The sequence below is a fragment of the Motacilla alba genome, chromosome Z, assembly GCF_015832195.1.
Source record: "Motacilla alba alba isolate MOTALB_02 chromosome Z, Motacilla_alba_V1.0_pri, whole genome shotgun sequence".
Lineage (NCBI taxonomy): Eukaryota > Metazoa > Chordata > Aves > Passeriformes > Motacillidae > Motacilla > Motacilla alba.
The window spans coordinates 48903520-49047698 of record NC_052046.1 but is presented as its reverse complement, the minus strand read 5'-3'; the positions used below and the strand labels follow the sequence as shown (position 1 = coordinate 49047698).

The 144179-nt window shown below is 37.6% G+C and overlaps 1 protein-coding gene across 1 annotated transcript; it reads left to right on the top strand.

The window, feature by feature from the left end:
• The first annotated feature begins 31247 nt into the window (after positions 1-31247).
• LRRC2 (leucine rich repeat containing 2) lies at positions 31248-105163 on the top strand. The gene is made up of 9 exons (XM_038124684.1): positions 31248-31365; positions 42855-43000; positions 54606-54816; positions 67790-67946; positions 81264-81400; positions 98001-98146; positions 100250-100405; positions 102248-102384; positions 103812-105163. The coding sequence occupies exons 2-9, from the start codon at positions 42876-42878 to the stop codon at positions 103859-103861; spliced, it is 1119 nt and encodes a 372-aa protein (XP_037980612.1). The 5' UTR covers positions 31248-31365; positions 42855-42875; the 3' UTR covers positions 103862-105163.
• The last annotated feature ends 39016 nt before the right edge of the window (positions 105164-144179 follow it).

Below are 144179 nucleotides of genomic sequence, written 5' to 3'. Positions count from 1 at the left end.
CCAGTTAGGCTTGTGTTTTTCTTAAAATTGCCACAGCTGAGTACATACATGTCTGCTGAGGTGATGCCACATTGCTATGTTAACTATTTAGGCACTGACTGGAGTTTTTCAGGGCTGGTTTGGGATTGGAGGCTAATGTGTGTCTTCCTGCACACAAGCATCAAAGTGAGTTGTTTTGGGTTTTTTAACCCCTTCCTACACTGACTGTGCTGGCAGATTGGTCTGTATTTATCACAGTGGCTGAAGATTCATCAGGATCTCACTTCTCACCAGTCAATACAGTTTCCATTTTATGTTTCTGCTGGCGTTACCACTTCTCAGTTTGGCTGCTGTCAGCCAGGGCCCTGTAATTATCTAGTACCCTGTTGAAATAAATGCAGCCAACAAGTAAAAAAAATCTCTGCTGTATAAAGCTTATAGACCGCTATGTTTCCAGAGCAACACCTAACATCATGATTTTAACTTAACAAGGGAGAATAGGGGAAATTAAGAGCTACTTTTCAAAACAATCTACTTGCTGATCCCACCTCTTGATATTCAGTTGTTGGTTGTTTTTCTCTCTCGGACTGAATTCTCTCTATTCTCTCCCTCCCATGCTTGCCCCACTGTTAACATTTTAACACCCTCACAGGCTTGTACATGGGAGCACAGAAGTTGATGAGTGTCTGTGCTTGCTGTTGTTCAGACTGTGCAGAACAGCACGGCCAAGCAGGGATCAGCAGAAGGTCTCAGAAGTGTGCAGAGTTACTCTGCACAATGTCCGTCCAGCTGTTCGTTAGTGACTGGGAGTTTTGCAGCATTAGGAGCTTTGGGGAAGCATCTATAACTTTCTGCAGATCAAAGGACTAGAACAATATCTCATTTTGTACGAAACAGCTCTTTCAATGAGCCACGCCACTTCTATTCCCTTATGTCCACTTTGTCACATTCCTGATAGCAAGAGACTTATATATATATATATATATACACACACACACATATATTTACACTAACAAGACAGAATGCCAAGCATTTTCAAAAAGTATTGAGAGAGTATTTGAGAGATTTGGATTTATGGAGTTCCCCTTTACACACTTTGAATATCTTGCTTCTCCTCCAGCTGTGAAAAGACTCCCTGTCCATAAATTGCCATCTCAGGAGGTCTCAGTCTAGCAACTCCTAAGGTGGGTGGCAATACTGAACAAAAAGTGTTGTCCAGTGAAGAAATTAAAAAAAAAAGACAAATCACAGTGACTACTGGATTCCTTTAGTGATGCTTAAAAAGAACAGAGCAAATAATACATATTCCAAGGTGACAAAACCTGTAGTCTGTAAACTATGCTGCTACATACACTACATATAGTTCATTTGCCTGTTTTAGGTGCAGGATGCTTGATGCTCAGGCCACACAAGGCAATGCCAGTGGGTGTGGCATTAATGCTGTGGGCTTGCCACAGGATTCCGCCATGCTTCAATGCATTTCTGAGAAGCTAGTTTTGCTGGTATGATGTTATCATGGAACAAGAAATATTGGGTGTGAGTTTTAAGTTGCCTGTGTGTGATCAGCCTGAGCAAAAAAAAATACTTCAGGCCAGATATCAGTGAAACTGTGAATAAGAATTTCCTGGTTTCTGCTCACCTTTACGTCTCTTAGATAGTGACTTGTCTGTGAATTTTTTAACCAAAAAGAGGGAAGAAGATTGACAAAGGATTTTGCAACAGTTTGTTTTCCAGTCTGATCATTTAGTCCTAACTGATTTACAACACAGCTTGCCAAACACTTGAGTAGCCTAAGAGGAAGGTGAAGTACGTTGTGGAGATTGGAGGAAGGACGAGAGGAAATGGGAATATTGATAACTGTTACTGCTCCTGAAAGGGCAAATGGATCTCTAGTAGGGAGTAAAAGACAGAAAAATCACAACTAAATTGAAGACAGTCCATTGCCAAAAATTCAAATAAAGTGTTGGTTTTGGTTTTTTTATAAACAGGATCCTACTGTCAATATAGTTTATTCTGTGTAAAATTTTCATTCTGTCAGAAGTTATGTCCATTCTCAAGTGCCCATTTAGCAAAAAGAAGATTCATCTTTGGAGGGAAAGCTAAAAAAATAAAATGCTCTGTGTTTATGCCGGAGAATTTCTGTGCTTGCATAGAGGTACTTTCAGGCAGCCATTCCACGAGTCTTGACAATAAGCATGCAGTCTGTAACTATGGTTTTTTGGAAATGTGACAAATTGGAGAGGGCTCGTTTTCTAAATGAGATCCTGTGGAAATGCATTGTTTTGACAGAGTATTATTCAGGAAGAAGGACTCACCTTCAAAAAAAGGAAAATAACTTGACAGTTGAAGCTCTCAGCTGGGATTTGTGAGACTTAGGTTTCAAGTCCTACTTTTTCTGATTTAGCCCAAAGAATGGATTCAGACTTTCTTAAAATCTAGTTTTAGTGACCTATCTAAAAGACCATCAGCTATTTAAAAACTTTTCTGTGCTCATCTGTTTCTGTCTTTCTGTCTTTTTTTTTTCAGATTACCTTTTCAATTTTTAAATAATAATAATAATTAAAAAAAAAAAGTAAATCCTTGGCTTTGTCCTGATGGAAGACAGGAATACGTTTTACATCTCAACATTTGTAGGACAGGGAATCAATTTTCTGCCCAGCTCTATCTGGAATATAATTATGGTAATTTTAATATCTTCAGCTTTAATTCTTTTTATTGATCCTGTTATTGACTTGTGTCTTCTTGTTACTGTGTAAATACTGGCAAAGGAACAGGTTAAAAATAACAGTTACTGGGTGGCATCACTAATTTTTTAAAATTTTTCTGAATCGGGAAGGAAAGAATGTTTTTTCAGTGAAAGTCCAAACCTCTCCCATTCTCTTCAGTGTAACCTTCAGTCCCCAGTGTAATCATACCCTTTCTTAATTGCAAGTATGTTCTAACTCTACTCTCTGATTCACACTGGTGCCTAAAAAAAAAAAAAAATCTGTCATGGCCTAAAGAGTGAGAACTGGGGTCATCATGAAGAAAAAAAAAAAAAGTTCTATGTCCATGTTGAAGCCGTAATATAGGAAAAAAGACAGTAAAGGACTCTGCACTACTGCACTAACTGCAATGATTTCCATAGTGAGTTTGGGTTTGTTTTTCAAATATTACAACAGAATTAACTGTTTTGCCTAATGGTTGCAGAAATCAGGGGCAGAAAGGAGATAGGATCCCCTTACTCTGACTGTGGGTTTACACATGATATAAGTTCTTGGCTGCATCTGGGCCACTGATGAGCTTTTTTGTTTCAGATGTCAGAGCATGTCTGGCATCCAGGGCATATACACCACAGTCCTTGGACCCTGTCTGTTTAAGTATGTTTTGTGCATAATTAAATGGGTGAAGGGTAGATTGCCTTTGTCAAGCAACTTGGCAGATTGCTTCTCCTGCATGGTCAACAAGAGAAAAAATTTCTATGCCTGTGTATGCAGTCACAGTCATTTGTTTGGCAGAAATGTACAGCTTTTTTTCTGAGATAGTCAAAGACAGCTCTTCCGACAAAAACTAACTGCAGCTAAACTGTTGGTTTTGAGCAGGTTTATTTTCACTCATTTTATTCTAGTAGAATTACCTCATGCAGGCAAAAGGTATTATCTCTTTAATAACTAACAAGTCAACAGCCTGTTTGTTTTCATGGTGGGAGTGAATGGCATTGATACAAGCAGTGTATTGCAATTACAAATGAATGAAACAAATCCAGGGACAATTCTTCTGTAGGGTCTTTTTTTGTTGCTCCAAGCTTTTGTTGTTACTGCTGGTACTTTCTTCTGATTCCCATGTGTAGATGTGGGAAGCTGGAGGGAGGCAAAACTGCAACATGGCAGTTAAAGGATGTGCAGTTCTATCATGTACGTGGTGCGCATGAAGATGCCCAGGACTGTGTCTTCTGCGTCTGGCCTTGGAGTTGTATTAGGTGGTGTTTTTGGGGAAAGCCAAGATCGATGCCTCAGCTGTGGGTATTGGGACAGTCACAGGCTTTGGCTCCAATGTGGGTCTGTAGCCAGTACAGGTCAGGCCTTTATTCACTGTACCAGGCAGGACAGGACAGATTGTAGAAACCCAAAAAAGGCTCTGAACTTTTGTGGCTCAGAAATGTGTTTTTTTCTGAGACCATGTGACAAAACAGAAGATAAAATAATAATGAAAACCAACAGAAGTCTTCAGAGGAAATAATGGATTATTTTTGGTTGGAAGTTTAGGAAAAAAAAAGGATAAAAGTAAAGCCTATGGGCAATGAAATGGAACCTAATCTCTGTTTGCCTCTCTGCAGGACCTCTGGACTAGACTGTAATCTCTGTTGATGTCACATTACTTTCCAATGATGGAATTTTAAAATTAACTCTTGTTAATTATTTTGTTTATTTTGCAATGACCATTCTTTACTCCCATCATGAAAGATTTGTAAGTTGTATAGTGTGGTGTTCCTGCACATATATTGTCTTAGTTTTGTCATTATTGGCAGTATAAAGAAAGTTTTGAAACCCAGATTCAGGTCCCTTTTGCATTTAGATATTTGGAAAAGAAAGATATTGGGAGAAGAAAAAGGGCTTTCTTGAGGCTAGCATTTTTGGTTTTATATTTTTTTCCTTTTGAAATTGTTGTTTGGACAAACCAAAACATGACAAATATAATGAGGAGAGGGGTAAGTAGAAAATTTAAATATCTTAGAAATTTGAAAAGGTTAGGTTTGTGTACAGTCATGCAACTTTACTTTCACAAAATATAGATTACTTGGATGTGCCCAGAGATATTTTGAGCCTGGTCTGTCCTGCCAAACTTTGTCCATTGAACTTGTCTTTTATAGTAATAATCTTCATACTCGTGTTTAAAAGCAGGTTGTCTGGTTCTCCACCCATGCTGAGCTGCAGACAATGACTTATAAAGTCATTTCGCTCTAAGCAATGGTTTCCCTGAAAGTGGGAGTGCAAAAACTTCAAAGTTGATTAATAATAGTCTCTTCTTTTCCTAAATGAATTCAAATTAAATAGATATAAAATGGACATTGTCTTGGATATCCTAGTGTATTTTGTAGGGCACAGACTGGGTCACATGAAAATATTACCTTATGGAATTGAAAATGTCTCTTTTTTTTTTCATCGGAGGGCAGTGGACTTCATATTCACTACATAATCAGAACAAGTATCTGTTCAATTGCTGTGAAAATGCTACCATGTGAATACTTATTTTGTGGCTTCCAGGACTCTGACATCTTGGTGTGGGAAATTACTGCCCAAAATGTAACAACAGTGAGCATAAAATGTGTGGAGCATGCTGATCAATCTATGTGAGGAATGAAAAGTATAGGGAATAGAAATTCCCTACATATATACAGATAAAAGAGATAAAGAGATAAAGAGATTAATGGTTTTGAGGGTGTGCATATCCAGGTTTCCATATCTTATGGAAACCTGTTAATCCTGACAACTTCTCCAGCTGGGGTGATTAATAAGTATTCAACAAAAAGCCCAATGACTGTGATATCAATTTATCCCTTCACAGGCAAAGGTTCTGCTTGAATGTCTCTGGTAGCCAATATCCCCTCAGCAGCTCACCTGCTGGGGCTAACAAGGTAGCTCCTGCCAGAGCCAAGGCTGCTGCCCTGGCTAGTGACACAGTTAAGATATGCCAGGGCTGGAAGAAGCAGCACTTCTAGTAACACTATTTAAAGCCGCAAAAAAGCAAAATGTCTGTTTTCAAGTTTTCTTTCTGGCCAGTGTTAGGTCATGATTGTTTTGTTTTTATTTCTATGGGAACAGGATGAGACCTTGAAAAAGGGTGAAACCAAAGGGCAAATAACTGACAGTTTTAAACAGTAGAGTGTGATGAGGTACTTCTCATATCCCTCACCTTAATTTGCTCTTTTAAGTGACACAGCTTGAGTGTTCAGAGTGCTTTCCTAGCTTGACTCTGCTAGTGTCTCATGAGCTGTTTGCTTCAACATAAATAATCTCTGGGACTTTTGTGCTCCACTTTCATGATATTTTATTGATTTTATTGATTTTATTGATAAGAGTTACACCAGAATTTTGGACAGTAGGTGGCTGGAGACATGTATTCCAGCCCAAGGCAATTTAAACTCATGTCTCCTTGATCAGGTGACACCTAACTAAACTCATAGCAGAGTGGATTATACTTCTAAACAATCCTTTGAAGTTATGTGCCTATATATCAAAAAGCCCTATGAGTTATACAGAACTAGGAAGGATTAGTCTGTAGTCCTTGTGTGCTGACAAATATATATATATTTATCACAATTGTCTCTATGTAAATCAGAAAGAAATCTGTAAATGGATGCAGGCAGCCCAGGCCTCTGCTTTGAAAAAGAGTGTACCAGGGTAAATCAAAAGTATGACTTTGTAGTTTCTTGCTCCTTCAGTGAGCTTGTGTGCTGGCACAGCTGCAGTAGCAGCAGTAAAGGATGTCCCTACTGATAACCTCTAACATGGTGCTTACAGCTCTCAGCTTGCAAGTGAGAGAGATGAAAGTGAGTTGCTCTGCTAAGAAACAGATTTCCCATTTCTCAATGAGCCGCTGTTTGTACAAAGAAGGATATCAGAATCATAAAATTATTTAAATGCAATCAGCTGAAGAGGTATGATGACTTGATTCCCCAAAGAACTTTGTGCATTTTTGTTAGCTTTGCACACCAATATACTAGTAGGAGAGGGACAACCCAATTTTGACCCTGTTTTAGGCAATGTTTGGTTGTGAATAATGACAATGAAGTCAAGAACAGGTAGCCTACATTTTGAATTATAGCTCTTCTTTACACCTATTCAATTTTTCACAATCCCTATCTAATACTCAGGATGGATTTATCTATAATTTCATTGTAGATAAATCTTTGTAGGGAGGAGTCTGTCTTCAGCTGGAGAGGCTAGCACTTTTTAATTAAAATCTCTCGTGGTCTCAGCTCACTTGACTAACTTCTTAAGTGACTTGGTTTCAAGCAGAAGGAAATACGTGGAATGACACTTAGGTTACCCATGCACCTAATGAAACCTAGCTGGTACAAAAATATTTTTATCCTAATGATCAAAATGGATGGAAATATAGAATGAATTTTTTTCACTCCCTAAAGATACTGGCTGAGACATACTGACATAACAGTACCAGTAGAAGCAGGTATTTAAGAGTGAATTTTTCATTTTTTAAAGAGGGGACTTTGGCCTTCAATTTGTTCCTATTCAAACTTTTAAACTTCATTAGTGGCCAGAATGAAATACAATTCTGCAATAAGACTTTAATTTGGCCTTACACAACATGTTTTAGAAAGTCTAAGAACAGATCAGGTATTACTGTAAATCTATAATATTCACTCTGAATTGAATTGTGACATGCACTCTGAGCCTAGTAAAACAACATAAAATGTATTGCTCTTTAATTCTGTACAAGTTTTGCTGTTGAGGCAGATAATAGGTGCATCCACCTTCCCCTTCCCCCAGGCCTAAGCTGTGTGAATGACCTTAGGGAAAAAACAATGCAGCTTTTACCAGGCTCAGTGAGAGGGGTGTAGCATCTTCGCACTGGGGTTGCCACTGCACAGGATAATACCTGGTGAATCCTAATTCCTTTATATAGATAACTACCCAGTAGAGGGCTACAGTCCTTGAGAAAACCTTGCTACAGAAAAGAAAGATATGAGATATCTCAGCAAGATAATTTAACTGACCAAAACTTTAAAGTATTTTCTTGTTGCAATAATTTCAGTGAAGGGTGTGATCACTTTATATAAACCTTTATGTGCTCTTGCACTTATAGTACAGTTAATATATTCAAACTATGGAACTGTCCAGAAATAAAATGATAAACACTTTTTTACTGCAGTAACTTAATCTACTTTAAGTTATTGGTACAGATTTAGTCTACTAGATTAGGTAACACATAGATTTTAACTATGTAGGTAATATGGCTCCTCTCTCAAAACAGGAGGATAAATTCTAATGACTTATAAGAAAGAGTCCTGTTTCAGAAAGCCTGAACCAACCCATAAAAAGGTATTTAGAGTAATATAACTTGCAAAGTCTCAGTATATATAATTTTTTATCATTCTGAAGCAAAGGGTGAATGGGAGGGGAAGCTTTCTCTCCACTTACAAAATAAATACATTGCTATGAGTTAAAAAGAAAAAAAAAAGATTTTCAGTTCTAAAAAGGTCAAGCAAATAATTTATGTTGTCTTTACACCAGCATCAGCAGCTCAAGATGATCACTCAGTCTTTTTGAAGAGACAATCAACTCATGAGATGGATGTATTATCTGTAGGTTGATTTTGGGAAAAGTGCCACTCATCAACAAAATCCCCAAGACCCCCCAAAAAAACCAACCAACCAAAAAAAACAACAAAAAACCAACAAACCAAAACACCAAAAAAAACTAACAAAATAAAAGAACAGACAAAACTCTCCAACTAAATAAAAAGTAACTACCCTGTGGAAAGAGAGGTATCATATTATTACATCTGTATATTACTCAGTTACCATGAAAAATACAAAATTATGAAACCAATTGCCAAGATTTTGCAGAGAATGGGTTAATTTTAAACATATGAGAAAAAACCCCCAGACTTTGTCACAAAATATCCTGTGAGCTTGCAGCCTGGCACCAGCTCCTGCTGTGCACAGCAGGAATTTCCCCTGCAAACTAGAGCATATACTCACAAGACACTAAAGAGGATCAGAATTCCTCCCGATCCTTCCTTGAGGAATACATATTACCTCTGGCTTTGTCAAGAGGATATAGATCTATCCTGAAATGGGGTTGAAAAAGTATTTATAAGCACCAAGATAGACACGGATTCAGTATTAAAGATGCTACTCCTGAGTTTTGCTAGCAAAAAATTCACCCAAGTAATTTAAGTGAGGACATTCAAAATGTTCAATGTATGTCTTTCCTTCCTTTCCTTCCTTCCTTTCCTTCCTTCCTTCCTTTCCTTCCTTTCCTTCCTTTCCTTCCTTTCCTTCCTTAGAAATGATGAAAAATCTACCATCAGTGTAATTACACCAGCAAAATACTTTTTTCCTCTTGAGAATCAGCAGAATCCATACTTGTATTTTCAGCTAACTCAGAGGAAGATAAAGCAATAGAGAATCCATATCATGGCTAGAGTTGCAGTGAAAAAGTTGATAGATACTGCTGAAGGTAATTTTGTCAGGCAGCAAAACTCATGGGTCAGAATGAGAAATGTATGAGTTTCTTCAATGAGACCTGTGCTACCAAAATCCCTCTAATATCAGCTTTGTATTAGCATTGAGGGTCTGTGAAGTCAGTTATTCATGCTCACGGTGGTGGTGGTGCTGTATTTCTTACTACTTATAGGTGTTTGCTTATATTATCTGTTTCTGTGATACTTTTTGAAGAAGCACAAAGAGAATTGTTCGGGTTTGGCCAGAACTTTGGCTTTAAACCTCTTCTGTGCTGTTTTGTGGCTTTAAACCTCTTTGTGCTACCTCACAAAGAGGTAGATTTGGAGTGGAGTGTTTGTGCTCCTCCAGGTTTTCCTCTATTTTAGATCAATGTAATGAAGACACTTCTGAAGTACGTTATAGTCAGAATCTCCCGCTATCCTGCTATGTGTCCTGGAGGAAATCTCCAAAGAAAGGCTTACCTTGCCAGAGGAAGCTTCTTTGCTTTGGTTTATATCACGGTGCTGTTAATTATCAGCTCATTTAAGACAAGGCTCTCACATACCTCAATATTCAGCAGTGTAAACTGTTTGGACAAGAGTATTGCTGTTTTCCTCTTCCATCTGCTACTGTTGGACATCTAGAAGCCAAATCTAAACTTACAGTAATAACTGAATGCCTTGGCGTCAGTCTGTCCTCTCCTTTTTCAGGGATGTCCACCAAAAAAAAATCTATCTTGGAACAACAGGGGCAGCAATCCCCTTTTGTTTTCAGATTTTTGGCCTACTGCATTCTTTAACATAATTATGGGATCACCCAAAGGCATGAACATGTTTTACTTTTTCTCCTGAACTGAAAGGAGACCAAGGAGAATCGGCACCTAGTTATCCATGTGATGCATAGATCGTTGGACCTTTCAGTTCACCTACTGAAAAGATTAGGTCAGACATTATTTAATCAGCAGTGATTATTTCTGTTTAGTATAGCTCTATTTGAATATTTGTGGGTTTTTTTCTGCTCAAAATACTTAAAAAGAAAATTAGAAATTCCCATTGGTGGTTGCATGTGAGGCAAGATAATTGAGCAGCTCAGCAAAGAGTCACAAACTATGACCCTATATTCAGTTTGTCCCAGTGGGTAAAGGTGCTTAGACCTAACATTTTGATTCAGGTCCCATCTTTACTTTAAAGCTTCACTTGACTGCTTTAAACAGACCACTGATTGCCTAGATGGATTTTCAGTGCTCCACAGCAGCAGTCTATTAACCTATTTAGATGGTATCTAAGGTAGTAATGAGATTAGAAACCAGAAAGGAAACCGGGAGGGAGAGAAGTCGAGAAACTCAAAAGCAGGTTAAAATTTTGGTACTTTTTATGAAAGTACCAGAAATAAGGGTCAAATTGTCCTGCAAGTGAGTGTATCTAGTTGATAGGAGGTAATCCTTTAAAGACAGTCGTACTAGCTATAATTCTGAAAGAGGCTAATGCCAGATAACACAGAATTGTTAGAAGATGTTATGCATTTCTCCCCAGTGGCATCTCCTCACAGACTAACTGCAGCTCTTGGGAGCACTCTGTTTGCAATAAAGCTAGTTTTTTCTGGATTACAAATCTGTACTTTCCAAACTTTCACTAAGGACATTAAGTGCAAACTTGCTTCATCAATTAAATATTCATCAAACTCCCAATTTGACGGCCATGGCCCTAGAGCAGAGCAACTATTCCGGACTTCAGACAATCAAATGCTACTTTCTCCAAGAGGAGGTTTTGTCTCAGAGCTATGTTGTCTTTGGATCCAGGTTTTACATCTTTAAAAGAGTAGTGAATTTTAATTAATTCCTAATTTATCTGTATTGCCCAGTAAAAGTTGTCATCTTCACAACAGTAGGATGTGTTTCTCCCTCTCTTTGTATTGGACCCGTGTTTGTGAGATCTTGATGTTGTTTGTTAGCAAATGAGATGTTATTGTAAATCAGGTTTGCAACACTTGTAGTTGCTAATTTTCAGGGAATCCCTTCAGGCCAGCAGTTTGGGACCTTACTGGAAGCTGGGGATCAGAGGCTTTCCACAATAGGTTGTAGCTATATTTTGCCACTGCTTTGGTTAAAACAAAGGCTAAACATTCTACAACCCTGCAGCAGGAGGCAATTTGTTTTTCATGGAAAACCGCAGCCTATTAGCAGTTGTGAGCACAAGCTATTGCCCATTATAGCCACTCTTAGAGAAGATTGCATGTGTACACACATGGAAAATTCTTCTGATTCACCTGGGCTATACAAATCAGGGAATGGCCATAGTGAGATCGAAATCAACCTCATTTAAAAATCTGCCACTCAGCAAAAAGTCCAGCAAGTGTTATGCTGTAAAAATACTTTTACAGAGAAGATGTTCTTAAAGCACAAAGATATTTTAAAAACACAAAGTAGGTATCAACTGTGGACAAATGTGAGGTCTGAAAACTGGAAAAAATTCAAGGAGTAACAGGGGAAACGTAGCACTCCAAAAAGCCTTTTTTTTTTTTTTTTTTTTTTTTCTGTTTTTAAGAGGTAAATTATTTAAGGGAGATCCTAGGACAGTATTATGAGCTTTGTTTATTTTGCCATGATTGAAGTACAGGCTTTGAGATAGCTAAAAGAGCTGGTTACACAATTAGATTTGTAAATCTTCACCGAACTTGCACATGCATGGCAGGAATTGTTTCCGACCGTAGAAGGAGATATGTATACAGGTAAATGTCTAAAGTAAGCATGCCGTTCAAATTAAATTTCTTGATGAGGAAAAAGTAACAAAATTTTCAAGATGTTATGTGATGAAGAGTCATAAGAAAAGTAATCTGGTTGCCTAGGAAAAGGAAGGTTTAAAAAGTAGTTGTTTGAACTATGTAAGTGGGTACTGTATTATTTCATTTACCATTTTAACTTTTGTATCAGTCATTGAAGCAAATATATTATGAGCCTAGATTCTTTCCTAAAGAAACTATCTTGCAGTTCTTGTGAGGAAAAAAACTCCGCTTAGGAAATTCCATTACTTTCCAGGAAGATAATTTTTGAGAATTAGAGAGATACTAACAGGCTTGTCAGATGTCCACGAAAAAAAACCTGTAGATATTTAAGGGAACAAACACACTGTAGAAAATTACATCCTGTGTAGAAATCTCTATTTGCCAATCTCCTCACACCACCCCCCCCCCCCCCTTTTTTATTTTCCCCTCACAAAACAGTGTGAAGATCCCCGATAGTGAGTTGAGGTATACTGACAATCAGCTTGATTTTTTCTGTTGCACCTTCCACGATGGTAGAGGAAGATCCCTGCTGGTACAGGAAAACACGGCTTTAGAAGAAATTTCTCATTTAATTTCTCAGGACTATTAAAACATACGGAAGAAGCCAATATTGCTAGTTAGGTACTACTAAAATTTTCTATTAAATGAAGAAAAACCAACCCTGAAAGACTTTCAAGCCCAAAGAAAAATGGGAACTTTCTGTTCTGCTTCCATTCTGGAAAGCGTAGTACAACTAGTGTGTACAAAACAGATGTTTTCTGTTGGTAAGACACTGGGAAAGTATTTTGGGAATCTCCTCTTCATCCTTACTTGAGAAACTGAAATCAAAAGGAGGAATTCTTTCTGCAGTGAACATGCACATTTTCCCCTTCCATTCAAAAACCTTTTTGAGCCATTGGAATGCATTTCTGGCGGGCACTCAGGAGCACAGGAAATTTCAAGGGAGCTGTGAATAGCTGTTAACAGTTACATTCAGAAGAGAGAAAATAGTGGAAGCTAGAAAAGCTAGAGCAGGAGTTTGTTCCTCACCTAGTAGGAAAAATCATGGTTTTGGGTTTCTATGTAGCTTTCTAAAATAATATTTTTATAAACCTAGATTTTCCCTGTTTTGTGGTTTTAGCAACACAGATCTTTGACTTAGCATTTCCCCCTCTCAATTAATTAGACAATCGTCCTGTAGTATGAGGTTTCTAGAAGATTCTTTTTTGGCATGTTTGATGTCCTAGTTGTATTGTTGATGTCAGCAGCCTTCTGCAACCTAGCAGCTTAGGATCCTGCTTAGTGAGAAAATGTACTCCATATATCGGCGGTCTCAGCCCCTAAAGCTAATTTATTTACCACAGTCATCTTGAAGTATGTGCTATGTTATGCAGAGTCCTACAAACACACTTGTATGGAAAGGAACCAATTCCTTTTTACCATGGATAACAGCGTCACAGTCTCTGCTAAGAACAGAGAAAACAAAGTGTTTATTGTAATACGAGGCTATAGGTAAACCAGTAGAATAAAGACTTCTTTTGAAAATTTCCATTATATTTTTCATAATGTTTATCTGTTTTCACTGTGACCATGTCCATCAGCCACAGTACCAACCACAGAAATGTTAAGACATTAACCCGCCCCAAAACACAAACCAAACCAACTCCCCAAGGTACAAGTTCATTTTTGCAGCAAAGTTTAACAACTTTAACGACTTGCTTGTAAAGGTCTGTTAAAAATAGTGCTCCTCTCCTAAATCCTGCCTTCACACATATATGTGTTTTTGTGTTTGATCACCTGAAAGTTATAAATAGTGAATTTCTTTCAACTGTATTAAAAAAAAAATAAAGGAAAATATTTATAATAGATAAATATTGGAAATGTCTGCTGTGCAAGGATTAGATTTCTTTTAGGTATTTTTTATCCTGTCCTGGACCACAGGGCAGAATGGTAAGATAACCTCCTGATGCCTTGCCTTCCCGTTTTTGTAGCTCTGTAATTGCTTGACAGTCTTTCAGCAGAAATGGAGAAGCAGGGTTGTCCTTCAGTATCGTATTTTCCTCATGTTATTGCTTAACGCAAATTAAAGTCAGGGTGACAGGAGGAAATGGTTCTGTAACACCATGTTTAGTAAAAATTCACCTCTCTTCTGTGGTCAGAGAGCTGAATTAATGTATTGCCAGCAACACTTTGGAAAGGACACGAAAAAGCTTGAGAGTCTTTTTCAAGTAAGATTGCACCTTAGAAAAACGATTTTAAGTGAAGAAATTTTGAGTATCACAAAGTTTGAAAATATGATCATAAAAGGCTGTGTCCCTCACCTGTTAGTGGCTTTTGCCTATCAAGACCAAGTCTCTTCTAGTATAAAAATTGTCTTTTTCAGGCACAGCAATTATATTTCATTTCCCAAATGACTTTTCCCGATTAAAAAATATTTTCTTCAAGTGGTTGGAAAATAGGCTCTTTGAAAGAGCAAGCTCTAACAGGCTTCCAGCATGCAAAACTTTTAATAGCTTGAAGCAGAGGTTGGTGGATACACAACAATGTTACACATTTATCATAACTGGTAGTTATTTGTTTTAAGTTTTCCAAAGGGAGAAAGCTTACTATCTGCAAAAATACTGCCCTACAAGAATGATCCCAGCTGAGATATTTTGTTGTAATTATCTTAAAATAAGACAAATAATCTAAATTAAGGGCTAGAAACATACAGACTATTATGGAGGTCAAATAAAAGTTTAGAAATTAGATAGAGATGGAGAGTTCAGTTTTTTAATAACTAGTTGAAGAGTAAAGAAATCTGTTCACAGTTAGCAAAAGACAAAGGAGAGCCAAAAGTCACTAAGGCAATTAGTGTGAATTATTCAGCCAAGTTGTCACCATTCCTATGGCAGAAAGTTGCTCCAGTGCATAATCTTTAATTATAGGGTGGCACAGGAATTTACTGTCTGTGAGGCCAAGGAGAGGTAGTTAGGTTATACCTTTGAAAATATCTTTGTTCCATTAATACTCTAGGAAGAATCCAAAATTTGTGTCCTGGTGAAACTGTCCATTTCTGTGGATGCATTCTGCTGTGCTCTTAATTTTAAAAACTGAAAAATATACTACAAGAAAAAAAAAGAAAAAAAAAAGAGGGGAAAATATTTTCAAATCTTCCCTAGCACATTGAGTAGAAAAGTCCTTATCAAACAGCAGTCCCAGCTTCATTGTGTCAGAGAACAGAAGCAGAGCACAAATGAATCCATGACACAAAAAGGGGGTCAGCAGAGGCAAGAACGACAAGTCTAAGTTGCAGCATAGGTGAGAAAAGTGGAGGAATTCCTTAAAATCTATATATATGATAAAAAAATAGCAAAAGTTCATGTAAACAAAATTTAATCCACTAGAAAAGCAGAGAAATCTTCCCCCTTCAGTTGCTAAAAAAAAAATGTCAAGAGCTCTAAAAGAGCTGTAAAGAGGATCTTGACCTTTCTAGCCTAGTAGGGAGGCTCTTTACTCATCATCCTTCTTTATATTTTCAAAAGCAAGGAAGGAATAACAGCGCATTCTGATGTCAAGTCACTCTAGCCGTTGCTTACCAACGTCTGTTTTCAAGAACAACTAGCTGTGAGAACTTGAAGCAGCTTTCCAAGTTGTGTCCTGTAAGGTTTAAATGCTGCTACCTCTGCTTTCCTGCCTAGCAAGTTAGTCAATAAGCAATTGAAAGGCAATTATCACCTGTCTACCTCCCACTCCCAGTATGGATATTTCCACTACAGCTCACCCGAGTGAACATATGTCACAGCAGATAGAGGCTGCCAGTGTTTCTGGCACATATTGCCCCAGTACTGCACACATTTTGCAGCAGGTGTCAGAGGCAGATGAATTTTCACTGATATTCGTGGGGTGAAGATTTATTTATACCTACACAGACATAATTGCCCCAGGAACATTTTGGAAAGCCAGCAGGTAGCTCAGAAAAAATTTTCTGAATGGAAAAACTGTATCTGTAACACATTCAAAGAAATACCTAATTCAAAACTGAGAACTGCAGCAATGAATTCAATACTTTCTCATATTCGAAAGAATCCTAATTATATTAAGTCTAGGATGTCTAATAGTGTTGAGTACTGCAGTAGCAGACAAATTTAATCCATTTCCTTCCTTTCCAAACTGGAGCCCTGGCCATTACTTGGGCGTGGAACTGAAAGCTGTAAGGAATGAAGCATTTAGAACTGTCAAAGCTTCATGAAATCATAGGATCTCTAGGCAGGCTTAAGGATCTGCCAAGACAATACAAAACAGAATGCCTTGTATGCTAACCTTGCCTTGTATGCAGATGGTGCCTGCCTCAAGGAAATTTGCACCTGTAAAGTTTAAATTTGAACAAATCATCAGGTGAATGTCAGGCAGCTGGCCAAGGCTCTTTAAACCTAACACAAGTAATCGAAGCTTTGTGGGCATTGTAAATTACACATAAATTGCCACGTCAAAGGGCTCAGCCCTTTGAGAGAAATAGTTTGACAATATGGATTTATGCACTCATTTTGCAATACAAGGTCAAAACACAAGGTCAAGGCAATAGAGAATAAAGGACTAGAAGTCATATCTTCATTACATTAAAGAAAATTTCAAATGGGGTCTAATAAGCAGTCAATTCCACTACTGTTGAAATTAGTGGTGGCCCCTTGGGTAACCACTGCTTGTGCTTTGAGTACACCATCATCTGCAGCTGTTTGGGATAGATCTCCCAGGACTTGTGCAGTTTAATGAGTGCACAACAGAATGGCTGTACTGCAGTCCTTGGAACAAAAGCATCTTCTTTTTCTCGTGTGCAAAGCTGTGAGAGAAATGTGTAATGATTTGCTAGGCAACTTGGGGAAATGGAACTTTAAAGGCCCCATATTAATACGAGATAACTAAAATTTAACTCTGGGATACCAACATTCCTTACACTTACACATATAAGCACACACCACACACACATACACACACAGCGATATGCATATAAATAAATAAATAAATAAATAAATAAATACATATAAAGCAAAAAGAGAAATCTGCTGAAACGGAGAGGCAACATATGTTCTAAGATGTACTATCTTAAAGTCATAGACTCCCTTGCAATACTTGCATAGTTTTCTCAATACTTTCTTTTTTACTAGCTTCAGCTTCTTGGCGTTAAATTGAGCTGGCACTGTTGCAGGCCATTTTAAATTGATACTTGCAGAACAGCAAGAAGTGTGAAGCTGCCAATGAAGAGTCAATGAGGAGCCAGTGATAGCTGTTATCAGCTTCTCCACACAAATGTCCTGAGTTTTCCAGCTGTGCGAGCCTTTCCAAGTTTGATTAAAACGGGATTAATTTTCTTTTACACACACACACACACACACACACACACACACACACACACACACACACACACACACACACACACAAAATATATGTGAAGCAGTTTATGTGGGGTTGCAAGTTATAACCCTTCAGGCAGATTTCCATTTGAATGCACTCCTTTTCCCAGGGTGAGCTATGACTTCAAGCAGTAGTGAAAATTTTTGATCAGACATGGTCATACAATTTTACAAGCAGTTTGCATCATTTCACTGTTGAGCCAGAACTGGGAGAGGCTATGCTTCAACAGTGAAGCCAGTGAGTTGGTTATGACATTATTCCTGTCATGCTGAAAATACAGAAGGTTCCTGGTGTCTGAGTGAGGAAGAGTTTTTTTAATTCTGTTGGTATTCATCACTACTGATGTGATGCAGGGCTTTCTGGATTAGGGAGGGGAGATCATGCACTTTACATGAGCTGCTCCCATCCAGTGAGCTGTTCCTTGCAATTGGCTGATCACATTCTCATTCCTTCAAAGAGAAAACACATTGAATAACAAAAAAAAAGTGGTTGTTTTATCTTTGGTCTGTGACTCGAATTGGCTCATTTGATAACAGATTGGATGTTTCTCGGTCAAAAGCAGGGGAAGTGGGAAATGGATTTGGAAAAGGAGTGGGAACCATGACTTCTGTTGCTCTCAGTTTACCCTGTTCACCAATCCCACTGAAATCAGCCTTGGGAACAGAACGAAATATGTAAAGACAAAATGTTGAATCAAAAAATTGGGTCAGAAACATCACAACCTCTCTCATCTGCAGTGTGATGAGAATGCACAGTTTTGAAGACCTCCATATGAATATGCTGGTACAAGGACTGGCCAGCAGGCCAACAGCACATTTTTATTATGGATTGTATCTGTCGAGATGGATTCCCATTTTGCATCAAACTGGTTAGACAACATAGGAGGGGTATGTGCTGAAGTTGCTTCTACTACATACATTAAGTTCCCAGTTGTGTAAACTGGAATTTATTAAACTGTGTTTTTCTCTGCATGTTTTCTGTGTTCTTCAGGAAGAAGGGTGCCATGAATGTATCAAACATGAGCAGCAACTTACAGATCCTGCAAATGTATTTCTTCTTTTACCCATGTTTGTATTTGTAATTGCTAAGGTATAAATCAAAGCAAAAAAGCCTGTGTCAGTAAATGTACTGTGAGTTTTCGCCTTGTGTAGCTGTAAATCCTAGGGGATGATGTGGACATGGAGTGTTAAATGATCCTGAGCTAGATACTGAAGCAACATGACGCCAGAGGAGAAACTGAATGTCCTGTCTTCCAAGAATGTCTCAAGCATTTCTGACTTGAAACAAATGCTACTATGACATTCTTTCCCACTTCCCACCCCTGATGGCCCACCCCCCTCTCCCCATTCTCCCCCTCCCCCCCTTTTCCCCCCAATTATTTTAAAATGATTTCAAATCCTGGTGAACTGAACATAAAAATTGTGTTCACTGGTGGGGTAAATCACAAGCTGTGGTTCTTGGGGTTGTCCTCTACAGGGCCAGTAGTTTGACTTTGATGACCCTTGTGAGTTCCTTCCAACTCAGGATAGTCTATGATTTTACCCTATGCTATGAAATCTCCCTCTGCCTCTCTGCTTTATTTCTCTTTCTACTCTCATCTGAGAAGCCCACTTATGCTGCTATGTGTTAGTTTCAGAAATCCTGTTACAAACTAATTGCGTTCTCAGAAAGCTGCTGATATATTTTGCTGGAACTCTTTCTTCTGAGTTAATTATAAGTCACAGAGAGGAACTGCTTACTGGCAGAGTTGGTACAAGGCAAAGGATGGAAGTATTCACCCAGGAGCAGAGAAGGAACTAGGGCTTTCAAAGAATTTTCATACAGCCAGCTGTGCTTTTCTACCAAGGAGTCCCCAGGTTGAAGTTTGCCTCTCCTCATCTCTTTCGACCTGAACATGTAAGGCAAGAAGGAACAAAAAACCTCCTCCCTTTTGATGAAATTGAGTTCAGTTCACTCTGTCTCATGGAATCATGCCTTAAACACCACACTCAGGCTTGGACTGCATGCCCTCATAGAGAACTAAGGCCTGTATACACTGGTATATGCTACTCAGACCTTTGTTTGAAGGCAGAAACTGCTATTATTCACTTCCAGAACAGGTTATTGAAGACATTGGGAAATTTTGGATTTGACTCCCAAAATCCTACACCAGCAGACTGCTGTCTGTAGGGACCAGACACAAACAGGGAAATAATAGTACCTAAGAGATGCCTTGTATACACTGGTGAGAAATCATTTAGAACAATGCAAAAGTCTGATGTGTTCATTGACTTTTAGCTGATGATCATGGCAGAGGACAAGCACAGCACAGTAGGTGTTTTTCACTGTACTGGAGCTTATTCAAGACACTGTCATCCACACTTCACCCAACCCTATCAATATTTATGGTCAACATTCACTATTAAAAATATAGGATTTTAAATACCTATGTACAATCCCTTCATAGAAGACAGAAAGACCTTTGAGATCCCTGGAGCTTTTCTGAAGACCCTTAAGTCTCCTAGAATCTGCTCAGTAGCAGTACAGTCATTAGCTCTCCTGTCATCAGTCCAAAAAAGCTTGTGCTTAGTTTTCTGAGAGTGAGACTTCAGTTTCCCAAGTGCTGAGCTAATTTGGCTTTGCCACGGTCCTGGCTTACCTAGGGGTGTGGAAGTGTGGGACTCTTCCTTTCTGCTGCAGGTCTCCCCACCTCCTGAGGTCTGCCAGGTGTGGATTTCAGCTTCAGCTGAAATTAATTCAGAAATTAATGCAGCAAAAGAGATGGGATGTTTTTCCTCTTATGTTTTAGCTCCCCAAACCTGCTGTGTCTGGAGCAATACAGGCACCAGTGTTAAAAGAAGAGAAGGGCAGACGAATATGTCCAGGGCAGAGAGAAAGTTAAAATGACTGCAGGAGGAGGTTTTTTTTTCTTTTTTTTTTTCTTTTTTTTTTTTTTCTGGCAGATTTTATCCCTGCTTCTTCTGCCTCCTACCGGGGGCATCATGTAGTTCTCCAAGAGATTAAAATTAAAAACAAACTTGAATCAGTCACGAAGTGTCTTTTCATCTTTAAAAAAATCTCATTTTGGTGCTCCTCCATTACTTGCTTATAATGCAGATCTCAAATCTCTGAAATACAGTCTTCCAGTTAGCCTTATTAGAGTGAATGAAAAACTTTAAGGAACAAACTACCTGGGAATCAATGACAGTCAGAAAACAACTTACCATCTCCCATTTTTTTTTGGCACCCATTGCTTGTGGATACACAACAAAGTGCTGGTGAAATACTTGCTTTTTCTTCTCCTGTACTGAGAAACACAGGTTTTAATTGTTCTGCTTTTCACAGTGTGCATTTTACTTAGTTCTTTTGGTCCTGGCATCCTGCATGTTCTGTAATTATTACAGAGGCAAGAAATCTGATTGAGGTATCCTTTATTTAGTTCCTGTGCTTTTGCAGGTCAAGCCTGTGCTAGCCTTTGCACAACCAGCACAAACTGACTGTGAGTAATTATGGGTAGAACACAAGGAGAGGGCTACATGCCTCCAAACAAATGAGATGCAGGAGCCTCTTTTCCAATAGCACTGGAGGAGTTTGATCAGCTGGTGAAAAACTCTGTCTGACTGGTGCCTGCAGTAGTAGGAAACTTAGTTCAAAAGATGTTGAAGTTGAAAGGGCCTTCCTAGAAGATATTTTCACCACAGTGACTGTCTAGAAAATGCTGTTTCAGTAATACCTCTTCTTTTTAGGCTATTTTGTTATATCCATTGTAGTACCTATGCACTTCATATGACTTTTTGAATCTATGTTAGAAACCTGTGTCCTAATATAAATCTACATTTATCTGTTTCTGGAAATAGTTGAAAACATAACCAAATATTTTCATTAAAATTATTCACTGTGTCTCTGATTTTAAGCATTCTGAAAAATCATTATTAGTATTACTGATGAGTTCACTGTAATAGGATCTGTTCCACCTCAGACATTAATCTATAAACCTGTAATACACTTATTAAAGCTCTGCTAAAGGTTGGGTTTATTAAAACTTCCCTTCCAAATCAAAATGATGAATTTGAGTCTTTATGGGATAGTTCATTTAAACAAATTAAACACCATTTAAACTGTTTTAAAAAATCATTACATTCTACTAGATTAATTACTTTAAACCTATTGTTTAATCTGTATGAATTGCCCAGAGAGAACAAGGGTTCTTCATCCTTTCTTACAATTCATCTTCTGCTGTGATAAACTGCTTTGTCTCCACTTGTAATTACCTTCTGTAATTGCCACTGCCCCCTCTTGTAATATTTGCTTGATAGACTGAAAGCTAATATATATTTAATGATTGTAGCACCTTTAATATTTGCTGTTGTCAACAATACAGAGCTCAACTGTGTAGTGCTATACTGGTAATGAATAATGCTGTTGTTATTGTCCTCCTAGTAGTGAATTGGTGTGATGCCTTTCATCAGCAAAGGCTGGCAAGGTCTTCAAGTGTGTCTTCCACACAAGCATGTATGGCACACAAGACCTGAGGGTAGGTCAGTGTGATCACAGGAATGATTAACAAATCTGTCTGGGCTGCTAGAATCAGTGTCCGTAATCATCCCTGAACCAAAGCACCTCCCAAAGCCAAGTTCTTCTCTAGGTGGCTGGTGAGACTTCTGGAGCAGGTGCCACATCCACACTATGTACTGTTCACAGAGCTTCCCAGACCCTCAGGCTCTCCATGGCATGAGGATATATATGTTGTGGCTTTTGGCTATGTGGAGATTTATAAGCTGTGGGGTCAGCAAACTTGATGTCTTGTCCCTGCAGTATAGAGGTTCTTTTGCAAAGAGCTTATACTCTGTTCCAGCTAAATATTGGATTCTGATAACTAGCCCCATGAGTCATGTGTAGAGGAGACGCCTGACTGTTTCTGGGTGAATTACCTTATCAATATTAATGTATGTAAGAATGTTCATAAAGTTAAAACTTCTTCTTATCCACCTTCAATACTCCGTTCTTAATCTTGTTCTTTGTATTTCTCTCTTATTAAGCAAAAAACTTGTATTCTATATAAATGAAAACCATTAACAACCCATCAAACTGGCACAATTAAGTTATTTCTCTTCCTTTCAGGGCTCTTCCTACAGTCTTTACAACTGCAGTATTATAATGGTGTGTTTTGAGGGTGAACTTTCATTCAGTGTACTTTCTCTCAGCTCTTTTCATAGTATAGAGAATGAAATAAATTACAGAGAGAAGCACTACAAAATTAGCTGAACTCTGATGGTACAAGGTCTGCAGTGACCACAAACTTTTTGTTACTGCCCTAGCCTGAGCTTTATTGGTCTAATTTGGATTAGTTTCTTATGTGTTACTTTGAAACTGGAAATTATCTTACTCATATGGGCTCCAAGCTTAAGAAATTCACTTGAACTCTTTTAGTGTTTATTAGGTCATTCCAGTGCAATCTAAATTTAGTGTATAATCAGTAGCCTGGCACTGAGTTAAAAACTCACTTAGCGATTTTTTTGCTGTATTTATCTGAAAGTTGCTTCTCTTGAAGGAGATCACGTTCATATTTATGTTTTCTCTGCTTGAAGTTTGTAGGTATGGACCAAAACTCCTCTGCCTCATGGCTTTGTGTTCCATTGTAAAGTTATGATAAGAATTTCAAAAAAGCTCAAAAATATTGTGCAGAAAGGGGCAGAAAAGATGGCTGGCAGCACATGAGTTAGAAACAAGTTTTAGAAACTCTCAAGGCAAATTTTTTCTTTTAGTTGCCTGGGTTGCACCTTTACTGTAATTAACTCTTTCTTCTGGCTCATGTGCCCTCTAAGAAGTGTCTCCTGAGTCAGCAAAACGTTAAAACTACCTGGCGTTTCTGCTGCCAGACCAAAATACTGTTGGCAAACATGCTTCAGAAACCCTTTATAGCCTTTTACCTCAACACAGCTGGTGGGGAGCAGGCAGGGGGCATTTATTATCGTGGCAGGCAATCCTTGGTCATGAGTCAGAATCCCAGTCTTTCTTAGCCTTTATTCCAGCTTCATCTGATGTGTCAGAATGGTGGTATGAGGTCAGATTACACCTTCTTCCCTGTAAAGACAGGAGTAGGCACCTGACACAGCAGGCCAAATTTGTTTTCTGATGTCACTGTTTTTCCTCACTCACTGGCCTGACTCGTGTCACCTTCATGAGTTCTCACTGATCTTTTTTTTTCTTGCTTTTTTTGTTATCCTTTGGTGCTTCTTTTCCTACATTTAATCCAATTCAAGCTCATTCCCCTTATATCAGGGACTCTGAAAAGGTCAGTCCTATTTTCTTATTTTCTTTTTGTGTTGGCTTGAGACAATTATTTCCAAGCATGAGATGGTTAAGGAATGACTACAAGACATGTGGGCCGCAAAGAATAAAAAAAAAGGAAAAAAGGAAAAAAGAGAAAAAAGGAAAAAGTAAATATAGTGTTGTTTATTGGTGAACCATTTAGTTTATTAGCAGCAGGTCATGAATTAAAAACAAAAACAACTGGATTATTGAACAGAGGCAGCTTCTCCTCTCTGTCTTTTCTATCTGTAGCTAGTATGCCTACATCCAGAAAAATTTCAGTCTGCAGCCTAGTAATAGACATGGGGAGCCCTTTGAACTGCATACTGTATATGAAGGGCTCTACAGTGGGACTGCTGGGATGAGGCAGTCATGCCAGAGGGTTACTCTGTGTTCTAGTAACATTCTTGCGCACATACCCCCACTCTGTAAAACAGACTGCCAAAGCAGATCTATCTCTGAGGCTGCAGAAGTAAAGGAAAAAGCAGGTATTTATATTCACCTCTCCATAGTAGCAGTATAATTGAATGCAGAAGAACCTCAAGGTTCAATTGTTCAAGTTGTCATGATCCGTCCTTATGAACAGGGTTCGTGATGGTTCGTTAGATTGATCTCAAGGTACAAAACACCAACAAGGCAGGGGGTTTGCGGTAATAATCAAAACCAGTGTACTTTATTGAATGATCACAGCAAAAATGCGTTGGAGGGAATTGGGGGGAAAAAGGGAAAGCATAAGGAAAGAAGAGGGTAAAAGAGAAAGGGAGGTTATAGCTACCAAACGTAGAGCCGACAAAATCCTTTGAAGTCCAGTCAAGGAGTACCTGTCACATTCACGTTAGGGGAGATCTCGACATGACTAGCTAACTTCGGGGGCTTTTATTAGGATTTTTCTATTGAGAATTGTGAAGGAGGGGAGAACTAATACAATAGTCAATGATCTCGTCTTGGCCAGCAGTGGGCGAGAGCCATTGTCTTCTTGGTTCAGTGGTCACTACCAGCAGGCAAACATCTCAGTTTGATCAGCTGTTCTTCCCACACTCACTGCCCCCCCACAGGTTAGAGGTTTCAGTCTCAGCCCTTGGGGAGAAAAGGAGTTTTTCTATATAAGGGTCTCGTGTCTCAGTCCTTGGAGGAAAGGCTTCTCCCATCTCAGTCCATCTGTCACGGTAGCTGTATGAAGGGTCTTCTTTTCCATGGGGACCACCAAAAGGTCATCTCAGAGAGGTCCAGCCAAGCTGGGAATTGGGAAGATTCCAGGATCATTGTTGCAGAGCAATGCAGGTAAAAGGCGAGGTAAAAGGGCACGACGCCCTCTTCTCCAAACACATCTGGTAAACAATAACTTGGTAGGCCAGAGACTATGCTGTGGCCTCGTGAGCTTGGCAAACTTTCACCAAACCAGGATACTAAACAGGATCTTCGGTGGTCCAAGAATCATGAGGCAGATGAGAGAAATTTCGGACAGAGTCTTACACAAGTGCTAGGAAATGGGCACCCCTGTAATTTGGACAATAGATGGCACCATTTGTTTCTTTCTTAAAAACACCATCTTCTGCTGTGGTTTCATAAAGCAGCAAGTCTGCAGGAGAAGTGTGACAACAATGTGTGCGGTGCTTCCTAGCCAGCTCAGAATAGGAACCTTCGTTTGTTTTCTTTATTGTACCACAGCAGAAAGCAATGGGGCAAGAGCCATAAATCTGTATTAATCCACGGGGTGCTGTGGCTTTCACAAGGTAGAGAGTCGCTTCGTCCTCTCAAACACAAATAGGCTGCTGTATTGAGTTTGTGTGGCCAGGTTTTGGTAGTGCTACAAGGGGTGCTACAAGGGTGGCTTCTGTGACAAGCTGCTAAAAGCTTCCTCTGTGTCTGGCAGAGCTAATCCCTGGCAGCTCCAAAGATGGATGTGCCATTGGCCAAGGCTGGACCAATTAGAAATGGTGGTAATGCCTCTGGGATAACAGATTAAGATAAAAAAAGGTTATTGCACTGATATAATTGTGGTCAGAGAAGAGCAGAGTGAGAGCATGTGAGAGGGACAACTCTGCAGATATCAAGGTCACTGGAGAAAGAGGGGAAGGATGTGCTGCAAGCCCTGGACCTGAGATTCCCCTGCAGATCGTGGTGTAAACTACAGTGAAGCAGCTGTGCCCCTGCAGCCCATGGAGCTCCACAGAGATTCAGAGATCCACAGGGATTCAGATATCTACCTGTAGCTGGTGGAAGAGCCCCATGCTGGAGCAGGGGGATGCCTGAGAGGAGGCTGTGATGCCATGGGAAGTCTGTGCTGGAGCACGCTCCTGGCAGGGACCTGTAGACTTATCAAAAGAGCAGCCCAGACTGGAGCAAGTTGCCTGGTAGGTCTTGTAAATCTATGGGAGACGCACACAGGAAAAGCCTCTCATTGAAGGACTTCACCCATGGAAGAGTGACCCATGTTGGAGCAGTTTGGGGAGAGCTGTTGCCCATGGGATGGACTCAAATTGGAAAAGTTTGTGCAGACCTCCTGTGGTAGGGTCCCACACTGGAACAGGGAAAGGACTACTCTCCCTGAGCAGTGGGAGAAACAATTGTGATGAACTGGCTGTAATCCCTGTTTCTCATTTCCTTGTGCTGCCAGGGTGGAGGAGGTAGAGCTGGCAAGGAGGAGGGGTAGGAGAAAGGTGTTTTTAAGATTTATTTTACTTCTCATTATCCTGCTCTGAATTTGTTACAATAAATTGTTAATATCCCCAGTTAATGCCTGTTTTGCCTGTTAATATCCCCAGTTAATGCCTGTTTTGCCTGTTAATATCCCCAGTTAATGCCTGTTTTGCCCATGATGGTATTGGTGAGTGATCTCTCCCAGTCCTTATCTCAATCCAGCAACCTTTATTATATTTTCTCTCCTCTGTCCATTTGTGAAGGGGAGTGATAGAGAAGCTTTGGTGTGTGCCTGGAATCCAGCCAGGATTAACCCACTAGAGCTGCCTAGGTAGGCTGCTTCATTTGGTAGCAGTGGTCTGTTTCCTCCTGAGCTCATGGCAGGCAAAGGTCAAACTGAGTTTTCCTACATTTTCCCTCATTCTTCCAGGTTTAATTGTCCCTGGAAAACTATGAGTTTTGTCCCTTGAGAGTGCCCTGTTGCACCTTGATGAAGATATGCACACCCGAAAAGAGCTTGTGCTACTTCACTGACTTGGTCAGGGTGGAGGGATAGCCATGGTTGGCTCCTTTTAAATGACACATTTAATGAGGCTATCCCCTAAGCCCGGCTCCTACTGAAAAACCTCCTGTTCTCAACAATTACTGGTCAATCAAATGTAACACACATCTAATTTCTGTTCATTCACACCAGTGGGCTCCTGGTGGGCTCTTGTACCTTTAATTTGTTGCACAATTAAATGTAATGAAAGAGATCAATAGATGACATGCCCATTATTTAGTTCAGAAAATGTTTCTTAAATGAGGTGATTCAGTTCAAATCAGGTACAAGTGTACATGATTCTAAAAGGAATCTGTGGTTGAGTAAAACTCTGCTTCCCCTAGCAAATGTGTACATCATTCACACAGAGGGCTGATCATCACATGTTAATTCTAATGTAAGTTCTGACATGTTTTTATTTTGGGAGTCTTTGTAACCTTGTTAACAACCTCCTTGGAGAACCTCAATCAGTCACAGCCTTGTTGTCTACTCAAAGTCCATGGTGTCTTGTACGACTCTGTATTTTAAGTGCTATATTTCTTCCTCACAGTGCCTGTGCAATCCTTCATGAATTCTTAGACATGCTTCCTGTCATGATTTTAATGTCCTTGCCATTTACTCGACTTACCTCTTGACAAACAGTCTTAATGAATTGAAATTATTTTTAAGGCATTTATGAAATTCTGGGGACAGATTTACAGATGTCTTGTGGTTCTTTGAGAGCTGCTGATTCTCAGATCGCTTGGGAGCTGCAATTTTGAGGACTTCTTTATTAAGTCAATAGAGTCTCCAATGAAGTCTCTAAAGAGCAGCAGAGGAAGGGTTTATTTTCAGAAGAGCTGTGCAATCTCAAAAAAAAAAATACTACATGAATCACAAGCAAGCCCGCTGAAGCACCTGTGTGACAGCAGAGTTAAATCTGCACAAAAGGTCTCACAGAACAGGTAGGACAGCAAAACAGAGAAAAAACCTCAGAGCCCAGAATTATGAACATTGCCTGAGACTTAACTCATCATACTAATGCTCCAGGCACACTTTAGAGCAGTCATCTCAAGGCCGTAGTTTTGTCAGGAGTTATAAATTGGATCTTTCTTTGGAGCATACTGAGATTGCATCAGAAAGGACTGACCCCTTAATACTGAAAGGTCGCAGATATAAGAATCTGACCTGCTGAAGTGATTTCTAACGTGACTTACAGATTCTGCAGTATTATTACATTTACTCAGCAGCTCTGACAGCTCAAGACTGAAAGCCATATGGATAATATGAAAACAAAGCAACAAGCAAAATGTTTTATTTTTCCTGAACAGTTTTGCTCAGTACATGATAAATTACCATAGCAAGTTCTATTCTTTCTTCAGCTTGACTTTGTGTAAGTCTTTGCAAGGATTTCACTTTGTTGTATATTTGCAGGAAACATGTCCCTAAAAAGCTGTTATTTGTCAAGTGTTTCCTTCTAGTAGATGTTTTGATTATAGCTATGCTAGAACCCCTCTGTTGTCGTCTTTTAGGTCTGAAGCGCAGGTATGAAGGTGCCTTGTCTACATGAGATGGTATACCCACTTCTACCCCGTGCTGGGTCTTGGCTGCAGACTGTGTTACCCAGACACTGACCTTAATTTAATTGCATACTGCTATCCTTAGAATGAACAAGGAAGATAGACCAGAAAAACAAGCGTAGATATGCTTATACAGCAATTATTAACACAGCAGATTATGTTGCTAGTATCTTTATTGCCTTTACTTTGTGGGTTTTCTATAAAGAGGAGATTGAATTAAGTAGGGAAGTTTTGCTACAGCTAATGCACAAGTGGAAAAAGATAATAACCCTTGGTGTGTTTGTTTATAGTCAATTCTCATTTACATCAGTTGGATTATCTGAGTGGTGGATTTGTCAGTTTCATGGGTAGAGGATCTGCTATCCTAGGATAGTACACTGATTTATAACCAGGGATGTTTTGATTTCAGAGTGAATTTATCACTGAAAGCAATACAGCTGCTGCCTCTGGAGCAGCTGGCTTTAAACTACAGTAGCTTGGGCAGATTTGCAAGCTGTTTCCAAGACTTGGTTGTCAGGGAGTCCAGTGCTGGCTACTTCTGTATTTCACAATAGCTCCAGTTTATGAGACTGATGAACTCCAGCAGCCAAAATGGACTGGGCCTCTTTATGGAATGACTATTTTTGTACCACTTCCCAGGCAATGGTCCTCGTCCAGGAGGATGATTCAGTAGACTGCAGTGTCATATGAGTACATAGATGCTGGTCAGTCTACTGGATCACCTAGATGAGGAGAAATTCCTGTGAGAATGCTGTGGCAAGTATGCAAGGCTGTGTTTGAGCCAAGGTCAGTTTGTCTCTGACAGATAAATACTGCTGATGATGAACTGAGAGGCAAGATGCAGTAGGCAAACACCTTTGAACAAACTAGCTTCTGTCACTCTAGCATGCCTTAAAATAGGTTCAAGTCTGCCAATGGGTTTTTTTGTTAGCCTTCTGTCGGTTCACTGGCCTGAGCAGAGTGCTGTCTACTACTCCTTTGCTTGTGGTATTTTCATGCTATGCCAGCAATTTATGTACTTACAGTTTTCCTTAGCATCCTTAGTGCTTTTTTTTTTTTTTTTTTATGTAGGTGATGCCTATTTAAAATCAGTTGATCTTTTTTCTCATTCCCTTTCCAGCAAATATCTCAAACCTCTCCTTGTCATGGGTAAGCTATGATTGTAGTTGAAAGGTTAGCTGATCTATGAATTCTTGGCTAAGGCCAGGGAATTAACTGCAAGCTCAACTTTCTGTTACTGAGACGCATTTCAGTATTTAAAAACCTAAAGAACACTCTTACATTCTTTTGCCAAAATCAACCCCTACACAGCAAGGGATGGATTCTGAAAAAGTGAGCTGGAGGTCAGTATTTTCTTAATATAATTGCTAATTAATTATTATTTCATGTTGTCACATTCTGAACAAAAATATAGCAACATGTTTTCCTAGGCAGTGTGCACAAAAGGAGAATTACACAACGTACTATTGAATATAGAAGGGATGCACTTTCCCCACTCCAAAGTATTGTCTACCTCACTGATTTCTTCATCAGCTCTTGTGGCTGAAGTCTGATAATGCTCACTGCCGCAGGAAATCCATACAGCTATATGGCAAAAAACCATGCAAATTTGTGAGTAGTTTTATCAGAAAATAAAAATGTATTAGAAAAATTTGATGCAGTGATCACACTATTTATTACTAATGTTTGTGAAGACTAAGATGACTGAAGAGGAAGGGTATGTGATGCAGGAACCTTCAGGCATGTCATCATACCTTGAAACACACTGCAAAGTGTGTTTCAGACTTGAAGACAAAATTGAACATTTAAACTTACAGATCATGACTTTCCCATTCCAATATGATGTGATTTGAGCAAGGTCACTGAAAGCACAGCAATGTAAAACTAGTATCTGAAGCTTCTGCCAAGCCCAGATGCAGTAATTAATAGTTATTGTGACTGGCAGAGATGTAAATTAAGCAGAAATTGTTGGAAAAGCTTGATTTTTAAAAAAACCCTTAAAAATATGAAACTATTTTAATTGAAAAGCTGAATTTTAAAGGAAAATAAATTAAAAGTAGTTTTTGAAAATATTTCTGATGAAAACCTTTATTTTTTTGAAAATAGTCTTCCTTCCTTCCTTCCTTCCTTCCTTCCTTCCTTCCTTCCTTCCTTCCTTCCTTCCTCCCTCCCTCCCTCCCTCCCTCCCTCCCTCCCTCCCATCATTTTCTAATTAGAAATGAATGGGCTTATTTCATCAAAGGCACAATCAGAAAATGTCAAACATTCATGCTAAATTGTCAGAGAGGGCCATGAAGGTCCTGATGGGCTTCTGTGTCCATGTCCATCCTTCTTGCATCCCCAGGACCCACCCCTTTTGCCCATGGCTCACATCAGCCCCTTGGGCTTATCAGCCCCTGCCCTGGCGATGCTGATCCTGCAGCAAGATGATCTCTGGCTGCCCACAGCCCTGCACTTCTGGTCCACTAACAATAAGCAGGAATACAAGTGACAAACATTGTCGTAAAAAAGGTGAGGCACCATCAGCAAGAAAAAGCAGAATTTGCCGTAAATCAATCAGTCATGCAAACTGCATGGTGATAGTCTGTGTACACGTGTATATTTATTTCAGAATTGAACGGACGCAGAAATGAAAAGGTAGCCTGTACTAGAAGAATTCAGACTGTATATGCATTTTTCTTTTATTCTCCTTGCCCTTTGCCAACAAATATACATAAATATGAGCAATATTAGCTCTGTCACACTTTCCTTGAAGCAAATGAGATGCTGTCCTAGCATTGTTGTTTCCATCCTATGTTGACTCATGCCGTACAGACACTTTATCCTGCCTGTGTCTCTGCTGTAAGATCACAGATCATGTTATCACTTTACAAATATAGCATATTAGTATATCTGGAAGGCTAGTCACGCTGCAGGGTTCAAAGAGATCTGGCTGGCCATGAGCTGTGCTATGCTATAAACAACCTCAGCGTCCCACATTGAATAACTGCAGAGCACACTCAGGAGCTCTGGACACTTGTGTTCTTTAGTAGTAGGTAAGTGACAGTTTTGCTGATTATTGTGTTTCTTCAGATGTGTGGGGTCAAGGTGGAAAATGGCAGGTAAAGTGAGAAGTAGCTATCAGGTTGCTCCTGTTGTGCTGCAGATCTTTAAAAACTAATGCATATGGGAAAAACAGAGAGCATTTAGTCCAAGGCAGTATGTTTGGTGGCTATTTTTAAAGAGAATGAGATTCACCCTGTGCGGTTCCTGTAAATAGATTTACACTTGTGACAAATCCAAACTTTATAATTTAGGAAACCTTTCAAGTTCTACTCTGTGACTCAGTTATAATAAACCATTGCTATTTCATCTCAAGGACGTATGCTGGTGTGAGAATGATTTTCAATAAAAAAAATGGTTTGAGAGGTCAGTCATTTATCTTTGCTGTCTGTCAAAATTTACAGTGGAATTTAAAAAGAGTTATAGAACTTCAGTTTCTGAAGGCTACTTACAGTTAATCTAACTGGCATAGGAAATACAGCCTGCTACATCTTTTGAGAACACAACCTATCATTTAAAGTCAAATATTGCCATTTTTGCTGTTGTTGCTATCACAAGCATTTATGTGCTGTCATTGACATATTACTTTCTGTAGGTTAAAAGGTACTGACCAGCTCTCTTCCTCTGAACAGCAGTTAATTGAGACAATTTCAAGGATCAGGGATGGATGATTAGGCTTCTTAACCAAAGAGGTAGATCATACCAAAGTTTCACTCACTTTGCTTTCCTCAGACAGAAGGTAAAAGTGGAGAATTATTCCAAAGGAAGGTGTCCAGCCTTCAATGTCACCTGTGTCTCCAATCCACAGACATGGGAAAGTTTTCTGGGAAAGATTAAAGACACAGCTGTGGTGAGAGAAGTGATAAAATACAGATGCCACCTCATGACTGTATGGTGGGGTTTGGGCCATTAGAGCTAAAATAACTTGACTGCTAGAGTAATTGAAACAGCATCATCTCTTGCTTATCTATATTATCTACCATCTTAAATCACAGAATTTAACATCTTTGCAATTGGCAATGACTGTTTTACTCATTATACAAGTAATGATCTTGTATCTAACCCTGGAAATAGGACTGCTGTAGGTCAGACATAGGTTTTTGTTCTCCTTCTGCAGTAGAGGCAGGTATAGGATTGCATTCTTAGATCAATACATGCAAAATGCCCTCCCAGGGAGAAAAGAAAATTATAAATTTTGAAGGTTTTTAATAAGTGTTCATTAGGACAGGGAGTCTAACATAACATTTATGATGTGGTCATTCACAGAGATAACTTCAAAGGCTGTGCACTCAAAGGGTACATGAAAGGTAAGTAAGAGTAGCCTCAATTCTCAGGAATTGTTCAGGAACCTTAAGACAAATAAGAAGTCAATGAAACATTGTCTTAAAAACCACAATGGATGTGAAACAAGTTTTAGAAGCCTGAGAGTGTAATGTTATGCTTAATTAAGATCATCTAATTGTGTATGAAAGCCTCAGTGTTTTGCTCAGTGACTAAGAATGCAAATTTATTTGCCATGGGTCTACATATGAGAAGTTAAGGGGGAATCTCTCTAATCAGTTCTTAAAACATGCTTTTAGTTCCCCAGGACTCTGTTGTATACAGTCCAAGACAATTGTTTACACATGCTGACTACAGCTACATGCATAGATTCAACACCTTTACCAATACATAATACACTTTTGAACTGTTTTTCCTTTGATAAGAAACAACCTCAAAATACATGCCATTTCAAATACATCATCCCTCTCTCAGTCTTAAGAGAATTAGGCCTCTCCTCAGCAATACTCAGTGAAAAAAAAAAGAAGAATGGATTTTTGTCAGAGACATCAGTCCAGTGTTTCATTAGCTGCATTGTCAGTGGAAGAATAATTAGTCAGCTCACTGAAGTGCTAGGGGAATACATCTGTAATAAATCCCCTTGCATATGTAACATCTATCATGCTTGATGGCAAACATATTAGTGTTACAAGAGTTGAGAAAGTATAAGGAATATTGTAATTCAGCTGCTAATTAATCCATAATTAAAGACCTAATTAATGAATAACCCTGTGAAAAATTGTCTAAAAATCAAGATGTGAAGACTGCAGTGATAAAGAGGACTCTTGTTTGTGAGACTGGTTAATTTACATCTAGAAGAGGAACTGATTAATGAAAACTGTCAGTAAAGCATTATGCTGCAGCACTGGACAAAGAGAAATAGGCATATAAAAACATGTGGAAACCAAGTTCAACTCTTACATATCTGTTTGTAATTCTATAGTGTTCATAGTTATTTTTACCTGAGATATAATGAGCAGGTTAATAAAAAAGATATATTTTCTCTTAGCTGTGTTATGTAAACAATGCAAAAGTTATTTATTTGTGTATGAAAGAGGCTAACGTCAGATTCTATTCATAAATGTCTCTTCCATGAAGTATCTAAAGAAGAAAACTAAAAAAGGACCTTAATTCATCAAAGCGTTCATGATTAAGCTCCGTGATACAGAAAGACACTAATTTCTGCAATTAACTACACTGAAAGTTGGACTAATTAATAGCTTGAAAGTGTCACTGTCTGTCTGTGTTTGTTTATGTAGGAGCCAGCTGGCTGAGACTGTACTCTTGAGAGAGCAGGAAGGAACATTTCAAACTCCCAAAACATCTGGGCTCATGTCCAGGTGTCAGGACTGCCTTCTCCAGCCCTGGAGCAGATTGTTTCTTTCCTCTTGTATTTATTCTGTACTGTAGCTACATTTATTGGATCTCTGGGGACCCAGGCCTTCAGGGGACACCCACTGTGATTCATTGCATTGCCCTGCCCACATATTCCCAAGAACCCAGCAATCACATGCATGCATGCATATATGCTCTGAAACACAATCTATCTTGGATCCCAGACCTTAAACTCTCACTGTCAAATCTGCACTTTTGGTGAGACCAGTGACAGATAAACCAACCAAATTAGCAGGAAGAATAACTCCCTGCTGGTATAGAACAATAAGAGATTGTTACTAGAAGGAAAACAAGGTAGGGAAGAGCAACTTCCCACTTTGCAGTCCTCTCCCACTCCTCAAACGTCACAAAGAAGCACTACCCCACTTACAAGCTGTGCTCAGTTAGGAAAATATAGTTGTATATGGTGAACATTGCCACAATCTCTGTTGCTCTTTCAACCACAGCATGTTTCTCTAATTTAATCTTTTCCTGATAACATAAAAAATGTTTTCAGTTGCTATCCAAATGTCAGGTTTCCTCCGAATTATTTAAAAACTTGAGAGATAAATGACTTGATGACTCTGAAGCACAGTGAGAGTGAGCTTATTTCCCAAGAAATTATTTGCAGGATTGGTAGGAAATATTTCACTTACATTTTCCCCCATGTAATCCTGCCAGTAATACTCATTAGAGTGCAGCAGATCTCCCACAGTGATTATCTGAAAGAAAAAGGGCCCAAGTGAGCCAGGTTGTTAAGCAAATTGAAGAAACCAAAACGTTAATAATTTAATAACTCATGTAAAACAGCAGAAGAAAGTATACACAGTACTGTTTTTTAGGGTAACCAGGGGCCATGTGAAATCAGGAGAGCTGTTAATAGAGACTAACACTGGCTGTATCTGTAGTATCAAAATTATGTTGGATTCTTTCAGACTCAAGACACAGGTCTTGTTCTACAGAATTTTGTGCACACGTAAGTTGGCCAGCATTAACACTGATCCCAGCTATGCTCAGAGAACATTAATTTTTGCTATAATAAAGCCAATGCAATTTTGACTTATCACTGGCTGTATTTTACCCACTGCAGAGAAGATGGATAATGTTGGTAAACAGGGAGGAGCTGTAGAAGAGTTTGGTACAGCTAATCTTGGAAGATGACAGAGTCATCATATCTAAAAATACTTCTCTTGTGCTCCACCACTTTTCTTTTCAAAGAAGACCTTGCCTTGTCTTTATTTTTTTTTTGGTAGTATGCTTCTCAAGGCATTTACTCATTGATTGATCTATCTCAGATGCTGAGATAAGTGCAGAAAGGCTGAAAACTGTTCTTTCAATGAAGCTGCTGATTTGAAAAGCACTTTTATCGGTGGAAGGCCTTCCATCCAGAATTCAGTGTTGCTTTTAGCTCATAAAACTGTTTTTTGAAGATTGGGTAGTCCGTGGCACCTTGTGATGCAAATGCAGGTGATGAAGATGAAACTCCTTCAGCATGTGACACCAGGAGCTGTCAAAAGGCGTCCTAATTTTGAAACTTAGTTGCCTGTAGTGGTCTTCCATATTCATGTTGGTGACGCTTCTTGAGGTATTGAAAGTCATAAATTTCCCCCTTTATTTCCCCCTTAAGATAAGGGGGGAAAAAAGAAAAAAGAAAAAGGAAAAAGCCCAGTCATCAAATGACTGCTCAGGGTTCAGAGGTCAAGAGGAAACAAAGACAAGTGGTCACGAGATCACTGGCTGCTGTCAAAGATGGCTGTGGTAACATCTGCAGCAGACCTGTAAACAAGGGTTGGAGATATCAGTAGCTGAAGGGAGCAGGGGCATTTAAGGCACAGCATACTAAACCTTCCCAGTTTTACTGAAGAGTTGACATATGAATTATGTGTATATTTGTAACAACAACATGAATAATAATAAATAAAAATGAATAAAGACTATAGATATTACAAGGTAGTTATCTTCTTTTCCATCCTATGTATTTTCAACACCTTACTAAAGAGATTCTGTTTTAGAGCTTCTGAGCACTCCTACTATTTAGAAAAGAATGTCTGAAATAGATGCTAGAGACCAGTCTGCCTACTTTTAGGTGAATTTATACAATAAATTAAAATAAATGACAATATAAATGATAAAATAAAAATAATCCATGCAGATACTTAGGCAGATGCTTTTACTAGCAATAATATTTGGCATTAATATTATATCATTTAAATAAAAACATATGATGAGTATCATCCCTAATATGGTGTCTTGCCAGTTAATCCTCCAAATGTTTAAGAGCATCCAAATGCTTCAAATGCTCAATATTATACACGAGGACTGTGTTTGATTTTAATAGGCTGATTTATAGATACATTTAAATGAATAAAGTTTCTGCAAGATTAAGGAAAGGTGTTTTCTTTTTTCTAAGAACAGAAATTGCACACAAGTGTCTGGAAAGGCAGTTTTTCTACTCTATGTGTGTAGGGATAGCTCACAGCAATAGGGCATGCAAACCCAAACGTTGGCAACAAAAGAATGCAAGAATGCTCTTACAGACAAGTGCTTCTTCTCACCTCAGTTGGCCCAGAGAAGTGTCAGATTATTAAATTCACTTGGTAAGAAGATGGGTCTTGGTGTTGAGATGGGGCCTGCAATAGAAAGAGTCAGAGAGAATTCCTTCTTATGGGAGAGGCTTGGTAATGTGTTCTAGTGAAGGCATAGGACTCTGGAATGATGAAATTGAGACTATTTTGCAGGCTATTGTATCTTCAACTGATAGTACATCCCTGGGGAGAGAAAGAATCTGTGGTTTATAATGTAGAAGGAAAATTCTAGTTATATAGATTCCTGTGATTTCTTTATTGATGAAAACAGGGACAAGGTTGACATAGGTTCCTGCTGGTTGAGGAAGAGATGCAAAGGCCATGGCGTTCAAAGGGACTCTTTTATTCCCCCTCCTCCTAAAAAAAAGCATAAAAAACAGGAAGGAGTGAAGCTAAAAAAAAAAAAAAAAAAAAAAGTATCCTGAATGGCCAGCTCTGTTTCTGAGCTAATCATTAGAAAGCAGACAAGATCAGCTTGACTTCCTGGTATGTTGCCTTTTAAGGATATTGATTAAGTTCTTGCAGATAACTTCTTGGGAAGTGTAAATGGCTAGGGATAAGATTGTTTGCTTCCATAGATACACACAGAGAACTAGTTTCTCCATATATGATTCTCTTGTAAATGACGTTGCCTTCTTTTTGTGCTCCTGAATCCCTTTTCCCCTGGAATAGTGCTGTACATTAATTATCATATGTTACTGAATAGCCTTGTTTTGTGACCTATCTCACCAATAACTGAAAAGACAGATAAATGTTATAACCATGCATCATCTAAGAAAGGTGTGCTGATGATCTACAGCATAATTTAGATGTAGATGTTACTCAAGTCAAAATGACTTTAAGTGGCAAACTCAGTGTAGTTATGAAGGAGGGTCTTGCAAATGCAGGTCATGACTGCTTTTGTGGTCAGGACTTGTGCTTAATGAAAGCAAGGTTGCCTGTTTCTTGTGTAAAAAATAGTTTTTTGTTTTTCACTTACTGCCATATGGGTGGGTGAGGTAATCCTCAGAAGTATGACAAAAGCCTGTCCTTAATGATCATGTGTAAGTATGGGATGAGAAAGTAGCAAGGCTGAATTACAAAATGATGCAGAAATTGGAAGAGTAGGGGTGCTGCAGGATGTAGAGAATTGTATGACTGCTTTGAACAGAGCAGTCGGATGAGGTGACTTCTAGAGGTCCTTTCTAACTTTGTTGTGGTTTCTGACAATGAACAAAATGATAACAGGGTCTCCCTGTGAATAGCCCAAGTATAGGAGGAAATATAGCTGTGTACCTAGCTGAAACTAAGACATTAGAAGGAAGTGTATGATTGAGATTTTTCTCTATCCAAATGTAGCTTACCTCCTGTGAATAATAGATTATAGTTTTGAGTTTTCCTCTACAGGCCTAATCTGATATTTGGAAGAAAGAAACTACTGTGCGTGAATTTGGATACATATTTCTAGAAATCAAAATCATTATTAGTAGTTGCTTCTTCATGATAAATTCTTGCCATGCATGAGTAGGTATCCTGAAGAACCTATACTCGGTATCAGTTAAGCATAGCTTTAGTCAGTTTTCCTTTCTGGGCAACATCTCATCATTAGGAAAATGATGGTGTATGAATTTTGGCAAATACATATTCTGCCATCATGCTTGATGCCCATTTTTTAGACAAGGATATAGGATAAAGCAAGAGTCCTGTGAAGATTGCCAGGTGACATTTTCAGAGTTGTAGATGTCAAAAAGCATTTGTCCTGACACATATTTCTAAAGCCTTAGTCACCCTGTAATCTGATCAGGACTTGTGGCTTTGCTCCTTCTGAAGAGATTAATTCGGAGGCTCTATGATGGACAGCTCTCACCTCCCACCCAAGTTTGCCCTCTGCTTGGTTTTTCCATAGAAGAAAACCCCACAATGCCTTGCCGCTTAGTGCAACATGAGGATAAAAGCCATATGTGGATAAAAGCAATATGTGGAAAATGAACTTTTCCAACATAGTATTTAATAAATCAGTGTCTCAATAAAGAACGGATTACTTAACCTGTGAGACAGTAAGGTGAGAAACGAGTCAAGGAAAAGGAGTGCTTTCACAGTCTATTCAGACTCTCTGTTGATTAAGGCCATCTAGTTCCAACAGAGGTCAAGTGTCCAGCTGCAACTTCACTGTCTCACAACAATTCAGCTTCTACAACAGCCTTTCTACCAAAACACACTTCTATGAATTGGTCTATTAAAATGAATTAGACCCTGCAGAGTGACTGCTGGTCTGCAGCTACTGTGAGGGGTGAAGTCCTTGTCACTGGGTTTCTTTCTCCTGTAAGCAGAGGTGAACATTTTATTTTATGAGGTAAACAGTTCCTGTAAATTAGTAGTGAATATGCTTTAGAAGGACAAACCTTTCCACAGAGAATAAGGTCACTGTTTTAATTACACTGTTTTAATGGGGTTTTGACTTAGCTGCTGTCAGCTGTTAGTTCCAGACAGGTTAGGAACTATTTTTGCCTCATTTTTAGTGCTAGCAAAGATAAACAAGCAATAGGTGCAGCTTTATGAACAACAAAGGTAACATTTTATATAAACATCCTAAGATACAGAAGGCCATGTAAATAGAATGATACTGGTCTCTGATCAGTTTCTGAGCGAATACTTGTTGGTATTTGAGAGGGCCTTTCTTACTGAGATGACTAATAAGGTGAGCAGGTAGGTACCTTTGCTCTGGATGTACCTATGCATAACTCATTTTAGTCCATGCTGTGCATTTTCCAGAGGACATGAGGGTGTTTTCCTGGCTCAGAATAAATTATTCCTTCATATGCTATGTACTACTGAGGGATGTGTAGGTGAAAGGGGGTGAAGGAGAAAAGGGACAGTTGCAAAGTTACAAGGGAAAAAATACAGAGGGTAGAATAATTTCCCCTTTGTCCTCAATATTATAACAGAAGGACAGATAATAAATAGCCCCAGCTGAAGGACACAGTGCTTGGAAAAAATGAGTAGCATCTGTGGAAAAATTATAGACATGAGCTTGAAAATACAAGAAAGGAAGGAGAGGATTGCTCTTTAACTGATAAGTAGATGGTCAATAAGAGTTTTCTTCTACTGTTTATTTTTTTCCCTAAGCTTATAAATGGTAAAATAAATGTGTTCTCTAATAAAACCTCACACAGTTAAAATAACTGACTTTCCTCTGTTGGTAATCTAGCTACAGTTTATAAGAGCCAGTATATTGTGATGATTGTATCCACACTAGTGACTCTGAGCAAGAAAGTATAGTTCCACCTCTTTTATCAAGATTTGTTTGTGTACTTGCATTAGAGATTTAGTAGGTGGTTCATTTCCTATGCTGGTACTGAACCACTATAAGGAACACCATCTTGTAAGTCATGCTGTGTTTCACACAGAGAATCATTGAATGGCTTGGTTTGGAGAGGACCTTAAAGATCATCCAGTTCTAGGACAGGGATGCCTTTCACTGGACTGGGTTGCTCAGACCCTCATCCAGCCTGCTATTGAGCATGGATAGGTAATCCATAGCTTCTCTGGGCAACATGTTCCAGTGCCTCACCATCCTCACAGCAAAGAGTATCTTCAAAATATCTAAGCTAAATAATCTTTTTCAGTTTGAATCCATTCCCCCTTGTCTTATCATTACACGCTCATTACATGCATACATATTTCTTGTAGGCTTCCTTCTGGTACTGGACAGTTACAATTACCTCAAAGCCTTCTCTCCTCCAGGCTGAACAATCCCAATTCTTCCAGTCTTTTCTCAAGGGAGGGGTTTTCCATCCCTTTAATCATCATGGTGGTCCTTCTCTAGACTAGCTCCAAGAGGTCCATTTCTTTCCTTGTTGAGGAACATTGAGGAGGATGCAGGACTCCAAGTTGGGTTCTCATGAGAGTGGAGCAGAAGGGAAGAATACCCTCCCTCAACTGCTGACCATTCCTTTTGATGCACTCCAGGACACATTTGGCTTTCTGGGCTGTGAATGCCCATGGCTGGGTCATGTCCAACCTCTCATCCACCAGCACCCCCAAGTCCTTCTCACAGGGCTGCTCTCCATCTGATCATACCCCAGACGGTGTTTTAATGGGTTGTCCTGACCTCGTACAGCACCTCACCCTTGGTCTCCTTGCACTTGCACTTAGTGCAGCAAGTTGCAGTTGTGCCAAGTGGGAAAGTGGAAAGATAAGTGGGAAAATCCCATAGGTCCACTTCTCAAGCTTGTCCAGGTCCCTCTGGATGACATCCCATCTTTCAGGTGTATCAACAATACCACTCAGCTTGGTGTCCTCTACAGATTTGCTGAGGATACACTTAATCCTTTTGTGTATGTCATAAAGGAAGATATTGACTAGTATTGGTGTTAATACAGACTCCTCTGGGACACCACTTGTCACTGATGTCCATCAAGACTCTGAGCTATTGACCACTACCCTCTGGATATGACTGTCAGGCCAATTCCTTATCCATCCAACAGTCCCTCTGCCAAATCCATGTCTCGTCAAATTTGAGAGAAAGACATTGGGGGGGACTGTGTCAAAGGCTTTACTGAAGTCCAGATAAATGACATTTGTAGCCTTTCCCTTGTCCACTGGTATAGTCCCTCCATTATAGAAGGCCACTGTGTTGGTCAGGCAAGAGTAGCCCTTAGTGAAACCCTACTGGCTATACCAAATCATCTTCCTGTTCTCTTTGTGCCTTAGCATAGCTAGTAGGATGATCTCCTCCAGAACCTTCCCAGGCACAGGGGTGAGGCTGAGAGTTTGGTAATGCCCAAGGTACTCCTTTCTAACTTTTTAAAAGATGGCTGCAGTGTTTCCCTTTTTCTGCTCGCCAGGGACTTCCCTTGACTTCCATGACTCTCTGGGTTTCAGGGAGATTGGCTTGTCAACTGTATCAGCTAATTCCCTCAGAACTCTGATATGCATTCATCAGGCCCCAAAAACTTTTGTATGTTCAGGTTCCTCAGATGGTCATGAAACTGATCTTGTGGGATGAAGTTTTCTCTTCCAGTCCACATCCTGCAGTCCACCCAGTCAAGACAGGTGGGAAAAGAGATTGCCATTAAAGAATGTGTAATTAAGCTTTCTCTTTGTCCATTGTTACCAGTTATCCAGCATTTTATATCAGAAGAGGTATATATTCTTTGAGCTTCCTTTTCTGGCTGACATCAGTTCTTAACTGTATGGAATCTGATACACTGATGCCAAGTCTTTGACTTTTGGAATGTGTTTTCATACGTGTTGTGGTTTAGGGATGGTATTCTCCAATTTAGTGTTCCTACTCAATACACACCAGACCATGTGCTGCTCTCTCACTGTGCCTGCCTTCCCCTGTAGCAGGATCAAGAGAAGAATGGAGGCACAAAAAAAAAATTAAACAGTAACAACAATACTACTAACAGTGTACAGGGAAGGTGGATGATTTACATGTGATTGCTCATTATGACCTGGTGTTATCTGACTGTGCACTCCAGTAAAGTGAAAAAAGCAGGTGTGACTACCTCACCATGTGATGAGGTGAAGAACCTCAGGGTCCTGGCCATGACCCTCCTGGCTGCTGCAAAGTCAACCCTGTTGACTGGCCAGAATAAGGACATGTTAGTAAGTGGGGACCATGACATGTTCACCAAACCTTCCCCACGTCTCTGCCTTAGGTAAATTTTTTTGTGTGTTATGGTGCTGATATTTTGATGCCTTTTACAGACAAGCAGGTACTTATGGGAACACAGGAATTTCACAAATTTCATTGAAACAGGATAACTTGAGGTCATAAAGATCAATACACAACTCCTCCAGATGAAGTGCTTTTGCATGATTTAAAATGAATAAATTCTTTATGAGTATTCATTTTAATAGCAGTCACAGAAATTATTAAAAATGTAAAGCCTTTAAAGCTATTTTCATCAGTGCTACCTAATCAAACCAGTATTTTTTGCAACTCTGTCTTTATCTTGAAAAGGAAAAAATGTAAAGAATACAAAAAATTCAATGTGCAGCTGTTGCCATGGATTTTATGTGAAAGTGAATTGTATGCTACACTGATTACTGCCAGAACAAGACCCTTAATAAATTGGGTAAGATGTAAAACATACTATGTTAATATTTCTTATGACTTCAGCTCTTTCCCCCAGAAAATTTTAATGAAACCTGATAGTTTGGAGCTTTATTTTTCTCATTATTCTTTTTTCTGAAGAATTGGCTTGTTTTTGCAGGAGAAGCTTAATGTCAACAATATGGGGCATCAGGTGATAATATTTGACTTTTCTGTCATAAGAGGACTGTGGGAAACTCGAGTTAAGAAGAGCAAAGAACGTCAGAAGAAGGAGAAAGAAAGATTAGAACAAAGTGCATTGGAGAAGTAAGACAACTTTCGTTTTATTAATTTTAATCAAATCTGCTCTTATTATCCACGAACATTGCCATATACTAAATATAATAAATAGAAATATATATAACAAATATGATGAATATACTAAAAAATAATTGTTGATTATTAAAATTTTTGGGTTTGGCTTTGATTTCAATGACATCTTACTTTCTTTCCTCATATGATAGTAAGAGAAATGCAGCACAAAAAATACTTATGTTTCATTAGTTTCAGCTCTTTCCTTTGTAGGTTGTGCTATATTAATGACATATTTTAATATTTACCATAGACACAAATTGAAGAGAAAAATAATATATGTTTTTACCTTTCTATTTTAATATACTGCATAAAAGTAGTGATTATTTATTATAGAATTACTGAATATATGCTCACAAGTTTCAGTACTAAGAAATACTTTAAGTATTTTTGTGGTGTTGACAGGAGAAAGGAAAGGAGTTAAATAAGTGGACATATTCAATTGCTTCTGAATAGGTAATATCAAAGAGAATAAGAATTATTAGGTTATTTTTTCTTGGGGTATTAAAGAAGGCCTTCATTATAATGCTTACACCCAACAGTAATTTTATTTTTCATTATATTGAATTTATTTTTTTCTTTAAGCAATGTTTTGTTTTCCATGAGGCACTGTTAAATATTAAACTGCATTGGGAAGTTTGAAAACATAGGACTTATCAATTTCCTGCCTCCAAGAAGAGAAAAAATTAGAAATCATATTCTGCTTTAAAAATAAAATGCACAGGGTTAAACAGTGCCCTTGTTTAAGAACATAATTGCATTGAACCTTTGAGCAGTGTTTCAGTGCTCTCAGGATACCCTCACTAGTAGATTCTCAGTGCCAGGGCAGCTGCACTAGCAACAGAGCAGCTGGTCTAGGAGGAGACCAGGGCAGTACAGAGTCTGACCAACCTTTCTGTGGGACCTTTCTCTTCAAAACAGCCATAGCAGCAGTCTTGGTGTTCCCATCTCCACTAAAGCTTACCATAAAAACTATAATCCTAACAAAAACAGAAGAAGAAAAAGAAAAAAAGTTCATCCTTCACATTGAATTCTCTAGCAAGGATAAGCATTCTTTTTGGTGTGAGCTGTGTCCTGGTTTCAACTAGGATAGAGTTAGTTTTCTTCTTAGTAACTGGTACAGTGCTGTGTTTTGGATTTAGTATGAGAATAATGTTGATAATACGCTATTGTTTGGATTGTTGCTAAGCAGTGCTTATGCTAAGCCAAGGACTTTCCAGCATCTCATTCTCTGCTAGTGAGGGGCTGAACAAAGAGCTGGTAGGGAGCACAGCTAGGACAGCTGACCTGAATGTGATATTCCATACCATAAAACTTCATTCTTGCTATATAAATTGGTGGAATTGGCCAGAAGTGAGTGATTTGATTTCTCAGAAATCAACTAGGAGTGTGTCAGCAGGTGGTGAGCAGTTGTAGTTGACATAATTGATTTATTTTGAGTTTTCTTTCTCTCTTTTCATTATTATTATTGCAATGAATATTAAGAATATTATTATATTTTACTTTGTTTCTATTATTAAACTATTCTTAACTCAATGCAGAAGTGTTACTTTTTTATCCTGATTCTTTTGCCAATCCCACTGGAGAGCTGGGGAGTAAATGTCTGTGTGGTACTTGTTTACCATCTGGGGTTAAGAGAGATGGATGTTTTCTTATGGCAGAAAACACAAGTGAAAGGACTTGGGATCCAACTTCTGTCCTAATCTGGACAACATGTCACCATCTCCCTACCACTTTTTTTTTGGTTTTGATTTTCTGCGGTGCAGAAGATAACTTTTTAATTCACTAGTACAAAAGCAAATGATGCATGGTTAATTCTCTCTGTAAGAGGGAAAGAAGGTAGCCTTCTGTCCTCTGTGTAGCTAATTTGAGCTCCCACGGCTTTTGTCAGTAGTATATGTTAAGAATAAGTTCTTACAGTGACTTGTCTTTTCCATGAAACCAATGCATTTTCCCTGTTTTTTCTGCCTATGGTTAATTATTGTAGACATACTTCTATTTGAAAGAGTGGAGCTTCACCGCTTTGCATTTTTGCCTCCAATGATGTCCAAATTAATTTTCTTATCTTCTCGTATAACTCAAAGATAGGAAATTTGAGATATAATGTAAAGAAATAAGAGTTCCCAGGTACACTTGCTGCATGCGCAAAGTATCTTTTTCTTCTTTTAAATTGCAATTTCTGAATTGTACTTTGTTTAGTTGTGTGTCTTTGTGTACTCAGATTGCTTTCCAGTTAGTTGTACTCGTACAGCTCCTGGAAGAAGCTGTAGGAAATACATTAGACTTTGTCTCCTGAGTATGAGTGGTCAGTATTACATCCACTGAAACAAACGGCAAAGTTTGTGTTCATTCTCATGGTGTAGGCCTTATAGAATGGTCAAAGCTGATAGAATAATGGTCAAAGTAATAAGAATATTAGTAATAATATGCCAAATTCAGTTAAAAGAAAATCCTCTTTGTTTTATGAGGTGTGCAGTGACCACTGGCATTTCGGTCCTAAATGTCAGCTCACAAGTTATTTCCTATGCACTTTTCAGTGCTCTTGGACCACAAATATGAGAAGACTTCGTTGATTTTTATCTTGAATATACAGATAAAATTGTATTTTTAATTAAATAATAGAAATAATGTTTGCATGTATAAATACATTTCATTATTTTATGGAGTTCTGCATTAACCAAATTCAGGTATAATACTCATGGATCAAAATTTTACTATTGTCAGGTAGGTCCACTGAAATCAATGCATGTTCATACTGTACCACAGTAAGAAAGTATTTTGATCCAAAATTATAATTCCCAAAAGATATTTAGAGAGGGAACTTTCCTGAAATGAAGACTACATTCTAGCATTTAAGACTCTAGATATTCACTTTTTTCAGAAGTCAGAGTGAATTCTTAAGTAGGGTTGAAATTAATACAGTTTCTCTGCAAATACACTCATGCAACAGAGTTTGGCCTTTGGGACTGATTTTTTTTTTTTTCTTTTTCTTTTCTTTTCTTTTTTTTTTTTTAAACCTCAGTTTTTTTCTAAGAGGTTATCATTTGCTAATGCCTTTGAGATTGTGCATTTCCTTTATATGCTATGTTACTATGTAAAATGACCTGGCAATATGCAGAAAAATGTAACACGTATTTTTCAAGGACAAACTTCCAGTCAGCCTCCAGGGAGCTCTGTTTGCCTTGGGGCACGGTAATTTAGTTCATGCAGCCTCATTAAACTGTAACTTGTAAGATAATTTTGACTGAAGATTTTCTTCAGAGGAAAATCCCACAAATGAATGAAAAGCTTCAGCTGAGCATTAATGGTGAGGTCTTGTAAAGATTTGTTTACGAGGCAGATGTTTAAGCAACTGGCCAGTGAAAGCTAATTCTGGACAACCAACTACTGAGAATACTGGCCTTCTGAGGTACTGGCATCAGATAATTTTTTTTTAATGGATTTAATTCCGTCCTCTGTTTCCTCTTTGGTTTTGAGAGACTGTGAAAGCATAGCAGTTTAAAGAACACACGTGAACCAACAACTGAATATAAAAGAAAAAGAAGTGGAACAGTGTTGGGTAGGCTTATTTTCATTTTATGTCATCTTCTTGATCCTGTCAGACAAGCCCATTTGAAATCTCCCATAGGATATGAACCACAAACTGTTAAAAGAAGTATATACTGTAGTGAGATTTCCTGTATGTTTATGAAAATACATATTATGGAAAGAAGTGTGTATTTATAGCACTGTTTTACATTTAATCTTCTAGATTCTTGCAGTGGTGATCTTTTAAAAAACATCTTTTATTGGTCCCCAAAATCCTGAATGCTGTCAGATGACCTTGACCTTGATGTGGTATGACAATTTTCCTCATTGAGATTTCTTTTTTATTTGTTTTTTCTCTCTTTTTTTTTTTTTCTTTTCTTTTTTTTTTTTTTTTTTAGGGAAAAAGAATGAATGTTTACAGTTAGAATTTTCTTTTTGAGGGATGGCAACATGTTTTTCATTTGTGTGAGAAATAGGTAAGGTAAATCTGAAGGCTAACAAGTTAAACATTCTCGTGAGGAAATACTAAAGCTGTTTGCCTAGATTAACTATCTAAATCTTTGTTGTGAAATGGCACAGCCTTCTCTGTCCACCAACAAACATGCAGCGAAAATTAAAGTTTGTTGAGCTACCTCTTCTGCTGTCTCTTCTCCAAAAATTTCTTCTCAAAGTCTGGATAATTCAATGTGCATGTATTATTTTTTGAGTTATATACTTCCTGAATATTAAAAATAAAAAGCAATAAGGAAACTACACTTTGCAGGCAGACTGACTTTTTTTTCCCCCAAGAGTTTACATGTTTAATAAAAAATATTTGTCTCTATCTCTCTGCCAAACTTCAGTGTTATAACTCTATTTGTACCTTAACTAAGATTTTATTTGTTATGTTTATCTTTATTCTCCTACTCAATACCCAATGCAGAACTTTTTCCAAGGTAGTCTAAAACTGGAGCTGGCAGTCCCTTGGCCACAAACACAAATTACAGTCAACAATTTTGGTTTCAATCTGCAGCTCTAATAAAAATACTAATTTATTTACCTTTGTTTGTAGGCACTTGTGCATACAGACCATGTGTCTAAAGTAATGCACAGAAGTGCAGTGTAAGATAAAAGCTGATGTTCAGCCACAATCCTATAAATTGTATGGAAGAGCCTGGCAGTGATGCTGAAATTGAATCAATCCAATTGAATTTGAAGCAAATGCTACTCATCCATCAGGAATATTATTCTGGGCTGAGATCCAGTACTCCTGTGATGGTCTTCTAAAAATTCCATACGATTATTTAATGATCCTGTGCAGCTAGTGGCTCCGATTTAAACATTGCTCAGGAGTTCTAAACTGGTGTCACCATGTAGTGTGCCAGTCAATTCTTGTGCCCTGGTTTAGAGGAAATAGTGCCATCTAAAGAAAATTCCTTTCCTTACCTAGGAATCACAGCTTTCCTCTGAGAGCTTCTAATCAGACATTGAGCAGAGTGTACCTGCTGAAGGAAGAGCAATTGAAAGAAACTCAGTTACTCTTCATTTGCTTTGATGGCTCTAAAGTCCCTACCAATGTACACTTCTTTTCCAAGCTGGTTGCTGCTTTGAAAGGTCCAATCACTGAGTTTATTGTAGAGTAATTCTTTGCATCAGGTTTAGATCAGATTAGATTCATTATTTTGTTGGAGAAAATAAAATTTCAAGAAGGGAACTACCATGTCCTTGAAAAGAAATATGTTTAATAATAATGAAAAATATATGCTGTGAATCTTTTTTTCTGAAGGTACACTCCAACAGTGAAGTAGGATTTGGAAAATGATTACCTGAAGAGGAACACAGCACTAACCAAAATGAAAATACTTGAATCTTCTATTTCCCTGTTGATCTTGTTTCATACCTGTAACATATTGTCCTGAAAGCTTACCGTAAAAAGGCAATATATTGGAAAATAACTTGCCAGAGTAAAATTCCTCTATACCACATACATCTGCCTTAGTGACCGGTGTGCTATTGTTTTACAGATATATAGGTATGCAACTTAATTTTCCTTTTCCTTTTTTTTTTTTTTTTTTGACAAACATAAGCAACATGCAACCAGTCTTTTTTAAAATTAGGGGAACTATTTGTATTATTGAAGAGGAAATACTGTAATAGTTAGCTGAGTTGGAACCTTACATCTCATCTGCACCCTTTGTCCAAGAAAAATATTTTTTGTGTTCATAATCCCACCTGAATTAGGCTTGACTTTACTGTCTTCATTTTTCTTACTATTGAAAATAATTGGGTTTTTTTTTAATTTGACTTTAACTGTTTGGTCAAGGCCTAGAGGAAGATGCAAATATTTTATTGTTAAATGGTATTAAAAAGACATAAACTTCAGGAGAGATGTGATTTTGTACTTATTTGTCATATGTGGAAGTGTGTTTCTGGAATATCAGGAGTCTCTAAAGTGTCAAGACCAGAAATATAATTTCTTAAAAGTATATTAGTATTTAAAAGATTATTTTATTTGTGTAAATATAATTTTTTTCTTTTTGCCTCACTGGTTTAGAGGCCTTTTCTTTTAGATATCTTTCCTAAAGATTCATGTAATAGCGTCCCGATATGACAAACGTGGTGGAAATTCTATATTATTTGAGGATTGTCACCAAATGAAGACTTTAAAAGGTTTTATTTTCATCATGATCCCTTAAAAAGGACCATCATCTCAATTTTTTGACAATGACAGAGCAGAATGACAACCATGTAGCCAAATAGATCCCTTTGGTTTGGTGTCAACTGAACCTGCAAATTTACAGCTTTGTCATCTTTTCTTCATGATACACACTGGCTTGATATAATTTGCAACTCCAGGCCAGTAAGGCTCATAGTGATTAATTTGGGTAGTGTGCAACTTGAGGGTAAAGCCAGGTGTTGTAAATTATTAGACCCTTTGCCCATGGGAAATATAATGTTTTCATTCTGAGATGTACTGTACAAAATTATGCACTTATGTTGCTCTATTATTAATTCACCTTCTATCTGTTCTAAATGTGCTTGTACACGATACCTGCATTCTTTAAAAGCCTAGCAGAGCATGTTACCATAACTTAATGTACGAGTAAAGAGAAAATTTGACACAGGATTTCCATATCAGTGTGCAATATACATGCTGAATTCCCTAGTAGGTTTAATTTTTGACCCCTGTCTTTCTTCTGAGGTTAGTCACTGAATGATTTGCTTAACAACCATTTTTGTTGTATGTATTTTATTTTACTTGGCTAGCAATGACCTCCTGAGTTTTGTGTTTTATCTGTGTTATCAGCAGACTGTCAGAGGGCAGTTTGTCTTTTCAGCTTTAATGTAACCCCCTTCTTATCATTTTTTATATTTTTTATGTTGGGAGAGTAAAATTTTAGACCTGACCCCTCTAATCTAGTGTTCCCAGGGTCTACCTGATAGAGTCAGTGCTGATACGTAGTAATGGAGCTTACTTTTTCTTGAGTTAAACTTTTTGATCTCTTATTTCTGTTAAGTTTCTAACATTCTTGGAATTTATACTATCATGAATGAGTCAGTCATTTTTTGGGCTTGAAAGAAGAACAATGAACACAAAACCCCCCCCCCCCATTTTGTATTGCACTTTCTGCAATTTTTTTTCCAGTGCACTAAGTTATGCACTGAGTGAAATATTTATTGCTTTGATAGAAAATGAAGGAATTCCATGGAAATGAGAGGGTAGTAATGCAGAATTAAGCTTCACAGAAGGACAGAAAACTCTGTGTGGAGGACTGGAGAATGTGAGAAAGAGCAGAACAGCAGTGGTAAGTAAAATTTGGACTATTTTAGAAAAAACAATTCTACTTTTTTCATCCTATGGTCCTTATGGCTCCTGCCTCTTAATTGTTCAGATAATTTTGTTCTCTTCCTTGAAATTCAGTTAACACCTTCCCCATACCACTTAACTTCTTAGACATACAGAGCTTTTATATCTATATAGCTATATTCACTGGTACATAAGTTTTGGAACAAAATATGAGCAGGTGTTTTGGGACTGTTTATTTTTCCTTATAGTATATGGAAATATTGTTTTATAGCTTTTCCTAGGAATCTCTTGCTATTACAATATCTCACGCTGAGTTGTGTTGGCTGTTTCTGGGATACAAATGACAGATTGAATAGTTAAAATCAACACTAAAAATTGAATTGGCTCGTGTCAAAGCATCTGAGAGATTTTTGAACTATCATGTCTGCTGATATGGAAAACTCTGTCATCTGAGCACATCTGGATTGCAGCTGGTGGGGATACCCTTAGTAGGGCTGCTTGGTGAAATCAGGTGTTTGGATATTTCTCCCTCAATAGAAAATTTAGAAATATTAGCCACCATTTGATCACATATCACAGTGTGGGCTAAGGAGCTGTATCTGCTTTACCGTATTTTCTTGGTTTTGTCATATCAAGTAAACTCAGACAATATTTGTGGAGATATTGTGAATAGTTGATGGACTGTTCTAACACCTTGACCGTGCTAACACCTTGAATGTGCTAACACCATTAGCCCACTCTAGGGACTCCCTGGGCTGAATGTTTTTCTGTCTGTCCAGTCTATTTTTTCTTAACTCACTTTTATATCACAGCTTGCTGTGGTAGGAAAAATTCCACAATGCAGAAGACACTGAGGGAAACTAGGAGATTTATTTCAAATATATTTTAGTATTCTCACACCTCCCCTATTGCTACTTCTTAATACCAGGAATTCTTCCAGATGTTGACTTGTGAAGTACATCTTCATCTCTAATGAAAATAGAAGCCAAGAATGAGTAACATCCCTGCAGCTATCAATAACTTCTATAACTATTCCTTTATTGCGCCTTTCATATTTTGAGGAGTTATTGTTCCCATCATTTTTGTGAAGCTTCATCTGATATGCTACAAATCCTTTTCCTACTTATCTGTATACTTGCAGTAACTTAATTTGCTTTTTTGATGTTTATCAGAGCTCATGTTTCTTTCTAATTTTTTTTCATTTGAAGGTAAATACAATTTTATCTTTAAAAAATATTTCTGGAATATTTGAAATAAGGGAGATTTGAAATAAGAGATCCTTATTGTCTTTTTATTAGAATGTACTTAGTCTGAGTTAGTCCTTCCTATAGTCTGTCAACACTTTATCCAGTGAGCTACCTTTTAACCAACCTCACTGTTAATTCACCTCCTGAAATATTTGTAGAAGGTGCTTTTCTGTGCTTTCCCTTTATAAAGATGTCACTTAGGAATACATTGCAGTCATTGTTACAGAAGGGCCTTTCTGCAGTTCTCTTATGTTCCATGTGTAGTGCACTGCTCCTTGAAACTCTCCTCTGGTGGTCCCTCAGGCTTGCTCCTCTGATAAATGGTTATATGTATTTTCCAAAAGTGTAGAAAGTGCCTGCAGTGTGTCTCTGTGCTCTGTGTCTTTGCCATTGCTGTGCTCTCTGCTTCAAATCTCTCAAAAACTCCCTGAGATTTCCGTGAGTGCCACAATGTATATAACTGCCTCAATACTTTTCTATCTAGGCATGCAATTTTGCTCTCTAAATACTTTTTTTGGTAGCATTAAGTCATCTGTGACTTTTCATCTTTGCTACTATACTTCCATGAAAGTGCTCTGCACTGCAGCTTCATACCTTGTTATGGGTGTCCAAAAATAATTTATTTTAACAAGATTTTGGGTCAAGCTTCTTTCATCTAAGTTTGTAATGGGTTTCTTGCATGTGACTTAAAACCAGACATTCTGGTTTTCATCCTGACAAATCTGGGAGTTTTTTATGATGGAGCCATGGAATTGGTGGATAGGGGCAAAGCAATTGACATAATCTACGTGGACTTATGCAAAGTATTCAATGCTGTCTCGCATGCCATGTTTGACTCTAAAGAGGGGGTCATGGATTTGAGGGATGGACCGTCTGGTGGATAAAGTCCTGGCTAGATGGCCGCATGCAAAGTTTAGTGGCCAGTGGATCAGTGACCAAGTGGAGACCAGTGATGAGTAGTATACCTCAGGAGTCAGTGCTGGGGCCAATGGTGCTCTGTATCTGTGCCTTGGCAGCATGGACAGTGGGATCGAGGGCACCCTCAGAAAGTTCACTGACAACACCAAGCTGTGTGGTGCAATTATGCTGGAGGGAAGGGATGCCACCCAGAGGCTTGACAGGCTTGAGAGGTGGGTTTGTGCAAAACTCATGAAATTCAACAAACTGAGATGCAAGGTGCTACACCTGGGTTGAGGCGATCCAGGTGGATTGATATTACAGGTTGGGCATGGAATTGACTGAGAGCAGCCCCGAGGAGAAGGACTTGCAGAGATATTTGAGAAAAAATTAAACATGAGCCAGCAATGTGTATTTACAGCCCAGAAAGTAACTGCCTCTTGAGCATCAAAAACAGGTCAAGGGAGGTAATTCTATCCCTCTCTGTACTCTTGTGAGACTCCACATCCAGCTCTGGTACCCCCAAAATAAAGACAACATGGACTTGTTTGAGAAAGCCCAGAGGAGGCCATGAAGTTGATAAGAGGACTGGAGCACCTCCCTTGTGAAGACAGGCTGAGAAAGTTTGGGTTGTTCAGCCTGGAGAAGAGAAAGTTGCTTGGAGATCTCATAGCAACCTTCCATTATCTGAAGAGGAATACTACTACTCCTCTCTGGCTACAGGGAAGCCAGGGAGAGTCTGTTTGTCAGGAACTGTAGTGACAAGAGAGAATGGCTTTAAACTGAAAGACAGTAGGTTTAGACTAGATATTAGGAAGAAATTCTTTACTGCGAGGGTGATGAGGCACTGAAACAAGTTGCTCAGAGAAGCTGTGATGCCTCATCCCTGGAAGTGTTCAAGGTTCATTTCTGCCTGAGGGGAGAACTTAAGCAACCTGGTCTAATGGAAGGTGTCCCTGCCCATGGCAGTGGGGTTGGAGCTAGATGATCTTCAGCATCCCTTCCTACCCAAATAATTCTATTACTTCATGATTCTGCTTCATGTGATTTTTTTTTTTTTTTTTTTTTTTTTTTTACATCCTAGCATTGTAGAGAAGAACCCTATGATTAAGTGGTAATATGTGTAAAGATTTTGTTACATCCTATTTGAACTTTATAACTTGCATGTATTTCTCTTTCTAGGATATAATGTATTTACTTTCTCTAGGGTTACTTAATCCTGAACTTTGTGTCCTTCATAAACTCTCAGTTTTCTTCAATCCTTTAGATTAAAGTTTCTGTCAGAGGATGGAGATGGCATAAATGAGTCTTACGTACCACAGGATATAGAATTCAAAGTGTGAGATCAGATTTATGATACAAGGAGCCCTGCAGAGACTTGTTTTGGTGTAAGAAAGGCTTGCTTCTGTAAATCAACCAGTTCTTTAATTGACTAAACTGAAATAAATCTCTCCTAACTAAAAACATGAACTCTTGACAATGCTTAATTATATCAAATTGAATTTGCACCTGAAGCTATGAGAAAAAGCTTGCCTTGGAAGTGATGTAGAAGTTACACTGAAACTGAATCTGAAATCAGTTGGCATGTGATAACTTTGATCTTTACCATCTAAGAATATATTGGTGTGAAAATTAAAATAAATCATTATACTTGATCAAGAAAGGGCAGGGAAAAAAGGCACTTCTTACCTTTTATTTTTTCCCCAAAGAAAATGTTTTCCTATATCACCAGATACTTGATTTTGTTTATGCATGTAATTTGTTCTGTGAGAATATATTTCCTATCCTATCAAAATAAAGGGTATAATGTTTGCTCTTTTCTGTAACAATTTGCTCAGTCTCCACTTTTCTGTTATTCTCTGGGTCTCACTGTTTTGTAGTCAGTGAATGAAATCCTGATCACTTGAAATCTATACGTATGTCTAGAAAATCTTAGTGTAACTCCAGGAAATGCATATTTTCTTAGTATACATATATAAAAAATAGCCAATACCTTAGATGAATAATTATGTTTAGTTAAGTGCTTCTGCAAACACAGATTAAGCTTTAGAACTTACCTGCCATATTTTTTTCACACAAGCATTTTTTGGCACTATTTCAGGATAAAACAGGAATGGAATTTTATACTAGAGTGCCGTAAGAAAGGTATTCCTCAATCAAAATACCTCAAGAATGGCTTTGTAGACATCAATGAGAAGAACCTGGACACCCATGGAAAGAATCCTCAGCTCAAGAAGAGTCATGCCTTGTCAGATGGAGTAAATAAAGAACAAAACAAGTTTATTTTTCAACTTTCTGGAGAGCAGTGGACGGTAAATCTAATAGTAAATATATTTCTGTTGGTGAAGAGTTTGAGTTTCTTAGACTGTGTCTTTTAATTCTGCCCTTTTCATGGCAAATATGAAATTGATGCTTTTGCATGGTGTTAGAAATGACCAAAGTATTTTCTACCTCAGCCTGAACTAGTGGTTTAGTTTTCAGGTATGACTATTTTAAATTCTCTGCTGTAATTCATCCCCCTCAAAAATTTTGGTATGGGCAAAAACATTGCAATAAGGTCTCTTTCTCTAAAATTCCCAGTGCATGAAGAGAGGTGAAAATAATATTTGTTAGCTTATTACTGTCTTCTACTAATCAGAGATCTGTATTATTGCTCTAATGGTGTGATAACACTTTCTGAAGCTCTGCTCAGTTTAAAACTAATATTAGCATCAATCCACAAGGGTCCTACTGAAAAAACCCACATTTGACTTGCAGATATTTTTGATGTGAAATAGCAGCTTGCAGGTAAGATATGAATTAGTGCTGGCTTTAAATTGAGAAAGTGGTGGGTTACAGCTAGTCTGAAGATTTCTGGAGTTGTAAAAGCTTTGACTGAAGTGTATTTAGAGAAACGTTACTAATGATAATGTGAAATTAAAATTTTGAATTTTTCATGTGGTATTGTCATTCCAAAAAACAGAAGTCAAAACATTTATAAAAAAGCTAGAATTATTTTTTGATTGACCTGAAGTGTAAATTTATCCTAGATTTGATTTTGAATCTCATGGTGTTTTCTTTTTCAGTTTTCATTTTTCTTTCTTGCTTTAATTTCCCTCTGAATAAACATACAATATTTGAAATTTCTGGGCTATAGAAAACCCTGATTCCCATTCAATTCTACTAAGGAGACTTTTTCTTCAACTGGTACCAATCATTGACCTGGTAGGACTGGTTGTTGGGGAGCTATCACATCTCTTCATTCAAGAACTTGGGATTTTGAAAGTGATGTTTAAGATGTGTAGTCAAATACTGCATGCTTTTGGGTAACTAAAGTTTAGAGGTACTTTAGGAAAAAAAACAAAACGAGAGAGAGATTATGGCTGCTAAGACACTGATATAGTAGAACCTGCAAATATCCTTAATGCATCAGTGTGTAGAGAGTTGCATAATTAGACTTTTCTGTTGCTTTTTCCCTTTTGCCAAACAATTAACATTTTGCTTTGTCACCATAAGCTAGGCTTTACATTAGGAGGCAAAATCAAACATGCATGTGTTGTTCTGTTTTCCAGAACATTTGATTTTAATTTGATGTTCTGAAAACTCCATTTAAGAGAAATTGATGTACTGTTATGTATATTATGCCACCTTGAGCAATACATTCCTAACCACCATGGGTTTTGATATCTTCTTATCAGATGCTCTGTGTGTCCATATCAAACAGCCCTCAAGTCTCATTGTCCAGCTCCAGCCTAGCTAAAGTGAGTTTCCTGTTTCAGCAACAAACTGTGACATAGTTCAGATGTCTGCGGACAAAAGTACAATCACAGCTGATTTATTCAGATCAGTACTCCTTCAAAATTGAAACATCACTTTCTAACAGATGAAAGCTTTTTTAAAATTCTGAAAACTCACTTGACAAAGTTCTGAAAGAAGTGTATATCCACTTACTGCAGAAATTTTTTCGTTTTTGTCTCTTATACAAATCATACCACTTATTTTGCTTTTTAAAGTCTGAACTGTTGCTTCTGAACCAAAGACAGAATCAGATAATATAGTATTTTCTCATATTACTTTCTCACAAAAAAAAAAGTATTCACATTTAAGCAGAATGAATTTTCAAACTATAAAACCAATGCTGCAAAGTCTGGCAATCTGCACATGAATAAGATCTGTGGACATATGACAGTTTTCTCAGAAACGTCTGTATGTTATGTAGCTGAGAGCTGTGGTGTCAATTGTGGTTTAGTTTTTTTGATGTGTTTTGTGCACAAATACATCTTTGAGTTGAAAGTTTCAGTGATTAAGCACTCAGGGACTTGGAGAAGTCAGAGTTGGGATTACCTGTGCAGATTTATGGGTACATAACAAGCTGGATTTGCTGTTGACTGGCCACTTACCATTGGCAGCAGCAAACATCACATTCCTGTAAAGTATCCATTTGGGGACGGGCTGCTGAATCTTCTATCTTCCTTTTAGCTGATAAGTATTTCTATTATGTTTCCCCTTTTCTCCCATCAATGAAATAGTAATATATCCTCTAGACAGTTGATAGCTAAAGCTGAGTAGGTTGTTGGTGTGACTTAGAGGTTTAATTTTGAGAACAAGACTTGCTTTTGAGCTATACAATTTCTTTTTATGGATGCTGGGAAGCTAAGTCACACAGAGGAGTAATCCCCAGCATAGGGATGTGGCTTTGACATATCCTTTTCATAGGTCTCAATGTCAGAGTGCCCAGGCTGTCTAGTTGGTAAAAATGTAGCCTGGTTAGAAAGAAGCTGCTGCTTTGTGCTCCATACTCATATAGCATCTGGCTTACTGATACTGCATTGTTGAGTAGGAGGTCAAAAAGGGAATTTGTGAAACACTCTATGATGGAATCATAAAATTGTTTAAGCTGGAAAAAACCCTTAAGTTCATTCAGACAAACTATTAACCTAGCAGTTGAGAGATGCAATCATTGCCTTTAGTCATGCTTTAGCAGAATCCCCATGAGGTTATCTGGCACCTGGAGAACCTGGTCTTTCCTTATCTCTGAGGATACCCCGCATAGCCAGAGTACTTGTGGATACATAACTATATGCACCCAGTCACAAGAGTTTGGGATAACTTGGGTAAATATTTTTAAAATAATCTGGATCATGCCTTTCTGAAAATAATGTCAGACCATCTTCTGAGAACCTTAGTAAAGGTGAAAATCAGAGCAGATGAGATCTTTTGAAGTCCTAATAGGAATTCCTTCCTTTGAGACTTCGTGCCACTTTTTTCCCCACCTCTCAAATATCATCAATATGATAATGTATTTTCATTAGGTGGAGACCCACTGTTCCTTGTAAAGTAATTGTTTTAACATGTCTGAGGAAAGATAAATCTCTTTGACAGCAACAAAATAGTTAGGCAAAAAAGGATAATAATTTTGTAACAATTAGCCTTTAACACTTTTTGGTATATTTCTATTTTGGTGTTCACGACTATGGGCCTCCTGAAAGGCATGTATTTCTGTGAAGAAGATGAATAGAGTGAGTTATTTATGGATTTAAAGCCAAGAAATTATGACACAGTGTTAAAGTAGACAAGGGAGCAGTGCAGTTTGTGCTTTTAACAAAGTTAGAGTGACAGTGGGATCAGTGAAAAGAGACTGGAAATAAGAAGAATCAAGTACAAATCAGATTTTCTTAGAAGCAAGTATAACAATCTTAAACATGATACAGCTAGCACTGGGCATGCCTTGAAAGGGGATAAGTACACAAATGAAAACTATTTGGATTCTAGGAAAACAAAAGGAGAAAATGTTAGATTGCAAGAGCGAATGACATGTTACAGCGTTCTGTGTAGCTCACACAAAAGTAAAAAGTTCACACAAAAAATACTAGGTTAGACAAGTAGGCACAAAGTAGTAGCTAAAGAGACTTGAACTTAATTTTACAGTATATGAATTCTGAAAAAATTGTTTTTTCTTTATGCAGATCGTTATTCAAGTCCCTCTGAATCTGAAAGACATTTTGTAACTTGGGTTGTGCTTTAACTATGCCTGTCCATGTAGCTAGCTTCAGCCTATGGGCAGTGGTTGATAACTACATTTACATGTCAATGTTGTAAATTACTTGCCAAAGCTCCATCTGGCTGGGGCTGTTTGACAACAACCTTAAGGTTCAGGGATCCTTGTCTCCCTTATACATATCAGACAAATATTTTAGGCTGGACACTAGGGGAAAAGTTCTTCACAGAAAGAGTGATTGGGCATTGGAATGGGTTGCCCAGGGAGTTTGTGGAATCACTGTCCCTGAAGGTGTTTAAGAAAAGAGTGGATGTGGCACTTGGTGCCATGGTTTGACAAGGTGATGTTAGATCATAGGCTGGACTCAATGATCTCAAAGGTCTTTTCCAAGCTAGTTAATTCTGTGATTCTGTGGTTCTGTCACTCAAGTGTCTACCTCCCATGGGTGTGCATTTCTGCCAGCTGGGGACAGTAATGAATCAGCATTTGCAGTTAGGAAAGAAAAGAGTATACCGTAAAGAATAGTCTGGTCTCATAATCATAGAATGTCAATCTGATATTGTGAATGAAATCGGACGGGTTTTCTCTTATTTTTCTCTTTTAATAAAAGAGGGCAAATCCAGTTGTATTGCCCCAGCATTGAGTCTCCTAAGTCTTCCTGTGTCTGCAAAACATTTGGGACTTTGAAAGCATGACAATGGTGTGTTGTGCTACAAGTGACTTCAGGTTTCCAAGGTATATTCCAGAAAAATAAAATTACTTATTTGGGAGTTTTACAGGCAAACACACTGTGAGATATCTATCTATCTATCTATCTATCTATCTATCTATCTATCTATGGGTTATGGACCTTTGAATTTTGTGTTTGAATTGGATGCCTAGGGAAAGAAAAAAAACATAATTGATGAGAACAACACTTGAGAACCTCTGTACACATAAACATGTATTGACTCAATTAAATTAGTTCAGAGAAACAGCACCGTTAGAACTAGAAACTGAGGCAAAATAATGCCATGAATATTCATATGAATTTTTAAATTAAATCACTTTAACTCTGTTTTTCCCCTCTGAGTGTTTACTTTCTTCTGTTAATTAATGAATGTTTATTCTCTAGTGAATCAGTGAATTTTAAATATTTTTCACAAAACATTCAGGATAAACAAATTTTTAAATGCTGTGATATCAATATTGGCAGAGGAAAGCTGATGATACTCCTCAAATATCGAGTAGGACTGCTCTTGGCTATGCTGCTTTTCCTAAGTAGAGGATTTGGATGCATTTCTACTTTAAAAAACTTTAATGTCAGATGTGCAAGTAAGTGAGTGGTGGTAAAATTCTTTACTCATAAATCATGATTTTTTGCATTTAATTTCCTCACAAAACAAGGTAGCAAATTACTATATTTGTATTTATTCTCACAATTTTATTGTCTAACATAATACGTATTTTCACTGAGAACAGAAAATTTCCAATTGCTATTCCCAACTGTTTCTCACACTGATGTATTTATTTCCTACAAAGGGTCAAAAAGCATTTCTGCATTGAATGGACAGGGAAAATCTCTCTTGCACTTATGTAAATTCCAGAGATTTCCCCAGAGATTTCCCCATGGAAAAACAAAAAACCCCAAAAAACCCCAAAAAACCCCAAAAAACCCCCAAAAAACCCCAAAAAACCAAAAAAAAAACCCCAAAAAACCAAAAAAACCCCAAACCAAAACAAACCCAGAAAAGATATTCCTGACTCAGTCATGACCACATTTGTTGTTAAAGGTGGTCCCACAACATACTGTATTTCATAGAATCATAGAATCAGTAAGATTTGAAAAAAACATCTAAGTTCATTGATTCCAGCCATTAACCTGACACTGCCAGGTCCACCAACTAACCAGAAACCCAAAATGCCTGGGGAATGTGTAGCCTGGTGGCACTGCCAGGATGTAATCCTTCTCTGCTTCTGGGCTCCAACCAGTCAGGAGCTGGAGTGCAATAGGCATGGGAGAGGCTAAGGGCAGGGTTTCTGCTTGGCCTGTAGAGGAGGGGCATGGGGCTTCTCCAGCTCTGCCTGTTGGCATGGGCCTTGCCTGCTCTCCTCTTTTTCTCAAGAAGCAACAGGCACAAGGGAGCAGGGTTGGCAGATCATCCTGTTTGATTGACATGTCCATAAAAAAGCCCCCCACGCTGCTCCCTTGGGACTATGATGTCCCACCACAGATTTGTAAATGCTCATGGTTGAAAGGAAAGCAAAAGTCAGAGGGTCCAAAAAAGCTCACGGAGTTTTATCAGTAAATTATTGTTGCAATTTGATATTAAATTGCTCTGCCCAAATGAAGGTGCAAATGAGACCAAGTGCTGGTACTAAAACATTTTGTGTACCAACTTTATTAAGAGCATGGGGACAAAATACTGAGGTGGGGAGGAGGCAGAGAGAGATAAAGAGATAGAGGAGATAGTACAAGCAGAAGACAGATACCAGTGAGTGCTTGTTTAAAGTATATGCTGCAAATGTTATTAAGCCTTTCTTTACACCACCTTGTTACTTACATTTTGATTGGTGGTCGTAGTCATTGATCACAGTCTTCATCCATGGTGGTGATGTGAACATACCATACAGAGGGAGACAATAAGGATGAAGCAGAAGAGACAATGCAATAAATCATGTATGAAACAATTACCATTCCAATAATTATATGTTGCTGTTCACTTGAGGGTCTCTGGGGAGTCCCCGGGGGGCCCCCTAAGGTGTGTGCTCGCTGGTAGCAGCAGACAGGCAAGGAGACTCCACACGGCTTCTGAGGGTGCTGATTAGATGAGGGTTTATTGAGGGTCCCACCCCTGGGAGCAGCATGGTTTCTGAGGGAGAAGGAGAGAAGGGGGAGAGAGGGGGAGAGAAGGAGAGCCTAGGGAGAAAAGGGCCAAGAGGGGGTCTGGTGTCCCCCGCCCAGTTTAACAGGGAGATTCAAAGTGGGTGCAGAAAAAGACTTGGGCCAATGGGATTACAGATACATGATACTTCAGGGGAGGATCACAGGCTTGGAATAAACCGTACATTTTTGAGGGGTGAGACAGAGCATACCATTTAACTAAAATGTAGCACCACAGTTATACAACATTCTGTGTTGGCTAAATTTAACATTCCACATACATCTTGTTCTTTAAGTAATGGATCTTATAAAACCTTTTTTGATACTTGTTGGACTTAGTTCTCCAGAGGCACACTTTGTCCAATTGCTTGATGTATGCATTTGCCATGTTATGTTTTCTATTGCCCTTTGATGTGGTCTGATAACTATATAAGGTGTTTCTTAAATCTCAAAGCTAATCCAAATGGTACAAGACAGTTCCTCATCTTGCAAATCCAGGTGTCATTATAGTCCATCAAATGTATTTAGGGACCTATAGGAGCAAGATAGTCTTTAACAGGCAGTGAGTGTGAGGGATTGCACAAATACCGCCTGTTGGATATAGGTCCAATGCATCTTGATTTCCAGGAACTGGGCCCAAAGTCAAGCCACAGGGTGAAAAGTCCCAAATTAGGCCTGTGTCGTATGTGCTTGGGAGAGGTAACATCCCTCAGTGCTTTGTCAAAGAGTACCATATTGGGATAGAAGGGCAGAGACGACAGGCTATGGGCAGAGCTTCCTAGGTGGCCTTTCTCCTAAGCACAGTTTGTGGCACAATTACTTGCTACACTGAGGTTAATGTCTCTGCAGAGATACAAATAACACCTCCCTTCCCAAGATTTTTTTCTCTGAAGCAGGACACTGAATTTTATCCTCTGGGATCTTTTAACCCTACATCTTCAAGGTGCTCAATAATATAGTTTTGAATATTTCCCACTTTATCTGTGTTTGGACCCCTAATCAATGCATCATCAATATATTATTATCCCCTCATCTACTGGAATTGTAGATATTTTTTTGGGCTAGGGTAAAAAGTGCTAGAATGGAGGGGTCCTAGTCTCCCTGCGGTATTTGGTGAAAGTGTATTATGGCCTTCCTGTATTATGGCAATTAACTCAGCAACGTTAGGCACTGCTGCTGTTAAAGGTGCAGTATTAGCATTTAATTTGCCCTAATTAATGGTCAATCCCTATTTTCTGTTTGGCTTTTTTACTGGTCAAACAGAATCGTTACAAGGAAAGTGAGTGGAAACAATTATCTCCTTTTTCCACATGAGAAATTCCCCCTGGATTTGACTGGAGGTACTTTTGGAGAGAGGGTTTCCTGCCCTGAAGGCAGGTATCTCACTACCTGTGCAAATTTGCCATCATGAACAGTTCATTTTTTCAGACGTTTCTGGAAATGCATTTCTTGGAAGCCTTTGGGGGTTTTGGGTGGCCTTAACATCCCCCTACAGTCAAATGCTGCATCTTGGCCTTGTTTGTGTCCCTAGGTGGTACTGCATTGTGCTTATCTCTGGAAGCTACAACAAGCATGTTTGTCCTGGAAAAGTGCTGCTCTACCTGGTCCAGCACAGCCAACTGTGTGGCTGTCTTCTCCAGCCACATTCTGTTCTTTCCCGTGGCATGTCATTACCAAAAATCCTTGGTTATTATCAATAATTCTTGTCTTTTATTACTAAAATACTTGGCTGGATCCACAGCTATCCATCTGTATATTGTTGTTTGGGACATTCACATTAGCCCCTTATCTTCTGGGATTTTACAGGGATTCTGCACAGGTTTAGGGCCAGCTGCCATCTCCAGAGGTCCACCTGACACTGGCAGTGGGATGCTAAAGTTCTGGCTGTCTTGTGATGCAAGGGCACTGGAACAACTTGCACAGAGCACCAAGTGCCCTCCTGAAGAGGGAGGCCTGTTGCGTGGAGAGAGCTGTAGGTGCAGACGTGTGTAGGACATGCTCAAATGACTTCCTATTGCATGCCACCAACTCTTCCTCCCAGAAAGTGTTTTCTTTGGAAGTGATTCTTTCCCTCGCACCCCATATGTCATCGCCTTCAAGGTTGGAAAAACACTCTTCCTCCCAATCCATATCTTCGTCCAAGCCTTGCTGCCTGCTGAGGACATGGGCTTCCATCTGGCTTGATGTGGAGGAGCTGGGGCATGACCTGCAGGGCGTGTGAATTTCAGATTCCTGGCTCTCTCTGACTGCTGCTCTGGATGGTGCTGTCATCCTCATAGCCATCATTTCAACCATCCAGGGGGGCTCATAACACAGGGTCCCAATTGGGCCCATTTCTCTATTCCTTAGAGGTGGGCTGCGGAGGTGGGATACTCCATTGTTAAAACCCCAGTACTCTGACCATGCCTGACGTGTGAGGGGCAGGGGAGGCTTCTCTTTTCTAGCGCTCCAACTTTGGTTTTCATTGTGTTCCACTTGAAACAGGTGTAGGAGGTTGTAGAGTTTCAAGCATTCCCTCTCCTCTACCAACACCTTCCTGGTCTCTGGTACTTCCAGGACTGCCCCTGCTGCTGCCCCTGCCCATTGCCCGCTGAGGGTGTGGGCTTCCAGAGGGCTTGGTGAGGAGCTGGGGGGTGGGCGGCAGGGGCTGTGTGCAGCAGCTCCCTGGCTCTCTGCCTCTGCTGCTGTCACCTGCTTGATGAAGTCAGAAGATGCTGCCTTGTACATCTCTTGAGCTTCAGTGGTGAGAGGCACACAGTGCTCCTCGGCCTGCAGTGCTGCCTGTGGCTGCATGTGGCCCACCTATTGGCAGGAGGAGAAAGATGAAGAGGAGGAAGAGGAGGAAGAGAAAGATGAGGGAGGGGGGGATGGTGGAGGAGGAAGATGGGGGGAGGGATGGTGGTCCCATCCCCCCAGTCCTTCACCCTGTGCCTTTTTGGCAACCTCTGCCACTGAGGCATCCAGGGGAGATGCTACCTTCTGAAGGAAGTGTTCTCCTGGATTGGGCCCTCCAGGTCTTAGCGCTCTTTAAGTAACCTCAGGGTCAGGGTGTGGCCCTGTGTAGCAGTGGTCTCTAGGCACCATGAGACCCCTGCATCACAAAGGGCCCTGGAATGTGCTGCTGTGACAATGGACCACACCCCAGCACCCTTATAACAGTGGGGTGGGATGCGCAGAGCTGGGACTCGGTGGACGCAGCTGGAAGCAGCAATGCCTGGCAGGCCCTGCTTTCTCCACACAGAAGCTCCAGCTGAGCTAAACCACCCCCTCCCACACAACCCCAGTGCTGAACTCTGCCCTGTCTGCCTTCAGTTGCTTGGGGTGCCACCACCCTGGGCAGCCAGTGGCTGGGGAGTGATGTCCAGATGTCAGAAGGATTTAGGCTTGCCACAAAGCTATCCCTTCTGTGCAGAACTGTAAATTTATCAAAGAATGCTTGTGTGGATCAGCCTTGTACACACTGGGTGAAAGAAAATGCACAGTTGTTTTGGGACAACAGGGGGGACATGGGTACAGTGCCAGTGTTGTGCTGGGGACCTGCAGTGGGGAGTGCCTGGAACTAGCTTCAAATTTTTTTAGAAGAGTGGGAGATTTGGATCCAGAATTTTATTTTGGCCCATTACAGATAAAAGTATAGAGCTGGAAAAGAAACCAAATTTAAACCTAGAGCTTTGATCACAGTTTTAGTTCAGGCTCAGGCCTAGTAGGTGAATTCTCGTCTAAATAGAGATATTATAATCAGCAATGGTTGTATGTTTGTTATTTATTTCCCTTTAAAACTTTTTTTTCTCTTCCAAAAATCAAACAAGTTTGAGGTATTGTTTTGCTGTTAAAGGCAAAAGACTGGCTATCCTCCAAGTGTCAGTCTTCATGCAGCAATTTATCAGCAGGCTGCCAGCTTTAGCATGGCAGCGGAAGATTACAAAAGAACACAAGAGGATCAGAGAGTAAAGCAAACATAAAACTTGTGGAAGTTTCAGTTCCCATTCCTATCTAGTTTGTAATGAAGCAAAATATCACATCAATTTATGTTTCAGCAACACAAACATAAATGCATTTTAAAATGGAAAATATTGAAAAAGCACATAGTAGCAAAGTATTTGCATTCTTGCTTTTGCAAATTGTAAATATGATCATATGATATAAAGAAATATTTGTAAGAAAGAAAAGCAAGTTGGCAGCTGGTAGAAGAATGGAATCTACTTCCATTCTTTTGAAGTAGTGTCTAAATGTATTTCTGTTGCTGAACAGGAATATCTTGGTGCTCTAAGCATGTCTTAATGCAGACATAAAGATTAAAAAAAAATCTTTATGCATCAATAACAAATATTTTTCTTATTTTGGCTTAATTTTTCTAAAAGGATCTATGACTTTGATCTTGATCTGGTAGAGAGCCTTGTGTACTGCACTGTTTTCAATGTATCAATGAGAATTTTTTTCTTCCTCCTTCAGTGTGGGAGAAGAGCATGGCTGTTGGCTTCAGAGGACAAAGGGCTGTATTTGCCACCAAAGAGCTGGAGGTGGTGTGTTGTGACAATAAAGTGAAAAAACCCATTAGGTGAATAGAAAAGCTGAGACTGACCTGCAGTGTGGAGAAATAGAGCAGAAAATAGTGTCTATTAATATAGACATCTTTTCCCCTCCAATGTGGTTATTCATCTCTTTCTCCGAATCATGGTTCTTCCCTACAGAGATATCTATAACACGCCAGCTAAATACTATCTCCTCTGTGCTGAATTTTCCATTCTTTAAAGACAGGAAAGAGAATGCTAATTGCATTTGATGTTGTCCTCTGTTATTTTATTTTGCTGCAGAAAAATGTGTAGCACTGAAGATGAGAAATAGTGACTAATTCCACAAAGTTGGAGAGATTTCTCACTACCAGCCCTGAGGCATTTGAGGCATTTTATTTTTTAATTGTCATAAACTGACAAATATAGAATATGGATCACAATACAATACACACATTCACCTAATCGGAAAGTGAAGTAAGAAATGAAATTATCCGTATCAAATATGGAAGAGAAGGTAGCAAGTCAGAGCAACAAAACACAGGTTTTATGTCTGCATGTGTAAATTTGAAAATAACTGAAATGAGAGGCAATAACAACCAAAAAATGTCTTCTGAATCAACAGTCCAGGATATCAATAATTACAGTTAGATGTTTTAATTTAACTAAGAGTTAACTAGCACTATTGCTAATCCAGAAGTTCAGCAGTAATAAAAAAATTCAAATGCATCATTCTTAAAATGTCTTGGGAGAGCTATGAAATCTAGAAGAAAAAAAAAGAAGAGGGCAATATCCTTTTTATAAAAATCAGTAATTCCTACTGTGTCATACTCTTCACACACAGGAAACAAATCTGAAATTTATAAAAGAATCAAAGGCCGAAACCCTCACATCTCTTCTTACAGTGCAAAGTTAGTGGCAGAACCACTTCGAGTTCATTTATTCCACATGTTACCAGTGCACAGTGTTATAAAACCTAGGACAGACTGGTAAATTATGCAATGCTTAAGAAAGTAGAGGTTAAATGATCAGACCTTCAACTTTTGGAATTGATTTTTGTCTGTTTCAAGATCAAAGAATTTGGTGACACAGTTCAAACAAAGAGATGTACATCTGAAGTGAATACCAATTAATTAAAGCAATTTTGTAAGAATGTAAAGCTTTGTAAATTTAGGATTCATTCATATATTGAAGACTTTTGTTAAATAGAATAATCTGAAAATAACATAGAAATTACAGGAAATTTCAAAATTATTTTGAATTTTGAAAGCAAAGGGTTCTGCATGACTAAATAAAAAATTACTTGCAAATGTGGACTGATTTAAAATTCAATTTTGTTTCTTAATTTTAAAATAAATGTCATTGTTTCTAAGGAAATCCTCTATTTTTTTTTTTAACATTGATATAATATCTTAGGAAGTTAAGCCAGGTGATATACGTGTATAGTGTCTGAAACGATTCCTGTTCCCTCTTGGAAAGCAAATTTTGAAACATTGGCAGACATTCAGAAAAAAAAAAAATCACAGCTTTTTTTTTTTTTTTTTTTAGCAAACCCTATTTAGGTATTCTCTATGTGCTCTTCTGTTCTGTGCTGCATTTTACTACATCTTGATGTGTGAATTAAAGCACTGAAATGTGTTTTAAAGAAATCCTCCACCTGGAAAAAGGAAATAATGTGTGAGACACCAAACAGATTGAGTTCTTCTGATAGGTTTCTGTTTTGGAGCAAATAATTGCATTAGGAGTTAAAAAAATGAATATGTGATGAAGACAGCCGCAGTGCTCCTCAAAAGCAGACAGCTTCTGTAAGGCTTTGACAAACTATTCTACATCAAGATACTTAAGGCAAAGTGCATTTTTCTCCCTATTTGGAAACAGGGTAAAAAATGTCTAAGTTCATGCTTTCTGTTTGCCTGTTCTTATTTCATTGACAGGAGCTCCCAGATTCTCTGAAGGAACAGATCTATCTGAAAGAATGGCATGTGTACAATACATTGATACAAACCATTCCAGCCTACCTTGCACTATTTCAAGATCTGAGAGTACTGGAATTGTCAAAAAATCAAATCAACCATCTTCCAGCAGAGATTGGTGAGTTGGTCCAAGATATTCAGATATTGATACTCATATCATTTAACTCTATTGCAGGGAAATGAACATCCATGGATATTCTTGTTAATTTACTGATAATTGTCTTCCTCGTTTACACTGAATACTCCCCACTACATTTTTATATCTCTCTGGCTTTAATTATACTTGAATAATTGTATTGAAAGCCATGAATATAATATGGAAAAAAGTTATGACATTTTTGTTATCTGATTATAAGGCAGTTATTGCTTGTATTCACGTAGATGGAGAGTTGTTTCTGAGAACAGGTGGTGTTTTATATTTCTTATGGATTAAGAAAAATAGAAGTATTACAGAATTTTAAGCCTCAAACAAGATGAATCGAAACATAAGATATGGGAAAAAGGCACAAAAAAGAGAATCCTGCAAAAAAATATAATTTTTAAATTTTTTTAAGAGTTCAGTAATGATCTTAATTTATTGAAGAGATATATCATAGAGTAATTGATTCATAGAAAATTTTGAATTGGAAGGGACCTTAAAGGTCTTCTAGTTTCAACCCCACTGCTGTGGGCAGGGACACCTTTCATTAGACCAGGTTGGCCAGAGCCCCTTCCAACCTGGCGTTGAATGTTTCCAGGAATGTTGCTTCTACCACTTTTCTGGGCAACCTGTGCCAGTGCCTCAACACCCTGAGAGTGAAGAATTTCTTTGTGATATCTAAACTAAATCTACTCAACTTGGTGTTAGAAGTTTCAGAGAAAAAATTCTCAATGCTTAAATACTTTGGCCCTTGCCATTTTTAGCTACATAACAATAATTTTAATGCTTGCCTCTCCTATATTTTTAGGTCTTACAATAGAAAAGCTTGTTTGACAGATTGTATTGGTATTGAGAGGGATTTACTGCTCTTACAATGAAAAAACATAGCTGTAACAGGGGGCATGTTTGAGAGCTGAAGAAACTGGGCCTATTGTGGGCTTGCCAGTGACAAGCTCGTGCACCTAGGTGTACTAATATCTCAGCCTTTGATTTGAAATACAGTAGTCATAAGCTTTTACCCATGAGTGCCATTCCTTATGTACATTAAGAAATAACACTTTAAAGACTCAAACCCTCACCTCCCTTGATATCAAAAGTTAAACTAAGAAAAACAGGAAGAGGAGGAGCATCCTGAAACACAGAAATCTGAGCTAGAACTTTCTACTCTTTTAATATTCTCTTAGTCAAATAACATTCATACTTTTGATTTATTTACTAGCACTGTAGTTTAGAAAGAAAATTTTACATAGACATCGAGATCTATTTAATAGTTTCAGCCCGGCTTCTAAACACACTAACAGATCATAAACAAGACACGAGCAGGAAATAATGGACATAAAATGAACATTAACTGTTTTATCAGCACTTTGACTGCAGAACTCAAGTAGGTCAGTGAGTTTAATGGACAAACACCTTATAAGACACAGTTTGGAAGAAAGTGGAAATAGCATGGAAGAAAGGGGAAAGGCTGCTAGTTTCCTGTCAGATGTTACCCTAAACCATTAAACAGAAGGGTTTAAGGGGTTGTTGCTTAACCATCGAGGCAGGTAGAAACAGGAAAATTTTTCTTTATTCTTATAGTGTTATGCACTGTTAATGAAAATAATCCCTAAGAAAAAAACCAATAACGTTATTAAAATCTGTTTCCACAATAAAGGCATGAACACAGATCTCAGAATCACAGGATTGTTAAGATTGGAATTGGCCTCTAAGATCAATGAGGCCAACCATAAACCTATCTCCACTGTGTTCATCTCTAAACCATGTCCCTAAGTGACACATGTACACATTTTTTTATTAGCATTTTCGAGGATGGTAATTTTACCTGTTATTTGGGTGGCCTGTTTCAATGCCTGGACAACCTTTCAGTGAAGAATTTTTTCTCTAGCATCCAATCTAGACCTTCCCTTGTGCAACTTGAGGTAATTTCCTCTTATCCTTTCACTTCTCCCACTTTTCACATGTGAGAAGAGACTGACCCTCACCTTGCTACACCCTGCTTTTCAGGCAGTTATAGAGAGCGATAAGGTTACCTTGCTTCTCTCCAGGATCAATAAAACCAGCTCCTTCAACTGCTCCTCATAAAATTTGTGCTCCCCAGCTCTGTTGCCCTTCTCTGGACACTCTGCATCACCTCAGTATCTGGGGTTGTAGTGGATCAGAAATGGTATTCCCCAGTTTAATGTTCCCACTGAAGCACTCCAAACCACGTGGCACTCATTCATTCTTGTCTCCCTCTCCCCTCCTCTTTCAGCTATGTGGAGAGGAAAATTTGAGGTACAAAATGTAAAGATGACAGTTTGAGAAAGTACAATTTCCTAGAAATAGCTAGAATGTCAGTTACAGAGCAAAGAAATGATACCCAACTGCAGTTACTTGACCAGAAGGGTCCACTTCTATTCTGAAAAACTCTGTAAGGTGGTATAGAATAATCTCCGGGTATTAGGAATGCCCCCTCCTGGCTGCTGCAAAATTTAGCCCTATCCTGGTCAAAGCCAGGACAGGAGCCCAGAACTGAATACAGGATTTGTGGTGTGGTCTCACTGATGTTGAGTACAATAGGACAATAACTTCCTTGGTCCTGCTGGCCACACTATTTTTGATACAGGCCAGGATATCTTTGGCCTCCTTGGCCACCTGAGCACACTGCTGGACCATGTTTGTCTGGCTTTCAACCAGCATCCCCAGGTCCTTTTCTGCCAGACAGCTTTCCTGCTCCTTTTCCTCAAGCCTGTCGTGCTGTCTAGGGCTATTGTGACACAAGGACAGGACCTGGCTCATATAATTGCCCTTGGCCCATTGTCTAGCTACTCTAGATGACTGAATATCTCTCCTACCCTCTAGGAGATTAATTTTCCCACCCAGCTTAGTGTTGGTTGCAAGGTGACTTAGAGGACACTTGATCTCCACATCCAGATAAACAATAGTGACTTTGAGTTGGACTCAATGATCTTTGGGTTGGACTTGATGATCTGGGTTGGACTTTATGATCTGGAGGGTCTCTTCCAACGCAGTGATTCTGTGATTCTGTAATAAAGATTCTAAAGAGGGCTGGCCCCAGCACTGATCCCTGGGGAACACACTGATGACCAGGGCACAGGTAGATTGTTCTAATAGAAGGTAATGTAGAGCCTTTATCAGACCTTTTTTTGGGAAACAAGGAAAAAGGAATCATTGCTTCTAGTAGCAATCACTGTTCTTTCAACTGCATTAAAATGATGGGATTTCTGCTCATCAGTAGCTTTTATATAATTCCCATTTATTCACTTTCCATCAAATACATTTATCTTGCTAGCTTATACCCATGATTTATTTCTTTCCATGTTTTTGTTACTGGTTTTTAATGCAAATATTTGCCTGGAAGGGCCAGAGAATGTTAGAAAATGCTTTGTTGTAAGGCTTCCCTCAGACACGGTGTTAAAGCACTCACCATCCTCCTCTCACCCAGGAACATTTGTTCAGAAATTTTATTTTTCAAGATTTATTACATCTAATAACTCCTCAGTGGAAACATATATTTGAACATTAGACACCACATAACCAAATCAACAAGTTTGCTAAGCTATAGATACTACTTATATGTGCATATATATATCTTATATATAATTCTATATCAGAGAATAATGCATAATCACTCATGTAGTCTAAAATGAAATAATACAAAAATCCTCTCCAAGACTCTGTACCTGAACTGTTCAGCACTTTTTTGCCAAAACTTCCTGGTGTTTTTCAGTCTTACTGAATGTTGTGCGTTGATAGGCCACCTGTTAGTAAGGCACTGGGACTGCTCTTTTTGTTATGGCATAAATTACAGAGGAGATTTATCTTAATTTTTGTAATGCTCTCTTTGTTCATGTGTAAGGGAATATGCTTGCAAATTGCAAATAGCTGTGCTTTTATTTAATGTACTATGTCTACATACAGAGATGAATATTATTGTGTATTGGAAATGTTAATTATTTTCATAAGATATTATTATGGAAGGTCTAGGATATTTTGAAGATTTAAATAGTGGTTCTAAATGAAATCTTTAATACTTTAAGTACACTTATACATAAGTCAACTTATCTACTAAATTTTCACATGGAAAACTATTAATGTGGATTTGATTTGGGAGCTCTAAGCAAAGAGTGAGGACTGAGTGTTAAATCAGAAGGTAAGGTGCCTGGAAAGGTTAAGTGCTAAGGTATTCATCATTTTGTCTTCTGCTTACAAAATAGCAATAACTAGGTAAATATTACAGCTCAAATGTACTTGAGAGCAATGACTGATTGTTGATGTTGGCAGTGATATACATCTTGTTGAGTCTTTAATCTTTAGACAGAATTGAAGTCAACTTTAGATCAACAAATCATCCAGCAGAGAATAACCCTGTGAGGCATATTATGACAACTTTTGATTCTCACAAGAGGTAAAGGTATGAGAGAACATCAGGCGATAAGAATATTTTCAATGAAAAGAATTATTGCTGCAGTAGAAGTTTCTGGATTTCTGGAATATTGACATTCATATTCCTGTTTTACTAGATTTAGAAGATAATGCTATACTCTGAATCAAAGAGAAGAAAGAGTTGAATCCATTATCAGATATTTCATATCACATTTTTATAGTCACATATGTATATGAACAAGAACATATTTATAACAGAAGACAGCTGAGAATTTTGATTTGATAGCTTTTGTGTAATAGTAAATATTTTAATCAGGAAAAGAAAAAAGAAAAGAAAATAAAAAAGAAAAGAAAAGAGAAAAAAAAAGGAAAGAAAAGAAAAGGAAAGAAAAGGAAAGAAAAGAAAAGAAAAGAAAAGAAAAGAAAAGAAAAGAAAAGAAAAGAAAAGAAAAGATCATGAATGGGGTGTAGCCAGGGATTTTCTTTGTTTTCTGAGTGAGATTACAGCTTTGGCTTTCACTCTGTGGCTGCAGTGCAATTGCTGTATGTAAAGTAGCACTGGTACATTAGTAATTGCTATAACTGAAACTATCCAACAACATATTCTCATATTCACATAGGAAGTAGTGAACTGAAGTTTCATATGTTTCCAAAGCCTTTGTGCTGGCGTGAAACAGTAAGGTTATACTGGGATTTTTTTGTCCCACAAATTATACTTCTCAAAGAGCTGTTAATAAAATCTTTGCACTGTGTTGTGTCCCATTTTTGATTTTCCAAATATTTAGGATTAAAAATAACTGCTTTTGAGGCATACTTTATTAAGAAATTGCAGCAAATTTTTGTCTCTTTTATATGCACAGTATAAAATTTCCTTTGTTCATATCTTTAATCCAATTTTCTAGAACTTAGCAGGAAAAACTATTAGTAATAGAATTTTAAGTTCTTGATACCTAAAATAGCTTTTTCTATTAATGATTCCCAATGTGTTTTGTGAGTTTCCAAGAAGAAAATATATATTCTCATCTTAAATGCTTATTCTGAGGAACTGCAAACTCATCTATTACCTTTGTCATTTATTCAGTATTCAGTGTTATTTTTCCAACAGCTTAGTCTTGTATGAAACAGGGAAAAATTTTGTTTATATCTTCCTTTTGAAGAGGCAGTATTAAACACTGGTGTTGCAAGTGGACTATTTTTATGAGGATATTTTGGACTCAGTTTTCAATGGCAGCCTCTCTTCTCACACTTCCTGAGTGCATGGCACTGAGGGCAGGGGTTGGAGGAGTAAAGTCACTTGCACCGCAGGCAAAGATCAGGCTCATGACCACCTGAGGAACCTCAGTATAGACATGTCTATGAGAACTGATGAAGTGCATCCCAGAAGCTTGAGGGAACTGCCTGATGTAGCCACTAAGCCACTCTGTGACATTGGAAAAGTCATGGCAGTCTGGTAAAGTCCCAGGTGACTGAAAGATGGGAAACGTTGTGCCCATTTTAGAAAAAAGTAGAAAAGATGAAAGGGATCATGTGAATCTCATGAGATTTAACAAAACCAAGTACCAGGTGCTCTGCATGGGTTGAGGCACACTCTGGTATCAGCACACACTGAGGGATGAACCGATGGAGAGCAGCCCTGCTGAGAAGGGCTTGGTGGGTGAGAGGCTGGACATGACCCAGCCATAAGCACTCCCAGCCCAGAAAGCCAAACGTGTCCTGGGCTGCATCCAAAGCAGTGTGGGCAGCAGGGGAGGGAGGAGATTCTGCCCCTCTGCTCTGCTCTGCGCTGGTGAGACTCCACCTGGAATCCTGCATCCAGTTCTGGGGTCCCAGCACAGGAAGAATGTGACCTGTGGGAGTGATATCAGAGGAGAGACAGAAGGGTGATTAGAGGGATGGAGGGCCTCTCCTATAATGACAGGCTGAGAGAAATGAGCTTGTTCAGCCTGTAGGAAAGAAGGCTCTAGGATGATGTGGCTTTTCAGTGCCTGAAGAAGGCCTATAAAAATAGCTGGACAGCTGTTTACAAGGGCATGTAGTAACAGGACAAAGAGTAATGGCCATAAAATTAAAGAGGGTAGGTTTAGTTTAGCTATTAGATATTCTTTCCTCTGATGGTGATCAGACAATTAAACAGGTTGCCCAGATAAGCTGTATGTGACCCATCCCTGAAAGTGTTCAAGACCAGACTGGGTGGGGCTTCGAGAACCCTGGTCTAGTGAAAGGTGGCTTTGTCCATGGCAGAGGGGCTGGAACTAGATGATCTATAAGGTCCCTTCCAAGCCAAGCTATTCCATAATTCAATTATTCTATGCTTGCAGATTAATGTAAAAAGTTGTACAAGTGGATCTACATTTGCATTGAGTAGGATCCTTAGACAATAAAGGCATTCTGTAATCTCATCTGTATTTTGTCTCTGACACCATGTTAGATGCAATAATGTAGGCTTGTGTAAAAGATGAATTTGTACTATACTTTGTTCATAACAAATTACAGAATTTAATTACCAATTCAGGTTTTTTAAAATGAATTGAAAATTTAAGTTGTGAATAAATGCAACGACTATGACACTGGATCTCCCATCTAAAAAAGAAATATTAATTGGGAAACTTTCAGGGAGGCCATGGATTTAATTTTGGCTTTTACTGCCTCTGCATAGAAAACACAGAGATGTCAGCTGTTTAATTCCAGAATTTACGGAATTTATAGAATGAAAATCCAGCAACATTAAGCATAGTTAAAAGCAGTATTTGTACAGCAATGATTTTACTATTACTGCTTTTAATTCAGAATTTTAATTCAGAAGTTGTGCTTGAATATTATCTGAACGCACAAGTAACATGTATGGGAGTCAAATCCTGTTTTTCATTTGTGCAGTTATGGGAGGGACATCAGCTTCTCCCTCCCCTCCTAAAGTGCCTCAATGACTGTATTACTTGTCATTAAGCCTGATTTTACTGGGCACCCTACCAAAAATGGTGGAGAACTTCTGCACTAAGAAGACAAATAAGCCCCCAGATGTAGTTTTCAGGGTTGTAAAAGTCCATACTGCCTTACCACCCTTCTTATTTCCCCTCCTCCAAATCACAATGTCTGTGGTATTTGAAGACTGTTTTTGGATTCATCCCTCCATAATTTTGTGCACATTAGCTCAAGACACAGGATTTGAGAATCTTTAGTTTTCATGGATAGTTTTTATAGTCACTCATTTGTCCTCTCTCTCTGACAAAGTTTGCCTAGCAGGTTTCACTCTGTAATCTGGATTACCATTCTGACAGCTCATATAGCCTAACTCTATCCTTATCTACATTGTTTGTTACAAAAACTTTAAACAGTTATTTAGAGGAAGGAGTCATTAGAGATGTGGTGCTGAACGGAAACCAGGTTGAAATAAAAATTTTATGAAGGAAAAGCAAGTTGTTCCCAACTCGTTTGGTTTCTATCTTTCAAAAATATGATTGAGCTTCAAGCAGTAGATCTTGTCTACCTGGTATTCCATGATGTATTTGATACAGAGAACTATGGAAAATGAATGTTTGACTCTAACAGAATGGACTTTGATGCCACAATTTTAAACTGAGCAAAAGACTTGTTAAACCAGAGGCAAAAATGTGTCTATGTGCAAAGAGAAGGTGTTCATGAAGAACATGAAGAATCCATTTGAGGATTTTCTCAAGGATCAGTCTTGACACTTAGCAATTTTCAGGAACAGGGTTACTGAAATTTTCTGACACTGTTTGTCTGTGTGTTGTCACTGCAAAACAAGTGGAAATATGGTAAGGCTGATGAGCAGATAGGCTTCAAAAAAATAGACTAAATTCACAGTTGCAGAGATCAAGATCATGTATTCAGTTTGTGTGCAGCATGCCAGAGATCATTAAATGCAAAAAACGAAATAAATGAAATTCCAAATCTAACAGTCACAGGAGGACTATCCAGTAATTTTATATGAGAACAGATGCAAAATAAGTCTATTAGAACTATTTAAGGAGGGGAATTTTTATTTTGTCAACAGAGACTAGAAAAAAAGGCTTATTCAGGCTAGTAAAATTAATTCTGGGATGTCTGTTACCTATGAAAACATCAGAAGTAAACAGCCGGGAAGGAAAAAAATCCATTTAAAGATGAACTAGACAAAAGAATGAATGCTTATAAAATTTCTACAAATAAATTTAGGCTAGCAATCTGAAGATTTTTCCAAATAAAGAAAATTAAGAAACTCAGTAATTTCTTATAATACTATAACAGCAGCAGATGTAAAAAATATACTACTTTTCCAATGGAATGTGATAAATGAAAAAAAAATGGTGTCATGAAGTGGTCATGCAAGGACTTTATTCAGGAGATCCTGGTTAGTCTTATATATGTCTTATTGTCCTAGAGGACGTGTTATTGCTTGACTACTGCTCACTTGTCAGTTGTCATAACTTAACCCACTGGAGAGCCCAGAGGTGAAAAATAGCCCCTATAGAATTCCAAGAGATTTCTCCCTGCAGGCAGATCTTGGTAAGCTTCATCCCATTCGTCTACGTTGACCTGTGATTGTTATGGAACTAAAATTCAATTGCATGACTCATGCCTTTTCCCAGTAATTTTCATAATCTTAGTCACAGCAATTACTGCAAATTGACTGTAGAATCTGTAGTGCCCTTCTGTCATGTTAGAGAGAGACTATATATCAGAAGACAAAATGTGATGCAATTTTTACTTGTCTTTTTTCTCATACCTGCCAACCATACTGGAAACATTGACATACATGTTAGATGCTGTGAAAGCCAGGCAGAGAAGCTGTTCTTGAGTCCATCACACAGAAAGGCTGCTGTATTTTTGTGATTTCTTTTTCATAAATGGTTCTACTCCATGTCTCTAATGCATCAGAGATGACCACCTAAACAGAGTTAGATGAGACAATGACTAGCATGTTATTAACACCAGATGCCTTGCCTAGTAGTCCATTAGTAGTTAGTTCTGCAATTACTAATGGATCTGAGAGGCAAAAATTTCAGTGACTGAAAAATTAGCAACATCTGTTGTGGTTTAACACTTGTAGGCAGCTAAGCCTCATACTTGCTTAGTCCCCTGCAGTCCAGTCTCCCACAGGAGGATGAGGAGAGAAAGCGAAAGGCAGAAGTGAGAAAAGTCGTGCATCACAATAAAGACAGTTTATAAAGAAGTAAACAAATCAGTGATGCAAAAGCACTCACTCACCACAAATTGATCCACATTCATTCTCTAAGCAATAGAGACCTTAAAACTCACTCCTATTCCACCCCTGTCTCCAGCTTTTACTGCTGAATGTGACTATAGCATAATCCTTTGGTCAGTTTGGATCCAATGTGTCAGCTCTGTCACCTCTCAGCCTCTTGTCCACTCCTAGCTGACTCACTGGGGCACCAGAGTAAGAAATAAAATTTTTTGCTGTGTTAGCACTGTTCAGTTATTACTGTTGTTTGGTCATAAATCCAAAACATAACACCATATGAGTTGCTATGAGAAGCACTAACTCCATTCCAGACAGAACCGGTACAATATTCTGGTGGTGGAAGAACAGGCAAAACATTCCATGGCTATTGAATAAATAGTTCTTCTTTCATTCCAATGGGATTTGCTCTCCTTTAACAAGGGATTGGTTTATTGAGGAAGTAAATTGCGATTTTCTGATTCTCTAGTTTTAAGGCATTTCTGTTTCAGTCATTTTTTGTTGCAATGAAGTGGTAAATTCATGGTTATGTTACTTAGCATGTGATATAATATCTTCATCTACATTATGATATCAAACGTGGTGAGGTTTCCTGATCAGTAGACTAAGCTTCTCTTATTTTTAGGTGCTTAAAAAATTGGAAATAATTTATTTCCATATTTTTAGGCACCTAAAAATAGGTGCTTAAAATGTAGTTTACATGTTGACACAATTAAATTTGTTTTATTACCTCAACAACCCTTATCAGATTATAGTATACTGTCAAAACAATGCTGGTTGTAATCTTACAGAAATCTTTTCTTCAATTTTAACTAAACCAGCAGCTTACAGCAAAGGAAAACAAGGTCACTATCCTAAAAGGAAAGCTGAATTTTGAAATACACCTCAGTTTCTGGCAGAGCTAGAACTGGAAGGAAGCTGGGTGGAAGACACTATGTTTTTCTTTTTTGTAACCTGTAGAGACTAATGTAACAGAGTTATCACAATATATCCCTTGTCTGCCACATATGAGATGATTTGGGTGGTCCAGTCATCATTTAAAGACAATGTTGTGTCCAAGGGAAACTATGGGGTTTAGGTAAAATGGTGGGTGATCTGGTGACTGCTAGTGGTGGCCATCAAACTGCATGTCTCTGGCGCTGGCAACAGCAATTTCTCAGGGAAAAAAAAGTAAGACTTTCTACTCCTTAAGCCTCTTCTCTGTACTTTTCTGTGGAAGCACTAAATAGCCTCTGGTGAGGCTTTCCACAGATTGCAAAAGGTGAGCAACTCTAAGCCAACATTTGCTTTGGAGGACGTTTAACTAAATGTTAATGTCTTAAGGATAAGACTATTATTATGATACTGACTTGAGGACACTTTGTACTCTGCAGTGTCAACCAAATCGAATGAAACACCAGATTCTTAAAAGAAATTGGTTATAAATAGAAGACTGATTGTTATGATTTAGGAATATTACCCCCCAATTCAGTGGGCGCCCAAGACTCTTCAAACTATACACCACTCCATCTTGCTCCCTGGCTTTCCCCTTCTCCTTTTCCTGTAGCACTCTGGAAAGGAGAGTGGGAGGAACAAAAAACAAAGGTTACACACTGAGAGAAGAAAAATTTACCAGAAACAGCAATAAGTTAATAAAATGTACAGTAACAACCACAATACTAATGACAGAAATTAGTAGAAAAGACGCGATTCATACAGAAAAAAACCCCTGACAATAGAAAATTAATAAATCAGATGGCTCCCTCTGCCATGGTTACTTGGCCAAACCAGAACCCCTTCTTGCTGGAAGAAAGTCTCTTTCTCCCACTTCTGACAATGATGTGAGGTGGTATAGAATAATGTCTGGGTCCTGGCCATGACCTTTATCAGCTACTGGAAAAATTAGCCCTGTCCTGGTCCAACCTGGGACTCTGATTAACGTAATTTTTTGGTTGCTGTGTGTCTTGTCTTGTGTTAGAAATATCTAGTCTGCTTTGAGAACTTGTTGACAATGATACTGTTCTCTCCAAGTTTCCAACTGCTGAAATGCATTTGTGTTTCTTCTGCATTTCCTTCTAAATGATGTATTCTGTCACTGGGTAGAAGGGAATACTACAGGAAAATAAATTAGTAGAGGCAAATATTGAAGATGATAACAAGCTGAGTATATACAGTTGATATCCTTACAGGAAGGGATGCCATCCAGGACCACCTTGACAAACTTGAGAGGTGGGCTTATGTGAACTTCAGGGAAGTCAACAAGGGAAATTATAGGATCCTGTGCATGTGCTGGGACAATTTCTAATATCAGTGCAGAGTCGGGGTGAATGGAGCCCCACGGAGAAGGACTTGAGAACACTGGTGAATGAGAATTGGATATGAGCCGGCAATGTGCATTTGCAGCCCAGAAAGCCAAAAGTATCTTGAGCAAAAAAAGTGTGACCAGTATGTTGAAGGGAAGGTGTCACTATGAGATTCCACCTGGTATACTTAATCCAGTCCTGGAGCTTCCAGTATAAGAAAGACGTGAGCCTGCTGGAATGGCTTCAGTGAAGGGCTGTGAAGATTGCCAGAGGTCCAGAACACTTCTATGAAGGAAACCTGAGATGGCTGGGAGGGTTTAGACTGGAGGAGAGAAAGTTCTGTTGTCACCTTATTGCCACCTTTCAACATTTAAAGTGCACTTATGAGAAAGGTAGGGGGAGACTTTTTACCAGTGCCTGTACTGACAGGACAAGGGACAACAGCTTCAAATGGAAAGAGAGTTGGTATAGATTGGACCTAGGAAATTTTTTATGATGAAGGTGATGTGACATTGGAACACTATGCCTGGAGAAATTGTGCATGACTCATCATGGGAAGTATTCAGACAGATTGGACAGGGCCTTGTAGAGGATTTTTGAAGGTTCCTTCCAAATGAAGCCATTTGTGATTCTGCAATTCCGTGATCATTCATGTAATACAACAACCAGGCTTTCCACAAAATGTTCTCATTTTGTTATGCATTTAATGATTCCTTTGCTAACACATTGGCTGTTTGATACATTCAAATTTCTTCCAGTTTGATTACATCTCAGAATAACTTGCATTTTTTTTCAGGATATTGCATTTAATTAGGTTTCTAACCCTCTTTTATTTCATAATTGTGTAATGTTATAATTTGAAGAAACAAAAAACTTTGTTACTAAATGTAGCACAGAATATTATAATGGCCTTTAAATTAAGCCAGTGGATATGATATATCACAATAAAGAACATAATGAAATACATGCATACATCCATTATATAATCAAAAGTGTGCAATGCAGGATATTAAAGGCAGAATTCTTGATGCAAGTTTAGTAGGAGTGATAGTTCTCAATGAGGAGGTTGTATAAAAGTTGCTGAGACATTCTTCAGTTGGCAGGTAAATAAATTTTCTATAGTGGCCAAGCCAAAAGTCAACTTCACTAGTTTCAACTGAGGTAAAGAGGTATCTCATTGTTAGAAGAAACAAGATCTTTGAAAATGTTTGCAGTCTCCTTTCAAACTCTCTCCAAAAACGTTGCTGATTAAGGGCACTATTGCCCCTCAAAATGTTAGTGATCACTGCAGAAAATATTTATTAATCTTACTCATCATCACAATAAGGAGCTTTTTCTTTGCTTAACTGAGTATACCTTTTATTTTTGCTTTCTCTCTATTTTTTTTCTTATTTAAGAACACTGATTTTAATTATCTTACCCTCACAGGCTGCTTAAAAAACCTCAAAGTGCTCAATGTGAGTTTCAATAATTTGAAGTCAGTTCCTCCAGAACTGGGTGATTGTGAGAATCTAGAAAAACTGGATTTGTCTGGAAATATGGAAATAACAGAGCTCCCATTTGAAGTAAGATAACAATCTATGTTTGTTTCCATCTTTTTTATTTGGCATAAAAGGTATTTTATTACAGTGTTCAAATCTTTTCTTAACAGATTAAATCATATTCCTTGAAGTTTTTAACAATAATGTTTTACTAGTAATATCATTGAAAATGCCTTAGAAACACTTAAATAGGGCCAAGGTTCTTTGTTTTGGTTTTCCAGTGACTAAATTTTACTTGTATATATTCTGATGTATTAAGGAGGACAGGATCCTAAAGGGGATTTGGCTGTGGTATTAAGCAGAAGGCTGCAAATAGCTGTTATCTGTAAAAATGAAGTACATCTTGGTAGTCAAATTCACATACACACTTTGTTCCCAGTGTCCGTTTTTGTTTAAGAGCTGTATGGAAAGTTCTATAAACAGCACTGCATTTTGCTACGAGCACAAATATCTCTCTGAAAAGGATATTACATGTGAGGAACGGCATGAATGTATAATAGACTGAGAAAAGAACTCCCAGGCATGCACCAACACTATTTTTTTTTCTGTTGGCTACATAACTGCTCTCTGCCACAGCTGCTCTGAGATGTATTGTCAGGGGGAAATAAAATCATTGGCTGATGCCTAACCACAATTTTTGCTGTCATTTGTATTTCTCAGGTTCTTAATATCCTGATTTCTAGGGGGTGAGAAGAGAGATCTTTAGAGAAAAGTTTCAGGCTCTTTACTGATTCCTACTTTTCTCTAAACATCTGTTACTGGTTATTCACAGGCAATGTTGGAGTGGATTGAACTTATGTGAAATCTGATTTAGCCCTGCTTATGTTTTCTGCTGAGGAAAGAAATAGCAATTAATTTTCTCCACTGACTTTTCATAGTAAAGAATTTTATCTAAAAAGAATTGCTAAAAAAATTGAGTGAACAAAATGGAAAAAAAGAGTGAATCTGCCCACTATAAATGGATATGAAAAAGAAATGCTAGCAACAGGATAAGCAGTACAGGTCTCCTTTCTCCTGCCTCTTCTCCTTTGGATAGCAAAACCAGGGAATGAAACAGATAGAATTTAACTAGTAAAAAGGAATTATAATGGAATCAGGAAATCATATGTCTTGAATAGGCGAATGAATGAAACAAAATTATCTTAGAATAGTGAGTAAATTCAAACCTGTGGATGTTTTAAAACCACTGAGTATTTTCCCAGCTGCTTACAGAGGTCTTGTAGCACAAGCATTTACCCATGTTTATGCATTATGGGTAGCCTTTGCATGGAAATCTACCTGTGCATGTAAGTCTTTTCAGGGCTGAGCCTGAGAGACCAATGTTTCTTTTGGAGAGGTCTAAAATATTGTTTCCTTCCTAAAGTCTCCTGTTCAATGAAATTGAAAGCCACAAAACTGAGTGTAGGTTATGGTCTAATGGTTCACTTAAAACTTATGGGAAAAATGGAGTTGTGCAAATAACTTTATATGATAGTAAAAACTGCAAGCAACATCATGTTAGTGTGATACAAAAGGTCAAGAAGAAAAATATTGGCATTATCTATTGTGTTCTCTGGAGGCTGAAACTCAATTTATATTTGTACTGATCTGGGAACTAGGCTCTTCTGATTTAGATTATAAACTCAGTTTCTCAGAATCAACATTTCAAGGGCAGCTTTGGAAGCCGAACATACAATTAAAGGAACACTTTTGTTGAATGATGTGAAATGCTCCTAAGTGTTTGACCTTTAGCATACTCACTATGGCTCATGTTATTCAGAACAAATGCATCAGAATCCTTGCTAACATAATAGGTGTCTAATGTTGACTCTCAGACAAATAGTGATTAGTCGGTAACTGTTTAATGAATTAAAATATTGAATTAGTGAATAATGAATTAAAATTAAAATAATGAATTAAAATATTGAATTAAAATAATGAATTAAAATATTGAATTCAATATTAAAATATTGAATTAAACAGACTAAAAAGGGAAAACAGAAAAATTGTGCTGGGCTAGCTGTAAATAGCCAAATGCCTACCTGTCTGATCATTCATCCCCTTCTTCAGCATGACATTAGGAGGAAATATTTTGAGGAATCTCATGGATCAAAATAAAATACAGGGAGATTGTTTCTCTTTTGTAGGCAAAACAGACTGTACTTTGGAAAGATTAATTTAATATTTGTCAATATATATTTCAGTAGTAAGAAATAGGCACAATAAAACAAAATCTTCCCCTCTCTCACAAGGTCAACTTAATTTCAGATTCCTATTCCATCCCTGAGTAGTGCAGGGTGGCAAGGGAAGTTACAGACAGTACACAGTGGTTTATAGCTGCTTCTTCTTCACCCTCACACTTTTGTTCTCTCCTTGTGTGGGGTCCCCGTGGGCTGAGCTTTTTTCAGGAATATCCATCTGCAGCAGCATGAGTCTTCCATGAGCTGTATGTGGAGATCTACTCCACCATATAGCACCTCCTCTTCCTCCTGCTTTGACTTGATATTTCCTCTGTTCTTTCTCATTCTTTTTATTTCCCCCCTTTCTCTGGTGGATCTTTTCCTCTTTCTTAAATCAGTGTTTAGAGTGGCACCACACACTTTGCTGAGGAGCTTTGCTGTGTCCTGTGCTTGGTTCATTGGAGCCATCTGGAATTGTTGGTATCCATTTAGGGCAGCCTCTGGTGTCTTTCTGCAGAGTGTCTTCCCCTGACCTCCCCACACTGCCAGCACATTGCCATGGACAAGCAATACAAGTATTAATGACCACAAGTTAGATTATACCATTTGTTGTCCAATAGAATTATTGCTAACATCCATTAGTCCAGTGAAATGCTCATAAGGTTTGGCTGTGTCTCTCATGTGGAGTCAGTACTGGGAATTGGAGATTATAATAAAGCAAATATGTGCAACCTCTGTTTTGGTAGGAGAATGACTTCTCTTTACAACATTAGGAAGAAAGAGAAAACTTGGCAACCAATAGAAAAAATAACACAGAATGTTGATAAAAATGTTTCCTGTTTATCCTCTATTAGGAAGTTAAATTTTTATTTGACTTTCAAGTCCTTAAAAGTTTCTTCTGGGAAGACTAAAGGAGTGTGGGAGAATGGCATCAGTATTCTTCAGTGTAAAACTTAGTCAGAAGTAATAAAGGCCAACTGCAGCCCAGTAGAAATTATTTAAGATTTTTTCTTTTTTTCACACAGGGTAATGGCCATCAAAACCATAGCATCATTCCTGTCCAAATTCATCTCAGCCTATCAGGAACTTGTATGTCCAAGTGCCTGGACTGTTTCACTATTTCTATTTCGGTGTGCTTTGGAACTGTTCCTTGAGGGATATGCCTTGTGCAATAGCATCAGGAGGAAAGCACATTGCTCACTTGTCTGTTCATTTCTAGCAAAAAGCTCTTTCTCTGTTTGTAAAGGCCACTTTCACACTCTGTAAGTCATCTCACTATATCTTAAAATGAGGTAATCTGATGCTACATGAAAAAAAATTGAGGATGTGTGCTCTCATCTTTTACTTTCTCAAGGATTAGGACTTCATACCATTCTATATTATGTCGAAGGAAGAGCAATCTGTTTCAATGTCTAGCTTTCAATTTTTTAAAATTTGTTCTGTTGTTGGATGTCTAACATTTTTAAATTTAGATATTTATTAGATATTATCTAATTAAATATTTAGATAGTACATCTAACATTTCAGATATTAGTTAAAATCAGTATTTGATTAGTATCAATTGAAAGTAAAACTTGGCAGAGATCAAATCTCTAATTGCGAATTCTCCAATTCTCTAATTGCGAATTAATAGTGTCTTCCTCTGGACCTGAGTGAAAATATGAACTGAAATAAAATACAAGTGTACTTAAGAAAAGTCAACCTACATGAAATTATGTTTATGTAGTCAGCTTGTAACAGATACTTACAAACCTCAGTAGCCAAGTTTAGCAGAGGAAGGTACACTATGAGGCTTAGGGCACAATCCTCCCTGATACAACACATATCTTGTAAGATTCTTAGGTGGAGACGACTTCGTTCTTCTAGCTAAGATGCTCAGGAGAGGCATGCCCTGTACCTTATCCAATCCCTCTCTCACCACCGTGTCATTATACTGGATACTCTATGTTAGTAGTTACAGGGAGAAGGAGATGTACAGATTTATTTCCAAATTTCTTGTATATTTTGCATGTGAATTTAAGAATTAGTATGATGCTGGCATGTGTATTTTAACTGTTGGATAGTGTTCCTTTCACTATTATCATAACACAGGTTATACATCAAAATTCTTCTTCCAGGAAAAAAAACCTGTATAATAAATAATATATTTTATTATTAAAGTTTGCAGAAAAACTGCTCTGACCTTATTTTCAGGCGTGCTTTCTTCAGAAAGTATTGCTTTCTACAATTATTTACTGAATCACACAATCAGAGTTTCCTGTGCATGATATTTCAAAAAGACGACTTTGTTGTGGATTCGTTTTTTTCTGCCAATAACGTTGCTGTAGCCAACAGTATCTATGTGACCCAAAGGAACTTCAATGAGAAGAGAGGGAATATAAAGAAGTTCTAATTTCCTCCATCCGTACCATCTGGTACAGCAAATGCTGTCAGTCACAGGACAGGAAAGCCATTCCACAGTACCAGGAGCAAGACAGAAATGCTTGTGCTAGATGTTCTGATATACAAAATAAATTAAAACCTTTTTTTTCAACATTATTATGCCTTGAGCAGTGTTCAATACTGCATCTGAGGAGTCCAAGTAAATGACCAGAACTTTTTCTGTATCATCTGGGTAGCGCAAAATGAAGAAATTAGAGACTGTTAAAGCATATGAATAATTTGTCAAGCAGAGTGCATATCTATGAATACCTACATCTTCATGTCAATCCTGTATATACTGATCTTTGAAATTCAGAGAAATTAAATTGTTATGCTTCATGGTTGCTTTAACACTCTGTGTTTTCAAAAGATCAAGTTAAATCTTGTTATGTATTTCAAATGCACAGTTTCAGCTAAGTCCTAATGTAAGCAAGCATAGACATGAAGACCTTTCAAACTCATAGAACTGTAGAATAGTTTGGGTTGGAAAGGATCTGTAAAGATCATCTAGTGCAAATCCCCCTGCTATGGTCAGGAACATGTTTCTAGGGCCCCATCCAATCTGACTTAGAATTTTTCCAGGAATAGGATATCTACCACCTCTCTTGGAAGCTTGTACCAGTGTTTCACCACCCTCATTGTTAAAAATGCCCTCCTTATATCATTTATTTGTAAACTCTTTTAGTTTAAAATCATTACCCCTTGTCCTATCACAATAGTTCCTACTAATAATGGTCTCAATCTTTATTGTAAGCCCACTTTAAGAACTGAAAAATCAGAGTGAGGTCTCCCCTGAAACCTTCTCTTTTCCAGTTGAACAATGCCAGCTGTCTCAGCTTGTCCCCACAGAGAAGGTTTTCCATTACTCTGATAATTTCTCTTTTTCTCTTCTGGACCTACTCCAAAAAGTCTGTCCCCTTCCTGTGCTGGGACCCCAGGGCTGGATGCAGGATTCCAGGTGGGCTCTCACCAGAGAGAGCAGAGGGGCAGAATCTCCTCCCTGGGCCTGCTGCCCACGCTGCTTTGGATGCAGCCCAGGACACGTTTGGCTTTCTGAGCTGGGAGTGCCCATGGCTGGCTCATGTCCAGCCTCTCACCCACCAGCACCCCCAAATCCTTCTGGGCAGGGCTGCTCTCCATCTGTTTATCCCCTAGCCCGTGCTGGTACTGGGATTGTCCTAACTCAGGTGCAGCTCCTTGTACTTGATCTTATTAAATCTCATGATGCTCATGTGGACCTGCTTCCTGAGCTAGTCCAGGTCCCTCTGGATGACATTGCATCACTCTGGGTGACATCACATCGCATCATCGCATCACATCACATCACATCACGCAAACAGGTCAACTGCACCACTCAGCTGGGTGTCATCTGCAAATTTGTTGAGGGTCCATTTGATCCCACTGCTTACATCATTGAAGAAGACACTTTAAAGCACTGTTCCAATACAGACCCCTGAGGCACACCCCTTCTCACCAGCTTTCATCCAGATATTGAGACATTGACCAGTATGCTGGGGATGACACTACCTAGCCAGTTCCTTATTCATTGACCTCTTCAGCCATCAGATCCCTGTCTCTCCATCTCAGTGAGAAGTGTGTTGTGGGGAACCATATCAAAGGCTTTACGGAAATCCATACACATGACCCTCTCCTTATCTGTTGATGGAGTCATTCCACTGTAGAAGGCCACTAGGCTGAGCAGGCAGAACATTTTCCTGGTGAATGTCTGCTGGCTGTCCTGAATGGCCTCCCAGTCTTCTGTGTGCCTTATCATAGTGTATTGTGTTTGCATGACCAGGTTTTGCAGGTTTTGGTAGTGTGGTGCCACAGGGGTGGCTTCTATCAGAAGCTGCTAGAAGCTTCCCCCAAGTCTGGGAGAGCCAGTGCCGAGGCTGGGTCAGTCAGAAAAGGTGACAATGCTTCTGTTATATTTAACGATGAAATCAAAGTTATTGTGCAGGTGGAGTTCTAACCAGAGAAGAGCAGGGTAAGGACATGCAAGAGAAACAACTCTGCAGACACCAAGGTCAGTGCAGGAGAAAGGGGAGGAGGTACTCCAGGTGCCAGAGCTGGCTCCAGGTGCCAGGTTCATTCTGCTGCAGCCTGTGGTGCAGACCATGGGGAGGAAGCTGTGCCTTTGCAGCCCATGAAGGTCCACAGGGATGCAGAGATGCACTTACAGCTTCACCTTGACCTTCTCACCCCATCCCTGTACAAATGGAGTATGTTCCTATTGTCTTCTCAGGTCACCTGTCATTGCTTCTGCCAGGTATTTGCTTCTTTCCCTTTAGTTTTACCAGCAGTTCCCTGATTAGCCATTTTAGTCCCTTGTCATCCTTGCCTGGTCATTTAGGCCTGGGCATAGAAAGATCTTGTGCACTATGGGAGGCATCCTTAAATATCTACCAGCTCTGTTTTTCACCCTTGCCCCTGACATGAATTTCCAAGGGATTGCTATAGACTAAGCCCTTGAAGAGCTTTCCTAAAACTCAGGGCCCTGACTTTGCTCTTCAACTGACTAGGATCCCTCAGGACTGTTAATTCCATTAATGCATGATAAGTGCAGCCCAGGCTGCTTCTAATATTTATGTCACCAATTAGTTTGCTTGCATTGACGACATGTAGGTCCAGGAATACATTCCCTTTGGAAAGGCTTTCTATTGCCACAGGAGTTATAACTGGTGCTATTTCTCTTTGCTTACCTGAAAAATATAATTATTAATAGTTGTCTCTTAAATAGTTTAATAATGCTAACAGATGTGACCCTAAAAATACCCCTGACATGATCAGGAATTGATTAGGCACTAACATTAGACACCTATGATTTTCAAACACAACAGCATCCAAAACAGACATAAATAACTTTTTATACGTTAATAAAATTCCAATTGATATTTTAAAACTGTGGTTCAACAACTGGAAAATTTTCAGTCTCTTTTGTCCTCTTTTTGTTAGTCTGTCCAGTCCTCTTCATCAAAGCAATAGATTTAGCAGGAAGAACAGAGGCACAAGCTCTATGCACATGTGTGGAGGCTTCAAATAAGTCCCCATTGGGCATTTTCATGTAACTTCTTGTCTTTGTGATCAGTGACTGACACATCTCAAAGCCATTACCTGGTGGGTGGGAGACCAGCCATCTCTATAGAAATGTGAAATAGTTGGTTGTTTTACCAGCACATTGTTCTTCAAATTCATATGCTTCCAAATCTGTCTTGTTTAATTGCTATTTTTTTTAATGCATGTGACAATTATAAATAAAAAATGTAATCAAATGTACAGGACATTAACTTCCCAGCAGTTTCACCATCCAGTAAGGCACCGTAAGAACTCATCCAGAAGTCCTTCCTGTCTTGTTAAATGGGACTATATAGAATCTGTGAATCTTTATGTCTGTCAGATTTTTCATAGATTGCAAAGAAGCCATGTATCATATTTGTTAAAAATGGTTGTAAGTTGCAAAGGAGTCCTATATAAGATTTGCTACAAATGGAATTTTATTTGTGAGGGTTTTTCAGGACCACAAAACAGAGAGGAGTGCTGTAATAAAGGGATTAACTTGGAACTAGGAGGCCAACTTCTGGTAAATTTTTCATTTTAAATCACTAGAAAGAGCCAAATTGACTGTAATTGGGCCATCATTTCTGTACATACTTTTTTCAGAATCAGAAGAGGTTTTCCAACTGCTTGGCTTGGTTGCATCTCCATTAGACAGAATTTCATCTTGTCCTCCTTTGCTCAGGGCTTATATTCTCTTTGAATTTGCTTACAGCTCATGATGAGTTGTTTTCCAATGCAGTTGATCAAAGTGTCAATCCATGCAAAACAACAGCTGTGTTATGGAACTGGTATAAGATGCAATGTCAAACATTAACACGAGGGGTGTGAAACCCAAAAAAGCAGGTGCAAAGGTGTTAGGTGTCAGAAGAGATTCTCAGAGGCCTCACTGCTGCAAGAGTTCTCATAAATGTTTTAATAGTTGAGGGGCTAAAGAAAGACATGGATCTATGTTAGGAAAGAGGATTATGAAGTTAAGCATGGGAAAAAGTGTCAGTTGATCCCACTCTTGACGCTGTGCTTCCAAAGCCTTCTAATTTATATAGCATCATTTAAAAACCACCTCACTATCAGAATAAGTCAGCAGCTAATAATAACAGTCCACTTCACTGGAGAGCTGACCTGTGCTTACCTCCATGCTGTGGTGCCAGTGACTTTTCCTTTACCTTTCACATTAGTTCAGTAAAAGTAATATCACCTTTCACAGTCTAAAACGTTTTTGTAATAGGGAATGACAGACAAGTAGTTTTACAGCATAAGGGAAGACTTAATGACCAAAAGGGCATAATGTGAGCATTAAAACATGGCTATATTATTACAAAAATCATGAATATAACTGTAAAAGAGTTCAGTGGTAGGAAAGAGTATTTGGCACTGTTCCAGCTCTGCTTTCTCTCAAAACAGCTCCAAATCTCTTTGAAAGCAAAATAGGCTTTCAAAATTCTAATAATATATCCTCCTTTCATCTGTGAGATAATCTGAGGCAGATTTTATACAGCTACTGAATAGAAGCAGAGAGCAGAACAAATACATAGCACTACCAGACTTGCATGTTTTGTCTTGCAGAAAAATGTTTCTGGTGCCAACATACCTGGATTGATGAGAATCAAAACAGACTTATAGCTGAAGGGAGAGAAAATCATGCTTTTTCCACAAAGTGCAGATAATGAGTGGTATTATTTATTCCTTTAGAAGAATAAAGTTGGAGAATATAATTGAAATTAATGTGTTTAATTTATTACTGAATATATTTCTACAAGTTGTTAACTAATTAGAGGTAGTTACATGATTGATCAACTCTTCATAGCTGTAAAAAACACCTGGTAAGGCTGACTGTCATTTTTATTCATCATCATTGATTAGTGTGAAAGATATGAAGACAGAGCTAGCCTGATCAGTTAAAAGAAGCCATCATCCCAGGATTTTTTTATCTCACATAGAACTCGGGTAGGATCTCTGCCTTAGTAGTCCTGGATAAAAGAGCATAGAATTATACTCAATGTGAAGAGGAAGAGATGTTGAATTTGTGAGGGAATTCAAAGAAGGATATGTCCCTGTGGTTCCGGCTTTTGGCATCCTGAGATGCCAACTCACAAGCCTGGACTTTTGTCATTCTAAACTCTTTTACAAAGCAGGATGAACTCAGGTTAAGAAATAATGACTGGAAAGCTCAGAACAAATACAAAAAATGGAGACATTTCTTCACTTGCTGTTTGGACTATCGTTCTCATTAATTATTTTTACTTGTCATAGAGCTATTTTCTACTGATGGAGTTTAGAAGGAGATGTGTAATTTTATGAATAATAAAAGCAAATGTTTTAGAAGTCATAGAAAGGTTAAAGCACAGTTTTGTAAGAATAAGATTTCCAGACTTCTGTTATCTGTTACTTTGCAAAATCAACCTATTTTTTTCTTATCCATTTTTAATTTATATGCATTCCATTGGATTCCCCGCCACCTGTTATTACGGTAGCCACATCAAATTGTTTCTTTCTGGAATAATCCAAGGTGATACTGATGGTCTTGGTTTGCCAAATTTTGTGACTCAAAATTTGAGATTCCAAGTGCCTGTTTACTCATGCAGTGAGGATGTTCGGCATAAGCGACCAGTGCTTGCCTGTGTCGAGTTTGCTTGTGTGTAGAGTTTGTGTGAAGAATGTGTATGACTATGTGACAGGAACTTCCCTTGAGTGTGTCTGTTGACACAATACACAATTATACGGCTACATGATTGGGGACTGTATGCACCACAGGTGGCTGCTGAGGGCTAGCTGCTGCTGACTCCTAGCTTCAGCCGTGTCATGTGCTGGCTGCCATGTAGTCTTGAGGCTGTTATTAATTTTCATCTTGAAATGCAGACGTGATCAGTTGAAAGTTATGTCTGAAGGGAGTGACAGTGGTAGCAGAGGGGCTACAAGTCTCTGGATCACATGTAGGCATCACCATTCAATGATTTGCTGTTCATTCCTGCCCTTATGGCTTCTCTTTGAATACACTCCTTTCAGTGAAGAGAGTTGGTTTAAGGAGAGGCCAGGCTAGTCCAAGCTGTCTTTAATATAGCTGAAATATTTTCATTCTCAGATATAAAATGCTGTTTGAAATAGTGGTTAGAGGCAACAAAAAAGTTATTGAGATCAGAGAACCTAATCTGATGCTTCAGAACTGTAGAATGTTAAACAACATTTTTCAAAAAAGGAGAAGAAATGAGAAGGTTCTAAAAATATAGGTAATCTTAAATCTCAATTAATTTAATTGCCATAATTAAAGTCTTGATATACTTGTTATATTACATACCTGGAGTGGTCCTCAGCATCTCAAGACTAGAAATCAGGAAACCTGTGTTATATTTTCTGCGATGTACTTTTTCACCTTGGTAAGTGACTTCCTGTCACTGTCTTTGTGTTCAATTTTTTCTATTTGCTTATAGTGACTATTAGTTGTATTGACACAGCACAACAGAGAATGCTTACTGTGTGTTTCTTTGAGCTTTGCAACACAGAGATTTATTTCCAGTTTTTCATGCTCTGGTAATAATGATATCAGTAGAGTAATAAACCCTAAATTGCAGATCTGCTTTACTAAAAATTAAACTTTTAGATGTTATGACATTTGAAATCTCAATAAGCAATATTATTTTACAAGAGCACAGGTGGAGTGTTTGTGCTATATTCTGAGGTTGAAACAATTTGAACTGTGCTTCTTTGGACTGTGACATAGAAATAGAGGTTTTCATTATTTGTGTAAATGTCAGTTTCCTCAGAATTCTGCAAAGTAATTTAAAAACCTGTTGTTGCAAATTATAGAATCTAATTGTGTAGAGGTTTCATTTTATTGAGAGGTGCAATGATTTTTGGTTATGTTGCTCTTGTGAGGAACATTGTCAAGGAAAATACATCATGAATTACCAATGTCTTGCTCAATTGTTCTAACCTTTACAGTTTTTCCTAATCTTGATTTAGACCTTTCAGAACTACTGCAAACAAAAATTTAAAGAAAATAACAAAGTATTTTCATTCTGTTATTATTGGTTGTTCATCTCCGAATCCTATAATTTACCTAGAGAAAAATTGGGAATTATGGTAGTTTGTGTGTAGTGTTGTTTTAATTAGTGGGAAGTAATTTGGGATTAATTATTGTATATCACATTACATATATATCCAATGATTTATTTGCTCTTTTTAACACTAATGCATAGTGAGTGCAAGACTTTAATGAAGTTACTTTTTTCATTTTTCCATCATTTCCCAGGTTTCAGTCAGTTTAAGAAATGTTCTTGCATTAGCTTGCACTTCTTGGTATTAGGTTTTATTTGCAGTTGTGAAAATCTCGACAGCTTCAGATGCATGCTGTTAATAATAAATATTACTCCTATGTATTTGTTCAGCAGTTATGCTTTCTTTTGTTATATTCATGTTTTTATAGGCTCAAAGCATTATATAGGTATTTGTAAAATGTCGTGTTCACAGAAAATATTATCTGATATTGCACAAGATATACAAAAAAGTCAAAGTTTTTTGTTTTATTATTAAAAATTTACTGGGGCTGTATATGCCTCTAGCAGCAATACGCAGCTAAACAAAGATAAGTAGCTTGGATGCAATCTAGAGGGAATTGAGTAGTAAAACATATGTTTGTAAGCTACTTATATTGATATAAGGCATAGAAATAAAAGTGTAAAATGTATCTGGGCTTATACTGTTTCAGTACCATGAAATCTGATTCTACACAATTTGTCTTCTGAACAGCTATGCTGGGACAGGCCAGATGACTGATTTTGTTAGCCATTTTTTCTTGTTGTTTAAGAGACATAGGACAATATTTAGCAATCCAAGGGGCTTATAGAACAAGCCTCCAGCTTCATTTGTGCCTATATCTTCGTGAGGTACACTGAGTTGATGGAAGAGGTCTTGATATAATTTTGATTTAGCATTTTCCCAGAAATACAAGAGCATCTTGGCTACACTGAAGACCTGGCCAGATATATTCTATATCTATAGATATAGAATCTATATAGATTCTATAATATACATCTATATAATATAGATATATATATATAATATCTACATATCTAGATCTATATAATTCTATAATATATATCCATATATTCTACCATTTCAGCAAATGTTTCATTAGTTTATAATAGAAAAAAAAATCAACCAATCAACCAACCAACCAACCAAAAAACCCAAGATAAAGATAATTTCCAGACTTTCCAGTGAAAAACAGATGATATTTTTAAGCTGAGTAGTATTACTAGAGTACTGCTCTCCAGAACCTGTGTCACATCTCAGAAAATTTCACATTAGGGGAATTCTACCTCTAAAATGCATCTTGAAAGTCCAGCTTCATTGAAAGCTTTCTAAAGTATGTATATGAATTCATGTTTATATTTATCAGACACCTAATAAGCACAACATAATTCAAAGGATGCCCTAAGGTTACTCAGTCTGGATGGAGTTACAGACTGGGAGGAGTAGTGTAAAATAGCAACAAAGCACTAAGAACTGTAAGAATTCACAGCCTCATTCTCTTAATTGCACCAACAAGTTCTTAGAAAGTAGCCAGGTATCTATTTGTACAAAATCCTGCTCACTGTACACACAACATATGTGCCATTCCTTAGCTCTCTTATCCAAGTTGGGAAAAGACCTCTTGCATATCTGATTATTTTACTAATATTGTCTTTATTTTCAATTTGTTTTTGCATGTTTATGTCAAAGCACAACATAAAACTTCCTAGAAATACTCTTATAAAATGGGGAGAATAGAATCCTTTGGGAAGAGATATAGTAAAAATTTTTCCTGTTAGCTTTGTCACTGTCACTTTGTCACCTGAAGGAAAGTAAATAAAAAACCCCTGTGTGTCTAGCAGCACTCTAAGAAAGGAAGGAAGGAATAGGAGGCAGAGAAAATTTTCTGTAATCCTGTCAAGCCACAGAGCAACAACCTGTTGTGTTGAATTGTTGACAGTGTCCTCAATTATAGATTTGTATACTGTCAGTGTCATATTCATGTAGTCTGTGAAGTTACAAGAAAAATAACTTTTATAATGGATATTTTGCAACATTATGCTGTACTAGACGTGATCTAATTCCCGATGGGATATGTCACAGTGTGCAAAGTAGTATTATCTCCATTGTGAATTTCACAAACCTGGGGACGTTCTTTATGAAACTCCTGCTTCAAGAAGACAAATCCAGATCCAAGATGCAGGGTTCTCCTGCTGGTAGACAAATGTTGAACTGCTGTAGTTCTCAGCGCTACAAATTACAAGAATCTTTTGCATTTTGGTGAAGTTACTCTGTGCCACAAAAAAAAAAAAAATTCCACCATTTCTGTTTGCAAGACAAAAAAACCACAGAGATGCTTATTCGTGGTTTCATGAAAGTGGCTCACAAATTGCAAATCTGACCTCTGCTGCTGAGGTAGAAATATCTTTTTTGTCATAACATTATGTCTTCCACTTAATTTATTAGTAAGCTGATTTCTAGCTGACATTTCATGTAAGTTTTTTATCCAAGCTTATCAGGCTATCTCTGCTTGATCTGGTATAGAATGCATATTGTTGTCATTGCCCAGCTGCAGTTTATATGTGGTGAAATAATTTCATCATCAGTCATCAAAATGGGGTGATTGTAACAAATTAGAACAACAGAACCACATCCTTATTTTTATTTCTATGATTTTCTCCCACAATTTTCCTGATTATTTATTTTGCATCTGCCAATACTGCATCATTACTTCGTTCTCTTGTGCTGATATTACCTCTTCAAACATCCTTGAGAATCTTTTCTTTTGAAGTGAATGGTTACTATTTTACCAATGTAAAACAAAATAGCCAATATAATATAATTCTTTATTTGAGCTATCATCTTTGTTTATAATATATTTTTTAAGTTGCTACAGAATAAAATTTCCATATCTTTTGGATGTTTTTCCCACATCCCATTTTGGAAAATAGTGATTTATTCTGGGTTTCAGAATGAGCTCAAATGAGCTCAAATTAGCATACTCAGTTTTTTGAATCAGAAGGGTAACTTCACGGGATGCATTGTGTCGTCATGGCAAGCCAGAATCGTTGTACATGCTTAAATCTTGAGATTTGAAATTGTGGTAATAATTTAAAACCACAAAGTTGTTGCAGTATAAAGATGGTGCTAGTTATTTTCCGTACTGTCCTGTTGCTACATTTTAGAAGAGTTGCTGTGTTTTCTGTTTTTCTGGAAAATAGATTCAGTATCTGGAAAATTTACAGACTATGATGGAGTGTTCATTGCTCTTAGTCAGTCTCCAAAATGACAAAATGGTTGGAAACAAAAAGTGTCACAATAAAATGTGTTTGCCTGCTCTGAATCTGTGGTGAGACATATCCATGGTGATGACTCACCAGAACTGTTTTAAGACAGTGGAGGGGGGGGCAGATTTTGAAATTATGCCTTTGACTTCAGGAACTCTGAACCTCTATTTTGTTTTTGAAAGATAAACTTCATTGTGTAGTCGTGTGCAATAGGATAGCTTCAGTAAACCTCCCTGAAAATATTTCTCAAGATGATAAGATCATGCAGCTTATGAGGCTATAACTAGAAAAAAAGAAACAGCAAGCAAATAAAACCCACAAAACCCCAAACCAAACAAGAAACCTACATCCCACAAAAAAAGTCAAGACCAACAAAAGAAAAACACTACAAAAAAACCCCAAAGAAACCCCCCAAAAACAGACCCAAAAACCAGGACAAAACAAAACAAAAAAAAACACCAAAAAACCCCACAGAAAAACACCATCAAAAAGTCTCTAAAGAAACTAGCTCTGTCACAGCGCCATGCTGTGAATATGAGGATTTTAAATAGCACGGGTTAAATTAAGATGAAAGTATGGCAGTATTGCAATAAAAAGGAGCTGGGATAGATAAAATAAAAACCTCCAGGTCTTAATCCTTAAAAATTAAAAATAATTGTCAAGGATTCATAATGTATTTTGTTACTTTATAATTTTTTCATATTTTATCTTTTGCATGTGTTCTGCTCACCTTGGGAGTGATAAATGTGTTTGGTTTGGTTTTTTTTTTTTCTTCTATATTTTAAGGTATATTCAGGTAAAGGCCAAGGAAATTTTCTTGCTACTTTTTTCTCTGTATCATGATCTGTAGAGTTTGATTGTGATGGTGACTGATGATTAGAAGCTTAGAAATATAATTTCTATTCTATAATACTTTTTTGTTAACATTTATACTCCTTTGACATTCACTTTAGCTAGCTGCATGGTTTTATGAACACGGGTAGAGTGCATAATTGATTCACTACAAAGAGAACTCTATTCAACACATTAATTTATTTAACAGGTATATTTTACAACAGATACTTAAACTTCATTGCATATAGTGTTCATTATGTAAAAATAGAATTATTTTGAAAATTATTTCAATAAAAATATCTAGTGTACTTTATTATATATTTAGTTTGCAGTATGGAAGATGTGTTTTTAAAGATCTTTGAAAAATATTGAACCTAATTATCTGTTGGCTTAAATTGATTGTTTCATTTTCTAATCATGTGCTAGTAATACACTCTGAGTGCACAGTAGAGTTATAGGGAAGGGAATCTTTGTAATTTTGACAGGGGTTATCAAATCTCTGATTTTGAGAATGATAGCCTATTAGTTATAAAAATTGTCTTTTGTTACCTCAGAACCAACTAATTTTCTGGTTCCAGACCTGTCATCTAAACCTGTAGGGTTTTAAAGAATAAAAATTTCATCCAATGCTCTGATGTAGTTAGAAAGCTGATGAACAATTTGGGAGGATAGGGGTGTCTGAATTACTTTTTTTTTTATAAAACGATGACTAAGAGACAAGGCTGGAAAATGGTTGAGTGAAAAAAAAAAGAATTCTTATCATTCTGAGTGCTTTCAGAGGAATAAAAAAGGTTGATTAATGGAATGTCTTCTTGTATTTGCAAAAAGTAACTAAAATAAAGCACCACTTCTTTCTAGCTAAGTAACCTGAAACAGCTCACATTTGTGGATGTGTCGGCAAACAAGTTCCATTCTATTCCAATTTGTGTACTCCGGATGTCTAATTTGCAGTGGTTGGATATTAGCAGCAACAACCTGAAAGATCTCCCAGAAGACATAGACAGGTAGTTTATGTTTTAATTCAATGACAGGTATAGGAAGTCTTAAGTGAATTTAAAAGTAAAAAGCTTCCAAGGGACACTGTTGATGGAAAGTCACATTTGGAAATGTATCAGGTATTTTTACATGCAAATATTTCTGTTATTGATGGACTGGGTCTGAGAACAAAAGCTAATTTTACTAGCTTATTGATGGCAGTCAGTTAAAAAAATATTTTTTGCTGCTTTCAGCAAAACAATTTGTCATTTTATCTAAACATTGGTTTTTTGGGAAGTTAACCAGATATACTCTGCTCCAGTTCCAGCACAAGGAACTTACCATATGGAATTGGCAGCAGTAACTCTCTGGAGGGTAGATGGGGAGGAGAAGGTAAACTAAAGCATATTTAGGTTACTCAAAGAGCTTGATAAACTTTGTTAGTAAAGAACAAAAATATTGGTAAAACCCAAAAACCCCATTGACAATCCTCCCCTTCTACTCTGAAGTAAATATGAACGTGTGCACATATTCTCCCAGTTTAGATAACCACTTTGAACTAGTTTTTAAAAAATCATTCTGATCCCATTAATGGGACTTGCTAGCCTGGAAAGGCACTTTTCTTATCCCTGAGCTTAACTACTCACTCTAGAGTGCTGCAGCAACTTGGTTTATGAAACTTTACCTAGCCTTAAGTGAAAAAACCCAAATACAGTAACTAAAGTTCACAAAAAATATTCAATATTATTTATATATCTGGGAATAAAAATCCCCGAGGCAGAATAAACTTCACAGAAAACTCTTTCACTCCTAACTTTCACAAGGCCTTTCTTGCTGGGCAAAAAGACTTTTCTGGGACATGGTGTAATCACAGATTATTCTGACAGCAGCACTGGTCTTAACTTGTGTTAGTAATTCACAACAAACAACACAAGCTTGCTGTTTTTTCCCAGGGGATCTGACCCGAGATTTAACTAACTTCAAAGAGTTCCTAAGAGGATATTTTTCTTTTAGAGAAGGATACCCTCTCAACTTATAGAACTTTTTTTCCCCTGTAACCTATATTCCCTTAGCTTCAAATGATTCTCTTTCTCCATTTTATCTTCTCCATTTTGTACTGAGTTGTCAGATTTGATGATAGAATATAATAATCAGACAATAAAAAATAAGATTTTCTTTGTTTGACTTTGGGCTCATGTGCATTCAGAAGACTAAAGAATGTCAGGATAACCCCTGTATCAGTAAACTAATAGTCTCATTCAGACTCATGATTTCAATGCTTGTGGTGTCAAAGAACCTCTGTGAATTATCATTGTCTGTAATACCGTTACAACAGTCTATGATTAATAAAGATGAGTTGACAGTAAACTGAAGCCTTACTTAATATTTTTACTTGAATTCAAACAAACTGCATGGGCTTGATAAGCATAGCCTGCCAACAGTGTTTTAGGAATGGACCCTTCAAGTCAAATAAGACAAATTTTTTTCATCAATTTGCTATGCTCTTTGTCTTCTACCTAATACAAGGAATAAAGGCACAGACACAAATTTCTGTTGCATTAGGAAGAGCCAGGGGAAATAAAACAAAAGTTCCTCCACAAAACACTGTCATTAAATTGATTTCATTGGGACAACTTGCAAGAACCTTTTGACAAGGAGCTGGTCTTTCTCTTGCTCCCCACAGTATTAATTACTAGTGAAAAACAATAGATGGAGTTGTACTGCCTACCACAGATATACCTAATTCATAGAAACCAGCTCGTGGGCAAAAGTGTGACCTGGTGGCCTGTATTTTTCATTAGTTGCAGGATGCACATGGTGAGGCTTTATTTCATGTTTTGTCCACATTTTCTGTATGAAAACACAGTAAATTTTGTAACCTTTTATCTTGAGCATGCTTCTGATTACTTGTCAGAGGTATGCTATTAATACTATAGTGCTGACCCAGTACTGGAGATTTCCGTTAAAGCTGATGAAATTTTGTGAAAGTAATGTTTGAGTGACTTTTTAAGACAAAAATGTTGCATGCAATTGCTCCTATTATACACAAGATCAAGTCAGTATTATATCTTGGCTAGATGTTCCTGTTTGAAATAAATATTTTACATCATCTATCTTTGACGTCTTTACAGGTTAGATGAATTGCAGACACTTCTCCTGCAGAAAAACAAGTTGACTTATCTTCCACGAGCTCTTGTCAATATGCCAAAGCTCAGCTTGCTAGTTGTCAGTGGTGATGACCTGGTTGAGATACCCACAGCCATCTGTGAGTCAACCACAGGTTTAAAGTAAGTAAAAGCGAGAAAGAAAGAGAAATACTCTTAAGAAGATAAGGTAAGATACACCCAGAAGAAATGCTTTCACCAGCACGTTTCTACAAATTCTTACTCAATTTATATGAGTGTGGTAAAGGAGGAACTAAAAAGATTGGAAATTACAGAGGACCTGCAGATTCAAGATTTTCATCTACCAGTTACCTACATTGCGCATCTCTATGTCTAAAGTGCTATTCCTGGGTAGACTGGGTCATAGCACCTCTAACTCTGGAGGTGCAAAACCTCAGAGTGGGACCAGTAGCCTGGAATCTAGCTGCTGATATGCTCTGTGATGATCAAAGCATCTTGCTGGGAGAGGGAGACATGGCTAGAAAAATGTTAGGTAAGGTCACATGGGTTTAGTAGTTCTTTGCTGTAAAATACCATCTTACTACTGCATGCAGGATAAGACTAAAAGACCTAAATTGTACTCTGCAGTTACAGAGATACTGCATTTCTGCAGGCAATGTTCATGTTTTTGATTATGGAACCATTTCAGACTCTATATTGGGTCTGGTTCAGTGGAGTTGTGGATGTGGACGGAATTATTAGTGGAGTTAGCTGAGGATGGAATTATCCTTCCTCTCAGAATTATTCCTTGCACTGGTAGCTAGAGAGGTGTAGATGACACATCAGTGTTCGTAGCAGTTGCTGAACAGTAGTGGCACATCATCAAGGCTGTCTCTCCAACCATCCCCTAAGAAAGCACTGTAGGCTGAGGGTGAGCCTCCCAGCCTTGGAGGCTGGGAGGAGACACAGCCAGGACAGTTGGTGACACCAGCCAGAATACTTGACTCCAATTGGCCAATGGGATACCATACCCATACCATATGGGGTTATGTTCAGCATATAAAGCTAAAAGAAACAAGAGGGGGAGCGGATCATGTGCTATTGAAGTTTTTGTCTTCCTAAGAAACCAGCTACATATACTGAGTCTCTGCTTCCAAGGAAGTGGCTAGACATTACCTGTTGAAAAGTAGACCAATTTTTTTGCTTTGCTTTCTTTTCTTCTATGCATAGGTTTTACTTTTCTCATTAAGCTTATCTACAATTTTTAAATTTGCTATTCTCCCTTGCCTAGTTGAAGGGAGGGGCAGAGAGAGGTGTTTGGGGCCAAACAAGTCAGCTGATCACAAACTTACAGCAATTCATCAGAATTTTAGAAAGCCATATGATTTGTTGGAACATTTGTTCTTTTGAAAGTAACAACTTTGAATTTTTTTCCTTCCTGAAATGAAAATCAGAGATTTTTCAGAATGCTTTGCATTTATTTGAACATTTGTTACAAGTTGTTTATGTAACCACTTAGTTTTTCACCTGCAAAGTGTACCATTACAATATTTTCAATGACAAAGTAATGCATGACCTGTCATGTATTGTAAAAGATAAGCAATGCAATAACCAAAAAATGGAGTAACATATTGCAGTTAAAAGATTCTGGAAAAATTCCAGATTGCTAGGCAATATTGTTAGGATTATGTTCATATTGCTCATTAACAGATAGGGAAACTACAGTGTAGTCAGTCAGAGGCTCCGTAATGAACTATACCTGTTATTACAAAGAATGATTTATGTAGATAGGTGGAAAAAAGATAAACCTGATAATTTTTATATGGAAAGTGGATTATAGAGAAAGTTCCATTTGAAATCTGTATTTCTGCAGTAGATGTATCCTAACTGTGCCATAATGCAAAATTGAGCTAATGTTTTTTACATTTCTGTTTCTGGCTCTGGCAACATTTCTAAACTGTCATCCATGATGGCCAGTGATGTTCAGCTGCCTGTACATACATTTGTGTGTTAATCTCTGTCTAGATTTGTAAGTCTCAAGGACAGTCCGGTTGAAACGATTGTATGTGAAGACACTGAAGAAATTATAGAAAATGAACGTGAACGTGAGCAAGTTGAGAAAGAGTTTATGAAAGCATACATTGAAGACCTAAGGGAAAGGGGTACGTGTAAATTTGCAGTAAGCTTTCTGCTATCTTGAATACAAATGCAGACATATATTGTGACCATTCATTTTTAAGAGGACAAGCAATACACCCTTAAACTCTAGTTGTCTTTTATGGTATTAAATAAGACTAGTAATGAAATGCCAAATCTGCTTTGTTAAAAGTTTGCACCCTAATTAAGACCCTTAAATATTGAACAAATGTATACAAAATTAATTGTGTTGGTATATGCCTTAACCTCAATTGATTGATGGGGTACACAAAGAATATTCTCATTCTCTAGATTTACTTACTTCTTTTGGGATTAGTATTAGTGATTTTGAATTCCTGAAGAAGTGCTTCTCCTCCTCAAAAAGGACAATATATATATGAAAGCCTCATTGTATTGGTAGAATATTCTTTGACAATATAATTTGCTTCAAGGTACTACCTATTTGACCACTGTACAATTATAGTAAAATACCTGCTTTTATCTTTACTACATAGCACCTGCAACTTTACATAGTTCTTCATGTTGCTGTTCTGTTTTATATTTATCATCATTGAGAAATCCTTGTTTTCTTGACTGCTCTTTAATAAGATTTGTTAGGAAAAAAGGGGAAAGTTTCCTGTGAGACAGAATACCCCATAGGCTCGTTTTAATTCCTTTAATAGTTTGTGTGTAGAAAGGAATTTTTGTAGAATGAATCTTACAGTAGATTTTTATTCCTTGCATTTAATTTGTCTATATAGTGGTCACACAAAATGTGTTAAAAGAGAAATATAAAGAAAGAGTGTCACTTCATAATACTTTTGAGGTTCTTATGCTGGACTTCTGTTCCTTAACATCTATAAGTTGTGCATATGAATATTCATTCTGTCTATTTCTAAATTGAAGCCTGCTATAAAAGTGCTGGATTCTGATAACTGTTACAACAGTGTCTAAAATGGAGAGAAGAATGCAATGGAGGAAAAAACTTAGACAATAATTTGGCTTTAGAGGCAGTCATTAAATACATAGTGATGGAGTTGTATCTACAGCCTTAGGACCCATGGAGGTAGGACAGGCTACCTGAAACCTGCATTTGACCCCATTGAGAATAGGCCAGATTTGTGTTCTTCTGGGGCAAAGAAGCTCAGGGATACAGTTATCTTCCTTCCTAGACAGAACTTACTTCCCTGCTTTTTATGAAGAGTTTGGATCATTAATCACTTTTGTATTTCCTGCTTCTGAACTTTTGTGCTATAGATAATGCCTATACCTGCTTTTGAAAAACTGACTGTAGAAGGAATATCTTCTATAAAATATGAACCAGCACAGAGATTATTTGTGGAGTACCTTTGAAACAAGACCAAACCCAGCTGTTTCTAGCTAAGGGCTTCATTTATTTGTGCTGGATTATATAACTGAAGTCTGAGATTTATTTCTTTTTCTTTTTTTGCAGAGTCTACTCCTTCCTACACCACAAAAGTAATGCTCAGTCTCCAGCTTTGAAGATTAAAAATCTCTAGATCTCCACTGAATATCTGAATAACTCTCTTTTTATCCACCTGAATAGTAAACACATGAAAATATAGATGGCCAGAATGACATCAAAATCATATTGAATTATTTATTTGTTTCTGTAGTCTTTTCAAGTAACTACAGATAAAACAAGGAGGGGTAGAACTTTCATAAGATGCTGTTTCACATTTTAAGTCAACATGTTTATTTTCAAGTTCACAGCAACAGCCACTAATTTGTATGTAGACCTGCTGAAAGTAAATATTCACTGTAATTAAGTATACAGAGGCATAGCTGAAGAATGACAACATTGTATCTTGTAGCTGAAACAGTGAAACACAAAATGTGATCTTAGGAAGAGATTTGATTTTATAAAAGGGGATAGACTGATTTAGAAAATGAATGTGATCTGTTGGTTTCTTAAGACCAAATATGCATTTAGGTATTTACAATATTCAAATGAGAACACACCCATAGTTTGCATTTACATTCTGTTCTGCAAGAAAAATGTTCTTGGAATTTTCAGTTTAGATAATTTTCAACAACTTTACATATAGAAATTGTAGCAATTCTTCTTTTATTTCAAACACATTTAAGCTGTAACCTGTTTGCAAATTCAAGTACCAATGTGATTGAAATTTCTGTGCTAAGCAGTCTTATAGTATAGTAGTGTACTAAGTAAGATATTAAGGCACTAAGCGGTGTCAGCTAATTCTATCAGCAAAATGATGATACAGGTCTTATATTAATGGTTTCAGATGATAGGATTTTGTGGACATTTGTTGGAATTTTCCAAGTAGCTTTAGAATGAGTTTGCTGGTAAAACACTATTTTGCTTGCTATTTAATAATCTGTTTATATACAATTATTTAAGTGTATATAGAGTAGAATTTCAGAAACCTAGTTTTACATGTACTTTTTGTTTAATAAAGCAATCTTTTTAACCTAAAAAACTTGTGACTTTGAGAATTGAGACTCAAATTAGACTCAAATTATAGAATTTAAATGGCCCTAAACTTATGGGTGCAGTTAGGTGAGACAATATTTACATCTTTGTTTTTTGTTATGGGTGATCTATTTTCAGTTTTGTGCAGTAGAATGTCACTTAAGTAGCCATATTTAAAACACAAAACAATGAAGGATATGCTCCTCAGGCTTCCCTATAGAAAAAGAACTTTAGATGTTTTCTTTTCAACATTCTAGCATTCAATCTTTTAAAGGAAAAAAAATTAAATAGAGAATGTGTTATTTCCTCTTACAGTCTTCCACAGTTATATTACTATCAAAATGAAACCCACTCAAAATGGTCTCTAGATGTTAATGCAGATTTTAAGCAAGTTCTGATCTGGGGGTAAGTTTAAAAAAATTAGAAAAATTGGTGTTGATCTGAAGCAGAATAATAGAAGACAATTTTTTTATTATTATGAAGAAACTGAAATAGGGTAAAATAGTGTCAAAGTGGTCTCAGAGAAATTAGGCTATGTGAAACTATCTTATCAAACTTTCTTTTATTGAAATTATAAATTTACTTCATTAAGTATTGATATTGATGTAATAAACCTCTGTAAGACATCTGCTCTGATATTGGTTGAAATTCTATTTCTATAATTCTCTCATAGTCTAATATGATCCACTGAAAATTATAGCAATGGAAATCACAAAGGCTGTGTTTGTAGAATGGAGCTGCAACTACAAAAAACTAGGAATGCAAACACAGTTAACAAAACAAAAGTACCAGTACAAATTCTACCATCAGCAGTATTGGATGTAAAACCAGAAAGTACATGAATAAAAAAGTCATATTAGTCCTTACCATTGCTGCTAATCTTACTCAAAATTTTTTTGCTGTTCACAGAAAAGAGTACCAAAAATAATTTGGAGACAGAAACAAAAAATTAGCATAAATAAACTCTACATATTTTGGAGTTCATTGAACAGCATTGGTCACAAGTCCATTTGCTTGTCAATATCTATAAATGCAAGATCACTGTCTAAAAGCAGGATTTTTTCATGCAGCAGGTAAACATAAGGCAGAAGACAAAAACTTGAATTCACATATCTGAATTAGAAGCAAAAGGTCTGTTTTTCTGTAAAAGTGGCCATGGGATTATTTATAAAACACAAATTCTCAATCACCAGCAGTCTTGAAGTTCAGGTAAACACATTCCTAAAAAACAAAAAATCTGTAACAATTAAGTAATGGAAAATGCAAATACAGGGGGTCCAAATAGTATTCTCCAACTTGACTTCAGATACCTTTCAATCCAATTTTCATGGAAGCACAGATTGATTTCAATTGGAAGGGACATTTGAAGATCATCTATCCCAATCACTCTCTCATAGACAGGGACATCTTCCACTCGATCAGATTTTTCAAAGCCCTGTCCAAGCTGACCATGAGTATTTCCCGTGATGGGGCACCCAAAACATCCAGTGACTCACCAGTCTTGTAATAAAGAATTTCTTCCTTAGATCCAATCTAAAACTAAATCTACCCTATTTCAGGTTCTTACTGAAACTAATTATTTGTGCTGTCACTTAAAATCCTGTAAAAATGTCTTTCTCCAACGTTCTCATAAGCCCATTTATATTGAATAGCTGCAATAAGACTCCAGGCTGAACAACCTCAGCTCTCTCAGCCTTTCCTCAAAGAAGAGGTGTTTCAGTGATTTTTGTAGCCCTCCTCTGGATCTACTCTAATAGGGTTATATCTTTCTTGTGCTGAGAATGATGCAGTACTTCTGGTAGAGTCACAGGAGAACAGAATAGAGACTCACCTCCTTCGACCTGCTGGCCTTGCTCCTTTTGTTGCAGGATAGGGCTGGTTTTCTGGGCTGCAAGAACACATAACTAGCTCATGGTCTATTCTACATTCATTAATATCCCCAAGTTCTCCACAAGGTTGAAAGCCTTTATTCCTAGGTCTTGTAGAACAGTAGAACATTACTTCCTCAAATATTATCCATAGATAAAAATTTTTTTTGTTACCATTGTTAACAGAATTTTTAAAATACCTTTGTTTTAAGGGGTAGATGGCGTACGGTGGTCTCCATTACACCTAAGACATGCAGTGGGTAGTGCCAGCTGCCAGATGTTACTAAAATACCTAATTTCAGCCTAATTCCATTTGAGTCATACTTCTATGTCCCTTGCACATTTATCATATGATGTTAAATATAATGTAGTTCATCCCAGCTAGATGGTGACGGGGAAGTGACAGTTCCCTCTCAAGCTCCACTGATTCCCAGCTGCCAGGGAGGTGCAGCGCAAAACAGAAGACAGCAGCACGGATCCTAAGATAACTTTATTTGATGGTACAACTTCCCCTTCAGCGTTCCAGGACCCCAAGCTCAGGGCAGACAAAGCTTATAAACAAGGGGAGGGCTGAGGGGAGGATACAGTCTTCAACTAATCAGGAGAACTAGAGATAAAATACAAGGCGGGCATTCAAATATCAACCAATGAAGAATCCCAAGGAAAAGAATAGTTTCAGTGAACTAATGGAGTTTAAAGAAATACAAAACTGACAGGGAAGTTTCTCGAGAGAAGGCAGGTTTTAGGGAGAGATTGGCATTTCATGAAAGGAGGAGCAAAGAAAGTTCTGGAAAAAGGGGCAGAGACCAAAAGAAGGCACAAGAAAATTACAAATCAAACAATAATACTAATAAATACTAATAAAGCAAAACACACCACAACAATGTAACTTTATTAGAGTCATCCACTGTAGTAAAAAATATGCATATCACAAAGTACCTAATTTTGAATTAGATCTAATTGTATTGCTTTCCTACCTGTTTTACTAGCAATTATAAGGTGAACTATTATCTTTCATTAGATAATAATAATAACACTACCAAAGAGAATTCTTTTATTGACATGTTTAATACCTTTTCAATTTTTGAAAGTGAATAATTTTATGAATGACAGCAATTTTGTGTACAATGGCAATTTATGTTGCTCACAAGCTTCTGATGTCAGGTACTTAGATACCTTAAGGAAAATAATGTGCTTTTTCTTCCACACTACACATCCTAAAACTGAAGACTTTGTTCCACTTTGCAGGTGGCTGCTATTTCAAAGCATCAAGATTGGGAGGAATTTAAGTGTGTCTTTTAGAACACTCATGGGTTAAATGTGCAAAAGTAAATCAGAAAATCATATTTAATTTTGCTCCTTGACCTTATTCTGTATTGTGGCCTTGTTTCTAAGGATAGCCAGGAAGACAAACTTATAAGGATAGCAAATCAAATGTCTAGGAATAACATAGTCTTGCATCAGATATTGGCTTAGTTTACAGTTAACACTGTACAAAACATTCTTTTTTTTTATTTCCCTTGAGCATTTATGAAACATTAGAACTGATTTACTGTGTTTACTTTCTGCAAAGGAAGTACCAAGCAAAATGAAAAATGGAATGGCCTTTTCTTGATGAGGTAGGCTCTAGGTCCTGGTTTGTGGAAGATTTTATAGAATCATAGAATGGCTTGGGTAGGAAAAGACCTTGTAGATCACCTAGTTTCGTCTCTCCCTGCCATGGGAAGGGACAATTTCTGCTTGACCGGATTACTTAAAGCTCTACCCAACCTGGCACTGAACACTTTCAGGGATGGGCATCCACAATTTCTCTGTTCCAGTGACTTATCACACTCTGAGTAAAGAATTTCTTCTAATGTTTAATTTAATTTTAATATAAATTTTAAAATGGTTCTCCATTTGACCTAAAACCATCAGATTGCATAAAAAATAGCTTTCTCTCTTTTTTAAAGTCCTGTTAATGTAGTGCCAGTTTGCCATAAGATTTCACCAAAGTCTTCTGTTCTTCAGACTGCACAAGCCCAGCTGTCTCAGCCTGTCTTCACAGAAGACAACCCTCTGCTTGTTTTATGGCTCTCCCAATAGGTCCACATCTTTGTTGTGCTGAAGACCCCAGAGCTGGGTGCAGCACTCCATGTAGGGTCTCACAAGGACAGGGCAGAGGGAGAAAATCGCCTCCTCCAACCTGTTGTGCATTCTGGTTTTGATGCGGCTCAGGACACATCTGGTTTTTCTAGTCTCCGAGTTCACACTATTTGCTCAAGTCCAGCATTTCATTCACAACAATTCCCAAATCCTCATCAGGACTGCTCTCAATGACTTCTCCATCTGTGTTCATGTCTGGGATTGCCCTGACCCAGATGCATCACCTTGCACTTGGCCCTGTTGAATCTCATGAGGTTCTCATGGGCACACTTCTCAAGATTATACTGGTCCTTCTCATGGATGGTGTCTCCTTCTTCAGGTGTGTCAACAATTCCACTCAGCTTTGTTTCATCTGCAAACTTGCTGAGGGAGAACTTGACCTCACTGTCTGTGTAATTGAGACAGATATTGAAGAGCACAGAGCCCTGAGGAACATTGCTAGTCATCAGCTCCACCCGGACATTGACTTCAATTCCCTGGATGTGTCTGTCCAGCAAATCCTTATCTACCAAGCAGTCCACCCTTCAAATCCATGGCCAATTCAAAGACAATTGGTCTTCATTTTGGAGATAAGGATGTTGTTTGGAACAGTGTCAAAGGCCATACAGAAGTCTAGATAGATGACATTGGTCAGTCTTTGTTTGTCAACCATTGCAGTTGCTCCATCACAAAAGGCCACTGGTTTGGTCAGGCAAAATTTGCCCTTAGTGTTGTGGTTATAGAGAAAAAGGGATATAGTTTCTGGGACTGTTTAATTACATACCACCCACATTATTGTGGGGCCTTGCTTCAGCTGGGGCCAGAAGCAGAAGGGTTATCATCTTTAGCTTGAGGGCTTGAGGGCTTGAGGGAGGGGGTGTAGAGTTTGCAGAGTCAGCCCAGCTCATCCAAACCCTCTCTGCTACCTGCAATCCCTGTGCTGGCTGCCTCAGATCACTTCCTTGTCTTTTGTGTGCCTTAAAATATTTTCTTGGATGACCTGCTTCATGATCTTCCCAGTCACAGAAGTGAGACTCCCCAGTCAGCAGTTCTCTGGGTCTTCTTTTCTCCCCTTTTTAAAATAGGAGTGATGTTTCCTTTTTCCCAAGCATTGGAGATTTCACCTGATCGCTATGACTTCAAATAGGATGGAGAAATGTTTGGCAACAGCCAGGACCACTCAGGACCCCAGATGTGGGTCATCAGGTCCTGTAAATTTGTGGTTATTCAGCTTCATCAAGTGATCTCAAGCCTGCTTTTCATTGAAAGTGGAGAGAACTCACTCCCTGATGCCAACTAGATGTTCGGGGACTTAAGAAACATGGGATTGTCTGGTGGCAGGAGAAGATTGAAGCAAAGAGCTTTTTGAATATTACATCCTTCTCCATATCTGTTAATACCAGATTTCCCTTCTCATCTTCCAGAGATGGGAGTACACTCTCCTTGGAATTTATTTTCTGACCTGCATACATACAGCCCCTTCTGCGCTGGAGATCTCTTCACCTTTTAGGAGAATCCTTCCCTAATTCCTTGCTGATGATTTACAGGTATTTCCTTGCTGTTTCCTGGAAGTGCTGTTGTTTCCTTGTTCCTCTCTGACACTTGGAAACATATCCTTTTCCCTTGCTGAGTATGGTTTAAAGGTTTGCCAAGAAGTCCAGCCAGTTTCCTTCCTAGAGCATGCTCATCTCACCCAGTCAGGTGAGCCCCATTGACTGTCAGCTGTTTCTCAAGGGTGCATTCCAGATCACAGAAGGCAAAAGCATGGCTGGTGCCGAGCATGGCACCAGCCATGCAGTCAACCATTCTCTTGATTCATTCATCTTCTTTCTGGGTCCCCAGTCTCCAGCTAGGGGTATAAAGGAGAACACTACCTGTGGTTCTGATCCCTTCAACATATTTCTGAAGGACATGAAGCCCCTTTTGATACTTTGCAAACTCCTTGTTGCAGCCTAATTTGGTCCTGTGTGGAAGACTGGGAGTGAATGCTAGTCCCCTGGTTTTACCTGGTGCGGCAGCCTCTTTGTGACTTTGGGAATGTGAACCCCCAGTAGACAGCAAACCTCTCTAGAGAGGTTCAGATGGCAAATGGGTACTTCAGCAACTCTCAGTGAGGAGTCAGCAATTACTAACAACGTTCATGCTTTTTTGGTGTCACTTTCTGCATAGATTAGCTCCTGCTTCAAAATGGATGGGAGGAGGTTGGAAAATAAGGGTTTTTCTCCTGATTTTGAGACCTCATTTGAACTGGTCCTCATAAACAGAACTGTAACTCAGCATAACTCTGGTTCTGTACTTCTAGAGTAACTACTATACACTGAGCAATTCAGGAAGAGTCTCCTCTCAATAGCTGAATCTGCTACTTGGGCGGATTACAGCTGTGACTACATTCTCTACTACAGCTTGCTCTCTTCACTGCTCCATTAACAGCTCTGGTATTGCTGAGTGTAAATAGGTGATTTGCATGGTGTTTTCATTATCTGCTGACTGTCATTAATAAGAAAGGATCATTACTGTCTCTTACTACTCCCTGGAGCTTTCTGTTTTCTTGCCAGCTGCAACATAACTACTCAAGGTTCAGCAAAATCTTAGTAAGAGCTTTTATATCTAAAATGCAGTTGTATTTTAAGCATATTGCCTTGGCTATGTTCGGAATTTCTATTTTTCATTAATACTTCCAGCCTTTTCCTAAAATCAACAGTGACATTTATAAAGTAATTAAATTAGCTGTCAAATCCTGGTGAATAAATCTATAAAGAAGAATATCATCTTAGAGAACTGAAAATCAGTTTTAGTCTATACAAGAGCAATATTTGAGTTCAAATTTACATATACAACATTGCATTTTCTTTTTCATTTGTTACATAGGTTCAGACAATTTGTAGTACAGTCAGCCTTTGAGCCTGTGTATTATGTAATGACATAAAATAATACATTTGCAAAACCCAATTTGTTATACTGTACAGTTCTAAATTGATAAAATATTATTCAGTGTTTCATTGTTATTCAATGTTTGCTGATTTCAAAACTGTAATGACCTGTGGTATCTATGCAACTTTTTATCAAGATAAATATTTGAAAATAAGCTGATCCCAAGCTTGTGGTGCTGCCTGGCCCCAGAGAAGTATGCCAGGTCATCTGTTTGCTCAGAGGGCATTCAGAGAAGGTGAGTTCAGTGGTCACATATTGGCCACTTCAGGAACCACTACTGGCAACACTTGATAAAAACAGGTAAGGAGATTAAGCTATTATTTGAAAAAAAAAAATTATTTTGTTTTTACATTTTAAAGAGGTCTGTATTGCCAGGTTTACTTTCTCTATAGCTAAGGAAGCTGTCTGTTAAAGAATATCTTGGCTTATCATGGTACCTCATGATTCAGGAATGAAAGTATAAAGAAAGCAATAGTATTTTAATTGCATTGAAGAGATCTTTGATGACACCTTGATATGCATAAAAAATATATTTCTGTTTTTATGTTACAAGTATGCCTTGTATATGTTAGAAAGTCTTCTTATAGAAAAGTTTCTGCTCAGAAGATGTCCCATGGTTCCTTTTCCCCTTTGGACTAGCTGAAGAATATATTTTATTAAGCCAAAATACTTAGGGATTTCAGTTTCAGAATAATTGAGAAAAGACTTCAGGATTCTCAGGATTGTTGTTTTAGGTGACTGTAAATTTAGAGAGAGAACAGTTGCATGGTACATGAGAGAGGAGTTTCGGAAAGTATCAGAAATGTACATCTTCAGCCGGGAATATATTTTAATTTCAAAATGTATTGTGACTTTTATTCACTCTCTGTTAATGTTGCAGTATATAAACAGGTTTATTCTTCCATGTCTGAAGGGTTTTCAGACTGTACTAGAATACCTCAAAAAGCTTTTTATTTCAAAGGTACTGGAATTTGTGTGTGGGTTATGCACTTCTTCCTCCCTATAATTGCTCTGGCTATCTTGTCAAATTGCTATTTAGAAATTGATTCTCTCCAAATTCATGTCTTATATAGATCTTTTGAAGCGTGAGCACAATTTTTATCCAAACTGCAAATTAGAGGTAGTTTTAATGGAAACTAAACCAAACAAAACCAGAACAAAATCTACAGATTAAGGAAGACTAAGTTAGTACTGTATAATTTGAAATTGTGTTCACTATTACAGTCAAGGTTACTTCTTATCAAACATCTTTATCTAGTATGATTTTTCCTTGTTTTACCTTTTCATCATGTCTCATCCTACCTTTCACCCATAATATTTTACTACTTATGTATTATGCAGCTTTAAAATACATTTGTATTTAAGAACCTACTTTTTGTCTTCATTCTGACCAAAAGAGGCATTCTGGAAGCCTGCATCCAGATACAGCAACAACTGTGGCAGAAAGCAATGTACAGACAACAAATTAGAATTTAGCTTTATCTGTCTATTCCTGTAGGTAAAATTTCAGCATCTGTTGGCAAAAAGCAAGGACTGACTGGCTAGCAGAAATCCTGTAATGCAGGGACAATAGTGACTGTAGGATTTTTTTGGTTTTGAAAGGGATGGTAAACAAAGTGTAGCATTACATAGTCACGGAGATTGTCTCTTTAATGTAAAAAGGACCATATGCTGTCTGCTCTAGTCCATATAGCTCTAAGTTCAGCATGAAAGACTTTTGTTAATTTCTCATTTACCAGAGGTCTATAAAAAAGTATGCCTCTAAACTTGTATGAGCTTGGTTTTCTGAAATTTTAGAAAGATTTCTAGCCCAGAAGATTTAGCTGCTCCTCATTTGTGTCAATTCAAAACACAAAAAATCTATATATTAAGAAGTACTACACTGTAGGAAGCAGGAAGGTAATTTTTTCTGAATCTCTGTGGTCCTCTGTTTGTGGGAAAGAAATGTTCATTTTCATTTTAGAGAGGCTGTACTTGTACATAGAAAGCATAGCAATTACACCTGTTGGTAGAAACTACCATGGCTTAGTATTTTTCTTCTGCCTTTTGTAACGTGAGTAGGAAATTTACTACTGTAGCCATGTCACACATATAGACACAGAGTGAGGAGCCAAAGGGTAAGTCCAAGGCCATTTCCAACTCAGCCAGATGCAAACTCCTCCTAGTTTGTAGGGCACATGGGCAACCATAGAGGCTGTCTGTAAGCACAGATAGTGAGACAAGCGGTGTATCTGGAAGATTTTTGTGGTGACAAGCGACCTACCTACTCCTATGTCTTCTGTCTGACAGCAGAGTGCTGAGGAGATGGCAGCTAAGTGCAGGGGAGACTTGCTTTCTGGTCTGGTTGAGATTCTTAATGTGATATATTTTTGGCACCACAAGTGGTATGAACGAAGAAGAGGCTCGAGTAGCTGGAGCTGACAGACGCTGTCAAATATGGGAGAGAGGTAGCCACCTCCAGCCCTTTCTCCCTACTCTTACTGTATACTTTGATCTTATTCTAAACCCTGGGAGAATCTGGCTAACTGTTCCCACACAAATTCCCACAGTCACAAAGCACAGCTCCCACCCATCTAATATTCATAAATTCTCTTATTTAACCCTCCTTGTTGTGGTTCTGCAAAATGCACTGATTATCAGGCAAGCTGTGGAGAGCACCTTGCTTCATTGGCATTTAATGTCCTTTCTTTGCCTGGCTAGAGAAAAGATGCATGCCCAGGATTGGCATGCAGCTGCTGAAAGTGGCTTGTCCAGCACAAATACTACATGTATTGCTCTTTGCCTTATCCTGGGGATTTGTGTTATGGCCTAGAGGCAAAAAAATATGTGTTACACCTTTCTGTTAGTCCCATTTCACAACCACTTTAGAGAGATTTTGATCAAATTATTAGGAATTGTGTTTCATAAGTATACTTTAGAATACAAAGATTTTGCTCCCAAGTTGTAGTGCTTTGAAGATTACTGTAATATCTAGCACTTTAATATAAAGCCTTGCCATGCATTACATGTAGAAATATTTATTAGAAGGGAAGCGATGCAGCATTGGAGTGATTGATTCCATATAAGACTTGCCTTGGAAATCAGTGGCATTTTGCCAAGGGAAAAGCGTTCTCATTATCTGCTTTGACTTTTGATGTCCAGGCAGAAATTTTCAGGAAATTACATACACTCATATCCATTAATTTCTTTTGCAGGACCAAGCCCTAGGCTAGACACTTGCCGGCATTTTAGTGTCTGTCCAGATCAGTTTGGTTAAAGAAAATAGCATGAATTTTATGTTCACATTATTTTTCTTTTTAATCAGGTGCTTGAGTAGAATTGAAGGGAGAAGACTATAGCAGTGAGTGCACTGTATCAATGAAATCCATTGAAAGGGATTATTTGGCATAATAAATAAGTTCAAGGTATCTAGATGAAACTTCCAGCACTATGGAAAAGGTTGTCAAGTGCACTATAGGTCTTTCCTCTACTTCCAGAATCCTTACATAAAATGACGAAAATAAAAAGTAAATTTGAATTTACAGTATCATCATCATTATACTGCATGCAGCTTTTTGAATAGTTCTGGAGTTGTTCATTTTGTAGTGAATAGTTTCACTTTGCCTCCAGCTTGCACATTTCCTATGACTGTCTCCTCCATTTCTACGGGGCAATGTCTTTAGATTCATAAGCTGCAAATATCCCATGGATTCCGTGTACTACTTGGGCATGTAATGACTGTAACTCATAGTGTAGGTACTTTGTGACTGATTTCTAGCCAAATTCTCTTACAGACCCCACTGTCCCACAAATGGGTGTCCTCTATGTTTTCTCAATCCTGTAATGTCTTACTTTGTCTCAGTGAAGCCAATTTTCATAAGAGTAGTTGAAATATCATGCTTAGTAACTTTTCTTCAGTGAAGTTTCTGAAACTTGTTGATTCAGCTTGAGAGGTGAGATTTGTTTTCAGAAATGTGAGCTATCTCCTACTCCTTCTCCCTTTCACACCAATTACATGGACAGATCTGCAGAAATTATCATGTGATAGGAAAAAGACAGAGGAGTATCATGTGATTATTACCATAGCTTTAATGTCACATAGGAAGTAGCCTGACTTATATTATGGATGAATAAATTTCAAAAGGTTATTTTATTGTTTTTCTTGACAATTAAAAAATTACATTAATGTTTTCCATTTTTCAACCATGCTTTTTAGACTATATCTATTTTCTTTCTTTTTTTCTCCCTTAAGTTTACAGATATCTTTAGCACATTTTTAGCTGTTTTAGAAAACTACTATTTTCTTGCCATTTTTGATGTTGAAAGTGTAGTTCTTTCTCACAAAAAAAGTTATACTTTAATATTACTAATATATCTGGTGAAAAATTCTTAAGAAATGAGTAGAAAGCCACCACAGAATTTAGATTGATATAGCTGGGTAAACAGTAGCAGAAAAAGTGCTCTATTTATCTGAAGTCAGCAGTTGCTGTTTTCTTCTTTAATTGGCTAATGGAAGTATTTTTATTTTCATTGTTTTTGTAAACCAGCATTGGTGTTAATGCCACATACCAAGTGATTTTTTTTTGTGCTTAAAAAAATCCTCTAAGAGGTCATACCGAACTTACAAGTCATTAAAAGAATGTGCTGATGAAGTTTGTAATTGATTCACCATGTTCTTCACTGTATTTCTTGACTTGATTGTCTGGTCTTAACTGAATGTTGAATAAGTTGGCTACTCATAATTATTTTAAAATTCTCCAGCCTTTTGGTTTTATATTACAAAATTATCTTATGCTAACCTCTAAGAACAATTCTTTAAATTACATTTATTGTTCTTGTGGGAAGACTCATATGTCTTATTGCAAAAGTTGCTCCATCAACCTGCCTTCTGATAGATATAATTTTTTTCAAAATTTATGAATGCATGTTTTCCTTGCCAAGCAAAAAGGGAAATGTCATGACATCCTTTTCCTTTTCCCAAGTTCATGTTATTAATGCTCTCAAATGTTGTTGTCAAGCCTCATATTCTGACAATTAGGAACTTCCTTCTCCCTTTTTATTTTTGTGTAGTGAATGGATAGAGCAAAAAATCATGTAAAATCATAGAGTGAGTGTAGTGGGTTGCCCCAGCAAACATTTATATTTGTTTTCTTCTGTACCAAGGTTGCTCTTAAATAGATTTTTTTCCGTCCTTATACATAATTCTCTTATGCATACAATCAGCAACATTTTTCATTCTTAAACAATTCTCATTTACTCTGTAAGATCTGCAGTTCTCTCTCAATGGTATTTGCATTACAGAATCACAGAATAATGAGGTTGCAAGAGACCTCTAAGATCATCAAGTCCAACCTTTGCCCTAACACCTCAACTAGACTATAGCACCAAGTGCCATGTCCAGTCTTTTTTTAAACACGTCCAGAGATGGTGATTCTACCACCTCTCTGGGAAGACAATTCCAGTATTTTATTATTGTTTCAGTGAAAATTTTTTTCCATATATCCAATCTGTACCTTCCCTGACATATCTTGAGACTGTGTCCTCGTGTTCTGTCACTTGCTGTCCAGTGGAAGAGACTGACCCCCACCTGTCTACAACCACCCTTCTGGAAGTTGTAGAGAGCAATAAGGTCACCTCTAAGCCTCCTCTTCTCAAGGCTAAACAACCCCAGCTTTTTCAGTTGTCACTTCTTCACACCATAGGCAGGCCTCCTCCACAACACCCCCTGAAACTACGGATAAGCTCAAACACTCCTGGCAGGAATGGGTCTGTACAGACACATCCTTTTTGGAGGGAACCATTTGGTCACATACACTTGGTCACATACACTCACATACACCAACCACGGATTTCGACTGGGTTAAAACCATTGCTAGGGGAAAGCCCAGAATCAAGTAACCAATAGAAACACCTCAGCTAACTAGCAAGAACCTGCAACCCTGCCTGCTTGCCCTGCCTGCGCAAACTGCTGTGACCCTGTGCTATGACCCTGTTTGCCCGCTCCTGTTCGCCATGCTCCAGGTCTACGCGCTCCCCAGAGGCCTCTTATAATGAGTCACCCAGGACAAGGAAGCTCCAACTCCTGCTCCTCAATGGCTCACAATGAAAGCCTCTCACCTACTAAGCACCTCCACAATGAGTCACTCAGGAACAAGGAAGCTCCACCTCCTGCTCCTCAATGGCTCACAAAGATTCTAGGATGATTCATGATCAGTGAATTCAATGATCAATGATTCTCATTGATTCTAGGATGTCTACTCTTGTATTGTTTTGAGTAACAAACACCACCCCCTTTTTATTTTGTTCTTTCTTCCTTTTTTAATTTTATATATTGGTGAATAAAGTGGCATGCAGCATGCTGTACGTGCTTCAGCACTGATGTGTGGAGCAGCATTAGAGTTTTGTCACATACTCAAGCATGCACGAAAAATGTGCTGGTTTTCTATGGATGCCCAAGCTGGTGATTTTTCATCATGTTGCTTACTGACAAATCTTGATTCTTCTCATCATAATTGGAATGCTCAAGGGGAAGTCTCATAGTTTACATTTTCACCAATTTCTTACTGCATAGAACTTTTAGGGGTCTCCATATTATGATTTCAGTTTTCCACAAGTATTTCATTCACTTATTTGCAATGAAGCAAAATGAATGTGCTTCATTTTGAAGAAACTCTTTTTGCAACAGGAAAATTTTTGTGTAAAAGCCTGTGGGGTTCTTCTGCAATGTCTGTTAAAATATTCTTCATTTTTATTATGTTGCCATCATTAAATATTTCACCTTAAAATCAGCTGATATTTTTGGAAATTTTTAATTTGGTTCAAGGGTAAGTCCCTGTGTTTTTTTATAAGATTGTGAAGGGATATCTATATGGGTATTCTTAAATATTTCTCAAACCTTAAATATATGCCTTCTCCTATCCTCAGAGTACTCATCAGTGGCAGAACTCAAGGAAACTGCCTGAAATTTAGTCAGAGAAAGTTTAGGTTGGATATCAGGAGAAGGTTTGTCACCTAGAAAGTGTTTGTGCACTGGGACAAGCTCCCCCAGGGAAGTGGTCATAGCACCAAGCCTGACAGAGATCAAGAAGCATTTGGACAATGCTCTCAGTCGCATAGTGTGACTTTTGTGGTGTCCTGTGCAGGTCCAGGATTTGTACTTGATGATTCTATAGGTCCCATGCAATTCAGCGCATTCTATGGTTCTATGAAAATGAAATATCTTATAATTCTGTTTAAGAATCTTAATTTTGTGCATCATCAGAGACACACATAGTTTTTTCATTTGTCTCATTGAATTATCCTTGTATTTTTAAAATGTTCAAACACATTTTTCCTCAGGGAAATATGAAGGGGAAGGGGGAAGGAATGTAAAAAAGTACAGATTTTCCAGTGAATACATTAATCAGAGAAGTTGAACAGTAGAGAGGAAATATTAGAGTGAATGGATAGTGCAAAAAATCATGTAGAATCATAGTGTGAGTTTCATGGGTTGTCCCAGCAAACATCCTCCTAGCTCTTCACTCACATCTGCAGAATGTGGACAAAAAAGAAAGAAGGTGAGAAGACTCATAGATAGAGGCAACGGCATTTTAATGAGAAAAGTAAAAGCTGCATGAAAAGGAAAATGAGGAGTGTCTGCCACTCCCCAGAAGATGTTGCTCCCTGAGAAGCAGGGCAAAAGCATAATGGTTGTTGAGGAACACAAATACCAGAACCACTAAGATCCCTCCTTCCTCATCTCCGTGAACTTTCATTGCTGAGCAAGATGTTGTGTGGTGGGAGATAATGCATTGGCCAGATCTGGTCAGCTCTTTTGGCTATGTACCCTCTACTCAGTCTGCTCACAGGGGAGAAGGGAGAAGAGAGAAAGCTTTAATGCTGTGCAAGCACACACTGCTCAGCAATAAACAAAACACAAGTGTGCTACCAACAGTGTTCTAGCCATGAACACAGAGCATAGCACCCAAAAGGCTGCTGTGTAGAAATCAAATTTCATCCTGGCCGAATCCACTACAATGATAAATACAAATATCAGTTAGAAACATTAATTTTACGAACTCTACGTTTCAGAGTGAATTTGATTAGTCAGTTTACTATTAGATTTTTTTCCCTTTTGTACAGAAAAATAAAAAGAACATACAATGAAGTTTTCACTTCTCAGAAATTATTCAGTTTGTTACAGAAATGCATTTTGGATCAAGAGAATCAAGCATTTTGTTAAGATCAATATCATTATTTTGCTGGGAGTTGTGACCAAAAGAGAAATGGAAATTTGTTGCTAAACTGTGGGTTTCTAATTCACCTTATAACACCACCTGTTTGAATAATGTAAGCTTGTTTAAGCACAGTAAACCTCAACCACACATCTTGCCTGTCTTTTAAAATTTAGCCAGGAGGAGCCACCAGGAAGTAAAAAAACTAGCTTGCTCTTTTAATTGAAAACCTTACAAGGTGAAATTTAAAATCACCTTTTAGTGTTAATTTACAGTACTTTCACTGTCTTTGCCATATGTTACTGTCAAGGTCTTGATTGTTACTACTTTTGGAGCTGTGGAGGTTTTCTCTTTCCTTTTGTCCAGCAGCCTGGTACTGCTGCTGATGCCATGTACTTGACTAAGGAGGTGGGCAAAATCTACAGCAATTAGAAAAGCAAGATAAGAAAAATATTTACATCTTTTAATTAGCATAAAAGCAGAGTCATGTTTTTATGTTGCCAATGTTAGTACGAATATCAGGAATAGTGTATCAAGCATGACTAGGAAGGGATCCTTTCCCTGTACTTGGTGGTGGTGTATCTTGAATTCTGTATTCAGTTTTTGACCCCTCACTACAAGAAAGACTTTGAGGTGCTGGAGCAAGTGTGAAAAAGGTTATCAAAGCTGGGGAAGGATAGGGAGCACAAGTTCTATGAGTGTTGCCAAAAACCAGCAAAAAAGCAAACTCCCTAAGATTATAATTTTTATATGTGGGAGAAGGCATTCTTCATTGTGACACCAGATACACAGGGGATAACTCCACCTGTTTTACATGCTGAGTATGGAAAAAAGCTTTTGTTTTCATACTATATTTCACATACCTATTCATAGGTTTTCCCAGAAGAATCATATATATGACAACAATTTCCTCAAAGCCATTAACATATATTCTGTTCCATCAGCATATAGCTTCCTCTGTCTTGAGGGTGTTGTTGGTGATCTCTGGTGGTCATGAACATAAAGAATGGTGTTATTTTTCCGAACACTTGATGAACTGGTGTTATTTTTCCAAATAAGGAGAGAAGTTAACATAGTTGGTCTTGTTCATTACTTTGTGAGCCCTTAGATCAATGAAGTGTAATTTCTTATTCCTCTCCTTGGTTAATGTTTATTGTAACTTTTGATTGTGCAGTTCCATGGCCTAATGATTTTGTAAAATTATGATTGTATTAGCCCACTAGAAGGAAGCAATTCTTCACCTGGGGACATGAGGAGCAGTTGAAGGACCTGGGATTGTTGAGGCTGGAGAAAAGAGGGGACAAGGAGGACCTTACTGCTTTCTACAGCAGAAAGAAGGCTGTAGCCAGATGGGGGTCCACCTCTTCTCCCAAGTAATAGAGTGACACAATGAGAAGAAGCAGCCTCAAATTGCACCAGAGGAAGTTTAGGTTTGATAGTAGGAAAAATTTCTTCACTGAAATAGTGCTCAAACTTTGGAACAGGATGTCCAGGGTACTGGTGGAGTCACTGTCCCTGGAAGTATTCAAAAGGCATGTGGGTCTGGTAGCTGGGGACATGGTTTAGTGATGACCACAAAGAGGTTAGTTAAACAGTTGAAATTAATGATCTTAGAGATATTTTCCAACCTTAACCTTAACAATTCCATGATTTTATGAATATATGAACTGCAGGTTTCCAGGGTCACTGCATGTAAGTTGTGCAGCTAAGGAGAAGAGGGATTTATTTAGACTCAGTTCTGGACTATATTTTGTTTTCAAACCATCTTGAATGAAAGGAAAACTAGTGCCCATATTTTATATGATTTTTCAGTTAAGAGTGGAAATAGGTTTAATTTATAGTTTCTGATAAAATACATATTAGCTTTTGCTAAATTTACTACAGAAATATTCAACTTAGTAAGATTAAGTAGGATAAACACGAGGCAGAAAACACTAGTATAAGGCCAGTGGAAAGTCACTGATTATCACAAGCATAAAAAAAAAAATCTTTCTTGTATTTAAATTCTTCTGTTTATTTAAAAAAAAAAAGCCTGTTTCAACTTAAAAGGAGAAAATATATTCCTTTCAAAATCAGTGCTGATATAAAGCCTAATTAATATGTTTTATGGTACACATTCTCTGTTTTAATAAGGGACTTTGAGTCATTCCTTTGTTTTATATTTGTTATATTTTTTGAGTTTGCCTTATAGAAATATTTTGATATAACAGATTTTTATTATAACCAGTAGTTTATAATTATGAATTATATGCTTCATATTGACAAATGAGAACACACATTTTGGTTGAATTTTTTAAACAAGTGTTGTTTCTGTGATGCTTTTGCATTGTGTTTTTCTAACTGCTTGTGAAATAACAATTCAAAGTGAAACTGGACAGAGGAAAACAAAGATTTTCAAGAAAATTTCTTGTAACCCAACAGGTAGGAAACAGACTACACGCAGCCAATATGTACATTCATTATTGATGTGATAATGTTACTTGAGTTGCCTTTAAATATGTTTCAGCCACCTAAACAGAAATCATCCTGTGGGTGGATTTATGCTTTTGCAAAACAAACAAGCAATAAAGTAAACAGACGAATTAAAGGACAGACATCTTTTGGCTAAGTATATGGAAGAAATTTCAACAGAAGAGTAGCAAATCCTAAAGGTAAGGAGAAAGCTCTTTTTCTCCAACGGGGAATTCCTACATCTTCTGTGATATAATGTATGAGATGCCACCAAAGGTTAATAGTCATTTTTGACTCAGGGAAATCTTTCCCTGTTCTTCCAGCTCCCCGTCCCAGCAAACAAATACAGACTATATGTGTGGTTTTGTAATCTGGTTTCTTGAGTCTAGCACGCTTTTCTTTCTTTTTGCTACAAAGTTTAAGAAATGTCTGTATCATGGGACAAGATTATGTGACTACATTAATTCCCTTCTCTTGATTGACACTCAAGGGATTGATGGCATTGATTCCAGCATGAGATAAAAAAAGAGAGGTGCAAACAATGTTTGGCAGGAAGCTAAATAATTTAGAAGGTAGAACAAGTGAGCTGAAAAACCATTGTGAAGTTCTTGCTTGAAGAAAAGACAAATCTGAAAATCCCAAACAGGAATAGAGGTCCAAAATTTCAGGGTCTGAAGAGATACATAGAAACTTATACAATCTTTTAGTAGTTAGCTGAAAATTAGCTCATAGTCTGTTGTGAGGCTTCTAAAAAAGTCTTTAGTATTAAAGACTTAATGATGTTGGAAAAACTGTGGCAGGTTTATTTTTCCTATTACAGGCATTTTTTTCCTACTTCCTCCTAATGAAATTTAAAAAAGATAAACATAGTATTTGACTTTCAAACATTCTTTTTATGCAGTTGTGAAATTTAAAGTTAAACTAAATAGGCCAGGCAGTTACCTCTTGTAATTGAAGGAAGATTACACCACAAAATGTCATTTAATCCCATCTTTGGGGAAAAAGGTTTTGCTCGAGCATCTGCCACTAAGTCTGTGGATGCTGGTGTGCAGCATAAGCAGAGAGCTTGTGAGACTGCTTCTCCACTCACATCTTCAGTACTGGTAGAGAATTGATCAGGTCTTCATAACATTAGGGGTAATCTTGGTTTGAAACAATATTCATTCTGCTGAGAAATGGGGGTGGGGGGGAGATGGGGGTGGGAAAGGCTGTAATTCTCTAAGAAATTTTATCTTGGTTCTGTGTCTTTATCTTGATTGTACAGCACGCTGACTTGTTCAGCCAGTGCTCTGTTTCTAACTATTGAAATTGATGCAGTTCCATTTCAATCAGTGAAGCTATATAGGCTTTTAGCAGCTGAGGATTTCTACTTTATTCTGGTGCACACAATGAGATTTTTCATAGGTTTCATATTTCTGTAGACTCAGGCTTAATATGCTATGTCCATTGCCCTTCCACAACTCCATGTTTTTGGTTTAAATACAGTGATATTGAGATATTTCCTCTCAAATACCTTGATGCTGAGCCATCACTAACCCATAATTGTATGTTTATTTCTCAATTATGTAAATCCCTGCACTCTGACTGAGAAAGGTTTGATTTACATAATTACTAGATTGCTATTTCTGAATAACCATGAAGTGTCTATCAGATATTTTCATGTTAACTTGTGGTAGACATTGGACTGTCATTCCCCTAAAGGACATAACTTTTTGTTTCCATGCCTACTATAGCTTTTTTGCCTCAGAAAATTAAATGCAACTTATCTTCAAGAAGAAATCACTATTTTGGAAGAGGTAGAAGAAATAAAGACTTGACAGTAACCTAATCAATGAAGACTGACTGGGTGATGAATTAGTGTGTCTTTCTCTATAAGCCCTTCCTTTCCATTCTCCCTCGTTCAGCCCTCTGATCTTAGAGGATCATATTGTGCATTTGAAGAATGCAGCTGGTTTGTATACAAAAAGCCTCAAACAAAAAGTCTCAAACCAAACAAAAAAAAAAAAAAGGGAAGTCACTAGAATAAAAGGAAATTAGTTTCAAGTAATGTTTAGGGGAACAGATTCTTATATATAGAATTAGAATTAAATTATCAATAAGAAAATGAATTCTGTGAAACCAAGAAACTGCAGTTGGATGCTAGCTAGCTATGAATTGTAATAAAATAGTTTTATGGAAGCTGAAATCTTCAGTTTTGATGTGATTAGGAATGTCTTTCACATGGTGAAAACTACTGCAAAAATCTGATTTAAAAAGGCCATGTGAATGGTTTATGCTTTTCCCTAATCTATCAAAGTATGGTAAAACTGATAGTTTATTGTTGCCCATCTAACACTGATTAAAAACAATTTATGATAATTTTTGTAATTTTTCTTTTAGATGGTTAGATGGGACAGTGTCTTGGTTTTTTTTTCTTTTTTTTTTCCTACTAAAAATGCAATTGGGTAAGTTTTAGATCAGCAAAAACCTTTTTTAAAAGATAAAGATTATCTGCTGTGTCTAGAACCCGTATTATGTACTGCTTAAAGAAATTAATGAGAATGGACATAAAGAAAGAAAATATTGTAATGCTCAGGCCTAATGACAAGTGACACAGTAGTCAGCTATCCATACTGAGGAATAAGATGTCTATTGATGATGGTCATAAATTTTGTAGTGTCATTTCATAACATTCTAATTGACAAGGAACTGAGGTCTTTTTATTGAGAAGTGGACTGCCTATGTATGCAAAATAGATTGAAAATTTTGGTACTTGTACTGATGTTCCAAATAATCAAAAATATTATATTAATCTGTGGCAGAATTACAGAATTTTTACTAGCCAGTCAGCAACAGTAAAAAAAAATTTGGTGTCAGAGTCTCACTAACAGCCCTTTTGAATAAACAGTATTTTAATCATAGAGATTACAACATTCAATTTAATCTTATGTGACTCAAAATTTGTAGTTCCTTCCTACTGTGTTGAGATCTTGAGTTTATGAACCTTAAAAATACGATGTTGCTGCAATCACATCTTGCACTCCCTCTGTTGGGAGATGTTACTGCATGCACTCGGAAACAGGTCTACGCAATGAATATCATCCTTTGCCAAACCTTTGGCCATCTTACAGTCATAAACATATTTCCTGAGGTCCTGTCAGGTACTCATTTTTTCATTCTGTAAGGATCTTTAAGGAACTGTATTTTTGCCTTTTATTTAATTCATTTTTGAAAATTTCGTGACATTATAATCCATTAACAGCAGGAGAGGATTTCCATTGCAGTGAATTGAACAGGATGTTATTGCTGTTGTTATGCATGCCATATGTACAATTATTCCACTTAGTTTAAATTTTAATTGAGCAGAGAGAGAGACTTGTTTGCAATTAGTAAGATTTTTTTCTCCCTACTTTTTCCACTTTCAAAAGGCTAACCAAAGGCATGCGAGAGAACAGTTCACATTTATTCTGAAGCTGGCACAAAGGAAATGTTTCCTGCTTTAATTATCACTTTTCCAGTAGAATTCATCCATAATATGAATTAGTTACTCCACAGGTGGCCCTCTTTTTAGAAAAGATTTCCATATTTTTAAATTGGTAAAAAAGAAATTGAAGAAGGAAATATATGTTTTTGAGCATTAAATATGATCACAAGTTAAGGTAGATTGTTTTGTCTTGGTTTTGGTTGGGGTTTTGTTTGCTTATTTGTTTTCCACCTGTTCTTCAAACTCTTCTTTGCAATTTTCTTTATCGTGTGTCACCAGCTCCTATGTTCTCCACTGATGTGATGATGACACTGAGACTTCATCAGCATGATGATTTGCCTTATGTGTGCAGGATTCCTTTTGTACTTGTTTTGCATTCCTGCAAGTGTGCTTGTGAATTCTGATGTTGGAGAGAACCACCAACTAAAACATAGCATTTCAACTTATAGAAATTGAAAGATTAACTCATTTTCAAAGTCAGGTAAATAAAAATTGATTTTAATATGTTCTTTACTTTAAACAGTGGCCTTCAGATGCTAAGTATGAGAACCTTCCAGGGAAGATATAGAGGCAATAAGTTTGTCTATTGCTTTAAAGTGACACATTGTATAGTCCCTGTTTATGCTCTACTTAGCATCTAATACACATACAAAAAAATTATGGCATAAATATAGTTACAAAGTCATGGAGCTGAAGTATCTCATGTTTCTTTCTGGCACTGTGGCTGAAAGTAAGATGCATTTTTATAAGGTTTCGACTGAACCAGACAAATCTTACTGGGTTATGAAATAATTCAAGTTAAGACAGTGTAACACAGAGACTTAACAAAGTTCATTTTTTGCACAAAGAAGACCAAAATGTCTTCTGTATAATTGCCTTCCCAGGTTGTATTCTGAATGCTTTTGACTTCAGTTATCAAGGAGAATTTTTTTTGCTGTTGATTCTAACATATAGCTTCATATTTCTCTGGTATCTCCTGCTGCGTGTTCATTTAATAAGAATATCAGAAAGTTAAACAAGAAGTATTTATTCTCAGAAAAAAAAAATTAACTCACAACATGAAAAGAAAGAACTACTGAAGAAACATAGGATACATACTAATGCCTTGGAATAAGAAGTGAAAGATAAAGTGTGAGTGATGTTAAAGGGCCACAGACGACTATGAAATTGCCCAAGAGGACCAGGCTGCAGCTAATTTCAAAAGCATGTGGTAGTAACTTGCTTTCTCAAAAATCTTCAAGTTAATGGGTGGACTGCTAAGTCCTGAAGCTTGGTAAAAAACTCACTGCCACAGGGAAACTGGCTTTGAAAAGTCATGGTATCTTAACACATGTTTAATTTTTCATCACTTCTGTCAAAGTTGTATATGCTCCATCCCTGGAAGTGTTGAAGGCAAGGCTGGATGGGGCTTTGAGCAAGCTGGTCTAGTGAAAGGTGCTCCTGCCCACAGCAGGGAAGTTAGAACCAAATGATCTTTAAGGTTTTCTTTCCAACCCAAACCATTCTGTGATCCTACAAGCATAGAATTCTTGTACAGACCAATGAACCTGTATGTGACATGGGATAGTTCATGATTAAGTACAAAACTCTTAATTCCATGTTATAGCAAACTTGTTGTGTAACAACAAATCAACCAACCAACAAATGCATCAATGAAACTAACAAACAAACCAGCCAACCAACTAAAAAAAATAAGAGAAAAAAAGAGAAAAATAAATAGAGAAGAATATCCTTGCTCTTTCTTCACCATGACTAGGGCAATCAGTTCAAACAGAGATAATTTTATTTCTAATCTCATACTAGCTGTTAGACCTTATTGTAGGTTTTAGTAAGTGTTCAATAGTTCCTGGAATTTTATTTGATTGGCTTTTTCAGTCAAACTGCATTTCTCTATGATAGCAAAAAAAAAAAAAAAAAAAAAAAAAGAAAAGAAAAAAAAAGCCCTAGCCTGATGTACATTGTGCTATCCAGTTTTATATGTTGAATAATTTTATGTGTTGAATCCAAACACTATTGATTACTGCTGGCTTTTTGTAAGTAAGATTCCTGGATCATTACCACTGTTCTGGTTATTTTCAAGTAGACAAGGTCAGCTTAGTTATTCATATCTCCTCAAACAACACCTTAATTTATAATCTTGTTCTGCCCTTCTCTTTTTGCAATACACAGAAAGCACAGTGTATTTTCAGTCAGGAATTGACTAAACAGTTGAGAAACTACTTACATTTTTAGCGTAGCTGGAGTCAATTTTCATATAATTTCCTGCATCAATAAGCAAACTAAAGAAAATTAAATGTTATGGGTCAGAGAGATATTTGAAGTATCCTGTAATGGCAACACTCCTAATTATACAGTAGTCTAGTCTAGTCTTGTGAGTACTTGTGCTCTGTGATGCTGAACTGTGGAACAGGAAAAACTCAGTATGCACACAGTTTCAAAGCTAGATTATATGCTTTGGGTACTAATGAAAACTAAGCAAAGCTCCCAAGCACTTTGTGTGTGAATGGGGTTCAGTGCAGACTGTAGAAAAAACAAGAGCCCGTGAAGCTAGCTTGCATTCTGGAATCAGTCCTTTCACAATCTCGTTTAATATTACAGGCTGGTTTACCCTGCTTATCATATGAAGGTCTGTGCAAGAGCTGGTAGATGTTTCTGATGCAAACTCACTTGTTTTGGTACAACTTATGTACCCCTACCACACACATATCTCAACTTCTGAGATTCTGGCTCCACAAGGTATAATACTGTCTTAGTGCAGAGCTGTGATATGCTTTTGGAAGCATTTTGAGAATGCAACTGTGGGGTTTTTTTCCTTTTCTTTTTTCTTTTCTTTTTTTTTTTTTTTTTTTTTTTTTAATTTAGAAGGTTCTATGGGGTTCTTAAAGGCTTTTTTCAAGCTTAAGGAAAATTTCTAAACCAGATAATTTCCTGTCAGACAGATCTGGACTGAGTATTTGAAACATTTGAAAAATAGTTTCCAAGGACATTAAAAAAAAAAAAAGTCCCTATCTTTGTCTTCACTCAATTTTCTTCAAACCAGTTGCCGCCTCAGCATTGGAATTTGCCCTTATCTCTTTTCTTGTCTTTAAGAACCAAAGAACTGATGACAAGGGTTTCCAGAAAGGTGGCAATTCTTCATAAACATCTGAGCAAGACAGTGTCACACCACAGAAAATTTAACATGCTGTCTCTCCTGCATGTTTTATCACTTTCAGATCAGCAGGCAAAAAGAGACCAATTCTATCTAGCATGCTCAAAATGCTAATAAAAATGAAGGAAAAAGAGTAGGTAAAGTAGCTGATGGAGAAACATTAAATGAAATTTGTGATTGTGTGACATCTCCCAAATTATACCAACACAGTAGGGGATTTTATTACTCCAAATGATTGCTGTTTTGAAGGGAAAGGCTGCTGTTTGGGAGTCCTAAGGTGTATAGCAGATGGTACTGAACTGAAGCTGTGGATGATATCCATAGCAGAAACAAAAAAGCCTTAAGACGGAATTGACAGGTTGTACAAAACTGAAAATGCATCCCAGTATCTCAGTATTATTATGTGAAGTATTATGAAAAAGCTAGATTAGAATGGCATGTTGATGTACATTTATTAACTAGTGTTTCATTCATTTTGAGCCCATCTGGAATATGTCTTCTAATAAGTAAAACAGTGTGATTGCTGTGTTTAATAATTATTGGACTGGCTATTCTTATTCTTTCCACCCTACTTATGAGGTGTGGACAGACACTGTGGATATTAAAAGAAATGTTTTTGTTTAGGTGATTTTACTTTTGTTTAGGTGTGATTGCTATGAAAGAAAGAAAAAAATACAAGTAAATAAACTTTTTTAGTTTTTAGTTTATCTATATTTGTTTTGAATTCTAGCAACTAAAATAATAATAAAAGGAATAAGCAACTGCCATATTGTGTCCAGCAGGGCTACATTTGTACAAAGCAAGTTGTCTGACAGCTATATATTCAACATTCTGATCTCTTTTGAATATACCAGGATAGTCTGAAACTTAGCTTTCATAGGTTTTTCCTCACCAGCTGTATAATGCTCTGTTAATTCACTTTAAAAGTAATAATACAAAGATAACTTTTTTTTTTTTTAAATATAAGTGCTTGATTTGTAATAAACAGCCTTGATAGAATTTGTTTTATCTAGTTTCAGCAGTTACAGGATCAGAACTGTTGTCTATGAGGACCTAGACTTATGGACATCCTAGAACTGAAAAAAACAATGTTATATTTTCAGGGCCCACAAATGGACTCTACAGCTCTGAAGCCAAGGTCAGCTTCCTACAGGTGTTCTAAGAGTTGTATCAGTAAGTCATACTTTTAAACAACTTAAAGGAGTATTATTTAATTTCTGTTCTTCCCTCCCTCCCCCTTGCCCCTTAGAATTCCCATATTATAATTGGCCAGGCTCTCCACTGAGAAAATATAGTATAATATATGAGTTTGGGCATTCCTAAAGCGAGATTCATGACTGTCAAAATGTCTTCTGAGAAAAATTCTGGATGAAAGTCATTATGATCTTCTTATGATAAGTAAAATTTATCTTTTATCTATATTTTTTAGAGTTGTCAAGAATTCCCACCACTAGCCACTAGGCTACAGGGCACTATATGGGTTAAGAAGTTTTGCAGAAAGTATTCTAAGATGCTACTGAAATTGAAAGTGAATCTAGAAATTTTTTTATAGGTCATGTAAATATTTATGAGTATGAAGGTCATCCTGTGTGCACCTGGAGAGTGCAGATGTTCAGTAAAAGATTCAGTTTGTATATTAGATTTTCTACCACCAGTGAAATTTTTCAGGAAATGAGAAGACTACAGACTTTAATTTCCCTCTAGATAATACCTTTTAAATAATTCTAGGTAGAATCATGGAATTATCTCCTACAATAGACGTACCACTCTGCCTTGTTGAAGAGGAAGATGTCTAGATCTTAAGTTTCTTTATTTTGCTTAATGCGTCCTCCCCTCCCGCCCTGCCCAAAAAAACCCAAAACCAAAACCAAAATTAGGCTGTCTAAGAGACCTATGTTTGTTTCCTGGGGCAGGTTGAGTTTGTTGGGTAACTTGTGCTGAACACTGCTCAGCAGAAGATGATCAGCTGCCACTCCTCCATATAGCACAAGTACCATGTGGTGTCTTCACAGCTGAGAGAGCAGGTCCTTCCAGGCCTGAAGGAATGAGAAAAAATAAATTTTCTTAAGGATTCAGAGGAGCTTTACAAGCTTGGAGGTCTAGGCAAAATGTTCTTGTCCTCGGGGTACAAGCCACAGTATGCTGCATAAGACCCCAGTTGGAGTGTTTTTCTCTAAGTTGACAAATATTATATTGGAGAGAAGAGGAAAAGGAAAAGAAGCATGGTGGAAAATGGTGGGCTTCAGAAAGGATACCCAGGCATCCTGTGGGCAACCTCCAGGACCTGAACTGGATGAACAACTTCCAGAGCTACCCAACATTCCTTCAGATCCTGCAGTCCTGTGTCCATCACGAGCTGAAGATCTTTGCCATGGTGATATTTGTGCGGCAGTACGCACTTTTGGCTGTGCAATGGTGCACCAGAGGCTGTCATCTGCTGGGCTAGCAGGGCACCTGTGCCACCAGGAGCAAGAGAGCAGCCTTCATGTGTCTCTGGCCCTGGTACCTCCTGATGAGAGTCTCACTCCCACCCCAGCCTCCTGCAGCAGTGTTGCAAGACCCAGTGCCAGTGAGCTCCCCAACACCTCCTCCACGGCCAGTGGAGGGGTTCTAAGTTAGCTGCAGACAACCAGAAGACCCCCTTTGCTGCGATTGCCATCCCTGCAGAGCACAAAGAGACTCAGAAGCAGGAGACGCTGTGCTTTGGTCATCCACTTCCAGACAGGGCAGTGAAAGCTCTGCTGTGGGCCAGAGGAGTACAAATAGCCCCCACACCTCTCCAGCTAACAAGAGGCTGACATGGCATTGGTCACCTTGGAGGGTGTCTTGGGGGCTGACCAGACCAGGAATGAGCCATCAGCTGGGGAAGACACCAGCCCTCAAGGGTTCCCAGCCTTCCAGATCAAGCTATTCAAATAAAATAAATGCATGAAAACTATAAGAGATGTCTCAGTGTTATGAACAGGGCATGTGGGGTTGCTGTCCTCATGTTTTTTTTCTTGATGGGTAAGGGGGATGTGTGTGGAAGGGTCCTTCTGTGTGTGCCAGGCTGTTCCAGACTCTTTTTCTATTTGCCCTAAAGGCTAGTGCAGGCCTTCTCCAGGCCCATTCCTGTAGCCAGACCCAGGGCAGATATTTCCAGCAGGGGGGTCTCCAGGTCCAGATTGTGCCCTGAAGCCCATCACCTCAGGCCATTCATGAGCTCTTCAGTGCCAGCCCTTCCCCCACATCCTGGTTCTCTGTTCTCCTACCAGCCTGTGCTGCTGGGTCCAGCCTCCAATTCCCTCCCCTGCCTGGAGTCATGACTTGGTGCTGCTCGCTGTGTCACCCAGGGTCATACCTTGCCAAGGCAGGAGCCCCTAAAAGTTCATGAAGGAGAAAGTTGAAGTCCTGCCCGTGGGGAGGTACACAGCCAGGAACCAGCACGTGCATCAGGCTGCCTGGCTGGTAAGCAGCCAGGAAAAGGCAACCATACTGCTGCCCTCATGCTGTGATCCAATTATAGGAATTGCCTGTGCCTGAGCTAAGGTGCAAATAAGACCATATGTTGATGTCTAGATGCCTGTCATCTCTTTAAAAGAGGCATTTGGACTATGCTCTTCTAGGCCGTTGGACTAGATGATCACTGTAGATCTCTGCTAACAGAACAAGTCTATTCTATTCTATTCTATTCTATTCTATTCTATTCTATTCTATTCTATTCTATTCTATTCTACTCTACTCTATTCGTTTGATTTAACATAGGATAAAACCCAGAAAGGTTTTACAGGAATTTGTGGAAGGGTGTTGAGTCAGGAAGTTTACTGGCATCTTAAATTTCCTTTGAGGTTTTATAAAACCCCACCAAACCCAAGCATCTGCATCCAGTGATTTCTGTGCACATGTATATGAGAGATGGTACACACAAGCACACTTGTATGCTACATGCAATTTCCCCTTGCCTGTACTATAAATGTGTTTACACATAAACGCACAATCCTACATGCACAACTGTGTATTTACTTTTACAAATGAGATCTATTCAAGCTTTGAGGTTTTTTGACTGCAACTGAAAGGCATATAGCTTATATGGTAAATAAATTTCTGATTTAATATTTCACAAAACCTTGTAAGTGGTTAAAGCTCTAGCTTATCCAGCTGTTCAACCTGATGTATCATATTCCATATAAAAAAATCAAAGCTGTCATATTCAATTTAGAAAAGGCTGGCAAGAGTGACATTCCTACTTACAGCTCCATAAAGTGAAGCAATAGCTAAATCTTCATAATACCAAACTCTTCAGACTAGCTTTGTGTACTGAGGCTTTGCTGGCTAATTAAATTGCAGTCGGCACATTTGATAATGAAATGTTGAACTCAAAAGTAATTGAGAGCAAGAACAGAGAAACTGGCTGGGAAGGGGCATTTTCATTCTTTTGCTCTGTCTCCATCACTGTGAAGTTTGCTGAAATACTGAAAGTATTTCATTGGCAAATTTGATGGGGAAAAACCTGTCATTCACCTGCTCTGGACACAATACAAAACCACCAGGGATTCTCCCTGTACATAGTCACTATGAGTCTAATTGGGTGACCTAAAGTTAAACAGTAATGTTCTGAAATAGCTGTCTAGACCTAATGTCAAGCTGATTCACAAGTGGATTCTGTCTGCTGCAGTTGTTTCTGTTCTGAATCTCAGCCTTTTTGTCCTGCATGTTAAAAATATGTGGTGGAAAAGACAGTCTCTCGCCTAAAGAACTTGGAATTGAGTTTCTGTCAGTAACAAGCATTAGCTGTAAGCAAAATGTACCCATTAAATTAAGCTGGATTTATTACACTGTTTCATCACAGAAATAGCTCAGTGCAGCTGAGTCACAAGTGCCATTCTTTTAATATCCTAACTGGCATTGAAATCGATGTTGGGAGGGTACAGAATCCTCTTTCTTACCCTGCTGCAGGGCAACTGAACTCCATTGCGCAAAACTAAATAAAATTAATTGGCTAGGGCCTCCTTTTTTTTTTTTTATTTTTTTTAAATTCCCAGGATTGTTTTTTAATTCCCCATCTTTGAATTGGGATGGTACTTTTGGAAACACTGGGTTCAAATGGTTATTGCTAAGTAGAAAGTGTTGTGATTAACATTATAGATTGAGTTCCTAATGAATTTGTGTAGAAAGGAGAAAAGCCTCTTCATTCTGAAGTATGATGACAAAATCACCTGTTGTGACTTTTGTTAAAGCAAACACATGCTTATGTGCTTTAACCTAATACAAACACAGATGTGTGTTTGCAGCCTGAACTATATCTGCTGTCTTGAGAAATGTTATTAGGAAGGGTGTGTTTTGTCAGTTTCTGAAGATTTACTCTTCCCTAATAAAATGGAAGATCTTCTAGTTATGTAGCAGAGCAGATCTTCTGGAGTTGTGGAATCTATCTCCTGAGATCAAATATTTGAGTGTTTGGGCAAGATTTTTAGGCTTGTGTTTCTGAATGCAAGGGAGCAACCATTGCTGGAAGGTCCTCTGTGTATCTCAAAAATAACCTTCTAGAGGGATATTTTTGAAACCATCATCTTCAGGAGTTAGTGAGTTAGTGACTCCACCACTGGAGTTGATTTTTTGTGTTGTTTTTTTCCTTTTTGTTTGTTTGTTTTGTTTCTGTTTTGTTTTGTTTTGGTGGTGCTTTTTTCCCTGGGTTTGTTACAAATTTGTTTATGACACTATAAGTGGCTCTATCCCAAGTTTGAATGCATTACACTTCAGCCAAAATGTTAGTTTGGGTTTTGATATATTGTGTTATATAGATCTTGTTTGTTCCAGCAACCAGAATGATTACAAACTATTCAAGTTCTTTGAATTTCTTTTACATAATGAGTCTTGTGTTACCTATCCCAGGTGTGATTTCTCCTGTTCAGTTTTAAACTATTTGAAGCCTTCCTGGGCTGCAGGTAGTCATCAATATATTATCTGCTTTAGAAACCATTGAAATCTCTAAATTTGTAAGATTTAAAAAATAGCAGCTGCTTTTTAGATACCAAGAGCTACGTTCTTTGTGGGAAGGGGTTGTACAAATAACATAGGAGTCTTCTAACCCACAGTCATGGAGTTGTGGATGACACAAATGGTTTTCAGCAAGCATTTTGTTTTGGTTAATGTCTTTTTTCGGGTAAGGCAAGTTATTTAATTGAACCTGTTCTTTCCAATAAAAGGAAAGAACACATGAAGGGATCTTTTCTGAGAGGACTAGTCAGATATAAATATAAAATATATTAAAAATGGAGTAATTATTCCTTTCTTTTATTTTTAATTTCATTTTTTATTATTTTTATTTTTGAAGTGGGGGTGCTATGTCTGTTTTTTTGCAACTGGATGCACAGTATAAAAAATCTTATTGTTAGGATGGTAGAAGGAGAAATACATTTTGGAGAGAATTTTAAAGATATTTGTGTTACATTCTTACATCTAGTTTGGGTCAATTAAAAAAATAATTTTTTCATGGCATATTTTACATAAGTGAAAAAAATCACATCTCATGATTTTAGACTATAAGGCTTACTGATATCTGTGGGTTCGGTGAGATATTTGGCTCTTGGGTATAAATGTTTTTTCTTTCTGATTTAGTATGCCTAAGACTCCTGCAAAAAATATGCTTTAAAGCACCTCTGTGCAAAAGATTTTCAAGAAAATTTGCTTTTGTCCTCTTAGTTTAGGATAATTTTTTGCTTATATCTGTGGTTTCTACTTCACAGTGATTTTTATGCTGTTTCTGTGATATCTTAGCCAATTATCTCTGCTTCTGTCTCTAATTATCCTGGAGTCCCAAACCCTTTTGCAAATTAATATTCTGACTGCAGTCACTAGTACTGTGAGGTATGGCACATCATACACAAATGTTATATTTAATTGTGAATTTGGTCTGCATTATTGTCTGCCTTTGTAAATTGTCATTATCTACTACCAGCTTTGTTCCTCATACTAATTTGTAAGTTGATAGTTGCATTCATACGTATGTCAACATGTGAAGCGTTTGCCTGTATATATTGCCTAATGTCCATGTTGACAGAATGTTTTGCTTGGAAACAGTAGTATTCACTCTTAACTTTTTTTCTGCTTGTTAAGTTTTCTTACTTCTGTAATTGTTGGATGCTTTCCAGCTTATTGTAAATTCTTCAAAAGCTTTTTTGCTGGATGCTGTTAGTTGACTGAACAGTAAGAACTGGATACTTGTTTAATACAGATAGCTTTTCCTTGAACCACTCTGGGAGTTTAGAAAGGATCCAATTTATATGTTGCTCTGGGAAAGCCTTATTTGTATTTACAGTATAATTTGCAAAACCATGCCATCAGTTAAATTCATGTTCTTTTTTCTGCCTTTCTGAAAGTTGCCTGCAACTATATTTCTGCTGGAGTAATTGTTAAAAACACAAAAAGAAAAAAGAAAACAAAATCCCTGAATTCCTTACAAGTCTTTTTGTTGTTTTTGGTTTTTTTTTCTTTTATTTTCTAACATAAGAGATCTATTGTAAAGAATAATCTTTGAAACTTAGTGTTAGTTTCTTGACTCAACAGAAAATAACAATCCTGTCTGCAAGCAGACTTGCTCTACAGTGGCTTTTATCTTGTATTAAATGGCTGATTGGTGTTAGAATTATTTGCCATGAAAAACTGGGATATGACTATTTGGAATGTTATTCATGTTTGTTTCCGGCATTTGCTGTGATGTACTGAACCACTTGGTTTCCCTTATTAAAAAAATCTTGTTTTAGCAGGTCTAATATATAATTATTAATCTGATCACTTTTCAAGTCACAGATTTGAAATATTGCTAGATTACTTAAATTTTTAAGCTTTGCATAGCTGGATTGAAGGCATATTAGTACTACTGGCAGTTATTAACAAAACTTTTCCAGAACTCAGCCTAAGCAAAAAACCCCAAGTGATCAGACATCTGTTAACTTCATACTTCTATTGGCATTTCTGCGAGATGCACAGAACTTTCTTTATCACACAGAAATAAACACATATCTTTCTCCTGCTGATATCTTAATTTTACTCAGTCACTAAATTAGATACACTATCTACATTCATTTTAATCTATTAAAGATAATGAACCCTGTGCTGTAACGTAAATAGAAGGTTAGGCAGTAGAAACTATATTTATATATATTTTTTGTTATTGCAAATTGGCTACTTTAGATGTACTCTGAGAGAGGTATTCTATCTAGTTGAGGTGAAAAATGCAGACTAAGAATGCCTGATCCTCATGCCACTAAATTCTCAAACCCCAAATCATTATTATTCCCTGAATAACGATTGCATGAGTGTCCCCAGGAAATACCTAAAATTAAAAAAAAATTTTTTTTAAAATATTGAAATCTCAGATTAATCTGGGAAAAGCATATTTTGGTATAGAAATGCAGATTTTGAAATTATAGAGAAATCTGTGTAGAGAAAACAGTTTCTTTGATTTTACTTTTCACATTGTGTAGAAAAACTTGATTTTATCAGTCAGTATCTCTGGCACTCCAACCAGCAACTAAGCTGGTTATTCACTCACTTTTACTCAGAGGGATGGGGAAGAGGGTCAGAAGAGAAGCGAAAGCTGTGCATGCAAGCTAAGCAAACCAAGGAATTCACTCACCACTTCTCGCAGGCCGGCAGGTCTTTAGTCATCTCAAGGAAAGCAAGACTGCACCATGCATAACAGCCACCTGGGAAGGCAAACGCCATTATTCTGAATGCCCGTAACTCTAAATGTCTTCCATTCCTTCTTCTTCCTACAGCTTTTTATTACTGCGCTGGCTCTCATGTGGTATGGAATACCCACTTGGTGAGCTGGAGTAAGCTGTCACACACATGTCACCTGCCCCAACTTCTTGCTCAAGTCAGCTTGATGGGGAGTGCTCCCCATCCCAGCTCAAGTCAGGCTAGGATGGGGAGCAGAAAAGGCCTCAACCCTGTGTCAGTGCAGCTCAGCAGGAATGAAATCTGCCTTGTATTGTTGACAATATGTGCAGCACAAACCCAAAATGTAGCACCATAACAGCCACTGTGGAAAATTTTAACTCTCTTCCATTCAAGACCAGCACAGGAACAACAGCTCTTCACTGCCATCCTTCAGTCCTTTAGTGTCTTCTCATTCAGAACATTTAAGCAAGTTATGTTATCATTGCTGTTCATTTGTAAATCACCTAATGAACCTCTCTGTGTGGTAGAGCAGGAGAGGACGGTGCAGAGTACATTTTTAATAATTCGGTGAAAGAAAAGTTTGGTTTCTTTGACTTCCTTCAGAGATTAAAAATGATTGCCAATCTGAAATTGTGATTCTCTTTTGTTTGCTTTAGGGCATTCTGCATGGATGACCAGCCAGGGCTTCTTGCTTTTTGTAATTTTTTAGCCAGGAAACACTCAGATATTACAGCTGCATTTTTGCTTCAATTATGAATTCTGAAGGTTTTCCACTTAGGATTTTCTCTAACAACTCTGTCCATATCTCTTAGTATAGATTAACAGGCTATGCCTGTTTAATTTTTTGTACCCCTAATGATTTCCATTTTTCTTCCGTTTTGATTTCTGAGGTGTTTTTATGCTGAACTGATATTTCTCAAGACCTTTTATGTCTGCCTCCTCCCTCTTCCACACCTCTCCCTTCTTCCAGATGGATGATCTCCTCCACACTTACACTACCCAGCTGCTGCCCTCAAAATCAAGCCCAAGGAATACCAATGCACCTGTGAAAAACCACCTCTCAGTGACAAATGTCCCCTTCCTTGCTGTGTGAGGACAGGTACAGAGAAAAGGTGCAAGGATAACCAGCCACCCACCCATCCAACAAACCTGCTGTCCACCTCTCAGGCCATGTTAAGAGAGGGTAATAGCCATACCATGGTGGAGGACTAAGAAAAGTACTTCAAGTTTTACCTTACACTCTGGCCTCCATCCCAGCCAAAAATAACAGAGGGGTTTCAAAATGCTGTCATGTTTCTCTGGTTCATGCCTGTGGTTTGACATTAAGGGAAGAACAGATTTTAGATATAATTTTTTATTCATTCTGTATCACAGTATGAAGGAAAAAAATAATCCATCTGAATTTTCAGTTCCTTGCTTCCATCAAAGCTTGCATGGTAGCAACCTTGAGAGAAACAGGTTTGATTTCACCACCAAATACCACAGCTCGTCAAACAAGAAAATAGTGCTATATCTTGCAGAAAATGTTATGAAACTTATATGGTAACAAACTTTATCCTTCCTGAGTGTGTATTCTCAAAACAGTAGAGATGAAGACTGGGATTTTTGAAGAGTACTTGATGCTGGCGAAATTCTGCTGCTGTTCAGGTAAATGGCAGATTTGACACTGTCTTCCGCAGAAGAACTGGGAGGCAGCTGACTCTTTTTGTGGTGAAAAATTGGTTTATTTTTCTTTTTATTTGAGGGGAAGAAAGGATATATATGTATTCAAATAGAAACAATTTTTGTGAGTACTACCAAAAGTGCATTTGTAGAAAAGTATGTTGTTGAAAACAGTGGCAAAGTTCTAGGGGGCACAGTCTGCCTCTAAATGTGCTCACTGACCCCTACAGAGCTGTACAGCACTTTATGAGGCACTCAGTGCGATATCAGAGGATACGCTGCATCATCTCAGCAACTTGTTATTTCTTTACTGTGTGCCAGAATTAGTCAATTGGTTGGAATATGACAGTCTACTGTGTTTTGTAAGGAAGCATCCTCAATACCTGTGTAGATGCCCATCTGTTGTGTTGGGGAAACCTGCAGAATTAAGAAGCAACCTTTCCAGCAGAGAAGGATACATGATTTCCTGAGGCTTTGCTTTGTAATGTTGTACTTCAAATGTACATTGGATGCACACACATGTTTCTGAATACAAATGGTTAGAAGGAGTTTTGAAAGCCATGTTTTCCAGTTCTCAGCCATTATCAAGAAAAATGAATGATTTAATAAAATATGTGATAAAATTAGGTGCATTTCTAACTTTTTAATCTGTTTCCTCTGTGAAGAATGCTTCTGTCTTTTCCTCTTGAATAATATCCTTCTCCCAGTAATGTGCAGCCCCTCAATTAATAAAGATATGTGGAGAAAGATGGAAATGTACCTCGGGAACAACTAAACCTTTTGACTGACAAGTGCTGCTAAACTCACCTAAAGTGCTGCTAACTGAACTTAACCTGCCTGGGAGATTACTCATGGATCAAGGCAATGAGAAAATTTTGAGCAGTTTGGGTGTGTGAGTTGCTGCCATAATTTAAAGCTCTTCACAAAAATATCAGTTGGTGTGCTTAGATTAATATAATGGCATTGTTTTCATGTCAGAGTAGTAACCCATTTTTCCATGTGTTCCGGAAATTATATTATTGTGTTTGGAAACTTGAAAGGAATCCTGAGACAAGTTCAGATTTTTGTTTGCAGTATTGCTTTTGTTGAGATAGTACAAAACTCAGTAAACCAAATTTCTAGAAGCAGAATGGAAAAGCAGAATATTTTCTGAACTCCCTAATTTCCCAGGAAAATGTCTAGAGGGTACCTTTTGACTTTAGAATACATGTCCATTCTGTTCTTCACTGTCTCCCAGATTTTCTGGCTTAGCTCACTGGGAAGTTCTCACTTCTCTTATTGACAGTCTGTTGCACTGTCCAGGAAAAATACAGTCATAGGCTAGCTGAGAACTTAAATTTTTTTGAAAAAAATGCAGCTTTATTAAAGTTCTTTGCATTAATTTTGTCTTTTGGTCTGTACAAATGAATGGATACAGGGTCAAAATTGTGCTATACAAGAACAGAATGCTCTTGCTGTGTTTTGATCTTCAGCAAAATAACATTTGAATATTATGTTTTATAAAAATATAAAATATATATGTTTTCTAAGAAAGTGTATGGATTTCTAGGAATTTTTCTTTTATTATTAAAGTAGTATCAAGACCCATCTATTCCAGGCAAATGAATCCACCTGAGAGGCCCATTTTCTAGCGCCATATGTGTCTAAACTTTGTGTTTTTAAAATGTTTAAAAAATTTATGTGTCTCTAGCTTTAATCTAAAATGGTTGAATCAAGAGAAACTTGACATTTTTCGATCAAGTAATGGTCAGTATGTATTTATTTTAAGATATCTGATGGAAAAAATAAAAATGCTGTGTGACTTTCCGAACTATCTGAAAAGTTACTTCCCTCTTAATGAAATCCATGTTCACTGAAACTTTTCAAGAGATAAAAGTGACTATTGAAATGAGCCAATCACACTTCCTAATCTGTATTTATTTTGGAATTTAAGAAAACATTGTAAAATTAGAAGAAACCCATAAGTTGACTATACAAATATAAGTCTGCATATGTAGAACAGTGACCTTATAAAAATAATTCTCAGTATTTACTGTGGATTAATAAAATATTTTGCTCCCTCTTATAATGCTTAAATCTATTGGTTTAATTGTAAACCAGTCTACTGGTAAAAGATTGCAAATTGTATTAGTTTGTCCAAACAAATACTTTTTCAGCCATGTTTTAAAGTTTCTTTGTGAGGATAAGTCCCACTATAAAATCACAAAAAAAAAAAAAAGATTTTTTTAACTTTTACCAGAATAATTAAAGCAGAAATGCTGCAGATTATATTAAATAATTTTCTGTCAAATATTGGCGATTTTTTTACTCTATTGCCTCTTTGGACACAACTAATCACTGAAAATGTATCTTCAAAATTAGTTTTGGTTCTGTAGCATGCATACATATATTTCAAAACTTCAAAACACAACTTATAAGAGATGTTAATGCATAGTTACATTCAAATAGATTTTTTTTTTTTTAGAATTATGCTATCTAAGGAGAGACAAGTGAGCTACAATTCTGGAGTACTAAACTTGGACATATGTCTAATTTTTGTCCGTAAAAATAACTGTTTGTTACAGTTCAAGTGCAGCTCTGAATGTGAAAAGCAGTTTGCTGACCATCTCAAGAATAGTTGTAATTCTGTTAGGGTGGTATAAATCAGGGTTGTAAGATGTTCAACACTCTACTTTTTAAAACTTAAACTTTCAGTCAAAGAGTGTCTTTTATGTGGCAATCACTTGAACCTCACTGACTTTAAAATGGCAGAGGAGGGCATGTTTGTTTGGGTTTCAGAATTTTCCCCTTCACTTTTCTCTTTTCTTCCCTCTTTCCCTTTCCCTTCCCACATCTAACATGAAATTTTGTCAATAAACATTTGTTGCTGTGACAGAAAACCTAATTAACATATAATACTGTAGTATCTCTATGTTCATTTCTACTTTTATGCTAATGCAGCTCTTCAGAATACAGCTCTTTATGCTATATGTAGCTCTTGAGAAACATTAGAGACAAATTTTATACCTTACTGTAATCTCACAGATACTAATTAACAACATTGTCAAAAATTGAGACAAGCAGCAAATTCAACACGTTATATTTTCTGTTATCACTAAAATATTGTATACGTATTTGACACGTTTTTAGGAATGCTAGGAATGCATAATTTGTGCTCAATAACTGACCTGTTCATTTAAATGTGTTATCAGTATTTTACAAAACATAGGATTGCTTTTGTTCTGTAGAAATTTTACTTAAAGTTTAGATCATAAATTAAATATTTGAATGTGGATAAGTTTTTTGTTCTATGAAAGACGAAAGAAGTAGAAGCTGTTTTGCAATACATGCTGTCCCATTGGAAAACATGATATGACATAAATTTTGGTTTAAACTGTTCCCTTACTTGAAAAGTACACAGAGCCACAGATATATGAGGGTTTTTTTGTCAACAGCTGAATAAGCGTAGTCATGAAGGGACTCTGTCAAATGCCTCTCATAGGAAAGGCTTGATCATTTCTGTGACTTTTGTTAAATGCAGCAAAGATGAATTTTGTGAAAACACAGAGTAATTTTTTAGTTATAATTTGTAAAGCTGCCTTGTCTACCCAGTCTCCTTAACTGAGAAGACTTGAAATGAAAAAATGTGTAAAAAGACGGTTCTTCGGAGGCAATTGTTTCAGTGTATGCTCTTCTGTTACTCTATTTGTCTTTTTTTAGGAAAATATTTTATAAATTATAAATTGAGATTACTGTAGATACTTGGGACTGTTGTACTCCTGAGCTGAACACTAAAAGGGTTTATGTGAAAGGTGATCTAAAAACAGCAACAGGTGGAGCTGGGAGAACAGATGGGTCAAAATGATGTGTCTGGCCAGTCAAGAAAGAAAAGCAACCTTGGTTTGACCAACAACATGCAGGAATGTTTGTAGGACTGAGAGACATGACCTGGGAATTTAATAACACATGGAAAAATTGGTTTGTGCAAAGTAATATGTTCATTCTCCTTTGTAGAATACTTCCTTTCTATGTTGTAGCCCCTTTAACTCTGTCATTCAGCAGGGAAGTGATACATTAAATGGTCTGTGGCGCGTTCTCATAATGTGAAACATCCTGTGTGGTTGTAGCTTTACCCACTGTTACTTATATAATTTATTAGGAAACCGTCTAAGTTGACTAATCCTTGTTACTGCAAGCTAGTGCTTGGCAAAAGGCCTACATTTATGGCACTGGTTATTTGTGATGTTCCAATTAATGTATAAACCCTTTTTATTCATTTCATTAACACTTAAATTCTTGGCCTTTGCAACCTGCTGAGTCATTAGTATTCAACAGCTAATTACAGGTCATGTTTTAAAAGTATTTTTTAATGACTTTGTGAACCATTGATTTCAATATAGGAGCATAATGTGTGTTATCACAGTGTTACTCCATATAGGCTGACATTGTATTTAACTTTCACCTAACCTGAATAAGGCAGTTCCTGGAGTTCCTCATAGCATCTTTTTGAGATGAATCCAAATCTCATGGGTATCCAGACCCCTCAAAACATGGGATCTCATATAAGCTGTGAGGAAAACACACAGTTAATTTTCTACCATTTAAAAATTTGACAGCTTTTTCCTTTCTTTCCTCTTGTTTGATGCATGATAAAATATTTCATCTCACAAGCAAGGGGCTGTCTATTTTTATGCATATTTTATGAAATTCAGACCATGCATCGTTCTGAAATCTGAATATTTTGTTCACCTGTCTTTTTTTTTGTGCTAAGGTCTGTTTATATATACAAATGATCCACGGTTGGTTGGTGACCCACCTTTGAAGCAGGGCAACTGAGTTCATTGTTAACAGATTCTTTGTGATGGGTTAAAACAAATG

Bases quoted from the DNA above. Each gene is read 5' to 3' on its own strand.
- LRRC2 (XM_038124684.1), top strand. From the start codon at position 42,876: ATGGGGCATCAGGTGATAATATTTGACTTTTCTGTCATAAGAGGACTG. The intron at 67,947-81,263 runs GTGAGTTGGTCC...TTACCCTCACAG, and splicing joins CCATCTTCCAGCAGAGATTG to GCTGCTTAAAAAACCTCAAA. The intron at 102,385-103,811 runs GTACGTGTAAAT...CTTTTTTTGCAG, and splicing joins TGAAGACCTAAGGGAAAGGG to AGTCTACTCCTTCCTACACC.